Here is a 144,179-nt window from a genome sequence, read left to right as displayed (position 1 = left end):
AACCTTCCGCCCCAGTGGTGAGGGCCTTATTTTGAGCATCCGCTCGGAGCGGAGTACTCGTTAACGGTTCTGGCGGTGGTCATCATGTTAAAAAGAATAACACCCAGGAGCGCCAGTTCTTTTTGGTGGTCTTTCTAACATTGGGTCGACAAAAACGTTACTGTTTCCGGCTTCGATCAAAACGCTCTAGTTAACTTAATTATATACAAAAATAGTGAGCTCATGGCTGGTTTTCAGTATCCCCAGACCACGAGATCATTCCTAAAAACAGGGCTACTACTTACTTATTATGTAACTACTGTTTTGTTCAGTAGATAAGAATCATCATCTCCATCGAAGATGGATCAACTCGTTCCCTTGGCTCCTCCTCACGATCTGAAAATGAATTTAGATGTTAATTGAATTCAACTCAGGACATCAATTTGGCTTCTCCTCTCGAGACCCCGGCGGAATCTGGAATCCGGGGAAATAACGTCCTTAATTCTTTCATGAAGTCTGGACACGCCGTCCCAACACCCTTCCGTGTTTTCCGGATTCGCGTTGTAACGATTGTAGCGGCCCAATCGTTACAAATCGGAATGGTCTTCGTAAAGTTTTCTTCTATCTCGATCAGTATCACACAGTTTCCGTTTACTGCTTTTTTTACGAGTTCTGTTGTTCTTCGGTTTTCTTATCGCAGTTTTCAGTTGGCGCGAAATTTCGACGATGTCACGTGTCTTTCTTTCCGAATGATTTTTTAAAAATAACATGAAATTCGAAATTAACCATTCCGCGTTTGTCAAAATGAACGATTAAGACCACTAATTCGTTAAAACCGTTAATCTTCTATGCCAGTCGGTCATATTTGGTACTTTGACCTGGAACAACGCAAGAAACGTGATTTTGGGGTGAAATGGTTTTTATTCTAAAATGGTTTTTATCCTGACTGCTAGAAATGCCTGTAACAACATTATGTCTAACAACAAAAAACGGGAGGGTCGGATCACATCTCGTCTGGGGGGATGATTTCTAATGATTTTATATATTTTTTTAACTGTTTTTGGTTGTTTCGGTTATTTATTTGTTTTTTGTTTTATCTTAGGTACTATACTACTTTTTGTTTGTTTTCCTGTGTATCTTCAAGTGTTTTTGGTCACAAACCTCTCAGGAGATGACGGGACGGCCAATCCCCCCACCCTTCCTGGTACGTGAATTTTCGGGTTTAACTAGGTTAAAAAGCTATTTACGGGAATCCGGAAGGCTTCCCAATTCCGAAGTAACCTTCCGCCCCGGTTGTTTCCGCCCCGGTTGTTTCCGCCCTTATTGTAATGTTCACTTTATTGTAATGTGTCCCCGAATAGCAACTGAAAAGGTGCTAATCGCAATTTGATCGGAGACCTAATTATGGGGACGTTTTTTTTTCTAGAGTGGTGGCGGGTAATTTGGTTGTGGCCTTTAAGCTGTAACAAAGATTTTAGTCTCATGTTGCAATTGAACCGAATTGGCTCCGAGCGTTTGAGGTAGAAAAACAAAAGAGATAGTGTCCCTGACTCTTGAGCCAATGGTTATAGGGCCTATTTTTCTTTAACCTCAAATGTGACCTAAGTAGGCGACTGTTACATTCACACTCCGATGTCACAAAAAAATTTCGAATTCCGACTTTGCATTTTTGTACATTCTCGTCGAATAGAATAAAAACCAGACGAGTACCAGGTCAGACAGTCACGTTGCCATGCCTTCTCCAACCTTCCAAATCGGAAGGTATTTCGTAAATCAGAGGAGCAACTGTCATTTCTCAAGTCATGCTCAAGTTTCTCATGACAACTGAAAATATCAGAAAATAGGATCAGAAAACCGAATTACAATCGCGGGAAAGTAGTAAAAAAAAGAGCGGCAAATTGTTATTCGCAATTTCCAGATATAAAATTATACGAGAGTAGAGCTGTGTCATTCTTAACAGAAGACGGAGTGATCGGGAGTGGAGAAGAAAGCGAATTAGTATTGGACCAGAGTGAACCTTCGGTGGAAAGGTGGACAACCGAAGTCTCCCAATGGTCCAGCCCCAAAACTCAATTCTCAAGTTTTACACTTATTAATTTAAGACTCCTCGAGTCAAATATAATTCCCCAGTTATTCTAGAGTTACTCGTTAATTTAGTTACTCAAATTCTAGAGTCTGCCGGTATGTGAGTACCCACATCAATTTTTTTGAGTGTGTTTTAAATTGATGTGTTGAGGTAAAAAGAGTTTTAGGTTGATCCATCTGAAATGAATCAAAGTTCCACTGTCTAATAACAAGTAAGTATACGGATTGTTCTGACCCTGTTTTTAACAGCGTTCGCGTGTTTTAGGTATTTTGAGACCTAATTATTGTGACATTTTTTTTTCTAGAAAGGGGGGGGGGTGGGGTTAATTTGGTAGTGGCCTTTAAGCAATAACAAAGATTTTAGTCTCTAGAAAGATGACAATATAGAAGACCTTTGGTCTATGGATCAAGAACTTGAAATTGTTCCTCTGATTGTAGGCAGTGGGGCCATTGAAAAACCACAAAGCCAGCCAACGAACACATCCAGCAGTCCAAAAAGCAGGAAAAGAAATATGCATCTGAGCCTTTGCAAAAAGGCTGATATGTTTGCAAATAAGTTAGTTCTTTTTCTACAGAAAATAAAACTTTGTTTCATTTCCTTAGTCGCACTGTTTTATTCACACTGCTTTATTTGCTTCGTTAATCGAATTAAAAAAAAAACATTTTGATTTCAGCACTTCCCATGCGGACGATATATGCGAAGCTTTACGATCGCTGGGAGATATCCTCATTTACCTCGTTTTGTTCTACTTCCTCGAGTACTACACAAATTTAGGCCTCTTAGAGCACGCCACCGTACGCAACTTTCATCTTTCCATTTCAGAGCAGTACAGATGGTATATGTTTGCTTATCACATCACACAGACCATTTGCAGATCAATTCCACTTCCAGACTGCTTGGAATCTAAGCTTGGAATCATTACACTAGGACAGGCAGTTATCACAGCCGTAGTTTTCTCACATGCACTTTTCGACTACATTCCTAGAATTGAGATTATGACGATGCTGGTTATTTTAGAAGGCATTCTAGGATCCGTTGCGTACTTGATTAGCCTTAGACATGCCCGTAGCTGTTCGGCCAAGGAAAGCGTGAAAAAAGCTGCAACTATTATGGTTTTGAGCGCAGATGTAATGGCTTTAGGCCTGGGCTCAATGATGGCGCTAATAACTCATGGAACATTCTGTCATCGAAGAATGCAAAATATAATCAAAAGCGTCAAAAACCATTCTCACGTGTCTTATGTTCAAGGGAATCATTAGTAAAAAAAACTTCCTTTTGTGAAAACCGATATCTTCAATTAATTCAAGTTTTATCAAGTCAAGTATACGGATTGTTCTGACCCTGTTTTTAACAGCGTTCGCGTGTTTTAGGTATTTTGAGACCTAATTATTGTGACTTTTTTTTTTCTAGAAAGGGGGGGGGTGGGGTTAATTTGGTAGTGGCCTTTAAGCAATAACAAAGATTTTAGTCTCTAGAAAGATGACAATATAGAAGACCTTTGGTCTATGGATCAAGAACTTGAAATTGTTCCTCTGATTGTAGGCAGTGGGGCCATTGAAAAACCACAAAGCCAGCCAACGAACACATCCAGCAGTCCAAAAAGCAGGAAAAGAAATATGCATCTGAGCCTTTGCAAAAAGGCTGATATGTTTGCAAATAAGTTAGTTCTTTTTCTACAGAAAATAAAACTTTGTTTCATTTCCTTAGTCGCACTGTTTTATTCACACTGCTTCATTTGCTTCGTTAATCGAATTAAAAAAAAAAACATTTTGATTTCAGCACTTCCCTTGCGGACGATATATGCGAAGCTTTACGATCGCTGGCAGATATCCTCATTTACCTCGTTTTGTTCTACTTCCTCGAGTACTACACAAATTTAGGCCTCTTAGAGCACGCCACCGTACGCAACTTTCATCTTTCCATTTCAGAGCAGTACAGATGGTATATGTTTGCTTATCACATCACACAGACCATTTGCAGATCAATTCCACTTCCAGACTGCTTGGAATCTAAGCTTGGAATCATTACACGAGGACAGGCAGTTAACACAGCTGTAGTTATCTGACATGCACTATTAGACAACATTGCTAGAATTGAGATTATGACGATGCTGGTTATTTTGGAAGGCATTCTAGGATCCGTTGCGTACTTGATTAGCCTTAGACATGCCCGTAGCTGTTCGGCCAAGGAAAGCGTGAAAAAAGCTGCAACTATTATGGTTTTGAGCGCAGATGTAATGGCTTTAGGCCTGGGCTCAATGATGGCGCTAATAACACATGGAACATTCTGTCATCGAAGAATGCAAAATATAATCAAAAGCGTCAAAAAACATTCTCACGTGTCTTATGTTCAAGGGCATCATTAGTAAAAAAAAAATTCCTTTTGTGAAACCGATATCTTCAATTAATTCAAGTTTTATCAAGTCAAGTTTTTTTTGTTAGCAATTTGGTAAGTTAAATCAGTCATTTACTTATTACAATAAAAATTCGTTCAGGCTCAACATTAAAGAGTGCTTTGAGATGACTCCAAATTTCATTGGACTGTTTATCAAACAAATCGATTGTCAATTCTTTGTTGTTCTTCAGAAACACTTGAAGAAAAGGAGTAGGAGTTATGTCTTCGTACTTGATGAAATGCACGCCTGAGTTTCTGTGCTGCAGTTGAGGCAGTCGCAAACTAACAAATTTATTAGCACCTTGCATTTCTGGCGGGAAATTCCGCTTTATGTAATTGAAAGCCAATATCTGCACATCTTTATGCAAATAAATATCATCCCTGTCTAAGTATTTCAAGGTGCCAATTATGGGATTCGGTCCGATCCAATTTTTTGCTGACATAGCTCTTAAATAAGACGATGTTAGACCAGGAAAAGAAAACAGTCGAAATTATCCATTGGTTTTTTGAATGATAGACCTGTTCATTTTGCAAGTCAGATTATTGATTGTAACAGTCGCCTACTTCGGTCACATATGAGGTTAAAGAAAAATAGGCCCTATAACCATTGGCTCATGAGTCAGGGACACTATCTCTTGTGTTTTTGCATCTGATTTGGTCGGAGACATTTCGGTGCGCTAACGGCATGGGCCATCAAGATTGTGTTTAGGCTCAAAGGCTAATATTAAAGTACCCCCTTCTAGGAACTAACTCGTCCTCATGGCTAAATCTCTAAATACCTAGGACACCCGAACGCCGTTTAAAATAGAGTTGGGAACTCGAACAATTACTCTTACTTTTTATGGGAGAGTGGACTTTTGATTTATTTCAGATGGATCAATCGAGAACCCGCTTATCTCAACTTGACTGTGTAAGATACTCACAAGGAATTAAGTTCCTAACTCACATAGTGACAGGACTCTAGAATCAAGTAAAAATTAACAAATGTAGCTCTAGAAGTTTGAGGAAATTACTAGTAGATTAAATTTAAACAGTTTTTTGTCCGGATGATTGGGTCGCTTTACTAGTCGACCTGCCCAGTCAGAATTCTCCTTGCTCCTGTAGTAACACTCTCGCAGTAGCTCTTGGCGTTCTCTATCAGAAAGAATACATTATTGTTTGAAGAGCAAAAGGTTATATCTAGTTTTTTAACGGAGTACTTAAAACTTTTTTGAGTTTTGAGTTTCTCATAATACTAATTGTTTTTCGGCAAAACGTGTGTCTGATCAAGAATTGTCGGCTTTGTAAATTTTTTGTGGTTGCTCCTTCTAAAAAATTATTTTACTCGGCTTGTTTTCTTGAAATGAGTTTTCATTCAAGACGAAATTAAGGCAAATACTTGAATTTTTTTTGTAGATCAATTTTTTCGATATTAAAAAAAAACATTTTTTCCACGGCTTTTACCTCCATTTCTGTCGGTTAGTTTACCATGCTATTTGTTGTTGTTGTTGTTGTGAATTTTCAGTAGAAACTGATGGAATGATATCCCTAAAGTTCTCAAAATTTTTGTCCAGTTATTTTGGCACATGTTGCAGTCACAGAAGAGGACCCATGTGCACTTGTTTTGTTCTGAAAATTGATCGTCGAAAAACTTCCACATCATCTGTATCAATCTTCGCTTTAAGCCTCGCATTTCTCGAAATTCTTTTTTCGGATTTAGTAGGTTTATTAGACGGCACGTCTTGAATGTAAACTCTCCTCTAGCTTTTTCAGTTCTGGTCTTGTTCAGGTTGAAAATTTGTTTCGTTCTTCCTGGATTTTCAATTTTTGCCGGGAGCTTAATGTGATCGTTTTCTTCATGCATGAATTTCGCCATCATCAGTAACTCGTTCAGCTGGAGAAACAACGCCAGAGGCAGGAAGTTTAACAATCTCAGCTGCTCTGTATAGTCAGAATCGTTTCCCGTGATCCATTTTAAGAATTTTTTTTGGAACCTTTCTAATCTCCCTAAGTCGCTTCTTGAGATACTGCAAATATTTAGACCATACGTTAGAACAGGAAGTATTAAGCATTTGTACAGACTAAGTTTTATGCGCAATTTGACTTTGAATTCTAAGTTTCTGCGGATGCAATAGAACGTTTTATTCGCTTTCGACATTCTGGAGTCAATATGGGTTGTCCATGTTAAATGTTTGGACACATGTATTCCTAGATCCTCTATCACATTCGAGCTTTCCACTGCTGTTTTACAAAGAATGATTCCTCTAAATTCGACTTTAAAACATTTGTCCAGTGCCAGACTCATTTTGTTTTTGTCTACCCAGTTTTCAACGCTTTCTAGGTCCTGCTGGATGTCCTTTGTGTCTACATTCACTGCTAGTAATTTTAGGTCGTCTGCTAAGATAAATGGGTCACTAAATTTCAATACTTCAGGAAGATCATTTATGAAGCTTCAGAAGAATAATGGACCAATCAACGATACTTGTGGTACGCCACTTGTAATTTCTAAAGTTTCTGATGAGAAATAGTCAGCACGAACAAATTGTTTCCTGTTGCTGAGATGTCCTGCGATTATTTCAAGGAAACAGCCTCCAACTCCAATGTTGCTCATTTTCTTTAGTAGTTCGTAGTGCGGAACTTTGTCGAATGCCTTAGAGAAGTCGGTATAGAATGCGGTCACATGGTTTTTAGCGTTCTTGCCAATTGCTTCGTAGAATTCTTTAAAGAAAGATAACATGTTTGTAACAACTGAACGGTTTTCAACAAAACCGTATGACTTGTTGTGACAAAAATTGATGAAATGGTCATAAAGCGCTGGATACATGCATTTTTCCAGGAGTTTACTCATGACATTTAGGAGTGACACCGGCCGGTAGTTTTCCATTAGTCGTTTTTCACCTTTCTTGTAAATAGGCGACACAGCCTCAATTTTCCATTTATCTGGTATTTTCCTTACCCTCTTGATATTTTTAAAAACGCAATTTCTCTGGCCGTTCGCCGGAAGAAAATTGGTGGGAGTCCATCTGATCCCCGCGATTTTGTTATGTCCAGCTCTGTTATAATTTGGTTTAAATATGTTTTGAGATACTGAAATTACTCAAAATCGTGTTTTCGCACTTCATGTCACTGAGAATGAAGCTTAATTTGGGCGAAAAGACAGAGTGAAAATATTCATTCAAAAAATTCAATTTTTCTTCGTGACATTCGACCAGAATGGACCAAAATGCAGACGCAGCAATTTCGAGTTTTTAGCAGCGAACCTTCCGAATTGGCGGTTGTGAAGGAAAAAGAGCGTTATTCGAACAATTGGACAATTCTTGAAGGCTGAAGGATTCGGAAATTCCTATATTATAAAAATTCGAATTGATGACGTAACAATTCTAAGAAACGTCAGAAACGGCCATTTTGGAGAAAGAAACTGAAATAAACACAACAACATTAGTTGCGACGACGATAACAACAAAAAAACTGAGGATCGGAATCAGAAAAAACAGAAGTAACAGAAACCGCTCCGAGTTGCAACAATTGTGTCGCTACAATAGTTGCAAGGCCGTTGCGAACAACGGTGAAGGGTGGAGGACAGCCTTCCGGGAGGAAGATAGAGGTCTTATTTCCCCGGATTCAAGAATCCGGAGGGGTCTCGGGACTAAAACTCTTGGCCTTTTGTATAAACTTTTAGCTTCCCTATTATGTCCTGAATTGATTTTAATTAACATCTGAATTCATTTTGCTAGGGTGAGAAGCTAGGAGTTGGGGGAAAAGGTTGATCCATCTTCGATGCAGATGATCATTTTTATCTACTGAACAAAAACAATAATAATTCAATAAATAGTAGTAGCCCTGTTTTCAGGAGTGACTTCGTGGTCTGGGGATACTGAGACCCAGCCATGAGCTCACTATTTCTGCATGTAATCTAGTTAATTTGAGTGTTTTGACCAAAGCCGAAAGCAGTAACGTTTTTGTCGACCCGATGTTAGAAAGACCACCAAAGAACTGGCTTGGTAGAGACGGTGAAAAGCATGTAGAGCTCTGTTTAGACGTTAGCCAGTCGTCTTAGAACCTAGCTTTATTTTCCGTCGATATGTATCTTCCGGGCAAATGTTACATAGATGTTTTTATGGCGCTCCTGGGTGTTATTCTTTTTAACATCATGACCGGCGGAACCGTTAACGAGCATTCCGCGCCGAGCGGATGCTCACGTTTACGCCCTTAATAGGCCTAAGCAGCCGGGGCGGAAGGGTAGTTCGGAACGCGGAAGCCTTCCGGATTACCGTGAATAGCTTTTTAACCTAATTAAGTCCGAAAGTTCACGAACCAGGAAGGGTGGGGGGATTCGCAATCCCGTCATCTCCTGAGTGGTCCGTGACCAAAAACACTTAAAGATATATATAAAACCAAACCAAAAAGTAGTATAGACCCAAGAAAAACAAAAAACATAAAAAAATAACTGAAAAAACCAAAAACAGTAAAAAAGTAAAAAATCAGTAGAAATCATCCCCCCAGACAAGATGTGATCCAACCTCCCCGTTTGTTGTTGATAGATATATTGTTGTTACAGGCATTTATTTCAGTCAGGATTGTTACGATCAATTTTGTGGCCCGTTTGTGAGGCTTGTACTGTAGGGTTATTTGAGAATTTAAGCACGTTAATGACAAATTGCGCTCAATCCGGAAGGGTCTGCTGATTTGCGCTCAATTCGGAAGGGTCTTGGGAGGCGACTGATCCGGCAAGCAGTACAAGGAGCAACAAGAAGGGACTCAACGACAACAACAATCGACTGTTGGGGATCGTTAACAAGTTTTGTATCCCTTTTGGTACAAAAAGTAAGATAGCAATCTGTGGGGGGCTCGACAGTGCTGCACTGTAGTGACCCTTCACCGAACTGAGAATATCCGAGTTAAGCACCTTAATTCGGATATTAAACAAACCCGGAGGGGTATAGTATTACTAATGTTTTTACTTATATAGCCTATATTAATACTCCTATATCGTTTTTCAGTGAAAAACACAGAAAGCAGACCGGTTTTTAGGGTCAAAATAGCGATATTTTGATCCCCCCACAAATCGCAATTTTTGAGATATCGATATTTTTTGAAACGGAAAAAAGCGCTAAATTAGTGTGTTACATCGTAACTGCACTACTATAATAGATAGAACCGGTCAAGTCTAGTTCGGAAGTGGTTGGAACTATTTTGGAAACAAAAAACTGAATTTTCGTGATTTTTGAGAAAACGGAACACTATAAATTCAGAAAATTTTTTGAAATTTTGAGTTAGGACAGTAAAAAAGAACAGTTCGTAGTGCGGAACTTTGTCGAAAGCCTTAGAGAAGTCGGTAAAGAATGCGGTCACATGGTTTTTAGCGTTCTTGCCAATTGCTTCGTAGAATTCTTTAAGGAAAGATAACATGTTTGTAACAACTGAACGGTTTTCAACAAAACCGTGCTGACTTGTTGTGACAAAAATTGATGAAATGGTCATAAAGCGCTGGATACATGCATTTTTCCAGGAGTTTACTCATGACAATTAGGAGTGACACCGGCCGGTAGTTTTCCATTAGTCGTTTTTCACCTTTCTTGTAAATAGGCGACACAGCCTCAACTTTCCATTTATCTGGTATTTTCCTTACCCTCTTGATATTTTTAAAAACGCAATTTCTCTGGCCGTTCGCTGGAAGAAAATTGGTGGGAGTCCATCTGAGCCCCGCAATTTTGTTATGTCCAGCTCTGTTATAATTTGGTTTAAATATGTTTTTGAGATACTGAAGTTACTCAAAATCGTGTTTTCGCCCTTCATGTCACTGAGAATGAAGCTTGATTTGGGCGAAAAGACAGAGTGAAAATATTCATTCAAAAAGTTCAATTTTTCTTTGTGACATTCGACCAGAATGGACCAAAATGCAGACGCAGCAATTTCGAGTTTTTAGCAGCGAACCTTCGGAATTGGCGGTTGTGAAGGAAAAAGAGCGTTATTCGAACAATTGGACAAATCTTGAAGGCTGAAGGATTCGGAAATTCCTAAATTTTAAAAATTCGAACTGATGACGTAACAATTCTAAGAAACGTCAGAAAGGGCCATTTTGGAGAAAGAAACTGAAATAAACACAACAACATTAGTTGCGACGACGATAACAACAAAAAAACTGAGGATCGGAATCAGAAAAAAACAGAAGTAACGGAGACCGCTCCGAGTTGCAACTATTGTGTCGCTACAATAGTTGCAAGGCCGTTGCGAACAACGGTGAAAGGTGGAGGACAGCCTTCCGGGAGGAAGATAAAGGTCTTATTTCCCCGGATTCAAGAATCCGGAGGGGTCTCGGAACTGAAACTCTTGGCCTTTTGTATAAAATTTTAGCTTCCCTATTATGTCCTGAATTGAATTTAATTAACATCTGAATTCATTTTGCTAGGGTGAGAAGCTAGGAGTTGGGGGAAAGGGTTGATTCATCTTCGATGGAGATGATCATTTTTATCTACTGAACAAAAACAATAATAATTCAATAAATAGTAGTAGCCCTGTTTTTAGGAGTGACCTCGTGGTCTGGGGATACTGAGACCCAGCCATGAGCTCACTATTTCTGCATGTAAACTAGTTAATTTGAGTGTTTTGACCGAAGCCGAAAGCAGTAACGTTTTTGTCGACCCGATGTTAGAAAGAACACCAAAAAACTGGTTTGGTAGAGACGGTGAAAAGCATGTAGAGCTCTGTTTAGACGTTAGCCAGTCGTCTTAGAACCTAGCTTTATTTTCCGTCGATATGTATCTTCCGGGCAAATGTTACATAGATGTTTTTATGGCGCTCCTGGCTGTTATTCTTTTTAACATCATGACCGGCGGAACCGTTAACGATTACTCCGCGCCGAGCGGATGCTCACGTTTACGCCCTTAATAGGCCTAAGCCGCCGGGGCGGAAGGGTAGTTCGGAACGCGGAAGCCTTCCGGATTACCGTAAACAGCTTTTTAACCTAATTAAGTCCGAAAGTTCACGAACCAGGAAGGGTGGGGGGATTCGCGGTCCCGTCATCTCCTGAGTGGTCCGTGACCAAAAACACTTAAAGATATATATAAAACCAAACAAAAAGTAGTATAGTACCCAAGAAAAACAAAAAACATAAAAAAATAACTGAAAAAACTAAAAACAGTAAAAAAGTGAAAAATCAGTAGAAATCATCCCCCCCAGACAAGATGTGATCCGACCCCCCGTTTGTTGTTGATAGATATATTGTTGTTACAGGCATTTATTTCAGTCAGGATTGTTACGATCAATTTTGTGGCCCGTTTGTGAGGCTTGTACTGTAGGGTTATTTGAGCATTTAAGCACGTTAATGACAAATTGCGCTCAATCCGGAAGGGTCTGCTGATTTGCGCTCAATTCGGAAGGGTCTTGGGAGGCGACTGATCCGGCAAGCAGTACAAGGAGCAACAAGAAGGGGCTCAACGACAACAACAATCGACTGTTGGGGATCGTTAACAAGTTTTGTATCCCTTTTGGTACAAAAAGTAAGATAGCAATCTGTGGGGGGCTCGACAGTGCTGCACTGTAGTGACCCTTCACCGAACTGAGAATATCCGAGTTAAGCACCTTAATTCGGATATTAAACAAACCCGGAGGGGTATAGTATTGCTAATGTTTTTACTTATATAGCCTATATTAATACTCCTATTAAACACAGAAAGCAGACCGGTTTTTAGGGTCAAAATAGCGATATTTTGATCCCCCCACAAATCGCGATTTTTCAGATATCGATATTTTTTTGAAACGGAAAAAAGCGCTAAATTAGTGTGTTACATCGTAACTGCACTACTATAATAGATAGAACCGGTCAAGTTTAGTTCGGAAGTGGTTGGAACTATTTTGGAACCAAAAAACCGAATTTTCGTGATTTTTGAGAAAACGGAACACTATAAACTCAACAGTAAAAATAGTTGTTCGGACAACGTCCACTAGTGAATCTACAAGTTTTAAAACCCGCTACTCGAAAGCCTTCCGGATTGCAGAGAAATCGAACTTAACGTGTTTGATTTGGTGGATTCATCAATCCGGAGGGGTCCAGGTAGCAAAGTTTTTCGCAAATTTTTTCAACTAAAGCGCTTTAGATCGGGTCTTTTGCATTGAACTAGAAGAGTATAGGCCTTTTGAGCTCGGATCAATAATTTTTAGGTCGAAAAGAACAGAATTGCGGAAAAAGTTAGGCGGAACCTATAAGAGAGAAATTTCTTGACTTTAGAAAAAAGACGTTTTGGTTAATAACTTTGGAATTACTGGACAAATCCAGTTGATCTTGGTACCAATAGATCAGAAATTAGCTGAGCTTACTGATAGGAATAAAAGTTTTTCGAAAAAGTAAGCGTGAAAAATTTTTGAAACTGTTTTTAGCAAAGTCACCAATTCGCGAGGGTAGACCCCTCACGTTTTATAAAAAATTTTTGGAAAGCCCTTACACCCCTACCAAAGGGAAGAAACGATTGAATAAGGCAAATTAAGCTGTTATAGAAGAATAGGGAAGGCTTAAGGCACCGGAAATCATTGATAGAGCCGAAATTAGGCTAGCGATAAGACCCTTCACCGTTAGCGTGAATTGTCAAATAAGAGGCTTAATTTCATTCCGGAAGGGTCTAGGAAAGGATCACATACCCTTCCTAGTTAATTCAAACAGCATAATAGCGTCGGAGAACGTATCCGGAGGGGTATAGGTTGAAAATCAAGGAAATCTCTGAAAAGCTACTTTTTTAAAACCAGAGGGCTCCCAATCTGGAGGGTTACAAAGAAAAAAAAAATTATTCAAATCCGGAGGGGTCCCAATTCGGAGGGGTCTTGTTTTCACAAAACCGGAGGTGTCCCAATCCGGAAGGGTCTAAATTTTGCCAATCCGGAAGGGTCCTATTTTTGCAATCCGGAGGGGTACTGTTTTTTTTGTCAACCCGGAGGGGTTTTATTTTATTAAAGGACTTAGGTAAACAGAAGAAAAGACTATAGTTGGAGGTATTAGGTTATTAACAGACAGGCTAGGAAGCAGTGACTGCACTGGTAACTTGCCTTTCAATAAAAACCAGACCAAAGCGAAACAGGTCCGAGCTCGGATATTCGTGACACTAAGTCTAACCTAGAAAGAGCGTAATTCATTGGTGTGGGTTGAAACCCAATACGTTTTTGCGAAAAGTGACTGCCCTGAGTATTTTAGTAGGTCTAGTTCGGGCAGTCCGAAGGCAGATAGGTAACACAGTACTCGGTGGGTGCAATAGACGCCCACTTGAGAAAATTACTGCCTTCAAAGTTTTGTCTGTTTGGTGCAGCACCAAGCAGGGAAAGCTTTTTCTTTAAAAGACAAGTTCGACTATTGTACTGCGACCGACTAAAAGTACGATACACATACGTTTTTCATAGAGGTATTCTTATTCTGTTATTTTTTTTTGATTTTAAATCAACATAATTTGTGCTTGATTGGGTAGTGGGTACACTATCTTTTAAATTGACTGATATCATCATATTGTGCTGGTTCTCAAATCTTACGACCGATAATCGGTTAGTGTGAATAAATTGTATACAAGCTGTATTCTGATATCATACAGGGATTCTTGGTTACTATTTAATAGAATCTTGAAATATTTATTGTGTTGTGTCATTATTATTGATAGTCAAACTATAAGGTCACTAGCAATCGAATTGAGTGTATAGGCATTAAGAAGTGACAAATTGGGAATGAGTCTAGACAAATCAAAGATACCTAAACGGGGTAATAGCTCTGGGAAATGCATGCCTAAAAAGCAAAGAAAAACAATGACCGACCCTTTTGTGGATCGGATCACACGAGCCCGGACCGACAAAGGGGAGACGGTGTCAGGCAGAATGGTTGAAACTAGAAAACAGTCCTCAGGAGAGCGAAAAGCTATGTTAGAAGTGGAGGTCCATACGGACCAGGCCATGAATGAGAACCAGGATGTGCATGGACCGGAGGGGAGAGACAGAAGTCTGGCGAGTGAATCTACTCCGGTAGAACAAGGCCATGATTTTGCCACTTTCACCGGGACATTGGACCGAGAAGAGATGTCGGAACTGTCCGACATCTCAACTGAAATAGTGGCAACTAAAAGATCTCCTACAGACAACACCATGATGGCAGGTGGGACTGAGAAACAAACAACGTCCTCATCGTTCTCAGAAAAGATGAAGAACACCTTCGGAAACATCTTTCCATTCACCATGGGAGTGAGCACAGGAAATGAAGGTGAGTCCCAGGAGGAAGAAGAGGACAAAGACGAGCAAGTGGACTTTGGATCTCAAGTCAGCCTCAATAGTTCGACCCAGGAAAATGAAGCATACGTCGAAAGAGAGACTGGAACCATGGACAAATTTGGTGTAGTGAGAAAGATAAGCAAAGACGCAAACACACCAGGCCAGTCGAGGGGCTTTGCGATTATGACAAATTCAGAGACGCGAACTGGGGAGAGTAGAAACAAAGGGCTAGGCGACGCATTGGCGGATCCTGAAGTGGATAATGAAAAAACGTCGAAGCAGAGAGTCAAAGCCCGAATCTCGACCAGCACGAAGCTGCCTGGGACCGACAGGGTGACACCGCCACTAGTGACGCCACTCGTGGATAACGGGGCAGCATTAGAAGAAGCCTTGAACAACATAGTGGGCAGTATAGGAGAAGAAAAATGAACAAATGTCCATAAGAATGAGTGAACTAGAAAGAGCAGTTCACATTGAAAGAGAAAGTCTGCGGGAAGAAATAAACCGCAAAAGACAGGAAGTTGGCAGTAGCGAAAAACGCTTGAAAGAAAGAACGGACGAGCATATGGGCGAGCGAGAGTTACGCTTAAGAGACGACATGGAGAAGTTAAGAATTCAGCAAGAGCAGTCTCTTGGGACTCTTGACACAAAGATAGATGCGATGATGGAGAGGCAAACTCAGGCTATCATGGATAGGTTGGACGGGCTACTAGGCAGCAAGAGTGGACCAAAAGTAGGGGAAACGAACTCGGGAGGTCCCAGCAGGGTGCCGAAGGTGAACTTTAATGACCATCAAAGGAAGAGGACATATGGGTCCACTAGAGGTAGGGGCAGTTCATCGGGCTATGCCACAAGGGATAATAGAACATGGGGCCCAAACAGTAGAGCAAATTCAACGGCGAACAGACAGACCTCTAACGAAAGACCGACGCAAAGCACACATGCGACTGGGAGAGGTGATTCCGGTAACAGGAGACATGCGAGCCCAGGGAAGAGTCATGTGGGCCAAGGGGGAAACACTCACGGCGATTCGGATTGCAGGGATGCACCGAATACAGAGCCCTTAACAAGGTGTGATGACACTCAGGCGGGGCACTCGAGAGATGCTACGGCAGTGGCCACAGCCTTTGAACCCCTAAACAGGTCTTTAGAGACATTCCTTACAAAGTTATCCAGAACCAATGAACGCAGTGAGAAGTCCAGAAGAGTCTTTAAGAAACCAAGATGCTACAAAGACGAATCTGATGGCTGCATTGATACCTGGATAGAGGTAATGAAACTGCATTTCGACGAAGAGGACTTGTCGGAAAGACAAGAATGCAGTGCGCTCACCAGTAAATTGGAAGGGACAGCCCTGAACTGTGTCATGGCCAAGAAGCAATATCAGCGTGACACAGCCGAGAAAATCTTCGAAATCTTGTTAAATCGTTTTGGATCAGGGGTGCAGGGGCACCAAGCAATGATGCGCTTCGAGAAACGGAGGCAACGAGAAGATGAAACGATAGACAAGTTTCTAGATGACTTGGAAATGTTGAGAAGACGCAGCCAACCGAATGAGTCGAAACGAAGGATGAACCTGGCAGTAGCCTCAAAATTCATCGATGGTGTGAAAAATGATGAACTTCGAACAATGCTAGCAACGCATTACACACCACTATCAACCAATGCGCCAACACCAGAGGAGTTGAGGCTCAAGTCAAAATAATATCTTCTGTTCAAACCTCCTTCGAGATCTGGATACTATAAGAACAATTATGGCAATTTTAACAACGGACCAGCAAACCAAGGGAACAATTGGTACAAACCGAGGGATGATATGGACAAGAGACGCTCTTGTGCCAATTACAGCTCAACGGACCATCATGTGTCAGCGTGCCCAACTTACAAACAAGGCATGAAAGCAATAGGCTTTAGCCTCGAGGACGAAGATGCGTCAGAAATTGACCATGAGGATTTCATGAGAGGAGTAATTGCGAATTCGGCCCGAGATGTTTCTTTTGCAACTTGGAAGGTCATTTTAAATCAGATTGTCCGCAATTCTTGGATGCAGTGGCAGACATCAAGCATCCAAGGCATGAGGTAGCTTTATCAGGAGTGAAAGCCAGCAAGGCTCGCCTGTTGAGTGAAGCGGAGGCGCGCAGAAAAGACAAACCGCAAGAGCTGGCGACGAAGAAAATGCAAGCAGTAACTGAAGAGACATGTGAACCGAAACCAGTGACTGCGGCCGATGACTTCAAGATTGATTATAGGGCAGCCGCGAGGGATGCTCTAAATAGAGTGCAGCAGGAACTGGTGACGAAAGAGATCGAACAAAAAGTGAAACTCGAACTGGAGAATGAGAAACTACAGGAGCAACTGAATACCTTCGAAGCAACGGAGGTCGAAGAGACTAAAGCATCAAGCAGTTTGAGCATGAAACTTAATGTGATCTCCGTTCACAGGTTCGGCATGGTGCCACAAGGAAGCAAGATACAGTCGATAATCTCAGTGGCTGGACATCAGGTGATCAGAAATCTGAGTGAACCATCCGAGTTCACTTTGATGCATTTGGACACATATGCAGATTATCTGAGGAAAGTGGAGCCACGCACTGAGTCGAGAGCTGTGCGAGCACTACTAACAACGGGTGGCCCTCGCAAAAAGAAACTTCATGGACGCTACCTGGAAGTCTATGGGCCGTATCAAGTGATGCTGAACGTGGATGGAATCAGTATCTACACTAGGACTTATGTAACAACAGATAGTGACCAAATAGGGCAGATCTATTTGGGTGAGGAGGAACTCAAAGTCCGCAGGATAGGCCATGACGCCATGATGGAACGAGATGCAGTACACATTGGGTATGAAGCAGATGTGACGGCACATCTGCTCGACACCAACGGAAAGAAAATCGGAGTCACAGGGCTTCTGGACACAGGAGCGGTAGTGAGTGTGATGCCAATAAAAACTTGGGAAAGAATGGGATTCACGAGGGAAGATCTGATTCCAACGAATCTCCGACTGGCCGCCGCCAATCGAGGAGCGATCTACGTAGCCGGAAGAACACCAATAACGGTTCTCCACATGGGAGGACGGGATCTTTGGATGAGCTTCCTGGTGGTAGAGAATTTGGACGACGCCGACCATTTCATCTTGGGCAGAGATTTTGTCAGGAATTTTGACGTGATGATTGACTTGAACAACGGTCTGATACGGATTAGAAACCCGGACCGGAAGTATGTTAAGAAACCAATTAATAGGATAATAACAGACGAAAACAAAGTACCAATTTTTTTAGATAGAAAGGTGAAACTCTAGCCGGGACAGGCTGTGGTGGCGACTTTTAGAATGAGAAATTTAAATTCGTTGAGCGATAGTAAACAGGTTTGTTTAGTACCGAATCCAAACAGTCAGAGTTCGGTGATTTTAGGCCGCAGCTTCTTGGTAACACGAAACGGACTGTGTGTCAGTGTGTTATTGAACACACTGGACACCAAGGTTTCAATCCAGCGTGGAAAGAAGCTTGGTTACGCTTTGCCGATTAGGACCGACTATGCGGAGACACAAAACTTGAAGAAACATAGTGTGAAAGACTGTCCTTATCATGCCAATAAAGATAAAATTTTAAAGAGGATTAATGAATTAAAATCTATTCATAAACTGTTTTCAATGAAATCCGAAACGGACGACGGCTTATCGAGCTGCTCGAGTTTTCCGGAACGCCCCTCGTCATATGAGCTAGAATCTGACAAACCGGTTTTGCCAGAGATAGAACATTTAAAAAGGAAAATAGGTGAGGGAGATTTCGAAAAATTGCGGGACGTTTTAAATCGGAACGCGGATGTATTTTCAATACATAAGGCGGATATCGGTTGCTGTAATTTCGTCGAACACGAAATCGAACTTGAAGAGGACGCCGTTCCCCATAGGGAAGGCGCAAGACGAATGACGCCACACAAGTCGGAAGCGTGCCGAGCGGAAATAGAAATGTTGCTCGAATACGACATGATAGAACCCTCTAAATCGCCATGGGCTTGCGGTGTAGTATAGGCGAAAGAGAAAGGGGGGCAGCTTAGGTTTTGTTGCGACTTTCGTTACTTGAACGCGGTAACGATAAAAGATGCGTACCCGATACCGCGAATAAACGAGAGCCTCTCTAAACTTGGTGATGCCAAGTTCTTCACCACATTGGACTTGGGTTCTGCCTTCTGGCAGGTCCCTCTGCGGAAGAAGGATAGAGAGAAAACCGGATTCGCGTGCAAATTAGGGTTGTACCAGTGGAAGAGGATGCCCTTTGGCCTGTGCAACGCAACGGCCACTTTTCAAAGACTGATGGCTCAGGCTTTGACCAGAGTGACAAAGAAGTACGGGAACCTTGTGATGTGTTACGTGGACGACGTGGTCATAGCGACACCAACCCTGGAAGACCATATTGATCGGCTCGATGAGGTCTTTGGATGCATGAAAAGAGCAGGCTTGAAGTGCAAACCATCGAAATGTGCAATCCTTAGGGATTCAATCAAGTTCCTGGGAAGAATGGTGGACAGGCATGGTGTGAGGCCGGACCCTGAAGCAGTAGAAGCAGTGTTGACATGGAAGGCTCCCAGAACGGACACACAGCTCCTGAGCTTCCTAGGGTTTGCCAACTACTACCGGGAGTTCATAAAAGGATATGCGGACAAGGTGTATCCGATGCAGAAGCTGATGCGCAATAAAGGGAAAAAGTTCGAATGGAGCGATGACGCACAAGTTGCCTTCGAGAACATAAAGCGGGAACTGTGCGAAGCGCCAGTGCTAGGCATGCCTACAGAAAAGGGCATGTATGTTCTTGACACAGACGCATCGGTAGTAGCCATCTCAGGAATATTGCATTAGGAGCAAGAATGGAATGGAAGAACGGTTCTCCGTCTCATTGCATACGGCAGCAAGGTCTTGAGTGACACTGAGATGAAATATGGCGCACCAAAAGCAGAAATGTTTGCAGTCGTCACATTTGTGGAAAAATACCGCGCATACTTGGGGAGCGCTCCCTTTAAGTTACACTTAGACAACAGAGCGTTATCCTGGTTGAAGACCTCTTCGATGGATCAGAGTTATATTGATAGATGGATAGTAAGATTGGATGGCTACCATATGATAATCGAATACAGGATGCGTGATAAACACCAGAATGCTGACATCCTCAGCAAGAAAACTGAGTTCTTTAAAAGATTGGAGCAGAAGCAAGCCAATCAGGCAGAAATAAAGGAAGGATTTTCGTTTCTGGACAAAGAAGCTTATGAAGCGCTTACCTTAACGAGATGGTTGGATAAGTCTGGACATCCAATTCCAGGGCATCCTGAGTTACCTGTAGAGAAAGCAGCCGAGAAAAAGATCCTATCCAAGGAGGACCCGGTCCCCTTGGATCTGTTGCTGCGCTCAAACCTGGTCCAGCAGGAACTCTCTCGCATGAACATAAACAGCCTCTCATTACTGGACAAAACCGTGGAGGCCACACCGCAAGTGATGCGGATGCTGGGTGGATTGTTAGAAAAAGAAGTGACCAGAGATGACCCCGAGTGGACAGCAGCAGTGGCATTACTAACAGTTAGAGAGAAGGTGAAGATCATGCCGTCCAGACGACAACATGAAGAGAACGAGAGGGATTGTAGGACAATAGTTCAGCAACTAGTATCCTCAATACCATATGAGGTTTTAACCAGTACTTCGTACTGACAGAAAGAACGGGGAAGCAATACGCGAAGGAAAACTGTTACCTTTGTGGACCAGGATAAAGAAGGGGTAAAGGTAAAACGAAACCTGGTGCAAGATTGTTTGTCCGGGGAGACGAACAAAGAGAAGAGCCAGCGAGTACAAGAACAACACTCGGGACAAGGAAGTTTGTCCGGAGAGTCTGAGATAGATGAAGAAGTTCCTGATGAAAAACAGGACCTGGGGAACAGAGTTTTGTCCGGGGAGTTCAGATGGATGCGAAGGAGGCAAGGACATGATCTGGGGGAGGGTGCAGACTCCATCACGACCTCTTCAACAGATGACAACTCCAGAAACTCAGGAATTGACACCTACTCAGACAGGAACTCGAGCTCGGGATCAGAACTGTCCGAACTAGCGATCCACACACTTCTAGTGGAAACTCGTGCAAGGGATCTGGATAGAGAGATGTACCAGGACCGTGATAGTGATCGCTACTTCATACCAAGTGAGAAAGTCTTTGACAACGCAGCGGATGATTTGGAAGCAATAGCGGTATCGAAACGTTCGATAAGTCTGTTGCCACAAAAAGAGCTAGTCAGGACTGATCTTCAGCCGTTCAAGCAAGAAACACAGCCGTTGGCGAAGATTTGGTGCGTTAAGATGGAAGAAGACACACACCAGCCCAATGAGCTGAAAAGACAGATGAGGGTCATGAAGATGTACCTGAAGGTGAGATACAGACTCTCGGATCTTCTAAGGGCGCAGAGAAATGATCGCATGACAAGCAACCTGAAAAGGTGGATCGAGAATGGTCCTCCGAATAAAGGAGACCTCGAGGAAAACAGTTACCGTATCCTGAGACAGTATTTCATGCAGAAAGAGGGAAAGAGGACCGAATTGTGGCTTGCAAGAGAGGAGATGAAGACAAAGTCCTATACAAGTGTAACGCGATAGTGTTGCCGCAACTCTATCAGACAGAACTATTATTCAGGTCGCATGATCAGATGGGCCATCAGGGGATCGCCAAAGTATATCAGAGGATCCTGAAGAGCTTTGAGTGGCCTGGAATGAAAAAGGCATGCGAGAAGTGGGTAACAGCATGTCTGTCATGCCAGTAGGTCAAGAATCCAAGGAAGTTGCGATTTTCTTTACAATCGATCGAGTCGTCTGAACTCAACGAGGTGGTGCAGATAGATCACCAAAAGATATGCATGACAGACAATGGTTATAATCAGGTATTGGTCATGATAGATCATTTCACGAAGTATGCAGAGGCCGTGCCCCGCATAACTGCCTCGGTGGAAGAGACGTGCGACCACCTGATCAATACGTGGATAGCGAGACACGGTTGTCCGATGACGTTTCAATCGGATAACGTAACGGCTTTCGTAGGAGAACTCACGAAAGAGCTAATGAGACGCTCGCAAATTGCTCAAGCTCACTCAACGACATACCATTCTCAGACGAATGGCTTAGTGGAAAGACAGAATAGGACGTTAGTGTCGATGCTGAGAGTATATTGTTCCAGGTACATGACCGATTGGGACAGATACCTTCCACAGGTGATGGGAGCCTATAAAAGCACGCAACACTCCACCACTGGAGTTAGTCCACACATGATGCTAACTGGACACGAGAAGTCTTTACCCTTAACCTTTTCTACCCAGAGTATGAGGGAAAGAAAACGTCTCCACAGGTCTACGTGAGGGATGTGATCAGACGTCAACAGGAGTTGAACGATTTATGTAGACAAAATACTCAGCAAGCACAGGCAAGGCAGAGGAAAAAATTCGACAAGAAAGCAGCTGGTGCGAAAGCTTACTCAGTGGGAGACTGCGTATGGGTATTTCAGAACGTTATACTACCGAAAGGAACGAAAAAGCTCCTAAAACAGTGGAGGGGATCCTTCATGATTACAGAGGTGCACCAGGAGGGACGCTTATATAGACTGAGTACTGGCCGAGCCGCCCATTATGAGAACATAAAGCCACACAATTCATCGACAGAAGACTGGTGTATACCCGCAGACATGGAAGAAGGGGATTATCTAATGATGGATCCTGCTTGTGAGGTCAACGAGTAGGGCACGAGGGAGAAGAACGATGGAAACGAAGTCGTGGAGGAAGGAGCGAATACACCGCTGGACCTGGATCCAAACGAGGTGATCGAAGCGGACGATGAAACCTTACCCTACGCAGAGGAGGATTGGCAGGATCCCGAACAGATGGAGGTTCCCAAGAATTTGGAACCAGATCTTCCGCTTACGATACAGACTCGAGAGAACGCCGGGACAAGACCAAGAAAGAAATATAACCCTTACGGTGACGACTTTGTAGTGGATAGGATAGATCTGAAAAAGATAATGGAAGAAGTAGTGGGTCTAGAAGAAATAACTGTGTCACAGGACATTGACATAATCGATGATCACGACGATGAGTGGGTCGATGACCGTTCAAAACCCGAGGTAGAATTCGACGACGAGCAACAGCAGTCAAATGAACAAGACTTGACGAATCTGCGTGTCTTGGATTGGCTGAACGAATTGACGCCGGACCCAAAGAAGACCAGTGTCACGATTCAACATGTAGATCGTGAAAGCATGAAATACAGGAAAACCGAACGATAAGATCCTTCCTGGGCTGCCCAGGAAGGGCAACTACTCATTCTGGCTTCCAATCTCGACTTGATGCCCGGTATGCGATCGACGGGGACGTCGATGGACCTTTTTGTCGGGGGAGTGGGAGTGGGGTAGGACTTACCCACACTGAAAATTTATTAATAAAAAAATTAAGAATAGCAAGAGAGGCAAGAGACTTAGAAGCAAAAACAGGCGAAGAACCTAAGAAACCTGACATAGGGAGATTAGTTGAGTCATATTTTAACCTAGTCAATGAACATTCAAGTAGCATAATACTAACAGACAGTGATTTCATACTCACAAATAGAACATGTGCGATAGCAATCACAGCAGACATGAGTTTTAAGACAGCGTTAGCGGCAGATTTTAAAAGAGAATACAAAAACGTGGAGTTCCTTTGGAAGCAAAGACCAGGAGTAGGGGGCGTAGCAGCCTTACCTCCGGCGGCGTCACAGATACCGGGAAAATATCTATGCTTCTTGGTGACGAGGGCGACGGAGAAGCAGCACGTGGACCCAGAGAACCTAGTCTTGTCCTTGACGAGGTTGAGAGACTTCCTTGTGGAAATGGACGTGAAGGAGCTCTCGCTTCCAGTGTACGATCCAAACAGAGGACGACTGCATCCTCGGGAATTGTACGCGCTGGTACACGTGATATTCTCTGATACTAATATACAAGTATATTTACATAAGAAATATTACTTAAGTATAGGCTGAGTGAGGTGCCAGTGGGTGTTAGGGTAAAAGACTAAGTTGTGTGACATGTGTGTTGTGTTATGTTATGTTATGTATTATGTTATTAAGATCTTGGGTAAGAAAAGGTTAGTGACCATGACAATCTTAGGAATAGATCCAAAGTTTGGACTGTCCAATCTTAGGTCGAATTCCAAAATTTTAGAGACCGATTGATTTTAATAATTTTAGGATAAAAATCTTTATATCTGACTGTTTTTAAATAAATTTTAACGAGAAGTTAAGGTGAAACTGACAAGTTTGATATTCGTGACCTCTTTTCTAGATCCTGATTGATCATTCAATTGCTCACTTGAGTTAAAATCTTGGAATCAAATTAAGTCGAACCTGAAGAACAGAATGGATAATTTCAACTTGGATGAATTGATGGACCTGGCAGAGGCATATGTAAGACCGATGATAGATGCGATCTATCGTCGGCTAATGGATTGAGACTTCGCTCTGGAGGACCCAGAGGTAGTCATGTTGCTGACCGCCCTGATAAACATCTTGGGCATGACAACCGTGGGGACCGCCCCACGGAAGTCCTATTGATGGCAGCATACGGAGAGAGGGGAGTACTAGACCGCCCAAACATGAGAGTGATGAGGTGGAGAATCGGGGCTCTCTCAGGGAGTGACATGGCGAATGAGCCTGGATTGGGAAGTTCTAGGACTTACCAACCAGGTGAAATGCCTATGCCCTCCAAGCCCAAACCTTGAACAGCGAGGCTGCCAGGAGATGAACAGCGAGGCTGCCTCGTCTAGTTCACCACTGAAAGCAGCTGTGCCACCAAAGAGGGCGAAAGTAGAACAAAAGGTTCAGACGAACCAAACCATGCAAGATCTGGATGGGATGAAGGATGAGCTGGAAAGGACCAGGAAGGAGCTGGATGAAGTTACCAAGACCATGCTCATCACGGAGGACGACAGAGACATGTGGAAGAAATTGTTCGAAGACTGCAACAAAAAGCATGGTGAACAATTTGAGCGCTTGAGGCGGGACTACAAGGGGCGATCGGAACGGGCGGCATTGGCTACAGCCGTGGAAAAAGCGATACCTGCAAGGAGTATTCCTCGTGAGCAGTCTCGGATGGAGCTCTTGACGCCTCGAGAAATGAGCCAGACAACTCCCGACAGCAACAGGTCGAGTGACAATCCCGGACCCTAGTGACACCTTGGGTGACCCAGTCGTGGAACAAACGGTGAGGAAGCTGATAGAGACAGCTGGACGACTAGTCTCCAACAAGAATGCGCCAGGTTCCGGGGAGACTGCACCCTATGGAACGATCGACGACACGGACAGAGTACGACTCTCACAGACCGTACTCAGACAGGGAGTTAGCGACACGGCGCCACTAATGGGGAGCTCTAAGGCCCCAGAGAGAAGAGTACAGAAGATGCCACCGAAGAAAGTGTCACGTGTAATAGACGTACAAAAGAATAACCAGTTGAGATATAACTTCACGGGAGTCCCGGCGGAGACAGATCCGAGAGCTTGCTTCAATCGAGCGACTTGGAACCCGGCAGTAAACCTGCAGCAACCGCCACTGGGGACATCACATCTGATACTGGGAGACAGCTTAGTCAGAGTACTCTCGAATTTAAGGACCTCTTGGGTCACTACGGTGATGGCCTTCGGAGGCACGACGATAGACCAGTTATATCGGATGGTGGAACTAATGAATCCAGGGAGGATCCCCAATGTGATGATCCTGGTTGGAACGAATAACATCTCTAGAGGTTCGGATGAGCATGGGAATCAATGATGGTGTGCTTGTTTATTACCCTCTGGCAGAAATTCAATTGCGCGGTACTGACCGTTTGCACTGTGCCGATGAACACAAGGAGCTTGACAGCAACAGGGAGAAGGCACAACGAAGGAGTGGTCAGGTGGATTAATATCTTGAGGAATCTCGCAAGTCGGAATGGCGGAAGAATGATCCTCATGGACATCGAACATGAGTTGAGAGCTATGGATCAGGCCAGACTGACCACGGACGGCATCCACTTCGATAGTATAGAAGGACAGGCTTGGTTGAATCGAGTCTTCCAAGAGCGGTTGGATGAGTTGGAATTAGAACTCTTTGACACAGGAGTGCTAAAGGAGGAAGGAACATCGAATGACACGGTGATTACCACCTTTGTGCCTCCTAGCCTGGAAACACGCTTGGGGACGGTCCCGGCCGTCACGAACTACAGACAGCAGAGCTCAAGCGAACCAGGTCAAAGAACAGACGTTCAAGATTGATTGGGAGAAGCGCCGGTGAGGAGGACCATTCATCCTAGGAGAAGACTAGGGCCTGTCAACCCGATGGAAGAGACAACTAGCACGTGTAGATCAGACACGAGATCGGAGACGATAAGTAGCAGTCGAGAGGAGAGACGTCCGGATAGAGGCTCGTTGATGTGGTCAAGGCCCATACCATCTCCCTGGCATGTGTACAAGGACGAACTAATGAAGCTGGATCTCCAGAGGGTGAGCTTCATCGAGGATGCCAGGAGGATGCTCAATGGAGCGAGTCCATCCGTCAGTAGACTGTACTCGATAACAGGCGTAGACTGGTTGATAGCCGCTGGCATAAACTTCAGCTCCACGACGGCCTTGAGATTTGCTGACCTAGAGGGACTGCCCTCTAATAACACAATGGGACCAGTGAACGCAAGACCATTGCAGGACGTGAAGTTGAATCATGATGAGGGGAATCGAAAAGAGAGACCGGGAAGATTTCTGACAACGAGGGCGCCGATTGGACAACATGTGAAGATGTTCAGGCAGGTGGCGAAACCCCCGAGTCATGTGAAAGATACAACATACCCGAAACAAGTGAGTCAAGATGGTGACGTCCAAAGGTACGGTGGATTGAAAGCGATAAAGAAAGATGACACCATCTTTGCCGCGTACGACAAAGCAGAATTGAGGAAGGCCAAGATTATGATAGTAGCGATTTCGGCGTTCGAGTACACTTCCAAGTCTCTGTTTTGGTCGGATGTCATAATGTTGGCAGCGGTCGACCTGGACCTACTGCAAGCCGTATCTCTGGCAATAGGGGTACAAAGACAGACGGACATGAACCCAGTCACGATCGTGTTTGCTGGCATCAATGACCACTTGCACAGTAGAGGTTTTCTGAGCAGACTCAGAGATCCTACAATGGCAGAAAATGCTGTGTGGCCAGCAATAAAGGATATCCTAGAGTCAATGTGTGAAGTGGTGGATGCGACGAAGGAGGGGTCGTTCACCAAGGTGACACCGAGAGTAGTGCTCGCGCTGTCTCCACGGTATGCATGTCTCCTGGATGGATTGAAATTCGTGTATGCGATCGTGACCTTGCTTTCGGAAGGGAAATATGATGTGATCATATCAGCCCCAAATAGCATGATAGACATGGAGAACCTGAGACCACTCAGGGCTGAACTACCTGCGTTGTGGTCAGATATCTCGAACGCGATGAGAGGATTCAAGGACTATGCGCTGCACATGTTAGTGTTGGATGAGGTGCTGGGGTTGGAACTGTCCAATTTCAGTCGACAGCTCAAACTTAAACCGGGGATAGACGACGACCATCGAGTGATCATAGCGATGTCGAACGACTTATGGTTCCGAGCAATGGAAGTAACAGGTGAAAAAGCGTAAAGGAAGAATTCACAGGAGACTAGAGCTCATTTGGAGGCGATGGATTTGAGGACCAAACCGGAGGCCAACCAGTGGTTACTTCTAAGTCCTCGAGTAGCGGCATTGGGTGCAGGTGCTTTTGAGCAAGGCCCCATAATGGTTAAGAAAGTCCATGCCTACTTGTTGAAGGAGGTGAACCTAGCGGAAAATGCTGAAGAAAAGACAGCTGAGTTTGTGAATAGAATGTGCCAGATTACCTTGGAAACCTTCTTGACCCCGGAAGTGAAGGGGGAAGACGGTTTTGAACGGACAGATAGTATGCTGGAAGGGTTGGGAGCCGGATGGACGAAAGTTTACCCGAAAGTTTCTCATTACTTGATAAAATAAATCCTCCAAGCAGTAGTGGAAGTATCGATTGTGGAGCTACTAGCCTTGTTCGTGGCGTTTGGAGCAGATAGTTTCGTGAAAAGACCGGCGGTACTGCTCACCGAAGGAGTTCAGAACCTGCGGTTAGATGGGCTTCTAACGTCGATTGCGATTACCCACGGAAACTTGGGAGGGTTAATGAAGCTGAAACGTTGTCCAGAGCAGATGAGAGAAAAGGTGAGAAAATTGGACATGAAGAAAGCCACGGACTCGTGGAATAAGATAAGAGACCTGAGACACACTCTTATCCAATATCTCTTACAACAAAATCGCTTTGGAACGGGAGAAGACGAGACTATCGAGAGAGAAGAAGATGTGAGACGACATGTTGGGGGCATGCCCCTACTAATCGATCTGAGCTTGGCTATGCGTTGATCAGAGGAGCCACGGAGTTTGTGACAGTGATCTATGGACCAGCAGTCACATTTGCGTTCCCTGATGTCAAGGTGGAGGCGTATAGGAGGTCGGTGCTGCACCTGAACCTCATATCAGCAGTGGACGGTAGTGCGCTGAACTGGTGTGAGCAGCACGTGTTGCGGGAGCTCATGAGCGAAGATCTGTTGTTTGCGAAGATATCAGAGCCAGAAATGACGGTCATCAGTTTTCGCGATCAGTTCCGTGATCGCATGGGAGAAGTAGAGAGAGGACACATCGAGGTGTTTCCGAAGCTTTGGAATCTGAGATCCTATGATAAAACGAATGGTGAGATAACCAGAGTGCCTCGTCTCACTGCAGCATATCACAAGGTGAGAGAAGAGACGAAAGATTGGAGTGATTACGAGAAGCTGCCGGAAGAAATCCCTGAATTCCCTCTGATAACAAGGATGTTGTTCGGAGCAGTCTCTAAGGGACAAACTCCTTGGTTGAGAACATTTGAAACCAATGAAAAGAGAATAGGGAATTTCGTGGGAACGATGGATCCATACTTTGTGGGGAGGAATGCCGCCGTGTTACAGTACACACGATTTGCCTACACGGATCAAGCGACGAGAAGGCGAATAGGCCTGGAAGATTTGACGAGGAATGGGCAGGATTAGGCTTAGCGCCTATGAAGATGAGAGGCAGGACCGAACTGTCTGAGGCCTCCCTGATCCTCACTAGTGTGAAACCGGAATTGAAAGTAGGAGGAACGTTGCAGGCGAGAACCTTCCTAGCACCCTTCGGCTGTGAGAAAATCAAAGCGTTCCATGGAGAAGAGGAAGATGGATCGGCTGGCACACTGATCATACCGAAATTTCCGGAAGGGGCCGACAATGAAAAGCAAGGACCCTCAAGCTCGAAGAAGGATATGTCAGAAGGAGATGACGGGCAGGGAGAAAGCCGTCAAGCGGAAGAACCCATGCAACAAGATGCAACTCAAGCTGGTGGGGAAGACGACAGGGCATCGACAGGAGGAATATCCAGCTTGGATTTCAATTTCCTCAGTGATCTTGAGAACAACGCGGATACGTTGGAGGCGACTGAGCCAGCAGATGAAGGCACTTCGACACTGGAACCTCCGTCAGCCTTTACAGAAATGAAACGGAATTTGCCGGAGAGCAGCTCTCCTGGCAATTCGAGAAATAACGAACAAAGAATCCTCATGGAATCACCGAGGAGGAGAAGAATAGAGGGCTCTGCCAGAGTACCTTTCTTGGGAACGTTGCCCGAAGAAGAGTGGGAAGTACATCACCGAGACCATGAAAATATGACGGGAAGTAGATTGGACAGAGTGGCGTTCATGGAAGAAGTCTGGACAGTGGTTCAGAGCTATGGGACCCAGTCCATTTTGAAAATATTTCTCAACCGACCATTGATGCGGGAAGTCCTTGACAAACTTGATGAGTGTGATGGGAGATTGAGTGAGTTGTTGATTGACTCAGCCACTGATGAAAGTGAGGCGAACTCTCCCATCAAGATGACACCGCAGGACAATAAAAGAGAGGTGGTATATCTGTCAAGAACCAGGAGGGGAACGATGCGATCTAAATTGGTGGTTGATAAGATCAACGAAATGAAGATGAAGTTAGGCAGCAAAGTGATGCCGAGGAGACAAGGAAAGACGAAGGTGGATTCAGAGATATCAATGAAAGCTGTCAATTCAGCGAAACAAAAACGAGTCGAAGAGGCCATGGATTTGGGACAAAGTGATTATCAATTACCTGGCACGGACAGAATGTTAACCGATGTAGCGATGGTGCCACCCATTCTCATGGCAGGGATAAAGTCAACAGGTTACAAGACCAAAAGGAGTGACCGCACTCTGACTGGAGCAACCTTAGAAATAGAAATACTTAGCCAATGTGGAGAAAGCAAAATGAAAGACTTTAAAACATCGCCCATGAACCACGGAAAGGGAAGTGTCGCAGGACAACAAGTACCAGTGGAGTATAACCGACTGGCAGTGTCGGAGACTGTGTCAATAGATGAACCCGCCGGTGGATACATGGAGATGTTAGCATACCGAAACTCGGCTAGAGGATATGTGATGGCACTGGAAGACAAAATGGCCATGGAAGGTTATCTGGAGACGATGTTGCGAAGCACCACCCTCAAGCAGAAGGCGTACGGAACTCTAGCGTCGTCTGAGATGCAGGCGGAAACGATCGAGCAGTTGGTGAGCCTTCCATGGAAAGCAGTGGTGTTGAAGTACTTCGAAGAGGAAATGAGGACTGCGCCGAGAATACACGCTCTCATGGCAGTGCCCTACGTAAGAACCGAATTACAACTGAGGTTCGCTTGGTGCATGATGGGATTAACTCGCGGGGAATATGACTCAGAAGAAAGGAAAAGGTCAAAAGAAGAAAAAGTTTTCCTTATAACGAACCTGAGGGATCTGATAACCCAAGAGGGAGCAGCAGTAGCGTGCGCGAAGCGGAGAGACGCTCTCCGTTTCATTCGATTCCTGATAGAGCAGATTTCAGTACCAGCATTGAACACCTGTGTCAAGATGTTGAGGGAGGGCGATGAACGAGCAAAAGCCTTACTCCTACTAGCACTGCTGGAGATGCATCAAAGCAAGCCGATGAGGGTGAATATGAAAGAACGTGAGGAGTTAGAGCCCATGAGAAAGATAGACGAAATCAGGAGATTTTCAAACAAGGAGCTGAGACTCACTAAAGAATCTATGGGGGCACTACCGAAATCCAGTGAGTACTATGGACCGATCAAGATGAAGTCGTACAGCTACGTGTCCGGAATCATAGGGATAGCGTACAACCCTTTCCTGAGTGAAGACATACGCGATTGCTTCTTCGATTACGAGCAGGCAGTGTTGTTAAGATTCTGGACGTCGAGAATTGTAACGATTAAGAGCGCTAATAATCCACAGACCAAATTGGGTCTGGTCTTGGAAGAATTGTGACTGCACCTTCCGTACCAAAATCCGACAAAAGAGTAGAGTTTGGGTTGGGATTCTCAGATGAACTACTGAGAACGAGCGTGATGGTAGTGTGGGAACTGATGAGACCATCATGGTGTCCTAGTCCCAACGCTGTCTCAATATTACGGGCGACACAAGATGTGCAGAGGGAGCTGAATGCAGACTGTAACCTGCGGGACCTGAATATATAATGTCTGGGGACCAGAAGACTGGGTCAAACCTGGTAAGTGTCTGGCGGAAGTCTGTGGACTGGAGGGTCACGTTTGTGGAGGTCTGGATTGTGTAAAAACATTAGAGAGACAACACAAGCAATTGACGATATTGTCTGGGAATGTCATGATGAAAGCAAGAACGGAAACAGAACTGATCGCAGATTGCCATGGAGGAACCGAGGTGAATCTAGTGACTGCACTAGGATTCTAGAGCATGTTTGGTTCTTTAGAGTCACTATTGAATCTAGAACAGAAACATGAAATGGTCACAGCCATCAGTGTAGAAGTGTTACCAGGAATTTGGCAAACTGAGCAGAAGCACATAGGAAAATGGAGGGAAGCGATCGAGGCGGAAATGAACATCAGACACAGTGAGACTTATTTTAGACCATCAGGAGCACGATATTTGGTGGGATCGTCATTGGCTCCAATGTGCAAGAGCAGATACCCGGTGCAATTTGTAGCTGTGTATGTAAAGAGTACAAGAACGATCGTGGATCAAGCCTTTTCAGTGCCAAAGTGTGTGAGACAAACGAGAATGTCCGAAAAATCATACGAGTTGCTATGTAAGATGTTCTCAGCAGTTCCAGAGAGAACAAAGGAGGAGTTGGAATCGATACTGGGAATGAAGTTCATGGGATACGTGAGTGGGAACTTCGGTGACTTTGAAAGACAGAAACAGAGAGGATCAACCGTTGCAGATTACAATACAGTAGACGAGAATGATGAAGTCCACCGAGTGATTGGAGGAGCATTCCCTGCCACTGCTTGCTGCAGACCTGGTGGTATCCCGAGCGTAGTAATCTGGTGTTGATATGGGACTCTGGAGAGCTGCTCTCCATGGGTATACCAGACTCATCACGGCCCATAACGATATGGCGGTACGATGGCTGGAGGCTCATGTGAGAGAAAACAATAGACAGGAGGCACCGACGAGAGAACAGTTGCAGAAATTGGATTGTATAAAAGATTTAGATCTTTTTGAGACAATTTGCAAGATTCTAAACATTCCGATGGAAGTGAAAAAGATATGGGCGAGAAGACGATTGATGCCATGGTTCAGAGCTAACATGCCTGCATGGTTGTACGAATATGCCAAAAAGCATATGTCGAAGCACGGCAGAGTGTACAGTGGATATCAGCTGGACATTGGAGCAGGAATTTTCAAGCGAGCTTTCGTGACTCATCGGAATGCAGTGACCACCGCTGTAAAAAGAATTTCCAGGACAAGTGAACGTTGTGGAAAGGAGAAGAAAGAGATGTTGAGGGAAGATTTGGAGAGAAACGTGACGTTGTGTCTCCACAACAGCTTCTGCCGAAACAGAGAATCTAACGTGGATCCCCTACCTTGTTGCAAACAGAGGGTAGAAGAGCAGAATTGTTGGAGGACTGCTTCCAACAGCGTCAAAATAGCTAACGATGTGCTGCAAGACACAGAAACTGAAAATGCAGAGTCACTGTCACAGGAAGAAGAGATGGAACATTGACAAATGGTCGAAAGAACAGGAGGCAAAAAGAAAGAAAATTAGAAGAATTTAGAAATTTTAGATCTTCTAAACGACGAAAAGAAGAGAAACAAAGGAGTGACGAAGAAGAAGAAATTAAAACTCAGAATTGTTTTATGTGTGTGAAGAAACTCAAGTGAGAAACCAAGCAGCCAAGTTGTAATTTGAAAACTGAAACATTTAGTTGACTTTTGAACATTAAAGAATTTGTGGCATTTATAAATTTGAATTTTGATTTTAGTTAATGGCTTTAGAGACACTTACTATTTATTTAGAAAGGCTTGAGTAAAGAGTATATTTAAATATTCCAGCCTGCATGACTGTTTTTAATCAACTAGGAGAACTGATCACTTTGTGGTGAGATGAAAGGCTTGGGAAATCTCTTAAGAAGGGAGATTGTTTCATTGTTCTTTCTAACCACAGAGTTCCTTAGTTTTAATATTCAGGACAATAACAAGCAAGATTTCCGAAGGGAAGAAGCATGGTAGAATAATTTTAGCTTGTTGGTTGGCAGGAATGTCCTGCAAGCCAACATCTTTTTAAATCTAGGAGAAAAAGATTTTAGTCAGGAAATTGACATTGGAAGTCAGAAAAGATGTTTTTATCTTAGGTCATATCCTCAATGTGCAGATTAGTGAAAAAATTTGAAGGCTATAGTGATGTAGTATAATGCCATTTATATTCTGCAGTGAGTCGATATGACGCGGATAAAAGTAATTTCGTGCATTTTGTAAATTCTGTTCGATGACACTGTACCAATTTCACAAACATTGCGAGATTCAATTAGGACATTGACCGGACTGTCCGGAGAGTATGTGACATTCGACCAGAATGGACCAAAATGCAGACGCAGCAATTTCGAGTTTTTAGCAGCGAAACTTCCGAATTGGCGGTTGTGAAGGAATAAGAGCGTTATTCGAACGATTGGACGAATTGTGAAAGCTGAAGGATTCGGAAATTCGTAAATTTTAAAAATTCGAATTGATGACGTATCAATTCTAAGAAACGTCAGAAACGGCCATTTTGGAGAAAGAAACTGAAAAAAAACACAACAACATTAGTTGCGACGACGATAACAACAAAAAAAACTGAGGATCGGAATCAGAGAAAAACAGAAGTTACAGAGACCGCTCCGAGTTGCAACTATTGTGTCGCTACAATAGTTGCAAGGGCGTTGCGAACAACGGTGAAGGGTGGAAGACAGCCTTCCGGGAGGAAGATAATGTCTTATTTCCCCGGATTCAAGAATCCGGAGCGGTCTCGGGACTGAAACTCTTGGCCTTTTGTATAAAGTTTTAGCTTCCCTATTATGTACTGACTTGAATTCAATTAACATTTGAATTCATTTTGCTAGGATGAGAAGCTAGGAGTTGGGGGAAAGGGTTGATCCATCGTCGATGGAGATGATGATTTTTAACTACTGAACAAAAACAATAATAATTCAATAAATAGTAGTAGCCCTATTTTTAGGAGTTGCCTCGTGGTCTGGGGATACTGAGACCCAGCCATGAGCTCACTATTTCTGCATGTAATCTAGTTAATTTGAGTGTTTTGACCGAAGCCGAAAACAATAACGTTTTTGTCGACCCGATGTTAGAAAGATCACCAAAGAACTGGCTTGGTAGAGACGGTGAAAAGCATGTAGAGCTCTGTTTAGACGTTAGCCAGTCGTCTTAGAACCTAGCTTTATTTTCCGTCGATATGTATCTTCCGGGCGAATGTTACACTTTGGCTTTGGAAACAGCTATTTCGTCCTTGATCATATTCTTTGGGAGAGTTTCTGATTTTTTCAGACTCTTAAAGTGTTTGAAAATTAAATGTGTGTTGCGACTGGTCATCAAATTTTCCTGATAGTTTACTCTATCTTTCTCTACTGCTTCTTCCACCATTTTATCTAGAGACAGAATGAGGTTTCTGCGGTAGCTTGTAGGTTTCAATTTGTATATTCTAGTTTGTGTTCGCAGTTTGTTCATGATGTTTGAGGTACTTGGCGTAACCCATGGCGGAAGTGATTGGCGACGTCTTGTTCTTCTAGGCACATGTTGGTTTACCAAATTTTCCAAATAGTCGTAAAGTTCCTCGCACATTCTATTGATGTTTGTGTGACATACTGGTGAGAAAGGCTCACTTAGTATTGATTTCTTGATTTCGTTACAGTCCACGCTACCGAAGCTTCGAAAGTTTTCAATAGCGACTCTTACCTCTTGGTGAGGACATTCAATTAGAATGCTGATTGCTTTGTGGTCGGAGCAATTGTAAATTTTTGAGAAATTTTCGTCAGGAGTCGCATGAATGTGACAATTTTTGAATAATGTAATGTCTAGGGTGTTTTTGCCACAAGTTGGAAAATCTATTTCCTGCTCGAACTGATGTTGCTCGATTAGTTCAATTATTGAGTTTTCTTCATTTTCCGTGCTACTATAGTCAATCCAGTTTGCATTTGGAAAATTTACGTCTCCGCAAATAAGTGTTGCAGTTGATTGATTTGATTTCTCGATTTCATTTAAAATTTGTGCAAAATCGCCTAGACAATAGCGATATTTGCTGCTCGAAGGTGGATTGTAAAAGCAGCAGACAATAATTCGCTTGTCGTTTATTTGGATGCTGCAAGTTAAACAACATTCAGGTTGCTTATTTGGCAATAATTTAGATGAAAATGTTCTTTCTCTGCCATTAGTACTCCACCGTGCAAATTTTGATCTTTGGCTGTTTGTCGTTCTGATCTATAAATACTGTATTCATTTAGCATTAATTCAGATGATGAAATGTTTTCATTTAACCAAGTCTCGCAGAGACATATGTCATAGTTTGATGTTGCTATAGCATTTGCAAACTTCATTCGTCGTTCGAGATTTATGAGACTTCTTACATTCATTTGCAGGCTGTTGAGAAGTGTGTGTTGTTTTGCAAGTAAAGCGAAGCTTCGCTTCGCCTTTGTCTGTAAAGTTTGTAAATGTGCAGGTAATTCACTTCCAGGATCTCGGGTTTTTTTGCAAATCTTAGTTTTTTTGAGTTTTTTCGGTTTGTCGCTTTATCTGCAAGTAGTGATGGTCAATCATTTTGGTATCATAAGTGGTGCGAAGTTCTTTCTCGGCTCTGTGTTTTATAGTGTTCTTCTTTGATTAAGGTCAAATGCCTCACCCACAGAAAAAGAACTTCCGACAGAGAGCGCATGCCAATCCTCTCAGCGATCATGTGTACGAATATCCCTTATGCCCTGGTGAAACGGATTGGAATAGAATATTCGACGTTGAAGGCAGTTTTCCAGGCGTTGATTTTGTTGACGTTGGTTGCGGTTATGGTGGCCTGCTCATCGCTTTGTCTCAACTTTATCCTGAAAGCTGCTCTCTTGGTTTCGAGCTAAGAGTTAAGGTAATTTTCCTTTCTTATTGATGTCTAAAGTATGAAATATTAATTAAACTATTATGAGGGCATTCTTGATTCACACAAGCGGAGTGTATGATATTGTTAAATGGGAGCGGCACTGAACAAGCGGTAAAGACACGCGGCCTTTAATACCACTGCCCACTTTTCAAATCTCGTTATCTTCACTAGACTATTTGAAACACGGCAAAATCATGCCATAATAGACTGATAAAATCGAAACAATGTTTTTGCCAATTGAATCTGTTATATATTTAAATGCGGGTTCGACATCTTTTCAACGTATTCTTTTTGCATGTTTAATGAAGTAATTTTTTCCACTTCTAAGCTATATCGTATATTACAATGGTTAAGAATTTTTTTCGTTTTTTTTTTAGTTTGAATTCAGTGTTTTTTCACCAAGATTAAAATAAGCAACTAAAAAGTGGGATGCTGCCAAGGGGAGTGCAGCCAGTATTTAGACAGCCGCGTATTCATACTGGTCAGTATTTAGACAAATACTGTATGAACCAATCAGAATCGAGAAAAAACATAAATAATCCAAAATAAATAATAATTATTTATTAATTTCTTCTTTGTCTCGATTCTGATTGGTTGAAACAGTATTTGTCTAAATACTGACCAGTATGAATACGCGGCTGTGTAAATACTGACATGTAACCCTGCCAAGGATTCTCTAGAAGTTGAGAATTTTGCCTTCAATTTTAGTTTTCGAGATATGACGATTTTTGTTACTTTCAAAAATTTTCAGAAAACTCAAATTAAAAAATTATTCAAGTAATTGTAAACTCCCAGCTCTGTAGTTGAGCGCTGTAAGAGTACTCTTAATGATTGCCCTATTTTTTCTAGCAAGAAGCTATGTTTCTCGGAAATGTCAAATTTTTGTTTAGTTGACCGGTTTTTTTTTACTTATCTCGCTAACTATCCTGCCAAATCTGATATCATAGGTTTAATCGAAACAACTGGTCGTTGAAAGCCTACCTTTTTAACTTGCTATGCCCATTTTCTTTAAGAATAAAGTTATGGCCTTCAAACAAGTCAAAGTTTTGAAAACTAGTATCGCAACCGGTTCTCTCAGTTTAAGTTTTCATCTCGTGATTTGATTGTGTAAATTTCAAGTAAATTCATAAGTTCCAAAAAACGGTCGAAAGGATTGCCAAAAATCATAAATTTTTCCTGAAAGGAGCAGGATGTGGACGTTTGAACAGAAAAGTTTCCCAAAGTTGGATTTCGTGATCAAATATAACCTGATAATTGGGCTCGTTAGTTTTCGCATAAAACCAAAAAGTTTGCAAAAAAACAGTCAATCACGAAACAGTCAATCTTCCACCATTTTATCTAGAGACAGAATGAGGTTTCTGCGGTAGCTTGTAGGTTTCAATTTGTATATTCTAGTTTGTGTTCGCAGTTTGTTCATGATGTTTGAGGTACTTGGCGTAACCCATGGCGGAAGTGATTGGCGACGTCTTGTTCTTCTAGGCACATGTTGGTTTACCAAATTTTCCAAATAGTCGTAAAGTTCCTCGCACATTCTATTGATGTTTGTGTGACATACTGGTGAGAAAGGCTCACTTAGTATTGATTTCTTGATTTCGTTACAGTCCACGCTACCGAAGCTTCGAAAGTTTTCAATAGCGACTCTTACCTCTTGGTGAGGACATTCAATTAGAATGCTGATTGCTTTGTGGTCGGAGCAATTGTAAATTTTTGAGAAATTTTCGCCAGGAGTCGCATGAGTGTGACAATTTTTGAATAATGTAATGTCTAGGGTGTTTTTGCCACAAGTTGGAAAATCTATTTCCTGCTCGAACTGATGTTGCTCGATTAGTTCAATTATTGAGTTTTCTTCATTTTCCGTGCTACTATAGTCAATCCAGTTTGCATTTGGAAAATTTACGTCTCCGCAAATAAGTGTTGCAGTTGATTGATTTGATTTCTCGATTTCATTTAAAATTTGTGCGAAATCGCCTAGACAATAGCGATATTTGCTGCTCGAAGGTGGATTGTAAAAGCAGCAGACAATAATTCGCTTGTCGTTTATTTGGATGCTGCAAGTTAAACAACATTCAGGTTGCTTATTTGGCAATAATTTAGATGAAAATGTTCTTTCTCTGCCATTAGTACTCCACCGTGCAAATTTTGATCTTTGGCTGTTTGTCGTTCTGATCTATAAATACTGTATTCATTTAGCATTAATTCAGATGATGCAATGTTTTCATTTAACCAAGTCTCGCAGAGACATATGTCATAGTTTGATGTTGCTATAGCATTTGCAAACTTCATTCGTCGTTCGAGATTTATGAGACTTCTTACATTCATTTGCAGGCTGTTGAGAAGTGTGTGTTGTTTTGCAAGTAAAGCGAAGCTTCGCTTCGCCTTTGTCTGTAAAGTTTGTAAATGTGCAGGTAATTCACTTCCAGGATCTCGGATTTTTTTTGCAAATCTTAGTTTTTTTGAGTTTTTTCGGTTTGTCGCTTTATCTGCAAGTAGTGATGGTCAATCATTTTGGTATCATAAGTGGTGCGAAGTTCTTTCTCGGCTCTGTGTTTTATAGTGTTCTTCTTTGATTAAGGTCAAATGCCTCACCCACAGAAAAAGTACTTCCGACAGAGAGCGCATGCCAATCCTCTCAGCGATCATGTGTACGAATATCCCTTATGCCCTGGTGAAACGGATTGGAATAGAATATTCGACGTTGAAGGCAGTTTTCCAGGCGTTGATTTTGTTGACGTTGGTTGCGGTTATGGTGGCCTGCTCATCGCTTTGTCTCAACTTTATCCTGAAAGCTGCTCTCTTGGTTTCGAGCTAAGAGTTAAGGTAATTTTCCTTTCTTATTGATGTCTAAAGTATGAAATATTAATTAAACTATTATGAGGGCATTCTTGATTCACACAAGCGGAGTGTATGACATTGTTAAATGGGAGCGGCACTGAACAAGCGGTAAAGACACGCGGCCTTTAATACCACTGCCCACTTTTCAAATCTCGTTATCTTCACTAGACTATTTGAAACACGGCAAAATCATGCCATAATAGACTGATAAAATCGAAACAATGTTTTTGCCAATTGAATCTGTTATATATTTAAATGCGGGTTCGACATCTTTTCAACGTATTCTTTTTGCATGTTTAATGAAGTAATTTTTTCCACTTCTAAGCTATATCGTATATTACAATGGTTAAGAATTTTTTTCGTTTTTTTTTTTAGTTTGAATTCAGTGTTTTTTCACCAAGATTAAAATAAGCAACTAAAAAGTGGGATGCTGCCAAGGGGAGTGCAGCCAGTATTTAGACAGCCGCGTATTCATACTGGTCAGTATTTAGACAAATACTGTATGAACCAATCAGAATCGAGAAAAAAACATAAATAATCCAAAATAAATAATAATTATTTATTAATTTCTTCTTTGTCTCGATTCTGATTGGTTGAAACAGTATTTGTCTAAATACTGACCAGTATAAATACGCGGCTGTGTAAATACTGACATGTAACCCTGCCAAGGATTCTCTAGAAGTTGAGAATTTTGCCTTCAATTTTAGTTTTCGAGATATGACGATTTTTGTTACTTTCAAAAATTTTCAGAAAACTCAAATTAAAAAATTATTCAAGTAATTGTAAACTCCCAGCTCTGTAGTTGAGCGCTGTAAGAGTACTCTTAATGATTGCCCTATTTTTTCTAGCAAGAAGCTATGTTTCTCGGAAATGTCAAATTTTTGTTTAGTTGACCGGTTTTTTTTTTACTTATCTCGCTAACTATCCTGCCAAATCTGATATCATAGGTTTAATCGAAACAACTGGTCGTTGAAAGCCTACCTTTTTAACTTGCTATGCCCATTTTCTTTAAGAATAAAATTATGGCCTTCAAACAAGTCAAAGTTTTGAAAACTAGTATCGCAACCGGTTCTCTCAGTTTAAGTTTTCATCTCGTGATTTGATTGTGTAAATTTCAAGTAAATTCATAAGTTCCAAAAAACGGTCGAAATGATTGCCAAAAATCATAAATTTTTCCTGAAAGGAGCAGGATGTGGACGTTTGAACAGAAAAGTTTCCCAAAGTTGGATTTCGTGATCAAATATAACCTGATAATTGGGCTCGTTAGTTTTCGCATAAAACCAAAAAGTTTGCAAAAAAAACAGTCAATCACGAAACCCGGCTTTGGGAATCTTCTCTGCTTAAACGGCCACAAGCTGCACCTTTCAGGTAAAGTTATGAATTTTGAAAATCTTTTCGACAAAAAATGTTTTTGAATTTTCATTCAAGCATTCGAATATTATGTTTCTCGACGTGTTTAGCGCTAAAAGAACATCATTCCAGACAACATTTTGAAGTTTTTGAGTTGTGGTTTCTTCGAGAGTTTTTCCGTTTTTTGGACTTCGTAGCTCTCTTTCCCTTTCCTGTCTGCTAGCTTGCAATGCGATTTTTGTGGTATCACAAGTGATGCGAAGCTCCGCTTCGCCTCTGTGCACTAAATAATAATTCATAATTGTAGTTTTTGCCCTTCTGTTAGTAAGGTTATTCGTTAATATAATTTTGTCATCTTGTAACCTGTTCCATATCTCTTATATATTTAAATGCGGGCCTTACTATCTCGCAATGTTTAAGCTTTTAAAACGAAATATTCTTGGATGTTCAACGAAAGAATCGTTTCTTTTGTAAGCTGTATCGTATATTGCAAGGGTTACGAATTTTTTCGATTTTTCATGAGTTTTGTATTTGTTTCAGGAAGTTTGAAATTAGCAACCCAATAGTGGGATGCTACCAGGGTTTCCCCAGGTGTTGCGATTTAGGGTTCCAATTATGAACACCCATATCATTTAAGTTTTCGAGATTCAACGAGTTTAGTCATTTTTTAAAAATTTTTCGGAAAACCTAAATTTTCTCAGCCCTGTATTTGGGCGCTGTTAGGGTACTTTTAAGGGATGAGAATCTTGCCTCCAAATACGATTGCTTTAATACTTGTACTTTTTGAGAAAAGACGTTTCTATCGAAACAACTGGTCGTTGAAAGCCTACCTTTTTAACTTGCTATGCCCATTTTGTTTAAGAATAAAGTTATGGCCTTCAAACAAGTCAAAGTTTTGAAAACTAGTATCGCAACCGGTTCTCTCAGTTTAAGTTTTCATCTCGTGATTTGATTGTGTAAATTTCAAGTAAATTCATAAGTTCCAAAAAACGGTCGAAAGGATTGCCAAAAATCATAAATTTTTCCTGAAAGGAGCAGGATGTGGACGTTTGAACAGAAAAGTTTTCCAAAGTTGGATTTCGTGATCAAATATAACCTGATAATTGGGCTCGTTAGTTTTCGCATAAAACCAAAAAGTTTGCAAAAAAAACAGTCAATCACGAAACCCGGCTTTGGGAATCTTCTCTGCTGAAACGGCCACAAGCTGCACCTTTCAGGAAAGTTATGAATTTTGAAAATCTTTTCGACAAAAAATGTTTTTGAATTTTCATTCAAAGCATTCGAATATTATGTTTCTCGACGTGTTTAGCGCAAATAGAACATCATTCCAGACAACATTTTGAAGTTTTTGAGTTGTGGTTTCTTCGAGAGTTTTTCCGTTTTTTGGACTTAGTGGCTCTCTTTCCCTTTCCTGTCTGCTAGTTTGCAATGCTATTTTTGTGGTATCACAAGTGATGCGAAGCTCCGCTTCGCCTCTGTGCACTAAATAATAATTCATAATTGTAGTTTTTGCCCTTCTGTTAGTAAGGTTATTCGTTAATATAATTTTGTCATCTTGTAACCTGTTCCATATCTCTTATATATTTAAATGCGGGCCTTACTATCTCGCAATGTTTAAGCTTTTAAAACGAAATATTCTTGGATGTTCAACGAAAGAATCGTTTCTTTTGTAAGCTGTATCGTATATTGCAATGGTTACGAATTTTTTCGATTTTTCATGAGTTTTGTATTTGTTCCAGGAAGTTTGAAATTAGCAACCCAATAGTGGGATGCTACCAGGGTTTCCCCAGGTGTTGCGATTTAGGGTTCCAATTATGAACACCCATATCATTTAAGTTTTCGAGATTCAACGAGTTTAGTGATTTCTTAAAATTTTTCAGAAAACCTAAATTTTCTCAGCCCTGTATTTGGGCGCTGTTAGGGTACTTTTAAGGGATGCGAATCTTGCCTCCAAATATGATTGCTTTAATACTTGTACTTTTTGAGAAAAGACGTTTCTTATGTCTTTTTTTAAATTTAGCAGAGTAGTACAAGGGTTGCAATTCTAGCTCCATTTGTGTCTGCTCAATTCCTTTTATTTTTCGACATGTTTGTTCAATAATATGAAAATTTTAAAAACATGATCTAAACAGAGCTTTTCGAAATCTTAAGCTACCAACATTATAATGGGGCGAACTTCTCAACACTATGGTGGGATGCTGTCAAGGTACCCCCAGGTAGTTTAAATTCGGATTCCATTTATAACTGTTTTACCTATTTCACTTTCCTAGATACGACGTGTTTATGATAATCCATAAAAAGTTTCAAACGTTAAAAAGTAACTTAAAGTTTGAATTTTTTGACGCGTTGGCAGCTGCAAATCGGGCCTCCACCCTAATATTTTTATTTTTCAAAATTTTTTTCTGATGTTTTGAAAAATTTCATCAAACGATAAGTTAAATTCAGAGAAATGTCCGATGTTTTTAAATTTTGTACGCTAGTTGTTTCTATTGATGGCTGCAAATGAAATGCATGCGGGCTAATGGAAATAAAGAACTAAGTTAAACAAGAGTCATTCATGAATTTAGTGATTTTGACAGTGATTTAAATATTGAAGGTGCAGTTGTATGCTGTCGGCCATCGATGCGTTTTGTTTGAGTTCAAAATACGAATATCTGAAACCCAGTAGTTTTGGAGATTTGACCAATTTTGTTAAAAATGAGTCTGTTGTTTGAATATTTTCATCATTCAAATTTGAAATCGAAAGTGTAGTTTGATGCCCCCGTATGTTTTTACGGTTGCATTTTTTCATAGTTTTTTCCATTCATTTTATGTAGTAGTAGCTCTAACGTTTATGAATCTGTTTATAGCAACGGAGCTTTGCTACGCGCTAGTTGTTGCTGATTTCTTGATAAAAAGAATTTCCAATGTTTTGCTAGTTTTATCTTTCGACAAAATATATTTTATAGTTTCATGTTTACATTTTTTCCTCATAAGCTGATAATTATAGGGGTTTTATTTTCCAATAATGTCAATTTTTTTCCAGTTAAAAAAATTGCTACCGTTATTGCATTTTGTTTTTAATTTGAGACAAGATGAATTGAATTTTGCACGACTACAACCAGTCTTGATTGCCCAGTAGAGTTTTTTTCCAATTAGACCGAAAAGTTTGCTGGATTTCCATTAAGTAGGATGGCCGGTTAGTTTAGGTGACTGATAACGAGAGTGTTCATAAGCAGTGTTTTGAGGCGGTTTTTCGATCGACCGTTGTGTTTCAATCCCACAGTCTATTCTACCATAATATCATTTTAGCTTCATCTTGGAATGCCAAGTATTGGTGTCAAGTTACCCCGAGATATTTAAATAACTCCTGTTCCTCAAGAGAAATTGTGTCGAGGGCAATCGTAATTTTTGTTTCAGTTAGCAGCATTTTTTCTAGTTAAATTGAAAAACAATGTTTTTCAAGCCTTAAGTAGGAGTAATTGTCCTGGAAAATATTTCGATTGAATGTTGCAGTTATTTTCAAGTTCTTCTTGTGCAGTTTTGATGCTTTCGTTTTTAAGGCAAAGAATTGTGTCGTCTACATATTGCACTACTTTCCATGAGTAAGTCAGTTGCTTGTTCAGATCATTGATGTACAGGTTGTAAAAAAGGACCTTGATGAAGTGAAGCGCAGTCCGATTCAGTGTTTTTACCCTTGCAATCAGCAAGGGTTTTGAAATCGGGTACTGGGCTTTTTTCCCCGTAAATAACTTTGTTGACAGAACTCATCTGGACTTCTGTACTCCTCTCAAGTAGTAACTTGTTTTATTTTGTATTCTAGTCTCTTAGCGTTTTCGGCCCATTTAGCGTAGAGGTAATCAATTCGTCTGGGACGGCAAAGATCCTGCGTCCAGATCTGATCGGGGCCTGTTTTTTTTTCTAAATGAGAAATCATCTGTTTCAATTAAATTGTCGGCCAAATATTTGTCTGCTTTTTTGCCTTAGTTGTCACATCATGGAGTCGTATTTTTTTTTTTGCTGCGCGCGGTTTTTTTAACCTTCCTGTGATTTAAAATTTTACTTATATTGAATTCGTATTTCCTTTTTTTGTTTTGCTTGAAATTTTTTTCGGCGCAAATTGTTTCGGTCTATATTTTATCGGCAGAAAGACCTAATTTTGGGTCGTTTCAAGCAAAACTCAAATTTACGCTCTTCCGCACTTTTTAATTTTTCAGTTTACTTTTTGGTTTGTTGAAATTGGTTTTTTCCTCTTCCGGCCAAATAGGTTTCTGCTTTTTTTATTTCGGCTTGGTAGCCTCTTTTGGCGTCGTTTGAGCCGTGAAAAAGTTTGCGTGAGCCTGTGTGCGATATAAGGAGAAGGGGATGTAAAATTTTTAAATTATTTCGAGTTTAAAGAGTTACTTACAGTGTTTTTTGGCTGTCTCCGCTCGTTAGTTTTTGTTACGAAGCTGACTTTGCATTCATTTTTGGGCTTGTTTTTTTAAATAGCTATCATCATTCTTATGGATAGATCTAATTGTGTCGCAAGTGATGCGAAGCTCAGCTTCGCCTCTGTGTTTACGATTGTTTTTTTTTACTACGGCCACTAATGAAAGATTTTATGAAGCCTTTTGCGGATTCAGGAAATTTCATTGTTTTAATTTTTGCATTAAATGATTATGGTCAATAGAATCACATGCCTAAAAGAGATCTAATTTTGAGAGAGCAATAAACACTGATTTTGTAAACGCCTCCTTGCAAAATGCAATGGCATCATTTGTTGAAAAGGATGTTCTAAAGCCAGAATGTGTTGCTTAGAGGATTTTGAAATGAAAAAAGTTCTTCTTTTTGTTTACCTAGTTTTTAATACTTTTGATAGTTCTCCAGGAATTGATATATGTCTGCTGTTTTATGGTGTTTCAGAAATCATCTTTTTTGTATATTGAGTAACGATTGCTTAAACTTTTGTAGAAACGTAATGTTTTTTTTTCAGTTATAAAAGCAATGTGGTGCTGAAAATTTAAACTCAGGAGAATTCGAAGCGATTTGTTTATTACTCTTGCGATAAGGAAGGGTAATACAATCGAGCACTTGACTTTTTCTCCCTTAAACAACTTTGTCCACAGGACTCATTCATCACTGACATGCTCAGCTTCTTGAAATTCAAATAAAACTACTATCACATGAGTAATAATAAGAACTACTGTGATACAAGTAAAATAGTTAAAGACTGTTTCAGGCTGTAATTATCTTTTCAAAAAATTTATCACTTATTTTTCGGGTTGGTGGTTTTTGTCCTAGTTTCTGTTGGCTCATTTTCCGTTTTTTTAAACAGATTTTTTGTCTGGTAGGTTCTTTTCGTATGCTTTTTTAAAAGAATGTTTTTTCTTCCAAATTGAACAGTTTTTACTATAACTGAAATTTCTTAAATTACGTGAGGGAATTGCATTGTTTCTTCAAGAGAAGAAACCCTAATGGCTAACACAAGTTTCTTTTTGTTTTTTTTTTTAAATATAATTTTAACATCTTCAGTTCATTTTATATCGAGGGAAAATATAGCTTTATGCGCTTGTGTATTTCTGTTTGATGGGTCGGAAAAACTTTTAAAATTTATATAAAAGTTTTTTCACAGCAGTTTTGTTTTCCATTATTCTGGTAGGTAGTTTTCGTGGTTAGTTGGTTGGTGGTTTTTTATGTTTTAAAAGGCTATTTTGAACTTCGTACGATTCAAACGTGAAGTTTTTCGACTGTTTTCAAGCTGTTTTTTAAAGCAATTTTTCCAGCTTCATTTTTGATCTTGATTCTGCTGGGGTTTTTCGACTATTGTCAAGTTTTTTTCAAGTGTTCTTTTTTCAACTACTTGATTTTTCAGAAGTTTTATTTGACTTCCGTCTTTTTTCCATTCATTATCTTCTAGAGCAATACGTTTTGACATCGCAGTTGTTGCTTCGCTTCGCCTCTCTAAATTTTCTTCGAAAGAAATCCTTAGAAGAGATGCTGAAAAAAATCATTCTTGTTTGTTATCGGCTGCTAGATTAATCCACCGTATTCAACTTTTCTCTGTAAGAAAATAAAGTTGCTTTATTATTGAACCTAGACAATTTCCTGGATCATTTTACCGTAGCTTAGAGTTAATACGGGTGATAGGTTATGTAGAGAGTATGCGCTTTGTTGAAGTAATTTTCAAAGCAAGAAGTTTTTTTCATTTTTTTGCCATTATTTTGCATAGTTTGAAGGGCAATCGAAAAACTTAGTCAATCAAAAAAAATTGTCGGCATAGTAGCTGCTCGCTGAAAGAAAGCTTATTCATGGTGATTTTTGTTTCGCGACTGTTTTTGGGAGTACTTTTTAATACTTTTCACCCGTGCGATAATCAAGGGTATTGCCTTTGAGTATTAGTTTTTTCCCGTTAAAATGTTGTTCACAGAATGTTTGAAATTGATATTCTTCTCCAGCTGTGCTTTCGTCATTGAACAGAAATTTTTGAGCATGTCCGCATTTTAAATTCCAATTTTATTCAAATTGTACTTTTTTTATCTTGTTTGTAAATTTACCAACTCTGATTTCAGTATATCAGCTTTCAGAGACTTAAAAAAGTTTTGTTTTTGGCACAAGGTGTCTGCACCTTAATTTTCGGTGTTGTTATCTTTTTGTTAGTTCTATTTTGATGCTTGTTTAACAATCAATTGTCTGGCATATTTTCTTGCATGGCTTTTTCAAGACCAATGAAAACTTTTTGGCAAATATTTTTTTTCTAGGCTTTCATCTCTAATTCTGTGTGTTAGTTTGTGCGATGTGCGTTGTATCGCAAGTGGTGCGAAGCTTTATTATAAGTTAAGGTATCCGATTACCTGAGGGAAACGCATTGTTTTTTTTAAAAAGAAACCCTGAAAACTAACCTCAGTGGTTTCCTTAAACATATTTTTAACATCTTCAGTTCATTCTGTTTCAAGGGCAAAATATAGCTTTATGCGATAATGTTTTTATGTTTGATGTGTCGGTAAAACTTTTAAAACTTTGGATAATTGTTTTGACAACAGTTTCGATATCCATTATTCGGGTTGGTGGTTTTCGTGGTTGGGCGGTTGGTGGTTTTTTTATTTTGTTTTAATAGGCTATTTTGAACTTCATTCGATACAAACGTGACAACAGTTTTGATTTCCATTATTCTGTTTGGTAGTTTTCGTGGCTAGTTGGTTGGTGGTTTTAGTAGCTGCTCGCTAAAAAAAGCTGCTCGCTAAAAGAAAGCTTATTCATGGTGTTTTTTGTTTCTCGACTGTTGTTGGGTGTATTTTTAAATACTTTTCACTCGTGCGATAATCAAGGGTATTGCCTTTGAAAACTAGTTTTTCCCCTTAAAGTTTTGTTCACAGAATGTTTGAAATTAATAGTCTTCTCCAGCTGTGCTTTTGTCAATGAACAGAAAATTTTGAGCTTGACCGCATTTTAAATTCCCATTTTATTCAAATTTTACTTTTTTTATCTGGTTTCTAAATGTACCAACTCCGATTTCAGTATATCAGTTTTCAGAGACTCTTAAAAAAGCTGTTTTTGGCACAACGTGTCTGCACATGAATTTTCGGTGTTCTTATCGTTTTGTTAGTTCTGTTTTGATGCTTATTTAACAATCAATTGTCTAGCTCGGCATATTTTCCTGCATGGTTTTTTCAAGACCAATGAAAACATTTTTTGGTAAACCTTTTTTATTTTTAGGCTTTCATCTCTAATTTAGTCTGTTAATTTGTTCTATGTGCGTGTTGTATCACGAGTGGTGCGAAGCTTCATTATGTGTTTAGGTATCCGATTACGCGAGGGAAACGCATGGTTTTATTTAAGAGAAGAAACCCTAAAGACTAACTTAAGTGGTTTTTTAAACTTATTTTTAACATCTTCAGTTCATTTTATTTCGAGGGCAAAATATAGCTTATGCGATTATGTTTTTCTGTTTGATGGGTCGGAAAATTTTTTCAAAATTTAGGATATTTTTTAAACAGTTTTGATTTCCATTATTGGGTTGGTGGTTTTCGTGGTTGGTCGGTTGGTGGGTTTTATGTTGTTTTAAAAGTCTATTTTTGCTCTTCATCTGATACAAACGTGAGGTTTTTCGACTGTTTTCAAACTATTTTTCCAAGCAATTTTTTCAGCTTCATTTTTCAACTTGATTTTTGAGAAGTTTTGTTTGACTTCTGTTTTTTTTCCATTCATTATCTTCTAGCGCAATACGATTTTGCATCGCAAGTGTTGCTTCGCTTCGCCTTTGTGTAATTCCTCCGAAAAAACTATCTTTAGAAGAGATGCTGAAAAAAAAATCATTCTTGTTTGTTATCGGCTTCTAGATTAATCCACCGTATTCAACTTTTCTCTGTAAGAAAATAATGTTGCTTCATTATTGAACCTAGAGAACTTCCAGGATCATTTTAACGTAGCTTAGAGTTAATGCGGGTGACAGGTAATGTAGAGAGTGTGCGTTTTGTTGGAGTAATTTTCAAAGCAAGAAATTTTTCTGCTTTTATTTGCATATTTTGAAGGGCAATCGAAAAAACTTAGTCAATTAAAAAACATTTAGATATTGCCGGCATTGTAGCTGCTCGCTAAAAGAAAGCTTAATAATGGTGATTTTTGTTTCTCGACTGTTTTTGGGTGTTTTTTTAAATACTTTTCACTCGTGCGATAATCAAGGGTATAGCATTTGAGTATAGGTTTTTCCCAGTTGAAATTTTTTTCACAGAATGTTTGAAATTGATAGTCATCTCCAGCTGTGCTTTCGTCAATGAACAGACAATTTTGAGCATGTCCGCATTTTAAACTCCCATTTTTTTCAAAATTTTCTTTTTATCTTGTTTGTAAATTTACCAACTCCGATTTCAGTATATCAGTTTTCAGAGACTCTCAAACAAGCTTTGTTTTTGGCGCAACGTGTCTGTACATGAGTTGTCGGTTTTGTTACCGCTTTGTTAGTTCTGTTTTGATGCTTATTTTCTGTTTTGATGCTTATTTAACAATCAATTGTCTAGCTTGGCATATTTTTTGGTAACTCGTTTTTTCTAGGGCTTTCATCTCTCATTCTGTTTGTCGTGCTATGTGCGTGTTGTATCGCAAGTGGCGCGAAGCTTCATTATGTGTTTAGGTATCCGATTACGTGAGGGAACGCATTGTTTCTTTGAGAGAAGAAAACCCTAAAGGCTACCGTAATGTATCAGTGCTTCGAGCTAATGCAATGAAACATTTGACAAACTTCTTTGAGAAAGGGTCTCTCTCCAAAATGTTTTTTCTCTTCCCGGATCCACACTTTAAGAAAGAGAAGAAGAAATGGCGCATTATATCGCCTACTTTGCTATCTGAATACGCCTATTTGATGAGAAGTGGAGCTAAGATTTACACTATCACAGATGTTCCTGATCTTTATGAGTGGATGAAGAAATGCTTAGACGAGCATCCTCTGTTTACTGAAGTGGGCGAAAGCGAAGTTGAAAGTGACCCGGTCGTGCCATTGGTTCAACTGTCGACAGAAGAGGGGAAGAAAGTAGCTAGAAATAATGGAGTTAAGCTGCTTTGCGTGTATTCGCGTTTATAATGCATTAAATCGCAATGTAGGCATAACTTAAAGAGACATTTTTGGTCATCTTTGATATCTATATGTGTTGCCTTGCCCTCTTTCCTTATAGGGAATGTACCCTCAGCGAATGATTAGAAGCTTGACATCTGAGCAGTGAAGTTCTGATTTTCTGTTTGCTCCTCTGTCCCACAGAGGAGATATATGGCTTTGCGTTCTCAATCAATCTGAGCTTAACTCGATTGGTTTTGTGTTCGAAATAATTCGGGGCTTTGTGTAGATATTACCCGACGTTTTTGATGTTTGAAACTACATTGTGTGGATAATTTGCTGTACCAAGTAAATATGATACATGATTAGATGGTGAGTTACAGCAGTTCTGTATAAATCTGTCGCATTGACTTTATTTTTAGTGCATTGCCTAATAAATATGTTCTTGCTCATTCGCTTTGACAATTTATGGAAACAAGTGAAATTTATCAAATTTGAAAAGGTGAGAGTTTGTTAATTTGTTAACTAAAAACTTAGCTCTCAAGAAACACAAATTATCCATCCCAAGTTTTCATGCCAAGAAAATTCATACCAAATTTTCGAATTAGACTTTTGAGCGCACTGGAAAGAAGTACTGTTCAATGCATAAAATATTTGTTGGGCTTCATCTAGCATCATAAATGAGCTTAAATGAGCATAAATTGACGAAGCTTTAAATGCGGTAATTTCTCAGATTCGTTCGACAATAAGCCAAATTTTTCTTCGTTAAAGACAGTTTTATACAGAACTGTATGTTCGGTTTTGTAAATGATTTTTATGGAATTGCGTTAGCCTTTAATTATTTTAACTGTTTATAAGCAAAACGAATTTTCAATTTTTTTTACACATTTTGGTTGTTTTTTTTTGCAGGAAAGTATCTCAAAATTTTTCCCCTCGTTTTTCTATTTTGGTGGTTGCACTTATCATTTTTCAAGGTCACTTTTCATATCAATGTACCAAATAGAAGGCAAATTACGCCCTACAGGAAGTGATACTAACGCAAACTGGGCTTAGCTTCTAAGTTACAGAGTATTTCTTAGTATCAGTTAATAAAATTTCAAACGAAATATACAAGGAGCATGAGTTATTGGATAGCTAAGAATCACAGCGAAGGATCAAGCTATTCGGTGGATAGCTAAGGAACCTAGCTATGAACACATTCAAGTTTCCATCAACAACAAAAGGAATTAGAAGAAGTAATCGGCCACAACTTAAAAATTTACTCAAGAATTTAGTAATTTAGTTTATGGATTTATAACTCTTCAAAACAAGTGACTTGCAATCAGGAACTAGACTTTTCCCCGTAGATAATTTTTCTTAAACTATTGTAATTTAAATAAGTGTTGAGTTATTAGCGATTCCTAGGCTTTCTTGGCCTGCAGTTAATGCGTTTGCCTTCGCATCCTATGGTCTGGGTTTCAAGTCCCGGCCGGACCTTATTATAGTCGGACTGTTTTTCGGCTTAGTTGCCACGCCAAGATTTTTTGCGCTATAAACAGTTTTCATTGTAGACTCAAGTGTCGTTGATAAACTCATGTAGTTTCTCAAATTTACTATCCCTGGATGGTATATTTTTCATTTTTTTTCCTTAAGCAATTTTTTTCGGCTTAAATAATTTCTTATCCTGCTTTGCCCGTTTAGTGGACTTTTTTGCATAATTTTGAGGAGAAAAAAGTTTTGTTTTATAAAAGTTAAACGGTAGTATAAAAGTGTAAAGTTAATCGCTTCAATTTTTTTGATGACAACAATTTCCTTTGACATTTTTTGTTTTGGGATCAATAGGCGTGTAACTACGTGTTGGTGGCTCATTGGACGCTCGGAAAATACTAAAAGCTTGTTGAATGCTAGTGATTGTGTTTCTGGTCCATTTTTTTTTGAGATTTCTGTGGCAGTTTTGAGTTGGTACATTGATGTCTAAGCACTTGTCGTTTGGTATTGAACGCTCGTAAATTACTAAAGGTTTGTTCAATGCTTGTCGCTGTGTTTCTCTTCTATTTTTCTGAGATGGAATTTTCGTATTTACAAAAAATGTTCTTTCAGAGTTAAGAACGTAGTGAAGACTCTTATATAGGTCTTGCTGATTTTTTCAGGAAAAAGTCTTAAAATATTGATGCACCTAGGTATGACTTGAAGTTCATCTGCTGAAAGTGACGTAAATAGTACTCTCCAAAAACGAACGTGGAAATTGTGCGAAAAAACGTCAAAGATTTCCCGTTTCGAAAGTGAATTTCAATTTTTAGTTTATCCAGCGGAATAAAAACTTTACCTATTGATCCAGTTTTCTCTAGTTGGGTTCATGTTATCAAAAAGTGCCAATGGTAAATTGTTCTAGAAATTCAAAAATCCCAAAGGGAATCTGTTTTTTTTTCTCTGGAATTCGAAATTTGAAATTTTTTAACAAAGTCAGTGTTTTTTATGATCACTTGCGTTCACTTTTTTTTTCAATGCCCTCTGCGTGACTTTTCAAAGCTCGTTTGCCCATATTGCTCAACTGAAATGGTTTTCCGCGACAGATGCTTCAATTTGCCGAGAACGGGTCATTTGGTAATTTGGGTCATTAGAATGGGTCACTTCAGGAAAAAGTCTTAAAATATTGATGCATTTATGTATATATGCACTCTTTGAGTTCAATTGAAATTCATCTGCTGAAAGTGAGTAAAAATCATTCTCCAAATACAAATGGGGATCTTGCGCGGAAAAAGTGAATTATTTCTCGTTTCGAAAGTGGGATTTAGCTTTTAGGTTTCCAGCGGAATACAAAGTCTACCTATTAACCCAGTTTTCTCTAGTTGGGTTCATCTTATCAAAAAGTTTCAATCATAAATTGTTCCAGAAGTTCAAAGAGCTGAAAGGGCAGCTATTTTTTTTCTTTGAAATTTGAGATTTTATCAACGAAGTCAGTGTTTTTTCAATGTTTGTTTGCTTGCGTTCATTACTTTTTTCCAGTCTTCGATTGACTATGTTTTTCATGTAAAACGGGGTTGTTTCTAGCTTGGGTTTGGCGTACTTTTTCTGCCAATTTCTATTTTGTTTTCTCAGAGGGGTAGCGGTTATGCAAAACAATTTATGTAGTTTGTCTTGTTTAAATCGATGTTTTTTTATCGTAATTGAATTTTACATTCCTTTTTGCGTTGTTTCCGTCCTGCTTTGACTCTTTTACTGAGCATGAGTTTTAATTGTTTAAAAAGTTTTTTCTGATGTTTAAAAAGTTTGTTCTGACTCTTTTTAAAAATTTCTACTCGAAAAATTGATCCGAGCTAAAAAAAAAATCTTTTTGGTTTTTTTTTGTTGGAAAAGTGTGAAAAACATCGATATGAATTGATTGATATTTTTGATTTTTCGGAAAAGTGTTAGAAGTTAGCTCAAATTGTCAGTTTTTTTTTAGGAAGACAAAGTAATTAAGAGTAATGAACGTAGTGAAGACTCTTATATTGGTCTTGCTGTTGTTTTTCGTTTTTTTTTGTTCATGAAAAAGTGTTTAAATATTGATGCTTTCACTGAGACATGCATTTTTTGAGTTCAATTGGAATTAATCTGCTGAAAGTTACATAAATAGCACTCTCCAAATACAAACGTCGAAATTGCGCGAAAAAACGTGAATGATTTCTGGTTTCGAAAGTGGGATTTAGTTTTTAGATTTCCAGCGTAATGAAAACTTTACCTAATAATCCAGTTTTCTCTAATGCGGTTCGTGTTATCAAAAAAAACCAATCATAAATTGTTCTAGAAGTTCAAAGAGCTTGAAGGGCATCTATTTCTTTTCTTTGAAGTTTGAGATTTTTTCAACGAAGTCAGTGTTTTTTTAATGTTTATTTGCTTGCATTCATTACTCTTTTCCAGTCTTCGATTGACTATGTTTTTCATCATAAAATGGGGTTGTTCCTAGATTGGGTTTGGCGTACTTTTTCTGCCAATTTCTTTTTTGTTTTCTCAGAGGGGTAGCTGTTATGCAAAACAATTTATGCAGTTTGTCTTGTTTAAATCGATGTTTTTTTATCCTAATTGAATTTTACATTCCTTTTTGCGTTGTTTCCGTCCTGTTTTGACTCTTTTACTGAGCATGAGTTTTAATTGTTTAAAAAACTTGTTCTGACTCTTTTTTAAAAATTTTAACTCGAAAAATTGATCCGAGCTAAAAAAAAAATCATTTTGGTTTTTTTTTGTTGAAAAAGTGTGAAAAACATCGATATGAATTGATTGATAATTTTGATTTTTCGGAAAAGTGTTAGAAGTTAGCTCAAATTGTCAGTTTTTTTTAGGAAGACAAAGTAATTAATAGTAATGAACGTAGTGAAGACTCTTATATTGGTCTTGCTGTTGTTTTTCGTTTTTTTCTCTTCGTGAAAAAGTGTTTAAATATTGATGCTTTCACTGAGACATGCATTTTTTGAGTTCAATTGAAATTCATCTGCTGAAAGTTACATAAATAGCACTCTCCAAATACAAACGTCGAAATCGCGCGAAAAAACGTGAATGATATATTGGTCTTGCTGATTGTTTTCGTTTCTTTTCTTCAGGAAAAAGTCTTAAAATATTGATGCATTTATGTATATATGCACTCTTTGAGTTCAATTGAAATTCATCTGCTGAAAGTGAGTAAAAATCATTCTCCAAATACAAATGGGGATCTTGCGCGGAAAAAGTGAATTATTTCTCGTTTCGTTAGTGGGATTTAGTTTTTAGATTTCCAGCGTAATAAAAACTTTACCTAATAATCCAGTTTTCTCTAATGCGGTTCATGTTATCAAAAAAAGCCAATCATAAATTGTTCTTGAAGTTCAAAGAGCTGAAAGGGCATCTATTTCTTTGATATTCGATTTTTGAGATTTTTTCAACAAAGTGTTTTTTTAATGTTTAATTGCGTTCATTACTTTTTTCCAATCTTCGATTGGCTATGTTTTTCATCATAAAACAAGGTTGTTACTACCTTGGATTTGGTGTACTTTTTTGCTTATTTTTTTGTTTTCTCAGAGGGATAGCGGTTACTCAAAACAATTTATGTAGTTTGTCTTGTTTAAATCAATGTTTTTTTGTAATTGAAACTTATATTCTTTTTTTTCGTTGTTTTCTTTTGGTTCTGACTCTGAGCTTGATTTTTAATTGTCAAAAATTTCTGTCCTGGCTCATTTTTCTAATTTTTACTCAGAAAATGATCCGAGTTAAAAAAAATCGTATTGGTCTTGTTTTTGTTGGAAAAATGTGAGAAATATCGATATCAATTGATTGATAAGTTTGATTTTTTTTTAGAAAAGTGTTCGAAGTTAGCTGAAATTGTACAAACGTGGAAATTGCGCGAAAAAACATGAATGATTTCTAGTTTCGAAAGTGGGATTTAGTTTTTAGATTTCCAGCGGAATAAAAACTTTACCTATTAATCCAGTTTTTTTTCTAGTTGGGTTTTTGTTAACAAAAAGTTACAATCATAAATTGTTCTAGAAATTCAAACAGCTTTAAGGGCATCAATTTTTTCTTTGAAATTCGAAATTTTTTTCAACAAAAGCAGTGTGTTCTTATGTGTTTTGTGGTCATTGCTCTTTTCCACTTTTCGATTGGCTGTGTCGTTTTTTTTCCGCTATTTGTTAGAATCATTTTTAATGCAAACCAGCTCAAACTCAATTCATATATCAAAATTTATCTCAGATAACCAAGTTTGAATAAAGCGAAAATTTTTGTACCTAAAAATAAACTTGAAATAAAAGCTGACTATTTATGGGCTAATATTTTAGCGCGAAATTTCTTGTAAGTTAACTAGTTTACCGGCTTTCTCTGGGAAACGATCCTTGAACCTTTCGTGTACCCGCCATGTTTTGCAAAAATTTAAACCATGAGTGTTGTTGAAATAATGTAATTTAATAATTAATTGTTTAAAATCTATAAATTACTGATTTCGTGTTTTCGGATAGGTTACTGGGCGTTGCAAAACGGGAAACGGGCAATAAAGTTTGTCATAGAATAAATTTTAAATAAAATTTGACTTTTGAAATAACATTTGTCATAGAACTTAGATAAAATAAAGCTAAATTATCTCTGGAGATGGTTACCGGGAGGCCAATAGCTTGACTTATATTCGAAGTAGGTCGACAAAAAATCTTTGAAAATCCGCCTCATCCTTTTCGAGAAAACTCTGGATCCGCTCCTGATACTAGGTCAGTCTTTCAATCAGTTCATGAAATTTAATTGCAACAAAATCTAGTCTGTCTTTATGGTCTTTGTTTCAATTAGATCAAATAGCGAAGGCTACTTTCTTCTTAGTTCTTGCGGTATTACATTCTGAAGCCTCGCGGAACATTTCTAACAATACGCCGCTTTCAGCTAATTTATTTTTTTGTTTCGTTTTTGAAATGTATTTCTAAGTGTTCAGGCATGAAAGTCCCAATGCGATTAGATTTATTGTGCTTTGAATGCCCGTTCTGCTTTGTTTTTGTAAATGCGCTTCAATTATTGCTAAGTGACCTAAACAAAATTATTCAGATTGCGATGAATTGTTGGGAACCTTGCCATTAAAATCTCTCCTGAAAATCTGATAACAAATAATCTATGCTGAAAAGGTCTTCTTTTTAAATACGTTCGTTATTAAAATGTCTGCCGAAGACTTACAGAATGAAGAACGAGAAGTTTTGGATTCAATTTTTGACGGAGATGAAAATTTCAAAGCTATTGACACCAATTCATTCCAGTACACAGTATACAGCGCAACGTCACCCGATAAAACAGTAGCTTTAAGGATTCACTGGTCATCACAATATCCAGAAATTATCCCCAATTTTAGTTTAGAGTTGTCGCACAATAACCAAATTCCACCTCATGTGAAAGCTAACTTGCTATCAGAACTGAAAACTTTTGCAGAGGAAAACGTGGGAGTTTCGATGACATATCTGATAGTTGATTGGCTGAAAGATAACGTGGACTCATTAATACCTTCAGGCTTGAAAAAAGAGGAGGTCAAGTCGGAGCAATTGACGAAAAGACAGAAAAATAAACTATCCAGTTTTGGAAACAGTCAGACAAGGGGTAGAGACTGGGTTGATATAATCCGGCATTTGTCCCAGATGGGTTCAGCAGTGGAATGAAAATTTGTTTTGTCTACTATAATTTTGCTTTTAGTCATACATAATTTAATGTTTCTTGGGAAATTTGCATATTTTTAAGCTGTGGTACAAGATAATGTATTGATAAGATTACTAAATATAATAAAAACACCTGTAGTAAAATCATTCATGTGATACTTGTCTATTTCAGATTCCCGGAATAGCTTCCCCTTAGAAGATAATAAAATCAAATTTCTGTCCAATTTCTCAAATCTGACCGTTTTCCAATCAAGGACGAAACATCAAGTGAGCCAAAAAGAACTTGCCCCGCGTCGGGGTCTGACCCCGCAACGGGTGATCTAAACGTTAACAACGAAATTTGAAGATCTTATGGTTTTCAAACCTCATCTGATAGCCTTAAACAACAATTTTGTTTCCATTGATGATTTTTGTTCAGTTACTTTATCGGATTATCTTGATTAGTTTCGTTATTTGAAGATTGAAAACTTGATTATTATTTTGTCGGATACTTTTAATGATGAATGGGTATTGCGAGGATGAACCAGAGTCCCGCTTCGAAGCTGACTACAAAATATCAAAGCTACTCTACAAGTAAGTACAAATTGGTGATATAATTAAGAAAATTGTTTGCACTCCAGCGTTGAAAGTATCGAGAGAAATTCTAAGGTTCACTCGCTCTCGATATATTGAAAGTTCAATTAGAGAATTTTCAATTGGATTCAAAGGTTAACCGAAAAATAGGAATGCAAATGAGTTGGTTGATGGAGTTACTTGGAAGGTACTTTTGCCCCTTGAATTGCATGTTTCGGCCTCACATGAATCTACGGTTGATTTTTTTAAGAAGAGTCAATCCCATGAACCACTTGTCATTATTTATTCTTTTGGGTATTTTAGCTTGCGTCCAACAGGCATTATTGAATAGGAAAAAATCCCATTAGGAGCTACCCCTCTATTCCAGAAAATTCTGATAGCAGGTCTATTTGTGATTCAGCCAAGGAGGTTTCATTTGTTTTTCTAAATTAAAGTTGTTTTTGGGTCTTCAGGGTCTTTCTTCCTATTAGATGAAATAGAGTAGAGAATTTTTCCGTAGGTCCTGCAGTATTAGAAACTGAAGCATCAAGGTATGTATTTAACAATCCGTTGCCTTTCTCTAGCAGCTTTGATAGTTTTTAAGAGTCGATGAATGTAGTTCAGACTCTTATATAGGTCTCTTTTTTTTAAAGTTTTTTTTCAGGAAAAGTGTTCAAACCTTCTCAGGCTTAATTTTACTTTTCGCGGTTTGACTTTTGATTGTTCTTTATGTTCAGTTCATTTTTTTTGTTAAAAGGAAGGCAAACGCCACTATCGAACTGCAAAAATGCAAAGGTCATGAACGAGATCGACTTCTAGTTTCGAAAGTGGAATTTAATTTTCAGATTTCCCAGCAAAATAGCAATTAAACTTATTGATCCAGTTTTCTCAAATTGGTTTAAATTTTATCGAACAGTGCCAAAATTGTCTTTTTTTGAAAATCAGATGTTGAGATTGTTTCAAAAAACAAGTTTTTTTTTTCTGTGGGGTCAAAAATGTTTCAATCTAGAAAAGATTTTTTTTGCAGTGGTACCTTCAGTGCTGTGTACGAATGTGTTTACCGACTGACTAATCAGAAATACGCTGTCAAAATAGTAGACGTGCCTCGATTTTTATCTGTATACTCGAAAGACCAGCTAGCAAATGAGACCAAAATAGCGGAGAAGCTGCTGCTAAATCAAAAGACAGATGACCCCAACGCCCCTCCCCAGCCACACCCCAAATTGGTCACGACCCTGGATAGTCGCTCGGAGTTTAATAAATACTACATGATATACGAACGGCTCTACCATCGCGATATCTGCTTCGAAATCGAGCATAGGGTGTCCTCTTTTGTCTACGGAGAACATATTGCGCGGTAAGGTTGACCTGTATTTATCAAAATATTCCAGAATTTTCGAACGGTTAAATGGTTTTGTTGTCTAATTTAGGCACTATATGAGACAAGTGCTGGAGGCTGTGTCTTTTATGCATTCGAGATCAGTGATACATCGTGACATAAAAGTAAGACATTTCGACATTTTTAGAACACATGTCTAGCTCATTTATTATTTCTAACATATCCTAAATTGTCGAAAACCAAAAAATAGTTTGCTCAATTTATTTGTAGCCTGAGTTTCGCGACAAAACAGGTAAAACTATATCTATCAACACCTGATATTGTTTTCTAGATTGTGTTTTAACTTAACTTTTGTTTTCGTGCAATTAACTAATTCGTGAAGTTTTTAACTTACTCTTTTGACAAAACTGATGTGAATAATGAGCTGAAGTTAATAACCTATCACTAGATCAGCTGTGTTTTGCTGGGCAAATCGGATCAAATCAAAATTGGAGGATTCAGCGCAGCGGTCATTTTACCAGAAAAAGGGTTCATTCAAGACTCGCAGCAGAAACAGATTGGCACTGTACACTATATGTCGCCTGAGGTAGTGAGATGTGAACTTTATGGACGCCCAGTTGACATTTGGGGGTGTGGCGTGTTGCTGTATGTCTTGCTAACAGGGTGTTTACCCTTCAACGGGAAGACGGTCAATGTCTACAAACAAGTACTGGCGCCCCCAGATGTAAGGTTTATGTATGAAAGTCTAGGTGTTTCAAAACCTCACTCCGTAAATGGTGTTTGAGGATTGCCGATTAGATCTAAGACTCGTTCCTTAGCTTCATAACTATTCAATTGCATGGCATGAGAGTGGTTTAATAGTCTTTACCAACGGATGATTGTTAATCAGATCTGATTCTTATCTAGGCATTGATCTGAACTGATAGCTTTCTCTGGATAAAGTTGCCACCAATGATTCATGTAAATGATCACAAGTGTCGTTGTCTGGTAGGCTAATGATACATGGAAGAAGACATTACCTGTCAATTAGGTCTATGAAGTTACCTTGTAATTTGTTCACTTTGAAATGGCGGTAGCAAAATGTTGATGCTAAAATCAAAGACATTTTAATTGAAAAGTATCTTTCTAGACTTTCTTTGAAGGTTTTTCTTAAGAATTTGTTGGAATTGAATAATTTATTGCGATCATCAAAGTTTATGAACCCATAATGTCATTTGACAGAATATTAAGCTGGCGGCGACACTAAAGAAAAGGATTTGCATTATTTACTAGCATAGTATAATGCACCGGTAACCTCAACGTAAATATGGTTTTCGGTTGTTGTTCCGACCATTGAAAATGGGGAGGAACTTTGTATTTGGGTGTGTTTTAGCTTTTTTTTTGCTCAGTCGAGAAAATTTTTTCTGTATCGAGAAAAACCCGTTTGAATTTCTTAGTCCAATTTTGAGTGAATAAGGTCAGCGAGCGGGCTTAAAATAGCTTATTTGTACATAATCTAAGTCGTGAAAACGGATCAATTGAGCAATCTCCCCCCCATTCTCGCGTGGGGGGGGGGGGGGGGGGGGGGGGAGATAGCTCAATAGGTACTTGAGACATGTTTATAACCACTTGAAAATAGTTTGAATGACATGAAATCATAAAACATATTTTCCAACGACTGTGGCAAGCCAAAATTTACAATATCAAAACTCAATTCATTCAGATTGAAAAAAGAATCAATAAAACAGCCATAAAAAGCGACTTTTTTTCCTTTCTTAACATGACAAAAAGTTTTTGCGAACAATATTAAGGTGCTGCGGAGAACCGTTTTTGCTATTCAGATACATGGCTAGAGCACCAAGCCTGGTAAATCGCTTTCTTCGATGAGGCTATGGTCGCCTAAACAAAATTTTGCAAAAAAAAAGTTTTTTTTTCATAAATTTCGATTTTTTTTTCAAAGTTTTTCTCGATACTCATATAAGATAAACTTCAGTCGGTCAATTGATTGCGTGCCATAAACACATCATCCATATACTTGCGTTTGCTGACGTCTTTTTGTAGAGTTTTTTCGTTTTTGCTGGGGGGGGGGAGATAGCTCAATTGGTCATTACGGGGGGAGATTGCTCAATTGATCCGTGAAAACTTAGTAAAGCTCGAGTTAAATTAGTTTTTAGGAATTAGTTGCTGTTTCCAGCTTGCCTATTTTATTATGACCGCATAGTATGTCTGAGTTCTAGAAAAAAAACTTTTTTTTTGTATTTTTTAAGACTTAACATTTTATGCTCTTAACATTTTCTGTTACTTGCACAATAACCGGCTATCCTTGTTTACAATTGCGATTGATTTGTTCTTTGCAGTTACTTTATATGAACTCTTCCTACTCAAATTTCTGAAACAAATATAGGCCAGAAGTCGTGTTTAGTTTTCGTTTGGCTACAATAAGATGTTTTTCGACCTTAGAGGGAGCATAGCATGCCTTATCGGGTACTGGAATTTTTATGGCTGAGAAATTTTATCACTGATTATAATCTGGTCAACAGCAAGCTTGAGCGCGACTTTTCAGCTATGGTGTACTTAAGGGGTTTTCAAAATTTTTAATTTCAGATTTTGATTGATTTAGGTAACATTTTGGCAATTTCCTTTGTTTTTGGGATTAATTTTCTGGCCTAAAAAGTTAGTGTGGTGGTCTTCCATATCGCGTGCGTTTGAAATTTGTTGCTATTTGAAAACCTTATGAACTAAATCAAATTTAAATGCATATACGATTATGGAGAGGATAGATAACTAGATAACAGGCATGCTTTCCCCAATGAGAATTAGCCTTGTTTGCTAAATTTGATGGAAACATTAGATCCAATAATTGTAGAAAAATATTGAATTTTTGAACTTCAAAAAAGAAAGTAGAAGTGCAAAAGGGGCTGTAGAAATTTCTGATGTTCTTTTAAAAATTTGAGGCCCCTGCATGTAAAATGTATCCAGCCACATGTGGCACCAGACACTGGCTTGGTTTCTACTAATGTTTAGGCTACAGGGTGAACATTTGTAGGGACCGGGGTTAGGGTTAATGCCGGATCTTAGGAGTAGGGTGAGTATAAGCAGACGAAGGCGGCGTCGTCTGGACCCGCAAATCCAATCATTAGGGCCTGCATGTATTATGGTCAGATCTGATCGACTAAAAATATTACTTTTAAGTGAGTGAATGATCTACTCCCTAAATTGATTTAGGGGGGAGATTGTTTATTTGGACGATAATTATTTCAGCACAGATATGCAGAAAAAAAATAATAGCATATTTTTAATTAAGCAAACATTCTTAAAATGACTAAATAAAGTTAAACGCGAATTGAGAAAAGAAAAAAATAAAGGCTTGATAGGGTTTTAAGCGCAATATGAGTATATCCCTGCTGTATTGACTTAGCTCTGATGTGTTATGCTTTAAAAATATTTCTCGAAAAATTCAAAATCCAAAAAAGCGCTGAGCACGTTAAGCTTTATTCTAACAGTTTTTCAAGACTCTTTTCACATTGGGTTAATATATATCGACGTGTTTGGAATTTTTGAATGTTCAATCAAGGGTTGAAGCTGATTAGTTTTATTTTTTTGCGATTAGTTAGCACCTTTACAGAATTGCGCAACTGCACATAAAATCATTATGTTACTGATTGATGAATCGATCAATTGCTATCAGAGTTTTATCTACTGCAAACAGATTTAGCCCTCCACTTTGAAAGCGATGTTCACTCAAAATCAAAGAAGATTGGTTTGTCATTTGTTAAGCACAGACTTGCAATATAAAATAGTAGCCTATTAGTAATTAGTTAAGTGTTCATTCGAGAAACCCGGTGATGGATTTTTTTCTGTCTTAGCGGCCACAAATTAATATCTCCAGAAAAATATTTAGATTTCGGAAAGTTGACCTTTTGAGCGTTTTGTTATGAACTCTTGTCTTTTCTTAAAAACTACCCAATCAAATCAAAAATGAAGGGTTGAATCGAAAGAAGCTGTTGCGATTTTTTTCTTTACAAAAGTTGCGACTTCCTGATTTTTTTGTATGAAAAACGTTATCATCTTGGGAAAATTCCAATATCTGAAAAGTTTTTACTTTCTTTTTTGAGTAGAGAAACAACTAAGGTATTGGGGGCAAAGTCCAATTTTTGAAATGAGGCATTTCGTTCCGCATCAGTGTAACAATTTTCAAAAATAACAAACGCGTACTTCCAGCTTGTGCTGGCTCCTAGTTGTATCGATATATACGAAAATTTTGGTTCATCTAGTTTTTTCAACAAGATTTCGTGATGATTTGTTTGTTTTTTTGATAAGTTTTATTGATTGTTCGCGCTCTATGTTGATTTTTCGTGTTTTGCTTTTTTTTCTCTTTAGACTCACTTTCTTTCTTTACACCAATCACTTGCCTAAAAGAGACGCTAACTCCTGATGTAAACTGTTTTTAGTTTAGAAAGTGGATTTAATTTTTTGTTTCACATTGGATTAAATAACTTATCTAATGATCCATTTTTCTATTAAAAATATATATTTATTTAATATGTATTTTCAATTCGAGGCTTGTTGGTTTTCAAGAACATCTCTTTTTTGGTTTTCTTGTGTTCGTTGACACTTCTCCAACTGTCTGTTGGCTATGTTTTTATATTATTAATCGTTCGTAAAACTATTTAATAAGTTAATCACAACAATTTGGCTTATTTCACGGTTTTTATAGTAAGAAGAACTGAATTGATCCGAATGGCTCTCTTCACGCGGCGAGGAAAGAACTTATTTGGCGGTCAGTTTTATACCGTTAGTTTTTAAAGAGTCGATGAACGTAGCTCAGACTCTTATATATATATATATTGCTTGAGATAATTTTTGTTTCGTTTTTTTTCCGGTAAAGTCTTAATCTTCGGCGGTTTGACTTTTAATTTCTTTTTAGTTCAGTTTATCTATTTTAGTAAAAGGAAGGTAAAACAGCAAAAGTGTAAAGATCACAAAAAAACGTGATCAAATTCTAATTTCGAAACTGAAATTTAATTTTGGTATTTCCTAGTGAAGTAAAAAATTTACTTATTGATCCGGTTTTTAGAATTGGGGTAATTTGTATCAAAAAAGTGTTGGTCACAAGTTTTTCTTGAAATTCAACGAGCCTTAGGGCCATCTATCGTTTTTTCTTGGAAATTTGAAATTCGGGTTTTTTCAAATAAAAAAAAAACTTTTTTTTTCTGTTCAATTGCTTTCATTGACTCTTTTCCACCTGTCTGTTGACTATGTTCTACTTTGAAAGTTAATTGTTCAAAAATTTCAGAAATTATGGGGTTTTAGAGCGATGTTAAAATCTATCAGATTGCCTGAAGTAAATTTGGTTGTTATGTTTGTTTTAGTTTGTGAGCGACAGATGGTGTGAAGTGTCTCTTTTGGCGAAGCAGCTATGTCAGAACATGCTAACTACTGACCAGTACAAACGCATCACCATAGACGAGGCTTTACAACATCCCTGGATACAGGTACCGTGCTGCTGTAAATTTAGTTTTCTGTTAAGGATACTAATGGTTTCGAGACTCCTTGCGACCAAAAACAACTTGAAGTGTTAGATGGATTCGGTATTAGCAAGTAGTGTGTTCTTGCTCTGCTGCAGCTTCTTTTGGCACGAGTAGTATAGTTCGCGTGAATTAGTTAGTGTTCATCGATTGTTTTATGGTAAGATTGTATGGTAAGAAAGGAGTTAGTTCAGTCAGTTTTCAAGCAACAAATTTTCAACAGCCAACTCAGCAATCAAATCCCTTGACTGCATTATGTTTTCTTAAATAGAAAATACAAAGCTTTGGTGGAGTTTTTGTAAAGCAGAGTTTTTGCTTCTGAAGCAGGGTTGAGGCTTTTTGTAGTGATGGGTGCTTTTGTCAAGTGAATGTATGACTTAGGACAATTTTTCTTACGCGTAATATGATTATACGACGAATTATACGCAAAAAAAACTCTTGAACAATTTAAGATATTGCGAGAAAACAAATTTATTAGGTGATTTATCTACTAGGTGAATTAAGGCCAACAGAAAGTGTTTTTTTGGGAGCAATCTGAAATTTTTGGCCAAAAAGTCGAGCTGCAAAAACAATCTTCAAAGCTTCGACTGATTGCTGCAATTCAGTTCGGTTTTGATAGCAAGCTATACGGTTATTCTTTTTTATGCAAAAGCCAGAATATGGGGAGCCTTGGTGAAGTGGTTATCTCTTAGCCTTTCAATCTAAAGGTTGGATGTTCGAGGCCCATGATCCGTTTCGTTGCTTGAGGGTGAAACAACATTGCCCAGCCCAGAAGAATAACCAAAAAATTGCATTCAATTCTTATATGCGCTGACTCGTGACGAGTCTAGTTTCGTGCGCGACGAATGGACGAATGGCATCAGTGCACTGATTTCTTATTTACAGCCCATAATAGCTTCTAGAGCTGAAAAGTTAATCTCAATTTTTTTTCAATGGGAGTAACTTATAGTGTGTTTTATTTTACCTTCATAACTGTATTACTTTGAAGGACCAGATACCTCGCTTGCCTCTCAATCGTGCAGTTAAGCAGATGTGCAGCTTCAATGCACGGCGCAAGATGCAGTCGGCCATTAACGTAGCTTGCAACAGCACTCTATGGACCAACTTCTCTTCCCACGGAGAAAAACGAGTAGTGAGCGAAGTTGCTTTAGACACGTCACAAGCTAAGGAATTGACGAGGATAGTCAACAGCTCAATTGTGACTGTACAAGATAGCATAGAGGAGGCGCATATTCTGCACGATGAGCCAAAGTACCTCACGGAACCTTCTGTGGCACACGATACAAAGCTGGTCTCCTTGCTTAAGGTTAGATTCAGAGTTTTGTTGGTATGAAATAAAGCATGGTGTCTTTTTAGTCATATTTTTTCTGAATCTGATATGTATCCAATAAAAAACATTAAAAAATTTTGTTGGTATTAACTTGCGTATCATAAACTGTTTTCATCAAAAACTATCAAAAAAGTGTTGGAGCTAGATATTTAGTAAATTAAGAATTAAGTGGGTTGTTTTGATGTAATTGTCAAAAAGGGCATCATCCTCTTCTTCTACTGCTCGCTAGAACGTTACACTAGAACTGGTTGTTAGAGGAGTTAGAAAGCAAGTGGCGGCGGAAATAGAATGAATTGTTGAAGGAAGGCCTTATATTGAATTGTAAGTACGAGATTTCGTCTTACAAAAATTTATTACACTCAATTCTTGAGTTGCTTGATGAATAACTTGTTGAATTATCGACTTTAACTACAGCTTCGTTTTATTAGTAAGTTACATCTCAAGTTAGTTAATTTGAACTTAAATTTAAAGCTGAGGAAAGCAGTTATGAAATCGAGAAAGCTTATTAGGAGTCAATGAACGTTGTGGAGACTCTTTTATAAGTCGTGATAATTTTTTTGTTCAAAATTTGTACTTCGAAGTTTGTTCACGCTCAAGTTTGATTTTTCGCGGTTTGACTCGATTTCGTGCTAAGTTCAGTTCCTTCTCTTTGTTTAAAGAAAAGCAAACTCGAACAGCACCAGTGTAAATATCACGACAAACGTGGTCGACTTCTAGTTTCGAAAGTGAATTTTATTTTTCAGATTTCCCAGTGGAAAAAAAATATCTATTGATTGAGTTTTCTGAAATCAGGTTAATTTTATCAAAAAAAATGCTAATCAAATTTTTTTTCTCGAAAATCAGAGAGCTTTAAACCTATATATTTTTATTTGAAGTTCGAAATTTGTGGCTTTTTTTTCTGTTTCCTTACGTTCTAAAAGTTGTTTTCAGCTTTTCTTTAAAAAATTCTAAAAGTTGTTCACGTTCATTTTTTTTCGCGGATTGACTTGTGACTTTTTTCAAATTCAATTCAACTCTTACTGAAAAGATGGAACTGGCCTCTCCGATAACGAAAACAAATGCCGCAAAAAAGCCTGATAACACTCGCGATTATCGATTATTTTATTTTATTTTATTTTATTTTTGAAAGTAGATTATGATTTATTGATTTCCTACTGGAATAAAAAAGTTACTTATTGATCCAGTTCTCTCAAAATGGGTCGGTTTTATGCTAAAGCTGTCAACCGTAAAAAATACTTGAAATATATATTTTTTTAATGTAAATCTTAAAATAGTTTTCTAATACTTGATATTTTTTTAAATCTCTAAAAGGTCAGTCATATTTCGTGTTCTTCAAATTTGTTAGCTTTTTTGTCGGTTTGATTATTTTAAAACAAGCTACAAGTTTTTTTGTTATATCAAGAATTTTTTCCAGTTTTAGCGCATAATCAATTGAAATTGGAGAGATTCGATGTGAGTAGGAGTAGACGGTTGCTGTGTAAAAAACACAGAAAATTCCGCCCACACTTATAGGAAAACTTTCTGAAAAAATTAATATCTTCAAGTTTTTTGCGCGTGATTTGATATAAGGAACGAATCGGATTTTTAGTAAGCTAGATGTTTTTGATCACATTTTTCCTCGAAAAATGAAAAAACAAATAATTTTGTATTTAAATCAGTTTTTTTTTTGCATATTTGTATCATTTTGAAACAGAACTTAGTATACTTAGTATTGACAAGGAAGCGCTAGACAAAGCTTATTAAAACTAGACTAAAAAGCTGAAATTTGAACTGAGAAATTTTTCAGAATTTTTCAAAGTCGATCGATGCTTCAATTTTATGTATCTCTGGAACCATTCTGTTACTTTTGTTATGTACCTGGTTTTGCGTGAAAAAATAAAGCAAACCCGAAAGCAGAGTTCCTCCCAACTTTCGGTGGTCGGGATAATAACAGTTTTTACACTTGCGAAGCAATGTGTTATAGTACGAACTTTATTTTTTCCGACCTAAGTCACAAATATTTTGTTGCGACTTCTGTTGCGGCGACTAAGTCGCAATTATTGTTGCGACTTATAGCAACAATATTTACTGCGTCGAATTTGCTGCATCGAATTGACAATAAGGTATTTTGATATTTTGTTGCACCTTTGAAGTTTAGTTGCATCTTTACAGCTTATTGATAAGATGTGCTTTGACATTCGAATAGTTATAAATTTACACAGTTGATGCATGTTTAATTCATCAAGAGAATCGAAGAAAACTATTTGATTCAAACAACATAACAACAATAAAATGTTGATTCCAGAAATTTTTTAACCCAATATATTTCGCAATTTTTTGAAACGCATAATTTATACATAATGTGGCTTTACCATTTGCAATTTTTGGGGATTTTAGCATCCGTTGGCTGAATGGTCAGTGCATGAGACTCAAATTTGCTAGGTCGCAGATTTTGCTGAGCCTCGAGTTTTTGTTAATTCGAGGCTTATTCCTACTTTTTCGTATGTCACTTGATAGAGCTGCTTTTTGGTCGTGTTCTCGCAAGTGTTTGCGAAGCGCAGCTTTACCTCTGTGTTAATCAATTGTGCTTTATTTCGATCTTACACAGATGAGACGAGCTACAGGATAAATTTTTTCGAAGTTGTGTTGTCCTCATTTGCCTTGAGCTTGACTTTTCTTTCCACGTGTAGTTTGTATGAAAATTTCATGAATTGATAACTAGGATTTTTATCATCATCGCTAACCTGATACTATTAGAAGAAGGAAACTTGAAGCCATAGTTGGGATTTTAATTAGGTCTTTTATTGACTCCCTCGGGACATCTGGACCCGTCGCAAAGGTTGCAAGTTAATTATATTATTTGATAGGTAAATGCTAAGGTCGCTCTAGTTGCAATGCATCTTACATTTTAGATAGCTTGATGCAAAAATAAACCTAAAAAATGGCTTTAAGACAATATTGTCCCGAAAAAGGTCTTCTTAGTTATTTTTTTACGCTTTCTAATGTGGGCCAAAGGCGCTGAAAATTTTAAAAGTCGCATTTGTTGTAAATAAACGCAATTACTGTTGAATAAATCAATTTTTTTTGGGCTATTTCCGAATATTTGGACACGCCTATTCCTTCTGCGCCATTTGTCTAAGCATTTTTTGGTATTATTGAACGAAGCGAACGACATTTTTTTAGATCGTAGAATTAGAATTATAAGATATCGTTTCTTATCCCTTTTTTTCAATAGTTTTCTAAGGTCCTACCCAACTTAAATTAAAATTAAACAGAATTAAAGCTGTGCGATGATTTGACATGCACCTGGCTGTAATCAACTGCTTTTTCTACTCCTCTAGGGATAAATTGGAGATAAATTAGCAAAAATTAAGTTTTTCTTGACAATGATAGCTTTTTGAAGTTCCTTTTTTGGAAGCCATATTTGAGCACCTAACATTCTTTGAGGTAGCCAAAATTGCGTCGAAACTATCAAAAACACACCAATAACAAGAGAGCAGAAAGAGCTATTTGTGATCATGACGTGAATGTTTCCGCCATTTTTGTGCTGAATAAATAATTACATTTTGTGCTGAATTAGAATCAGTTCAGGGTATCCATAGAAAGACCTAAACTTTCTTGTGTGTCTGGATTCTCGACTGGTCTCTTTTTACTTGGCCCCTTTGTCTAAAGTCATCGAAAAAGTCGGTGGTGTGTGTGTGTGTGTGGGGGGGGGGTTGGATATTTGACCTAATTTTTCAAATTGTTTTTCTCGTATCCTCAAAAACTAACCCACCAAATCTGAGTGTGGTTCCAATGAATAGAACGGATTTGAAAAGTTCCCTTCCATAAGCGGCTGTGCCGAAACTTTTCAACAAAAATTAAGGCCTTCGGAAAAGTTGAAATTTTTGATTTTTGACAGCTTTTTGACTTTTCTCGAGAACTACCCTGCCACACCTGGGAATTTGGTTTCGATCGAAATTACAGGTTGGATGAATCTCTACTGCATAAGCGGCTACGTCCATTTTTTAAAAAAGAAAAAGCAATGACTCGGAAATGTCAACTATCTGATTTGTTGACCGTTTCGACTTTTCTCGATAACTCCTGCCAAATCTGACATCGTAGGTTTAATCGACACAGCCAGTTGTTGGAAGGTTACCTTCAAAGTTTGCAATGACCAGTTGCTTTTCGATAAAAGTTATGGCCTTCAAACATGTAAAAGAGTTTTTTTACTGAACTCGAAAATTAACGTGCCAATTCTCAATCGAGAAACCCAATTTTGGGAATCCTCCATATTAGTAAAAATCTAAACTCTTAATAATAAAATGTTCTCTCTCAGGATACGTTTCTTCGAACTTTTGATGTTCGCATTTGCTTTGAGCTTGACTTATCTTTCCCCGCGTAGTTTTTATATCTTCAAGAATCTTTATTCATTGACATCAAGGGTTTGTATCCTCATCACCAACATATCACTATTTGATAGGTAAATGCAAAGGTCGCTGTCGTTGCAATGCAGCTTCAATTTTAGATAGCTTGATGCTAAAATAAACCTTAAAAATGTTTTTAGACACTATTGCCACGAAAAAAGTTTTCTTCGGTAGTTTTTGCGACTTCTAATGTGGGCCAAAGCTCTGAAACGCTTGAAAAGTTGCATTTGGTGTAAATAAACGGAATAAGTGTTAAATACATTAATTTTTGGCCTGTTTCGAATATTGGAGCCGCGCCCATTCTTTTTGCACCATTTGTCTAAAATGGGAATGTGCAAAAAATTTTAGGCAGTATTGAACGAAAACCCCAAGGATTAAGTTTTCGTAAATTACCCTATCAAATCTGAGATGAAAAGTTATATCGAAAGAAGAATTTTTTTCTGCAGAAGCGGCTAATTTTTGTAAAAGAATTTTTATGTAATTGAAAAAATTCCTTAATCTCAAATTTTATCACCCTTCTCACTTGTTTTAGAGAAGCAACTGAACTTTTGGACAAAGTCCATTTTTTGAAATGATGCACTTTTTTCGCATCAGTATAACAAACTTTATAACAGTCACGTTCTACCTAGTGCTTGAATCTAAGGAACGTGTTGGTTAGCTTCGCATTCGGCCAAGAAGTAAAACCGTCTCCTTTGCAGCCTGTCGGAGGTTCGAATTCCGGTGGACCTCGTTTTTTTTTGTGTGTGTGTATGCAATTGATTAATTTTTTCAGATAAGCATTGAAATCACGGAATTTCGTTTATCTGCTCAAGTTTTGTTGTTAGTCGCTAAATCAGGATATTTTCTTGTGCTGTAAGCAAGTTTCATAATGTTAATTGCACGTGTTGTTCCAGGGGGGACAAGAAACTTTTTTTGATGTTTTATTTTAAATAAATCAGTTTTTTTTGCTCAATTGGTGTCTGCTCAAAGTTTGTTGGATTTATTTCCGCTTTTAAGGTTTGCTCTGTTGTTAATTTAATATTCAATTGTCGTGTGTGACTGGAAATCTTGTTTGGGAAACACAGGTAAGATGAAATTGTGTGGGATTGGTTTTTTGAGATGCTTTGGAATTTTGGAATTTTTTTTCTGATTTTCAAATTAGTGTATCAATGGAAAGCGCCTACTCCCCATGTGCGCCTGCATGCTCCTCTAGTTTCTTTTTACTTTCACTCTCTGTCTAGAGCATTTGAAAGATTTTTGGGAGTATTTGACCCTATAATCTTTATTGTTTTTTGGTTTTCTCAAAATTTATCCCCCCAGATATGATATTTTGGGTTCAATCCAAAAAACAGGTTGTGGATAGCTTATTTGCAGACGCGACTACGCCATGATTTTTCGGCAAAATTTAAAGCTTCTTTTCATATGCGACTGTGCCCAGTTTTACACAAAGTTATGGCACTGGGAAAAGTCAAAGTTTTCATTTTTTGATCGCTTTTGCAAATTTTGACATTTTTCGTGAACTACTCTCCCATATCTGAGTTTTAGTTTCAAATACAAATTACAGATTGCATGAATCTTTTTTGCGTCAGTGGCTTTATCACTTTTTTACGAAAACTATTTGTTCGTTGACCGTTTTTTTTGGTTTTTCTCGATAAGTATCCTGCTACATCTGATATCATATGGTTAGTTCGAACTAAAATTTGTTGAAATCCTGTCTCCACAATTCGCTATTCCAATCTTAGCAGAAAATTGTTATGGCCTTTGCACAAATCAAAGTTTTGAAAGTTTGAAAGTTAGACCGTTTCTACCCTATCAAATCGGAGCTGAAGTTTTTAGTCGAAAGAACTGGCTGAAGCAGCGATTCGTTTTTTGCAAGAGAAATTTTATGTTTTTGGGAAAATTCCATTATCTAAAAAATTTTCGCTCTTATCTATATTAGTAGAAAAACAACTAAGGTTTTGGACAAATTCCAATTTGTGAAGTTTGACATTTCGTCCTCTATCAGTATAACAAATGCAAAAATTATCAAACACTTATCTCGAGCTTTAGGTGGGCTCCTAGCTGTCTTTAATCGAGGCATACGAAAGTTATGGCTCACCTAGTTTTTTTTTAAAAATTTTTTGTTTGTGTTGCAAGTGGTGCGAAGCTCCGCTTGGCCTCTATGTGAATAATATTCCTATACATTTTAAATGAAAGAAAAAAATTATCGGTTGATCTAGATTATATGTCAGTAAAAGTTTTTCGAATTGAAGTTATCTATGAAGTGATTTGGTGTCGAGGAACATAGTGAAGACACTTATTTCGGTCGCAATAATTTTCTTTTTGTTTATTGATTTTATTTGTTTTTCTTTGTAGACTCTTTCGATGATCCAATTATTAATGACATGTTGTTTTATTGTTTCAGTTTTAGTTTCCATTGAGTTTTGAAGGCATCTATCTAGGCAAAATAAGTTCCACTTTGATCTCGTATTCAGAAGTAGGGTATATTTTTTTGCTGAAACAAATGGTTGTCTTATGTTACGAGTCCGATTTTTTTCTAACCTAATTTGCATAAATTAGTGCTGAACCAAAAATGCTCAATTTGTTTTACCTATTAACTGCTCTTATTCTCTTTTTATTTGGGAGGTTAAAATTATTCGTTACCTTTTTGCAATGCTCTGTTAGCGGTTTTTGAAAACACAGCAGAAAAAATCAAATTGCTCTTCATAGCCGTAATAATGAGTTATGAGATTTTTTTATGTAGTTCGTAAGGGTTTTTTATCGGTGAAAAGGCTCAAATTAATTGTTCAAGCTCATTTTCATTTTTTGACTGTTCACTGGCTGTTTTTTAACTTCATTTTGCAAGGGAATTGTGCTCTCCAATAGCAGAAGTGGAAATGTCGAAATGGCTGGATCTTCACTTATCCACTCTGTATGGCTATCAAGTGTGATCCGGGTGGGCCATGACATCAATTCTGGTTTTTATTTTGATTGGATCGTCTTTTAATTTGCGCTGCTATAATATGAACCTGAGGCTGGAAAAAAGGAACTAATAAAACAAGGTGAGTTAACAAACGCAGGTCAAAATTACCCCTCTCGCTCAAATATTCGCTGCCCTAATATTTTTTATCCTCCTCGCGACCAGCCCAACTTTTCATTTCTTAATGCTATTTACTCTCACTTTGTTTGCCTGGTCAGAGTAAAATAAGCAAAAATGCAAGAATTGGTCGAAAAAGAGAGAATGGCTAGATGGTCTTTTTGAGGGATTACTTGTCTGCCGTTAGCATTGAAAACAAACACTAGCGTCCAAATCCGATTTCTGCTCAGATTTTCTGTGTTGATCCATTTGTCTTATCCAGCATTTTATTTTCTTCATCGCAAAGTATTTCCCCATTATGCCTTGTCTATACAACCGGCCCGTCGACCCTGGTGTATTTTTGTGAGATCTCACATATTCTCGGGCTGAATTCTTTCTTCTGCTTGTCCCATCCAATTTGGCCCACCTTGATTTTTCGATTTTCACTTAACCCGTCTTGGCGTAGACTGGTAGTAACGTTCTATTGATTGACTCTTCGGTGATTTATTTGAAAACCGCTCGATAAGTGCGATTCATCCTCTTCCTCTTCCTGTTCAGTAATTACCATCTACTACAGACTAGATTCAAAATTAATTGTTGATATTTTTCCGTTCTTGCAAAAATTTCACCTCAATTTATTTTCATTTCAACGTCCTGTTGGTTGCTAGTTATAATTGGCACTTTTGAATCCGTTTTTCATTAGTATGAAACAATTATTAAATTTCTTAAAAGAAAATTTTGTGGCTGAGTTTTTTTTCCGTGTGCGTCTTGTTTCAATAAATATTTGTCCCTCGAAAAAATTAAACAAGTAATGCACTATATTTTTACTATTTTTTTTCAACTCCAGCGTATGGGTGAGGTTGTTACGCTCTCGTGTCTTCAATGTTTGACTCATTTTTGCCAAGTTCGGCACGAAAATTTGTTAGTATGCAGACTAGCTATAATAGTACCGTTCATACCAATTGGCATACGTTTGATAGCTTTGTGCGCCTTTCATTGAAGGTTCAAAAAGACGCTTAAATTATTGACTACTTTTTCCCGAAATTTCATTTATCTGGAGACCGGCTTAACGAAATGTGAGGACTGCTTAAATTGCGCTCAATGTTTTATTGATGCGATTTGAGTTGGTGCTGCTGTTTTGGCTCCTATTCGTGGTCGGAATTTCTGTAGCAAATAAATATTCAAATACTTTTTGTTTCACAATACTGTTAGTTGCATTTTATATCTTCAATTCAGTTGTAAAGTGACAGTTGTGTTGCGCACATTTCATCTTTTTTTTCTAATTGCAACCGGTTACTTGGTACATTTTTTGCATTCATTTAAGTATGTTTCATGTTTTGCATTCAACTCTTCAAACAAAATAAATTCATATTTTTATATTGAATTATCTCTTTTAATTTATGCAAGTTTTGCTGTCTCCCTTAATTATTGAGAGTAGCTGTTCATCAGATGTTCAGGAGCTTTATATTACAAAATTTGCTCTGGTAATTTGCTAGAATCGAAGTGTCCCGCTCGTAATTTATTTCAAGGGTTGTCCAAAAAATCCTTGAAGGAGATTGTTGTTCAGACCAAATCCCCAGTGGATGTGATTAAACTATTTCATACGGTGACATTTTTTCCCGCTATTCGAGCTACATCAAGAGATTGAAAGGCTTTTAATTTCATAAATTAAAGCTCTTCTAGGCGTGATTCATATTCCGAAAATTCGAGAAAATCTCATTTGCTTCACACTAATTTACCGCGAGTGCTGCGAATCAGGCAGAAATGGAGTCTCAATCTGGTTTGAAAAATTATTGTCGGATTTTTTTTGTTATTTCAGAGGATGCAAAATCGATGACTAATTGTAGTCAGACTTTTTGTTAACTTTTTTTTCAGAGGATGCAAAATCGATAGCTAATTGTCAGTTTTTCTGTGCCACTTATACATCAAACGGGGTCTTCACAAAATATCAATACTAGTGAGCCTATTGAAGTTAAAACTAGATTATTATATTCTCGACCAATTGCATAAGCTATTATCTGATATACATACAAGACTGCTCGTATCAGGGCGAAGCCCTGAATGTTCCGACTACCTTTTAAGGTGTATGAAGCAGTAATAACATGAAAAAATTAAATGTAAAAAAAAAAAAATGAAAAAAATTTTGTTAAAAAAAATTGTGATTTTTGTGAAAATCATCCCCGCAAACGCCATCTAAAGTACAAAGTGATAAATTTCGCTTCTATTTACAAATCAATTTTGGCAAATAAGCTTTCCTTCAACCAATTTGCAACGATTCCTAAGACGGATTATAGCGCGAAAAATATCGCGCGTTAATTGTCCCCAATTGGCAAAAAATGCCAATCTTTAAACCCGCATAACTTTACCAAAAATGATCATAGGTGAAATATCTTTTCAAATTTAAGCTCAAGACAACAATACCTTTTGAATGATATAAAAAATATTTCGTCAAAAATGGCTAGTTGAAAAGTCGAAATTTGTCTGAAGAAAAAAAACCCACCCCGAGCACAAAATCCGTTACTTTCGCATCGAAAGTCGGAACAATAATGGCAATAATCGCAGAACCTTACTAATCGTATCGTCTTCGATTTTTCTTTATCTCCAAGCGGAATATAAAAACTTATCAATTGATCTGTCATTTTTCAAACTGGGTCAATTTCAGAAAAAGATTTCACAAATTTCGAAATAATTTGTAATTCAAGAGTGTTATAGTGAGGTTATGATACTCTGAACGAAATGAAGAAAATTTTGTGGCATTGTTTAGTTTCTAAAGTTCAATCGTAATTTTCTTGGTGCTCTAACTATTTGAAACATGGGGCGGAACTTTGCATTCGGGTGTGTTTTTTTGTTTTTTTTTTCCACGCAGAATCAGCCTCCACTAATAATTATCGGAGAGATTCGAGTGCTATATCATATTGAAGCCCTTACATTCGTGATTGGAGCGACATTAAAAGTTTCAAAACAAATTCCCGGAGTCGAGAAAATCTGATTTGAAATTTTTGGTTTTTCGTTTTAATTCGAGCCAATAAAGGGCTTGCAACAGCTTTTTTGAAGACTTAAAACCTTACAATAGCCTAATTTAAAATGTAGAAACGTAGCTTAACTCCAGTAACATTGGTGCTTTTTAACTTCTTAGCTCCCTTTTGGAACCAAAAGTTCAGCAAACTGCAAAAAAACTTTTCGTTTTCTAGCAATTTTTATACAATTTTTTTTTCAATTTTTTTTTATATTAGTATGACTGTCGAACATGTAATCTCTGACTGGCAAAAATAACGACACTAATTTGAAAAAAAATTAATTGTATTTCATTAAGGCTATGGGCGGAGCATTCTTTTCTATTTCTACAGTAACCGGCTATCCGTGTTGTCTGTCGGCTATGTTTGTTGGGTTTTGCCTGGTTCAAGTTTTGTAGCGTTTTTTTTTGACAAGAATGTATTTTGATGAAAAGAAGATGAATGTAAAAATGACTCTTATATAGGTCGTGATTATGAGTTTTTTCAGTAAAATAAAAGATTTTTTTCACCCTGAAATTAGTTTTTTCATGGTTTCATGACCTATTAGTTTTTGATTTTTTTAAGTTCATTTTTTTGAAAAAAGAAAGTAAACTCCACTATCGAACAGGTCACGAAAAGCTTGATAGACTTCATTTTACAAAATGGAATTTAATTCTCAGATTTTCCAGCGGAATAAAAAATTCACCCAGTGATTCAGTTTTCTTTAATATGGTTCATTCTATTAAAAAATTTCAATAAATTGTTTTCGAAATTCCGAGAGCTTTAATGCCATATGTTTTTTTTCTTTGAAATTCGAGAGCTGATTTTTTCACAAATTAAGTCTGATCTTCTGTTTTCTTGCGTGAATTGACTTTTTTCCAACTGTATGTGGCTACGTCTTAGATAATCAAAAATAGGATATTTTTAAATGTGAATATATGAAGTGATTTATTACCCTTGCGATATGAAAGGGTGTTGTAACCGGGTACTAGAATATTTCTCCGTAAACTATTTTGTTCACAGAATGGACGAAATGGTAATCATTATAAAAACATAATATTTAGTGTAGTGTGTTGTGTTTACGTGTAATGTGTTGTATTTGCACATTAGGTATGTTTAGTGTGCCGAAGGATCGGCTTTATTTTCGTCGGTTGATTTCCAGATTTATCTTTTCTTATTTTCTTTAGCATTATGTTCATTTTTTTAAAATTCGTGTAAATTTTGCTTTGCTTTGTTGCTTTTGGTTGCTCGACCGGCTGTAATTATGGCAATGGTGCAGATAATATAGTTCATGAATTTTTACACATTTTTCGAGGCTTACGACATTTGATTTTTTCAAACTTCACAATTTTTTGCTTTTTAGTTCATTTTGTTTAAAGGTATTCATCTATTATATATTTAAATGCGGGCTTCACTATTTCGCCACGTTTGAATTTATTCAACGTAATTTTTTTTAGCATGCTTAACGAAAGATTTTTTTCAGGTTTAAGCTATATCGTATATGGCAATAAATAATTTTTTTTTTCGATTTTCGAGTTTGAATTTAGTGGTTATTTCAGCGAAGTGAAAATTAGCAGCCCAATAGTGGGGTTTGTCAGGATTCCCCCAGGAGTTGCGAATTGGGCCTCTAATTATGATTGCCCAAATCATTTTAGTGTACGAGATACGACGAGTTTTGTTCAAAAATTTTCAGAAAACTCATTACAAAAAATAATTTAGAAAATTTGAATTTCCTAACCTTGTAGTTGGATGCATTCAGAATACTATCTAGGATTGCGAATCTTGCCGTCAGATATGACTGCTCATATCCTTGTAGTTTTCGAGGTATGACATTTTTTGATGTTTTCAAAAAATTTTCAGAAGTTTTAAATATTTTTTTTTCTTCAAAATTCAAGTTTCTAACCCTGTATTTGGGGGCTATCATAGTAGTCTCAGGCGTTGCGAATCTTACTATCAGTTATGGCTGCTCAATTCTTTGTAGTTTTGAGAAATGACGTTTTTTTGTCTTTTTGAATTTAACAAAGAAATCAGACATATATTTTTTTCGAAAGTAATAGTTACCATCTCTATAATCAGTCGTTGTCTGTGTACTCTCAGGGGTTAAGAATCTTGTTTCCAAATATGATTGCTCAAATTTTTGTAGTTTTCGAGATATGAGGTTTTTTGTGATTTTTTCAAAAATTTTCAGAAAACTTCAGAAATTTTAAATTAATTATTTTTCAAAATTTGAAATTTCCATCGCTATAATTCGGTGTTGTCAGGGTACTCTAAAAAATTGCAATTCTTGCAACATGCGACTGCTAAACGCGAGTGCTCAAATGCTTTTAGTTTCCGAGATGTGACGTTTTTTGATTTTTTCAAAATTTCTCAAAGAACTTAAATTATTATTAGTTTTTAAAAATCTGAAATTCCCAACCCTGTAGTTAGGTCCTGTCAGTGTACTCTCAAAGATTGCGAATCTTGCCTCAAGGTATGACCGCTCAATTATTTGTAGTTTTTGAGATATGACGTTTTTTGTGACTTTTTCAAAAATTTTCAGAAAACTTCAGAAATTTTAAAATAATTTTTTTTCAAAATTTGAAATTTCCAGCGCTATAATTCGGTGTTGTCAGGGTACTCTAAAAAATTGCAAATCTTGCACAATGCGACTGCTAAATACGAGTGCTCAAATGCTTTTAGTTTCCGAGATTTGACGTTTTTTGATTTTTTTCAAAATTTCTCAAAGAACTTAAATTATTATTAGTTTTTAAAAATCTGAAATTCCCAACCCTGTAGTTAGGTCCTGTCAGAGTACTCTCAAAGATTGCGAATCTTGTCTCAAGGTATGACCGCTCAATTTTTTGTAGTTTTCGAGATATGACGTTTTTTGTGACTTTTTCAAAAATTTTCAGAAAACTTCAGAAATTTTAAATTAATTATTTTTCAAAATTTGAAATTTCCAGCGGTATAATTCGGTGTTGTCAGGGTACTCTAAAAAATTGCAAATCTTGCAACATGCGACTGCTAAACGCGAGTGCTCAAATGCTTTTAGTTTCCGAGATGTGACGTTTTTTGATTTTTTCAAAATTTCTCAAAGAACTTATCTACAAAGAAATTCAAAAAGTTTGAAACTACTAAATTGATGAAGATACAACCTTATTGTCAGCGTACACCCGGGCGTCTCAAATCTTGCCTCTTAATTTGAATGCTCAAATCCTTTTAGTTTCCGAGACGAGACATTTTTTTTTTTCAATTTTTTTTTTCGGGAAACAGGTTTTAAAAAATTCCTAACCCTATAGTAGGGTGCTCTCAGGGACTCTGAGTGATTGCAAATCTGGCCTCCAAATTTCTCCAGAGGCCCATTAAATTTTCAGGATGACGCTTTTAAAATGGGAATTAAAAAAATTTAAAACGTTCGAAATTACCAACCCTGTAATTGGGTGCAGTCAGAGTACACTAAAAATTTGCAGATGTTGTTTCCAATATATGCGGTTTTCGAAGCACCGGAGGTGCGTTAAACGCTAGTTGATTTTATTTGTTTTTCTTTGTAGACTCTTTCGATGATCCAATTATCAATGACATGTTGTTTTATTGTTTCAGTTTTAGTTTGCATTGAGTTTTGAAGGCATCTATCTAGGCAAAATAAGTTCCACTTTGGTCTCGTATTCAGAAGTAGGGTATATATTTTTTGCTGAAACAAACGGTTGTCTTATGTTACGAGTCCGGTTTTTTTCTAACCTAATTTGCATAAATTAGTGCTGAACCAAAGTGCTCAATTTGTTTTACCTATTAACTGCTCTTATTCTCTTTTTATTTGGGAGGTTAAAATTATTCGTTACCTTTTTGCAATGCTCTGTTAGCGGTTTTTGAAAACACAGCAGAAAAAAATAAAATTGCTCTTCATAGCCGTAATAATGAGTTATGAGATTTTTTCATGTAGTTCGTAAGGGTTTTTTTTTTATTGGTGAAAAGGCTCAAATTAATTGTTCAAGCTCATTTTCATTTTTTGACTGTTCACTGGCTGTTTTTTTAACTTCATTTTGCATTTCAAAAAAAATTATAAGAAATAGTGTTAAATTTTGACTAAGTGAATAACTCAAGTCAGTAATTGGATGATGCCAGTTTTTTTCACGTAATCCAAATCTTGCCTCAAAATTTGACTTCTCAGATTCTTTTACCTACCACGATATGACGTATTCTAAGATTTTTTTAAAAAGTTTTACGTAACTTAGACATAAAAAATTTTAAAAAGTTGATATTATCAACTCTATAGTGTCAAGTTCTGTCAGGGTAATCTCAGACCTTGCAAATCGTGACTGCTGAAATCATTTTCGGTTCGAAGAAATGACGTTTGTTCTATAATTCTTTAAAATTTTTCAGAAAACTTGATTTGAAAATTTTTTTTTATTCGCAAACCTATAATGGGGTGATCTCGTGGTACTTCCAGAAGTTGCATTTCTTTAAGCTTTGACTGCTTAAAAAATCTTTGTTTGGGAGATATGCAATTTTGAATGATTTTTCAAAACTTTTGAAAAACTGAATCTTAATACGAACTTAAAAAACTTTGATTTTTCAAAATTATGATGGGGTGCTGTCGAGACACTCAGGAAATTTTTATATGGACTCTGAAGATGACTGCTCAGCTCATTTCATTTTTCTAGATATCAATTATGATTCTTTTTTCATGATTTTTCAAAAAAAGTTGACTTGAGTTCCAAAAAAATATTCATTAAATTATCAGTTAAACTAAGAAAAAAAGTCTGCTGTTTTAAATAAAAAAGAATTAAGTTTAATAAGCGTCTCATTCATGATTTCAGTGATTTTGCAATGAAATTGATAAATATGGGGAGTTTATTTGTATGCTATTAGCCATTCTGAAACCTAGTAGCTTCAGATATTTAACCATTTTATTTGAAAAACATTTGAGTTGGAATTTTTTTGTTTAATTTTTTTTAATGAAAAGGGTTGTTGGATGCGCCTGTCTCTTGTTACGGTTTGCATTCTTTTCGTTGTTTTTTTTTCATTCATTTTAGATATAAGCAGTTTTCACGTTGAATATTCTGTTTGAAGTACCGGAAGTGCAATACACACTCGTTTTATTTAAAAAACGAGGACTAAGAGAGCCTGAAGTCGTATCAAATCGGAATTTCAAAGTTAAAATTTTTGGTAATCTTGTACAAAATCGATTGAAGAATTCATCGTTTTGATATGTCAGCGTGAGTTTGTGTCTGCTACTATTACTAATCCAATTGTTGGATTTCATTAGTTTTATGTAGTTTCAATGTGTTAAAACAGTAACAAGGTAACTTTTTAGGGTTTTCGTTTTTAATATTATAGAAAAACATAGAATCAACATTTTTAACGTACAGTGTATACTGAAACGTTTCTTTTCTTTTAAAAATAGTTCAATGTCACGTATTAATTACTTTTTCATCAATGTTGTTTCAATAGACTTTTTCTCTTTTTTGTTGTTTTTGTCCGATCGGAGTTTCTTCTTTTTGGGGAATTAAAATGGGCTCGTGTTTTCGGCTTCCGAACTGTTTTCAGAATATTTTGCGTTTCTTAGTCAGTGTTTGTTTTTGCCTCTGTTTGATTCGATTTTTTCTGAGATTTGTTTATTAAAACATTGAAAAGTAAAAAATAGGTTTTGAATTGTTTTTGAGAACTTTACCAATTCCACTGAACTTTACCAACTTTTCAGAATCTTTTCAAATCTTTTTTCATTTGAAGTGAGTCATTTTTATTATGTAATTTGTTTTGGTTATTGAAAACTTGAATAAAAGTAATTTTTTTAATCAATGTGCAGTTTATAAATGATTTCGTCGCGTGTCTTTGGAACGACTGCTTCTCTGTGTGGTTTAACAAGGGTCGATGAACCTAGTTGTGACTCCTCTATTAGGCTGTGATGATTTTTTTTTTGGTTTTTTCTTGATAAATCCAGATATTTGTTCAGGCTCATATTTACTTTCCGGTTTGACGTTTGATTTCTTTTTAAGTTCAGTTCATTTTTTTTGTTAAAGGGATGGCAAACTATCGAACAGTAAAAGTGTATAAATCACAAAAAAATTTGATCGACTTCTAGGTTCGATAAGAAAATGTAATTTTCAGTTTTGCCAGCGATATAAAAAAATTTACTCATTGAGCCAGTTTTCTTAAATTGGGTTAATTTTATCAAAAAGTATCAATCATAAATTGCTCCAGAAATTCAAAAAGCTTTAAGGGCGTTTTTTTCTCGGAAATTCGGAATTTGGAAGATTTTCATAAAGCATGTCAGTATTTTTTCCCTTTTTTCTGCGTTCATAGACTCTTTTCCAACTGTGTGCCAGCTATGTTTTCTTCATCAAAAGTTGAAAAATCTCGGAAATTTTTCAATCAATTTTTGGTTTCGGTTTCCTTGTTATCGAGATCCAAAAAAGCTCCTAAGCCATATATATTCTAAAGGAGAGGTTAGTGTGGTACTGCAAGGCTAATTTTTATTCGAACCTAAGTCGAAAATGTTAGTACTTCTTTTGGTGGCCCTTTTACAACGGAAGGCTGAACTGGCGTGCCACAGTATAATAATTAAAATCACCATTTAGAAGTTATTCTCAACGAGGTGAGTTTCTTCTCATACAGGTTTTGCGTGGTTTTGGGGGTTTTCCTTAATGCTAACTTAAACTTCAAATTAATTTCACATCTATGACAAAGTGCGTACAATTTAATGGGTCAATCTTATGAAAAAAAGCCTGGGGTTTTTAAGATTTTAATGTTGGCTATAATTGTTTATATTGATCATTTCAAAGCTACTGTAGTAACACTCGAAGGATGATTCCCGCTGAAAATAATAATCATTCAACTGTTAGCAAATGTCCGAATAAGATTGATTCGCTCGATTTAATTCTTTTTCTACGTGCACCCTCGTGCATTCGCAGTCTGAACTTATCGGAGCTGAACTTATCTGAAATCTGCATAACATTTGGTAACTATATTTTTGGTTGTTAGGTCTGAATAGATTAACTGTTAGTTGCCAGTTTGAAGTGAAGCGTCTCCTGTTTTGGCGTCTTTGACAATTTTATTAGCCTGTTCATTCAGCCTCCGCATTTCTTGAGTTGGTGAATGAGTCTGAAAGTGAGCATGGTGCATGGTTTGTTGCGTGTATGGATCCCAAGGGTAAAGATACCTACAAGGTATTAAGGTACTACTACATTCACTTGCTAATCCCGATTGCTGTTTTGGGTCTGACGCAAAATTCAACCCACTGCTGCTGCTGCAGTTGTCATTATTCGCATTAGTGGCTGTTCAAATAAATACACACACAGGCAATTACTTTTCCCCCTTTAATTCCCCCAGCTTTTTGTTATTTTTCAGTTTCTTATGCACTGTTTGTTGCTATCGTCTTCCTAGACTTATCAGGCAGTTATACATGGAATTCATTTGTTGTCATTTAGCAGAAGAGAAATGAACATTGTTTTGGTTATTTTTGATTTTATGAGCTATTTTTACGCATTAACTTTTAAATGTCTGGTTCAATTTTGTGGTTCAATTCTGGGCTCTACAGGAATAGGTTTATACGATATTAACGAACAATCTGAAAGTTAAAGGGTTTATACAAAGTTTGAATACTTGATGGTTTTTGCTACTGGCTGTTAGGTCGGTTTCAATGTTTAGTCAATAGTTATTCCGACCATTTTGAAAATTGTGGAGGAAGTTTGTTTCGGGTGTGTTTTAATTTTCTTTTTTTTTTTTATAATTTCCACGCCAAATCAGGCACAAATAATCATCGGAATGGGTCGAGTGATATACCAATTTGAAGCCCTTTCAATTGTGATTCGAACGACATTTTAAAATTTTCAAAAAGTTTTCTCAGTATCGAGAAAAAATGGTTTATGTAGTTTATTTTTATTTTTTAAGCTAAAAAAGCAATCGAGCAGGCTAATAACAGCCTAATTATGCTTAATAGAGTTTTTAGCGTCATTTTGTGAAATGAAAAATAAACCTGTTCTCGAAATTTTTTTTTGATTTTCTTCTAAATTTTTTGTCCAATTTGCCGTTATTACCATGACTGTCGAACATGCCTAAACACGCCGAATATGCCGAATTTACGTCAGATCCTTTTTTATCAGACCATGTTTAGAAAACTACACTAATTTGAAAAACCGTAGCCGGCTATCCTTGTTTTTGGCTGTAATTGTTCCGATCAGTTCACGAAGTAGAAAGTAACTTTGAATGTGGTCGTGTGTTTTACGGCGGTTTTGATATGCCGAAGATAATCGTCAGGGATCATTACGCAAGGAAATTCTTGTTTTGTCAAAATAACTCGCACAAATTAGTGATCAATTTTTGTTTTAAATTTCAGTTTGCGTGTGTTGGATTTCATAGCTCCCAGTTTTCATAAGTAAACTACAAAATGAGATCAATTTCTTTTTAAGATCACTTCATTTTCTTTGGTGAAAGGAAGGCAAACTCCACAATCGAACAGTCAAAGTGTACTGGTCACGAAAAACGAGATCGATTTCTTATTTCGAGAATGAAATTTAGTCATCAGACTTCTCAGCGAATGAATAATTTGACCTTTTGATCCAGTTTTCTCAAACTGAGTTTATTTTAATTTAACAAAACAAAAAAAATTTCGCCAAATTCAAAGAGCTTATATTTTTTCTTTAAGAGTCGAAAGAAGTCAGTTTTTTGTTCTGTTCACTTGCGTTCATTACTTTTTTTCGAACTGTTGGCTATGTTTGAGACTGATTTTTCATGGTAGTTATGGAATCCCGCCAACCAACTGTGTACTGTTATAAATGTCTTTGAGGATTTAATATCCAGTTATGGTTTTTAGTGTTGGTGTTTAGTGAACAGTAAAGCGATATAGCGCAGTTATAAAAACAATTGACTCGAACAAGAACGAAGTGATTTTCAATTATATAGGTCTTGATGTTTTTTTTATGTGTTTTCAGGTAAAAATCTTGAAGTTGCCCACACTCGAATTTGTTTTTCCACTTCATTTCCTTTGTTAAATGAAGGCAAACTACCCTATCGAACAGGAAAATAGAAAAAGTCTTGATAAACGTGAATGACCTTCAGTTTCAAAAAGTCTTTGTTTTTCTGAGTTTCCAGAGGAATAAAGAAATAGGCTATTGATCCAGGTTTTTTCGAAAGCTGAAAAAAATCCAGACATTTGAATTTTTTTAAGAATTGATGAACGTAGTTAAGACACTTATATAAGTCGCGTTGATTTTCTTTTCGCTTTGTTATCCAGTACAAGTCTTAAAAATTGTTCAGGCTCAAATTAATTCTTTTGTGGGTTGACTTTTGGTTTCCTTGTAAGTTCAGTTTAATTCTTTTGTTAAAGCGAAGGCAAACTGCGCTATCGAACAGAAAAATTTTAAAGTTCACGAAACACGTGATCGACTTCTAATTTCCAAATATCAGAATTTCCCAGCGAAATGAAAATTTAACGTATTGATCCAGTTTCTCAAAGTGGTTCAAGTTCTACATAAAAAAATGGCAATCATAAACTGTTCTAGAAATACAAAGAGCTTTTTGACCATCTATCGTTTTCTTGGAAATTCGAGATTTTTTAAAAGACAGGTCATATATCTATTTTGATTACTTCCGTTCATTAAGTATTTTATAGCCGTTTGCTGACTGTGTTTCATTTCAGTGCAACTTGCTTTTTCGGAAAACAAAATTTGAATTGGCGCAAAATTCGCACTTGACATTGAAAAACATAACAGAAATTGAAATTCTCGACACTAAGGCGGAGTTCTTTCAAGGATGTTGCAGGAAGTTTGTATGTATGGACTCAAAATATGACTGCTCACCGCTATTCAATTTCCTAGATATGACGTTTAAGTGATTTTTCAAAAATTTTCAAAAGTCCTAGATTTCATTGAACCTATACTTCAGAATTTGAAATTGTCGACACATCGGTCGGGTGAAGTCAAGTTACTGCGAGCAGTTGTAGATGTGGCTTCCATACTAATAGTTTTGCTCAATTTTTTGAATATTTCGAATTTGACGTTTTTTTTATTATTCAAAAATCTTCATTAAACTAAGAAAGAAGTATTTTAAAATTAATTACGCTGGATATATCTATAGATGAAGTCAAATGATAAACGTGAGGGCTAATGAAATTAAAGAACTAAGTTAAACAAGAGTCTCGTTTTTGCATTCAGTGATTTTGCCAATGAACGAGATTAATTTGGAAAGTCCAGTTGTTTGCTACCGGCCAATTTAGGGTTTTTGTTTTAAATACGAAGATATGAAATCCCAGTAGTTTTGGAGATTTGACCATTTTAATTTTAAAAAAACCTTGGTTGAAACTTTTTATTATCGTTCAATTTTTGAAATAAAAAAGCGCTGTTATATGCACCGTCTATTTTTACAGTTGCGTTCGTTTCCTTGTGTTATATATACTTAACATAAATACATACATACATAATTGATTAAAAAACGTGAAAATTGCTTTTTTATCAAGAATATAGAAGCAGTTTATACGTGTTTTAATCTCTTTGAAGCACCTGAGGTGCGTTACCCGCTAGTTTTTATCAAAAAATTGTCAAAATATTGAAACTATAGGAAGTTTTATGGTGCAGTTATATTGAGAAGTATGTCGCTACTTTTCACCTGTATGTCGGCTATGTTAGCATGAGTGTGCAACGTGCAAAATCGCCTCTATATGAGGTTATTCTTGTCGCTCACTTGGCGTTCTGTTTTTAAATATTTAATTCTCCTGCATCTTCTAATTTTTCTCGCTATTGTTTCGTAATGTGGATTTCTATTAGATTTCATATCGATAAAAACAAACAGCGAAACATCTTCTTGTAATTTTTTGCTGTACGATTGTTAATCTAGAAGTTGAATTATGCCATTTAAAATGCTTAGCTCGTTAGGAAAAGATGGTTGTTGGACTAAGATTGAAAAAATCCTTCCTGTCGTTTGGAGAGATAATGGTGATGATGATTATAACAAGGATAATGAATAGCAATCAGATTGTATTGCTGATCGACTGACTTTGACATGCCGTGTTGGGTGGCTATTTGTGGGTGTCTTCTGTAAACTAAACCAACTTTTGGGCATGAGTGTTGTTCATTAAATGTGTAATAGGGAAAGAGCCTGGGGAATTTTATGCAAACTGAACTATAAACAAGATTTCAGGAGGACTAATATTTTTCCATATATTAATTTTGTAAGTTGAGCTGCCAAGTTGGATACATGTTGGTTATAAAAAACACAAGAGCGGAAATCTCTGACGGCGTGTTTTCGGTTTGCTTGAGCCTATTCAATCTCTGTAGATAAATTAGTGATATTTACTACCAGATGACAGATGTCTGTTGATACTCTGGACCAAATTTTTCAGGATTTAAATTGGCCTGCCTTCCAGCCATAGTTTTCTGGTGGCCGGGTTGATAATTCAAAACAAGGTTTATTTTAGTCCACTATTTTTCTTCGTGCTCCAGCCATTTGCCCAAATTTAGTCTCTGTTAGTAAGAAAATCATTTTCTTACCAACAAGAAATTATCGTCTCAGCTCGGACTTTGTTGTGCCTTCGCAAAGTGCTATTTTGAGTTGTGATTGTCAGAAAAGAAGTAGGATAAGGGAGGAAAGAGGGTATTGTAGACGTTGCTTTGACAGTGGGCTGCTCGCTTGCTCAAAATAAAGTAGCTCATTAAGAATTAATCTATCCGCGAATTAATCGATATTCCTTGTCCGTGTAAAACTGTACCTTTTTATGCTCCAACTTAACATGTGTGTTTGCTTGTGCGTGTTCCTTATTTTCAAAAGACATCGACGTTCCGGTGCTCTTTGACAGACGAAAATGAAGTGTTTTTTTTTCTGCGTATCTGATCCATTTCATTTAGAGCTCTGTTCGGAATACGTTTTGATTAATTTTTATGGAATGATTTCGCGTGGCGATTCCCAGGAGGGGTCCTTTTCATTTAATTATTTTGTGGTCTTGCTTTCAGCTAGACTTATTTTTGTGTCACGAGGAAGAATATTTTGAGATAAATCATTAGCAAAAAAGAAATCCTTCAAACCGCCATAATTCGTTGTTGACTTAGTGGTCCTGCTTATTTGTAGCTTCCACCAAACAGAAAAATGCGGAAAGAGTCAAGTATTTACTTACAAGAAAGGTGAACTCTCTTACAGTTGAAGTTATTAGAAAGTTTATGCTCGGTTTTTAAGTTATTAACCGAATTGGAAAATCGAAGTTATCGTTCAACGAGAAAAAAAATGGATTGAAACTAATTTCTTATTGCAATTAGACGGAACTTTTATAGTATAACTTGACGGAAAGACAGTTACGAGTGAACTATATTTGATCTTATCTGTTATGTGATGAGTTGCGAACACGTTGACGTCAACATGGACACTGACATGCACAGTGTTTCTAGTTTCGTCAGCAGTAGCGAAGATAAGTCAGCATCGGGGAGTGTATCGCCGCCCCGTCCCCAGAACAACAGTGGTATCTTCCACCTCAATGCTGGAAACAATTATAATTTGAACAACACTGGAGAGAGAAATACAGTTCTAGGTGTCCAGGAGCGACATTATCCACCGACATTGGTCTCGACTAGTTATGGGGACTCGAGATTTGTTTATGGGAACTCTGCGCCTCTAGTCGTCGATCTTTCGCATGATGTCTCAACTCACCCTAAAATGAACACCAGTGGAAATAACAGATATGGCGAAACCTCCGAATTTTCTGGAAGAGCGATTACTATTGGGAATAATAGTGACAGGATCTTTCAGCCCGTGCATCTTCCGGGTCAGAAGTATTCGCCACAGTTATCAGATGGAGGGCTTGGGATAGTGTCAACGTTTCTATTTCATGACCTTCAACAAGAGTCCTCTAGTGTATCTTCTCCTATATCATCCATATCGCCACCAGTGGTCACCTCGCCAACGGAAGAAAGTGCCGAAAGTCCAGAGAAGACGCCATCAATTGTCAGCAGGTTGAATATTCAAACTTGAGTGGCATTGCAATTTAAAAGTGATAAGTTGTCTAGCTAAATATACACCATAATTAAAGGCCGAACAGATTAATTGAACGAACAAAATATGTTAAAACTAATTTTGCTTACCCGAAATTTTTTGAAGCTGGCATTTTTTGAAAGATATTCAAGTATTTTGACACTTGCAAGTGTCTTGTAATCGAGAACTAGAATTTTTACCGTTAACAACTTTTCTTACACTCTTTTCTTTGTTACCCTTGCGATACGCAAGGGTAATGCAATGAGGTATCGGACATTTTTTCCTGTAAACAACTTTGCCCACAGGTGGATCTCCAATTTCAGGACCTCCTTTTTCAGCACGTTGCTTTCTGAACTGCCACAGTCGTCTCTCTGTTGGAAACTGCAACAGACTTATTTTGAGCATGCTAATATTTTGAATATCCGTCCTTTTCGAAATTTGCTTTTCAGTTTGATTGTAATTTTACCAACTTGTTAGATTTTTTTTAATTTTATTTCTTTTTTCTCGGTTAAACAAGTTTCAATCTATATTATTGGCCTCGTATTGCGTCCTTTATTAAGCAACAAAAATGTGTACGTGTGTGTAATGAAGGGGATTGGACTTGAACTACTTTTTATCAGTTTTTAAGTCTTTTTTCTTTTTTAATTTTTTTTCTCGATTTAATAAGTTTCGGTCTATTTTATAGAAGCCTCATATTTTGATGTTTAATGAGCGAAAAAAAAATTGTGTGCATGTGTGTTTATTGACGGGAACGGGGCTTTAATCTCTTTTTATTAGTTTTCAAGTCTTTTTTTTTATTTGCTTTTTTTTGGGTTGACTATTTTATATCGGCTAATTGACTTCATATTTCGTCGTTTGATGAGCATAATTTTTTTTTGTGCTTGTGTGTTTTGAAGGAAATGGGGGGATGAAAGCGTTTAATTAGTTTTGAGTCTTTTTTGAATTTTTTTAGGCTTTAAGGGTTTCTTAGGTATTTTTGGGTTGCTTAGAGCTTGATAAGTTTTCTTCTGATGCTATTATTACCTTCTATTGTTTTGGTGTGAGTTTTTGATACTTTTTTTGTTGGTTTTGATAGATTCGGCATTTTGGATTGTTATAATTTTTTTGTTTTAGTGGCTGTTTTGTATTGTATCACAAGTGGTGCGAAGCTCGGCTTCGCCTCTTTGTCCACTTTTTTCTTCTGTTAACTTCTTTCAGATTCGTTCCCATTTTCAGGTTTCTTCCCACTTTCAGGTTCCTTCCCATTTCCAGGTTCCTTACTTGAGGTCGGGTCGAGTCTCGGCCGGTTTTTTTTCCAGTATGTATGCAGTTCGTTTTTTTTCGGTAAAATTTAATTTGTCGGAATTTTGTTTGTCTGCTCAAATTTTGTCGGCTAAGAGTTGCTACATCACGTATTTTGCTTGTGATGCAATCAACTTTCATTGTATTTGTAAGTGCAAGTATGATCATTGTAGTTTCAGAAGAGAATTGAAACTTGAAGTTTTTTTTCGGCTCAACTTGTGTCTGCTCAAAGATAGTTGGCTCAGTTGCCACATCAAGGACTTTTCTTGTGATGTAAGCTGTAAGCATAAATCATTGTAGTTGCAAGTGCTAGTTTTGTTCAATTTAATGTCAGGTGAGGAGCGACTTACAGCTTACAGATTTTTTGTTACATCTTTTTTTTCGGCTCAACTTGTTTCTGCTCAAATATTGTCGGCTTTGTTTCCTCTTCGTAACTTTTGTTCCGTTGCTGATTTAATTTTCAAATTTCTGGCATGTTTGACTAGAATGAACTTCTATCAAGACATTCGAAAGTTTGTAATTTGGTGAACCTAATTTTTTTCAACCTTTTTGACGTTTTTCGTTTTTTTTCGACTTCTTATGTTTTTTATGTTTGTGTTGTATCGGTTGTGTTGCGAAACTTCGCTTTGCCTCTGTGTCATTGGGTGAAGCGCTTCGAAATCGAAATCTAGCAGTTTGTCAGTGAAACTGATATTAGGTGGTCAGTGTGTGATGATTTAAACATTAAATACTGCAATGCTAGTTAAACTTGACGTTTCTACCAGGAGTGACTTGACTAGACGCGCAGAGCGTGAGACTTCCAAAGCTAAACTGATATTCTCAAATGCCCAATTGGAGCGAATCTCGAAACGAACAACCCCAGTGCAATTTGAAGACCCTTGGCCTGTTAGGTCACAATCAGTACTAGGTAAAGAACCCCCTCCAAAGCCAATCAGAACACATTCCATGAGCCAGCGCAGCCAAAACCTTCCGATCTCTGCTGTGGATCACAGAACACCATCATATCATACCATGTCATTCGACGAGAATTCCAGCGTTGAGAAGTTGGCAGCAACCTACACCAAAAGTCTTCCCAGGCCAAATACAAGTAGAGAATGGCTCTTGACAAACTCAAAGACCACAGGAAGTATAAGCCAACAGTTATCTTTACAAGTAGTATCTACTAATTACTACTCAACCGATACTGAAGATTTCCGATCTCAGAGTCAGATGCAATTCAACCCTTCATTGAAGTTAGCAAACGCTAGGCAATCTTCATCAAGCAGCGGGTTTTTGGCAAACAAGCATCCTTTTAATTTACGAAGCGAAGAAACGTTGCAAATGGGCTTCGCTAAGAGAGGGAATGCAAGAATTAGTAACCCAGAAGAACATGAAATGTTTTCATCGCCGAATTCATCGGCATCATTCGCAGATGGATATTTTTCTACTGTTTACTGTGATAACTCGCACTCTTTATCTCTACCTCCTTCCAGTTATTTCATTGGTGCTGCTAATCCTAAGCTTCCAAGTTCTTTTACCGTGCTGCCACATTGGGTAAGAGTTGAATAATGAATTTAAACAGCGTCTGATTGATTATCTGATGGCTTCTAAAAGACTTCAATTTTTCCCATTGGTTGGAAAACTGATAATTGTCGGATACTTTACGGAATCGTTCAAACTATGCCACGTGCAAGTTCGTTTAATTGCTTTTTTTTCTATGAAGTCTAGTGAAAGGCTATTATTAAACGCGAGCTCCAACAACCAAGTGTTTTTATAGATCTGTCAGATTTTTTAACGCGGTTTGTTTTATCTATCTAACATCAACACATTTTCTTAAACAAGTGCACCTTCGAATTTAAGGCAGTTAAAAGAATCCTAAGAGTAGCAAAAATATATGCTGTTTTAAGCAAAGATGTTAACATGTGGTTTAGGGTTCAGAATCCCATAAATAAGTGGCAACTCTTTTCGTTTTTAGCTCTATGATAAAATTTCTGTGGAGCTGGGAGGTGCCTGCAGCAAAGAGAGCATGTCGATAGTGACTAATGAGAAAGGAGAGGTGGGTGCATTTCGCCTCTGCTCCGAGTTGGCATCCCTGCTAGACCACCAGGTGAAGACTTCCACTTCCTACACTCCAGAGATATCGACACAATTCAGAGACCTATTCCAGCTCAACTACAATTTCAATGTGAGTGATCACCCTTTTTGTGCCCAAGGAGGGGCGCTGATAAAAAAAACACCTTTTTGTCAAGATTTCCGAAAATTCTGATATCTTTTCAAGTATTCGCCGGTGTGTCGGAAAATATTGACATTTGAAATTTTTGTTGTAGATCGGAAACAGCAGCGAATATTTTTGTGGAGATCGATGTGAATGATAAAAGCTTAGCCAATTTAGCCTATTTAAAATGCTTTTTCATTTTTGGTAGTATTTGAAATAACATCATTTGTTCATATTTTAGTGTTTGCTCCAAGCGCATGACGTCATAATAGCCGAGTTGTTTGACAGCCAGTCAAACTGCTCCTCTCCTCTGGGTCCATCGGCCGACCAGACCCAATCTGGAACGACAGTCCAGAAAGCCTCTCCGATGCCAACTACCTTGTCACTCGCCAAACACAACGCCCACTTCGGTAACAATCCCTCGATCAGTACCACCATGTCTAACGGAAATTGTGTGGGTTCCTCTGGTACTGATAGTGGGGCACCCAACTCGCCTTTGAACTCTTCTCTTCCGGGTCACAAAGGCCCGGAAGTTACCAGGATCAAGTAAGCCAATTTTTATTTTCTGTTACCACACTTGTTCAGTAACAATTTCGAAATGTGAAATGACCCTATTTAAGTCTATACCTTGTTAGGCATCTCAATTAGCAAGATTTCCGATTCCGTAGCTGCTGGACTAAATTATTAATCAAAGAGTCTTTTTTGTAGTAAGACGACTCTTTAAGCTTTTAAACTTAACTTAATGATGTTTTTCTATTACAGGCAAGTGAATTTCCACCGAAACAAGGGGGAACCTCTGGGCATTACTCTGAAGATTCTCAAAACAGACCAAGTGGTCGTTTCCCGTATCATGATCGGAGGAATGATCCATCGTCAGAGTTAGTATTTCTTATTTCTTCTTGTCCGCTTATTGCCCAATGTCCACTGATGCGCATCATTTTATCAGTATTTTTTTATCCTTCTTGGCGGTATCAGAAGATCGGTTCAATTATTTAGGACGATATCCCAACTCTGCCAGGAAACCTTATTTATATTTTTTAAGAAACCAAAAAAAAGCGGATTGATTGTTGTGCTGATTCCAAATTCGTCATATGGGAACTTAAACTTGGTGAAAATTAAACATCAATATTAAGAGTAATGAACGTATTGAAGACTCTGATATATGTCTTGCTGATTTTTTTTAGGAAAAAGTCTTATATTTGTTCACGCTCAATTTTAATTTTTCGCGGTTTGACTTGTGATTTCTTTTTAAGTTCAGTGCATTTCTATTGTTAAGAGGAAGGCAACTCCATTATCGAACAGCGAAAGTGTAAAGGTCACGAAAAAAGTGATCGACTTCTAATTTTGAAAATGGAAGTTAATTATCAGATTTCCAGCGAAAAAAAAGTTTTACCTATTGATCCAGTTTTCTCAAATTGGGTTGATTTTAGCAAAAAGGTGTCCATCATAAGTTTTTCTACAAATTCAAATTCTTCATATAATTTTTTTATTCGAAATTCAAAAGTTGAAGATTTTTTTCAGTTTCTTTGCGTTCATTGTTCTTTTCCAACTGTCAGTTGGCTGTTTTAAGTTTTAAAACTAAATTATCTAAGCATTAAGTGTTGTTTTGTAGCTAAAATGAGTTTTTCGACAATTTAGCAGATGATTTAATGTCTTGTGCGCGTTATATGATATACGATAAATTATACGAAAAACCTTTCTACTCTATAAGATTATACGAGAAATCTGATTTATACGATTAATGAAACTGATAATTGGCTGGTCTTTGTTGTGAAACAAGGATTTTTTTTCATTGCGTACTACAAGATTGATTGATAATAGGGGCGGCTCATGTCCAATACGAGCAATCAAAAAATTTATTTTTCAAGCAAAAAAAAGATTACCGAGCAGCAAAAACAATCTGAAAAGCCTTGAGCAGTTACTATAATTGAATTAGGATTTTGATCTCACGATTATACGTTTCTTACGCGTTTATATGTTTCTTATACGAAAGCCAAAATGTACGATTATACCTTGTACGATAGTAGGATTATACGATTAGAAGTTTTACGGTTTTTTCATTTTATGTCAAAACACTAACAAACATTCCAGAACATATCTTAATGTCTGCTTAGAAATTCTGAACGAGGGCGACGAGATCTTGGAGATCAACAGGCGCTCTATCCGCAAACACTCTGAAGACGAGCTGCGAGATCTGCTGAACCACATCTCGGGCGACATCGTGATCAAAGTGACCCCAAAACAGTCCAACTCAGGTGCTATCAACAATCTATCCGAGGTAAGGGCATCATTTTTGTGACATTTGACACTTAAATGAAACTGATAGCTTTTTAAAAGGGAATTTTGAGCTTTGTTGCATTTTGAATAACCGTTTCATTTGAATTTTTTGTTTCTGAACTTGGTTATAAATGTACCAACTCTGGCTTGCATAATTTCAGCTTCTAGTGTTTTTCGTCGCTTTAAAAATTTACTTGGCTTAAAGCTGATTTTTGTTCGGGCTTAGATGCATCATGTTGCGTCTTTTGAAGAGTAAAAAACGCTCTTATACCTGTGTTTTCTTTGATGATTGAAATGTAATTTTTTAAAATTTTTGTAGCTAAAATTTGCAGTTTTAAGCGGTTTAATTTTTGATTTCTGTTTAAGTTCAGTTCATTTCGTTTGTTAAAAAGACGGCAAACTCAACTATCGAACAGCAAAAATGTAAAGGTCATGAACGAGATCGAATTTTAGTTTCGAAATTGGAATTCAATTCTCAGATTTCCCAGCGAAATAAAATTATACTTATTGATCCAGTTTTCTCAAATTAGTTTAATTTTATCAAAAAAAGTGCCAGTCATTAATTGTTTCAGAAATTCAAAGAGCTTTTGAATTTCTAGTCTATCTATTTTTTTCTTGGAAATTCAAAAGATTTTTTTTTTGAAAAGCCAGTCAGTATTTTTTTTCTGTTCAATTGCGTTCATTGACCCTTTTCAAACTATCTGTTGGCTATGTTTATTTATATAGTTCTTGATGACTTAGTGAATTAAAAACTTTTTAAAAACGATTTTTATCACTTATTTTTGTATCGCAGGTGCAGCATTGGCAAATTATCTGAAATATTTGCAGCTAATAGTTTGATATTATGGTAACTTGGTACAAATGCGAGGACGTGCGACTCTTAATCTCCAAGTTGGGGGTTCGTTTCCGGCTCATGGTTTGCATTTTTTGAACTTATTTCACCTTTTAGAGCCAATTGTTAGCTTTTTGTCGCTTGTTTTTGCTAAGTGCAGCTGCACTTTAATGAAGTTTTTTCAATTTCAAGTGTGAAGATCATTCCTCGGTATTTCTTCAAGTAGAAGTTCTCATGAATTTTGGTCACTAAATCAAAGGTCACACGCTGAGAAATAGAATTATCATGGCTATCAACTTTTACTTATTGTTTTACAATTGTGTGGATTTGAAAACGTTCATGGGGCTCCAAATAATATAGTTGAGCTCATTGACAAGATATACGATCTGATTGCGAGATATAAGGTCCATTTATGATCGATTTATATCATCCTGTTTATGTGTTCATCGTCCTGCGATCCACTTCTGAGGTTCGTATACGAGCGATTTATATCATCCTAATTATGTGTTAATCATCTTCGTATAATAGCTTCTATTTCACCGAACTATTGTCAACTAGTTCTGCCAACTGAAGCTAAATTATAATTAGTGTTTGAGCATGCATTTCTGCATTTTTTGAATTTTCTCATCCAATTTACGAAACAGTTTGACAAAACTTGAGACAGTGTCCAAGTGTTAATAAAGAGGCAATCCAGTCGAAGTCTATTTGGTGTTTGTCAAATATAAAATGATAAAAGATTCGTCGAGAAATGATCATCTAAAGTATTATATTCGTGGCGTAATAATATAATAAAATAATATTTTGTGAAATTTCGACAGAGATTTTTCAATATCACTTAATGCTTCTACAGCAACTTTGAAGTCGATTTTTTTTTGTGTTTCTAAGAGTAATTTTTTCGGGCTTCGAGTTAGTGCGTCGCAGAAACGCATTGCGCCAAAATCATCCATTTATTGCTGGCCTTACTTTTCAACCTTTGTTTGCTTAATTTTTTTCAGCTAGTCTGACTTCACAATGTTGCAATTATTCTGATTCAATAATGGTATGTTCTAACTTTCGTTTTGGAGCATATCTCAACGCTAGCTAGGTTACGAGCGAACATGGTTTGCTGAATAATCAATCCAAGGATTCAATTGGCGCTCATTGAGTTTATACATTCGATGCGATCAGTCTAAAACTGTTTGAATTTTAGAATCAAGTAATTATTGTGCTTCAATTTCACCGAACTAGCATCTGCCAATTCTGTCAACTGAAGCAAAATCTTCAGCTCGAATCGCCATTGAATAGTTTGATGTCATATTGTTAAAAATATTGAGACACAGTTAAATGTGACCAATCTTCTCTAAAAAGCAATCCGAATAAAATATTCGCTAATGGCGTTACTGAGGGTTTTTCCGGCAACAGCCATATTATCTTAACACTTATATAGAAAAACATCAAAAAAAGTATTTGATATCTGCAAAACGAAAATTGATACCACCACCAAAGTTTGATTTCTCATCAAAATTTGATTTTTTTTTTCACTAAAATTTGGGTTTTCGTGGTTCACACTAAAATTTGATTTTTCGCGGTTCGACATTTGATTTCTCTTTCAGTACACTTCATTTCCTTTGTTGAAAGGAAGGCAAACTCCATTATTGAACAGTAAAAGTGTAACTGTCTCAAAAAACGAGATCGACGTCTAATTTTGAAAATGGAATTTGTTTATGGGCTTTTTTAACTTACTAAAATGGAATGAATTTATTAAGTAATGTTTTTATTCCAAGCGAATTAAAAAGTTTTTTGATTGAGACAGTTTTCTCAAATTGATTTTAAAATGCCAAACATAAATTGTTCTAGAATTTCAAAGAGCCTTATGGGCATCTATTTTTTGCTTGGAATTTTGAAAGTTGTGAATTTTTTCAAAAATTAAGTCAGTGTTTTATTCTGTTTCCTTGCGTTCATGACTTTTTTTCAATTATATGTTGGCTATGCTTTTCAAGTTCAGTTCATTTCCCTTGTTATAAGGAAGGTAAATTTTACTATCGAACAAAAAAGTGTACAGGTCGGGAAAATGTGATCGACTTCTTATTTCGAAAGTGGATTTTGTAATTCAGATTTTAGCGGATTAATTTTTAATCTCAGTTAATCAAAAAAGTGTTCATCGAAAATTTTTCTAGAAAATCAAAGAGCTCTATATTTTTTTTGTCTGAAGTTCGAAATCTGATGGATGTATCAAATTGTTGAGGCACAGTTCAAAAAGACGAATATTCTGGTATTAGAATGAAATATCCGTGAAATGTTTGAATTCAGCGGTTCCTCGTGTATTAGCTTCTCTTTCGCTGGACTATTTCAGCTAGTTCTGCCAACTGAAGCAAAACCATTTTTCGTCATTCGCATGACAGTTTCTGAAATTCTTCGAGTTTCTCTACCAAACTACGAAACAATTTATCTACATTTTGATACAGAGCCCATGTTTGAGTAATGAAAAGCCATGCATCTATTGGAGGAGCCTCCAAAGATCTATTCGATGACTGTAGAATACCAAAAAACGAAAATACGTCTTAAAATGATATTTTAGAGTATCATGGTTTTCTGGTTTCAGAAGTTGGTAGATGAATGATATAGATTTTTTAGGTCTTACTTTTGCCTGAAATAGTTTAACAATTGAAACAGTTTTAACAGGGACTAGTGTCTGACGTTTTGCATGAAATTTATCCGGTTACCTACTGGAGTCACATTTTAAATGTTGTTACCGATCTTTAACCTGAACTACGAACGCTAGCTATGGTTTGCTTAGAGATGAATCTGTTTTGCTCGATTTCAAGAGCTCATTCTGAGATCATTGTGTTAATACCTTCGATATTGATAGTCGAAACCTGAATGAATTGTAGAATCAAATTATAATCATGCTTCTGCCAACTGTAGCAAAATCATCGTCTGAAGTTTTCATGAGTTTTATGTCATCTTGTTCAAAATATTGAGGAAAAATTTAATACGACCATTTTTTCACTAAAACGAATGACCTATTAGAAGTTAATTGAAAAAAGTTTACTGAATAACGTAAACTCCGTCTTCATCTCTATAAGCAACTGTCCTTGTCCCAAAGTTTAGGCTCAAATGAATTTTAATTACTACTCAAAGCCTGAATACGCTACCACTGAGTTATCGTCATCTCAGTTTCTATTACTGATCATTTGATGTCATTTTTTCCAAAATCTTTGCTGTTAATTATCCGCTGGTGGCGTTACTGAGGGTATTACTTGAAGTGTCAACGCTTGCGAAAATAGAAGTTTATTGGATGAAATGTATAGAATGAAATTGAATTCTTTCTTAATTTGGAATAAATAACAGTGGGTATCATGCAAATTAAGTGAATGTAATTTTTGATCAAACCTACCCAAGCTTCTATTTCACCGAACTAGCGTCAGCTAATTCTGCCACTGAAGCTAAATCGTCGTCTCGAATTTCCATTATAAATTGTTTAATGTCACCTTATTGAAAAAATTGAGACACAGTTAAATATGACCAATAATCTCTAAAAAGTAATCCGGATGAAATATTCGCTGGTGGCGTTACTGAGAGTAATACTTGAAGTGTCAACGCTTGCGAAAATAGAAGTTTATTGGATGAAATGTACAGAATGAAGTTGAATTCTTTCTTAATTTGGAATAAACAACAGTGGGTATCTTGCAGTCTAAGTGAATGTAATTTTTGATCAAATCTACACAAGCTTCTATTTCACCGAGCTAGCGTCGGCTAATTCTGCCAACTGAAGCTAAATCGTCGTCTCGAATTTCCATTATAAATTGTTTAATGTCACCTTATTGAAAAAATTGAGACACAGTTAAATATGACCAATAATCTCTAAAAAGTAATCCGGATGAAATATTCGCAGGTGGCGTTACTGAGAGTAATACTTGAAGTGTCAACGCTTGCGAAAATAGAAGTTTATTGGATGAAATGTACAGAATGAAGTTGAATTCTTTCTTAATTTGGAATAAACAACAGTGGGTATCTTGCAGTCTAAGTGAATGTAATTTTTGATCAAATCTACACAAGCTTCTATTTCACCGAGCTAGCGTCGGCTAATTCTGCCAACTGAAGCTAAATCGTCGTCTCGAATTTCCATTATAAATTGTTTAATGTCACCTTATTGAAAAAATTTGAGACACAGTTAAATCTGACCAATAATCTCTAAAAAGTAATCCGGATGAAATATTCGCAGGTGGCGTTACTGAGAGTAATACTTGAAGTGTCAACGCTTGCGAAAATAGAAGTTTATTGGATGAAATGTACAGAATGAAATTGAATTCTTTCTTAATTTGGAATAAACAACAGTGGGTATCTTGCAGACTAAGTGAATGTAATTTTTGATCAAATCTACACAAGCTTCTATTTCACCGAGCTAGCGTCGGCTAACTCTGCCAACTGAAGCTAAATCGTCGTCTCGAATTTCCATTATAAATTGTTTAATGTCACCTTATTGAAAAAACTGAGACACATTTAAATATGACCAATCTTCTCTAAAAAGTAATCCGAATGAAATATTCGCTGGTGGCGTTGCTAGCGCAAACAAAAGTTTATTGAAAAAAGATTACGGAATGATTTTAACTCCGTCTTAATATCCTATAAACAACATTTGTTTGTATCAGAATTTCGCCTAAAGTGAGTATAAATGACTATTGAAAGCTTACATACGCTATCATTCGAATTATCGTCGGCTTTTTGCCAACCCAAGCTAAATTGCCATCTTAGTTTTTATTGTTGATCGTTTGATGTCGTACTTATGAAATTTCGCGTAGTTAATTATCCGCTGGTGGCATTAATTTCAACGCTTGCGAAAAAAGGTTTATTGAATAAAACATACAGAATGACATTTTGAGTCAACATGAAATGAAATGTTAATCTGGAGTCAACGACATAAAATATTGTTCATTTAAAGCGCATTAAACTTATTCGACAAATCTTACATAAGCTTCTATTTCACTGAACTTACTCGTTTTTTTTTTAAATCAAGCGATTTTGTTGTCTCAAGTTTCCGTTAGTACGTTTTTTTTTATTGCTACGAATGATACTGTTGGTACGCAGTGCATCATGTTGGGTAGTAAGTAGTGCACGCCTATTTGTGCTTTAGTCTTTCTTCGTGCGTGCAATGTTCGACTACAGACCGGAGGAAGACGCTACAAGTCAAGCTGCGGCTGCATTCGGACTTGCCTTTCAAGCCAGAGACATCCTACAGATCCTCAAGCACAAGACCCCCGAACCAGACTTCTCTCGATCAGTCCAGTCGCTGGCCAGTCTAAATAATCCCAATCACCAGGTCAGAGCTCAACATTTGAAGTTAACTTCATATTGGTAGAATAGACTTTTATGAATACGTATCCCAGTTTGGGTACTAATTATGTCCAAGCTTGGTGAAATAGTCAAAAGGAATGATATTGCCTTAAATGATACTAATTCAATGTCAGTTGATGTCATAAGCTTGGTTCGTTTCGATAATTTTCTGAAAAAAGTGTTTTTAATATTTAATCTGGTGATCTTTTATTTCAGTTCTCCGGTAACTCATCAGATTTTAATAAATCTTCAATATCCGGTGGCGGCGGACACGCGATGACGCCACTCACTGAAAATCAAAGGTGGTGGCAGGCCAGAATAGTATGCAGAGCGAATGAGTCTGCCAATTCGGTGCCAGAAGATCTGGAAGTGCTGGAGAAGGGTGGGAGTGTGTTGAGTAGCAGTGGGGGTCAGTCGGGTGGTCGCAAAGTGGGTCTGGTGCCTTCGTGTTTGTGGAGGATGGAGACGATAAGAAACGAACAGCTGACAAGTGCGGAAAAAATTAGGTATATTGCATTTTATATCAATATTTTCTAACAAGCTTCCTTGAGTCCGGAAATAATAATATACGTTGAGCCATAGCGGCTGAATTTTATGGCCCTGGATTTTTTGCTATTAGATTTGAAATTTTATGGCCCTAGATTCATTATTCATTCAGAGAGATGATACAAAACATCTAAAGGCATAAACGGATCACTCTTTATGCCGTTTCAGAGACGGTCTAGAAACAAAACCGGTTCAAGTCTTAAGTGGTGATGGTTAAGTTAAAAACTAGTTCTCATGCGTTTAATTGTGACGATTAATGCAGGTCGACATGTGGCTTCTTCTCGCGGCGGAAGAACAAGAGACTGAATGTGGTGGAGCTGAGTGAGGATGAGATCTATGAGCGGGTAGTGCAGCTGAAGGAGTGCATGCCTCGCAGGAGTCTGCTGCTAGTAGGCGCACCTGGAGTCGGCAGGAGAAGCATCAAGAATGCACTCATTCAGGTCGACCACCGCTTCGCATACCCAAAACCACGTGAGTCTGCACACATGTTAGCCTATTGACAAATTCCGAATGCAGTCAAGTTCATTTTGGTTTTACAGAAGAATTTATTTATATTCTTAATGAGTCCTTGAAAATTATGATATTGAATTTGATTTAGCTTCCGATAGTTTTCCTTTCTATGGGGTTTTTTGACTGATGTTGTCCAATTCTACTTGAGATTCAATCAAGTTTTGTAACTCTAGTCTCGATTGAATTCGCAAAACCTTGTTTGTCTCTGTTTAAAATACGGTGGGACTTTTTGGGCTACATATTTGGGTTTTGTGGGTTTGTTCAGATACGAGTAAGCCTGTGGACAGTGATGCTGTAGACGAGAATGGCAACTCACTGTTCCACCATGTGCCCCACCATGAGTTAGTGGCCTCGGCCAACAGGGGAGAGTACCTGGAGGTGGGCAAGTACAACGAGGCCTGGTTCGGCACCAAGTACGACACCATAGACCGCATCATGGCCTCAAATCTCATTCCAGTCATGGACATCGAACCAGATGTGAGGCCATAACCCTTTTAAGTTCCATTCAACTCAATTAATTTATTGTTAAAGAACGAAGTCAGTTTTAAGTCTCGATAAGCGTAGTGCACACTCATATATAGGTCATGATGATGATTTTTTGTTTTTTTATCCCAGAAAAAGTCCTGATTTTTCAAAAAAAAAATTCACGGTTTGACTTTTGATTGGCTGTTAAGTTCAGTTTACTTCCTTTTTCAAAAGAAAACAAACGCCACTATCAAACATGTCTGGTAAAGGCAGGGGCGGATCTAGGGTTTTCTCGAGGGGAAGGCGGATTTTCAAAAGGTCAAACAAATTGATTTTCTGAGCTCTCCCAAATCATCATAAAGACCCTATTTCGACCGTTTTCTGCGCCGCTGGCAATTTTTTGAACAAACCAAAAAAAAACGTTTTTAAGCTTACCAAAAAAAAACCGTTTTTTTGGCGCGAGCTCCAACCTCAAAATTAGTTTATTTTGGCGCCGATGGTGCCTTTGGAACAATTTTAGGGTTAGTCAGCCAAAAATGGATATCTTCTCAATATAGTACAAAGGGGAGGGGGCCTTTGGGTCGGCAGATATTCGAACCCACCCCCCCCCCCCCCCCCCCCTAAATCTGCTACTGCGTAAAGGTCACGAAAAACGTAGTAGAATTCAAGTTTCGAAAAAGGAATTTTGTTTTTGGATTTTCCAGCGGAAAAGAAAATTTAATCAATGATCCAGTTTATTTTATTTGGGTCATTTTTATCTAAAAGTGTGAATCGTAAATTGTTCTTGAAACTCAAATAGCTGTAACCTGATATTTTTTCTTTGAAATTCGAAAATAGCAAAATTATTAACTTTTTAAATCCATTTTTCTTTCGGTTTCCTTGTTCTTATACTACACTTTTCCAACCTTCTGTTGGCGATGTTTTGACTCAATGAGACAGTTTGCATCACTTATTGGATCAAAGAAAAATTTCAATTAGCGAGCGTATTAGATCTTTATAACAATCCCGCAGATGAAAGCATTCATTCATATGTCACTCATTAATAGTACGTTGTAAACCATGATGACAGGCTTTTATAAGGCAAAATAACAGTTTTCGATGTGGAATTGTTTTATGTTTCAGTCTATCAAGAAGTTGAGGAATTCCAAATACATGCCTTATGTTGTCTTTGTTGACGCGCCTAGGACATTCGACAGCTCGTCTCGTGACGACGCAAGTATAGTAAGTCAACCGAGAAAAAAAGTTTTAAAGCCATTTTGTCGAGCAGGAAAAGGGAAACATCAGCTGGGAAAAGAGAAACCGTTCTGCAATGCACTGTTGTTTCGTGATTGTGTTTGGTTATCTGGGATACGTTGTATCAACCTCAAGCAAAGAAGGAATACTTATCATGATGGACTTCAAACTTGTAATGCCTTAATTGTTTTTCAGGCTCAATCGCTTGAACAGCTGTTGCATGTCTCCAACGAAATAGACAGACACTACCGAGCACTCTTCGACATGCAACTAGAGAACCGACAGATCGCGAAAACAGTCGAACTCATTCGGGGCGCATTCGACAGAGTGTGTACGAATGCTCACGAGTGGGTTCCTATCAGCTGGGTCTCATCCTCGGTGCACCCGCAAGGCTCCGCCGCCACCTCTTCATCCTACTTCTCATCATCATTATCAGCTACGAATGCTCCTCAGGCGACGAACTCTACATTGAACAGTGAGAGTATAGCTCTGAGTCAACAGCAAAGAACTCAACTGAAAAGTAGCAATGGGTCGGTTAAAAACAACAGTGCTAGTAATCAACTCAGTTAGCAGAAGAATTAGTTTAAATAGGTCATTGTCTATCTAAATTGTTGAATACGCAGCTCGAACATAAGTGGTCTGAACTTATTTCTTTCGAAGTAAATTGAGTTAACGTATCAAAACTATCCTCTGTATGATTTTTGGCTGCAGAGATCAGATCCCAAATTAACAAAATATAAATGTATCTTCAAAAAAAATGAAATGCTCTGCTCGAGGAAGTTAAGTTACTAAAAAGTTTAATTCATGTTTCTTCGCGCCTTGATGCAAAGCTTTCCGTTTTTTGCGTTACATTCTGCAGTCAATTGTTAACGAGTGCAACGTGTTCTAACTCTAAATCTAATGAGGTTAGAACTCCTTGCAGGTGAATCTCAGGGGATAGAAAATGATAGGCTCAGTTGGTACAGCAGGGCTTTATAAACCGTCCATCATGTGTAGTCTAGTAAGTAACCTCACGTGCATATTTTACCCCATAGATGCGCGTTGCTATCACTTTGTATCTCTAGCATATTGCATTTCTAATTCAAAATGTAGGGCAAAACCCGCTTCAATCAAAAGTCTGGATTTTGTAAAATTTGTAATTAGATTACTTAAGCCCCTGTCTCTGCGTTATTTTCAAAATCGAAATACGCTCTGCGTGGGTTGTTTTTTGGATTGATTTCCCTGGTGTAGTGTTAAGGTCAGTGCATTTGTTTGATGGTTAGCTCTTTGTTTCTTTGTTAACATACAAGGAAGTAGTAAACCCATCTCTGCTAGAATCAATCATCTACTCAGCAATGGAATATTTATTTAATTAAAATGAACATTTATGAATCATTACGTAGATTTTCACTGTAGAACTCTATTTTGCAATAATTCGGAATTTTATTGTATTTTTACTGTCAATATGTCAATTTTGACTGATAAATGAACGATTTATTTTATCCTGTCTGCTCATTCGAAATAAAAGGCTCCAAATTATGGTTTTATTTTGAGCTCAGTAGCAAATTTTCCAGAAGATAGAATTTACATGCCTCGACTTTCACACCGCATATTTGACCGCTGAAGACAAGCAGAATTTTATGTCAGTTTAATCAGATACAGCCCTGTATAACCGTTGAAAATGGCTATGTTGTGTAATCATGGCCAGCTGGCACTTCAAGGGAGCCATCGAGAGCTATCAGGCACTTAAGGCATGAGAATTTCAGCGTTTAAGTAGATGTATTCGTTGCCCAATATTGTATATCGCGTTTCCAAGTTGTTCGAAAACAGCTCGATTGGATTTAAGACTATTCATGAGGGCATGAAAGTAGTTCAAATGGCTGTTATTTTAGTAATAGATGATTCAGTTGATGAAATTTGAGATTCAATATTAGGGGTGACGTGTGCTTTCCTACACAATTGTCACGTTGTTTCATTTAAGATGCGAATTTTTCGGCAAATTGATCAGTAACTTCTGGACATCGGTTTAAATATCAACCTTAATTTTTCGAAGCTGTGAAGCTAGGTATAAGAGTTGAGCTTCGAAAATGGTCAAGCACAAATTTCGAGAAGGTTTTGAAGTGTCAATAAAACGAGCGATCACACTTTTATTGTTTGCGATGATGTTCTTAAAATCAAGTCATTATCTTAAGAAGAAAAAACTAGCACAGAAGCGCGATGAACGCAAACTAGATAACCTTTCAAGCCCTATTACCCTATTTCATAAAACCTGAAACATGTTTTGATGGAAAAACAGCGAACGAGAAAGATGTTCTGAAGTGGTTGGCCCCGTAATTAGAACCAAATCTGTGGAAGGGTCTGAAAAATCCCTTAATGGCAGAAAAATTTGAAGCTAAACATGGATGAAGTTTTTAACACTCAATACACGAAACTCAGTTTCCTTTAACCCAACAAAGAACTGAAAAACAAAGAAAAAAAATGAAGTAACGCTCACCGATCCACTAAATTATATTGCAGTTTGCACGTGCGGTTTGCTTTGAAAAAAAAATGTATCTAAAAATATTTCTGTTTTAAATAAAATTGCTTCCTTTTTGCGTCCCAATACTATATCAGATCACCAGTGAAACTAAGCGCGTGGTGAGCCTGAAATCCAAGCTGAGCAGTAAATCTGTGCGCATCTCCAAAGAAACTAAGCGCGTGGGGGACCTGAAAACCAAGCTGACCAGTGAATCTGTGCGCGTGGGGGGCCTGAACAGAAATATACCCTGTAGTGGATTTTTGAAGAACACTCCAACTGATCCCTATTGGTGGACACTTGGGCTGGATTGAAGGCATCCGGATTCAATTGAGATTTGGAGCGGATCGTTCAGCTTAGTGAGATCAATCCAATCATTCCCCCAAGTTTTACCAGGAAAATGCCAAAAATGAAACGTAAAACGTCTAATAAACAGATGTGTTTTATTACTTGAAGATCCTGAATATCCATGTAAAATTTGCGGAAATGAATGCGAATTTAATTGTCATTCATGTGACATTTGCGAAACCTGGTTTCACGATGACTAACAAATTGCCTGAGAAAGTCCTCCAAAATTTAGGCAAAGTAAAAGGTTTATTCTGGAAAAGCGAGGAGTCTTTAGACAAAAAAAAAGTGATAAATTGAAACAATCCGAGAAAATCTTAAACGAAATCCAAAAGGCAAACTTAGCGATCCAAAACGATTTAGCCGATGTAAACTGTCAATACAACAGATAAGCGACCAAATATTGTCTATTCAGAAAGAAACTTCGGATATAAAAAACCTTGCTTCTTTGAAGCAGTCCATTAGAACGGGCAACGATTTTTCCTCAATTGAGATATATATTAGCGTTTTGCGCGAAAATATAACAAACCAGAGCAGTTTATCTACAACATCTAATAATGCTCCCATCCCAAACCAAGCTAAAACAGACTCTAGGCTTATTGGAAAGAAACTAGTGATATATGGATTAGCAGAAAATATACAAGACGATAAAGTTGTACAAATTGAAAGGGACAGAAATAGTTTGCTGCAAATGTTCAGAGACAGGATGGAACTTAAAGAAATAACCGTGAGCGACTGTTTTAGACTTCTTAAAGAACAACCTTACAATTCAAGACCTCTTGTCTTTTACATTCCATCTCCTTGGCATCATAAACTTATTTTTCTGTCATTGAGAAAGCTAAAGAACTCGAATATGTATATCAAGGAATTCATGAATTATGCGGACTATCAGAATGAGAGGAAAATTCTGAAATACAGATACAATTTGAGTACTTTGATGCAAAAAGAAAAATCAGAATTCAAAAAAAATCTGGAACCCTGAGTGTGATCGAATTCTTGGTAAGGGAAACTCTTCCTCTTGACTACTAAAGGACATAAAGCTTTTGTCACTTAATTGCAGACCAATTTTAACATTTGAACGGAAAATCAAGCTGGACTATTTTTTGCGAATCGATCAACCTGACATTGTTTGATAAACATGTTGAAAATACTGCAATTTTCTGCACAGATGTTTATGAAGTAATTCACCGTTCTGATAGGGAAAGTGTACCTCATGGAGGAGTCCTAATTGCGGTTAAAACATCTTCTAAATTAAATGTCATCGATGATCAATCAGTCATTTTTGACCTTGGTTCATATTTGTTTGTGAAGCTGAATAAACTAATGCTTTGCGTAACAGCCATTTACAATCCACCGCATGACAGTCCTTATACTCTAAACGGAATAATATTTGAAAATTTTTTGAGTGAAGTGAACAAACAACTCAACTTTCGTATAGTAGAATCTAACTTGAACACAACGCAATGGATTTTATGCGGCGATCTGAACTTAACTTCAGTTGATTAGAATACTTTATCAAGTGATGACAAACGTGACCCTAGTTTTTTGAAAATAATTGCGAACTTCAACCTTGGTTTACTGACAGATAGGGAGCTTTTACAGCGAGACGTAATATTAACAGACAATTCTTTTTTATGTACTAACTTCGAAATAAACCAAAGCTTCTCAGATGATCCTGCACTTTCCTGTCAAATAGCATTTGAAATTAAAACGGAACAGATAAATCTAAACCGTTACTGTATTTGCAAAGCAGACTCCGAATCATTGCGTTTGTTTTTCTTCAACAAAAGACTTCAATGCCCGAATGATGCAAACAGAATGCTTAAAAAGTTCTATGGGTGATATTATCACGCCGTTGATAAATATATTCCAAAAAATACAATTCGTCGCTCTAATTCCCCCATTGGATGTCTTCACACTCAATAAATGCTGAAAATCGCCTTCAGACGGCATCGCCTTCAGACGTCATCGCCTTCAGACGGCAAATTATTCTGACGAGAAAGTTAAACGCTGCAAGCAAGATTTGAATGATTCTTTAGAACTGGACAAAACTAATTACTTTGAGTCAATGAAAGACTTCGATTTGAAAATGACTTTCATATTTCTCGGATCGACGAATGGAAAGGCAAAAGTGCCCAAGAAAATGTCATACAAAAATACCTGTTTATGCTTCGATTTTGCAATCTGTGATGTTTTGATGAGTTTCTAGCATCTGTGTTCAGAATAGACAATGAACCATTGAATGTTACAAGCGAAAGAATTTTTCCAGGAATACACTTATCAGATACTTTCGTTTCGCAATGCGAAATTTTTAACGAATTGGGTAAATGCAAGTCAGGAACAAATTCAGTTGATGGTATATCTCCCAACATATTAGTTATCGTTTTAAAGTTCTGTTTGAATGATATTGTTGAACTGTTTAATTTGCATAGTCAGTAATAAACAGTTTCCAGATATCTGGAAAGTAGCACACAATAATCTTTTGACAAAAAAGCTTCTCGTAGGAAAATTGAAATTTATAGGCCTTTTTCAATACTTCCTGCACTCGCCTTAATATTTGAACGAGTTTTATATAACAAGATAAAAGGGTTCATTCAAAGAAAATTGTGTTTAAACCAACATGGTTTTAGAAACCATCATTCAACTGTGGCAAACCTTATATTGTACTGTGATATTGTATACAAGAAATTAGAACAAGGAGAATTACGTATTACACTGCTTTTAGATATTGCAAAAGCTTTCGACTCTATTAGCCATAACATAATTTTATACAAAATTAAATCGTTTTTGAATAATGTCAGTGAAATTGGCAACAGTTTGTTTTTATTCAAGTACAAAACATAATTTTATACAAGCTTGCCAAAACTGGCTTCGACCATGAGTTTCTTCAATTTTTCGCATCTTATCTCACAAACAGAAAACAAATAGTTTTTCTTCATAATACATTGTCTCATTCCCGCAATGTGACAAGTGGTGGTCCACATGGATCAGTTAAGGCAGTTTTCTTGTTTTCTTTATATATAAACGATATGCCAGAAAATATTGACAACCCTTCCTTTTTATATGCTGACAATACAAAAATTATCGGAAATTGATTTGACCTTTCTTCGATTCGAACGGAATTAAATAATAGAATCACCGGGGCAACAGAAACAGAATTGACTTCAATTATGAGAAAGTTGAACAAATAAGATTTCAAAAATCAAACAAGCGTTACCATTGAAGCGATCTTTTATCTATTAATGGAGAACAAACAGTTTTGGCAGACACGGTGAAAAACCTTCGTGTTTGGTGCAATAGTTTTTCTTCATAATACATTGTCTCATTCCCGCAATGTGACAAGTGGTGGTCCACATGGATCAGTTAAGGCAGTTTTCTTGTTTTCTTTATATATAAACGATATGCCAGAAAATATTGACAACCCTTCCTTTTTATATGCTGACGATACAAAAATTATCGGAAATTGATTTGACCTTTCTTCGATTCGAACGGAATTAAATAATAGAATCACCGGGGCAACAGAAACAGAATTGACTTCAATTATGAGAAAGTTGAACAAATAAGATTTCAAAAATCAAACAAGCGTTACCATTGAAGCGATCTTTTATCTATTAATGGAGAACAAACAGTTTTGGCAGACACGGTGAAAAACCTTCGTATTTGGTGCAATTTCAAAATAGCATGGGTATATCACATCACCGAAAGGCTCAAAAAGCAAACATGCAATTCAATTGCATCAGAAGATCTTCACCAAACTCACTAAGTAGCTCTGTTCGCGTTTCACTTTTTAAAAGTTGCATACAATCAATAATTTTTTATGCATCTCCAGTTTGGTTTGCAACTAAAAACCAATGTAAGCGAATAGAAATTTCAATGACGATGCCTGAAATGGTGTAACAAGAAACATGAAATGAATGATGAGGATTATGTTTTGTACTTGAATAAAAACAAACTGTTGCCAATTTCACTGACATTATTCAAAAACGATTTAATTTTGCTGAATAAGATTCTTAATAACGGGTTGCCGGTAAATTTTCTTGATTTTTGGACAATCGACAAGGGCCCTTAGTGAAATCGAGCGGGAAACAAGACGTTTTTGAGAATGCCAATGATAACACGGAGCAAAGTTTATGAAAATTTCTTTTACCGTGTCGCAAAATTGTCAAACTCCCTCGCGAGTTCGAACAATTTGCCTGGCTATGATCCTTTTCAAGAACCTGTAATCTTTAGAAAATACTTGAACCTGTCATTGGTTGACAAACTACAAACATTTAAATACTCGATTTATCCATATTCATGGTTTTTAAGTTTATTTTACTAACTTTGTTATCAATGACTAAGAGCAACTAATGCCCGTCTTGCGTGTTTATTTCAATATTATGATGATTATTATTAATATTATTTTTTAAAATATTATTAATATTTTAAAAATCTAAGGCCTTAAGTTCTCCAGAAACCTCTTGAAGACAACGGACCTCTCACGGTCTACTATGCACACCGTCGCCCAAAAAATACCCGGATACAGTCCCCATTCATATACTTCTTTGATAATGTTAAACCACAAAAAAACTGTTCCTTCTGTCTTGCTCCCAACGCATCAGTACACCTTTTTAACTGTTCCCAAAGTAAGACCTATGTAGACGCAGGGCTTCGGCGAAGAATGTTGCAATGTTCCTTAGACCCCGTGAGAGCATGCCCCAAACTACGGTCCAATATAAAAAACGACAAAAAATAAACCAAACCTCACTATCGAGCAGCAAAAGTACAGTTCACAGAAAAAAATGATTCACATCTAGTTTCGAAACTGGAATTTAAATTTCAGATTTTCAAAAATACCTACTGATCCAGTTTTCCTAAATTAGGTTAAGGTTGAACAAACGGCTGTCAATCATAATTGCTTCTTGAAAATCGAAAAGATTTGTGGGAAGTTTTTTTTCTAAAAAGAACTCGAATCAATCGCAAACTTCGTCAAAATCGAACACAGGGGCGGATTTAGGGGGGGGGGGCGGACGCCCCCCCCCTCTCAGGGATTCGACCCCCTGCCAACCCAAAGGGTCCCTCCTTTGATACTTTTTCAGAAATCCATTTCTGGCCAACCGACCCTTAAATTTTTCTAAAGGCGCCTTCTTGTAGGGGAGCGCGCGCCAAAGAAAACGCGATTTTTTGTCAAAATTTTTCAAAAAGTGCCCAAAAACGGCTTTTTTGACTGTTTTTTTTTTTAAATTTGCCTGCGGCGCAGAAAATTTGGCCAAAATAGGGGCAAAACAGTGCTTTGGGAGAGCTCGAAAAATCAGTTTGGTCGACCTAAAAAAAAAAAAGGTCGTCAAAATTTTGGAAAATTTTTTGAAAATCCGCCCCCCCCTCGAGAAAATCCTAGATCCGCCCCTGCTCGAACAATTCAAAAAATGTAAAACAGCTTGATCAATTGAGGCAGATACAAATTGTTTATATCAGCACCTGACATTATTTTTATGATGTGGTTTTAAGTTAGCGTGGGGATTTCCTGTTCAAGTCTTCTTGATGAAATTTTGAAAGTTGGCCGCATGTGGAACTGCATATAAACAAAGTGAGTATTTTTCACCAAAGAAAACTTAACATTGGTTCGCGCTCCGTTTTGCAATTTAAAGTCTTGACGTCTCATTTCTGTTAAAGATCACTGAAAATTCATTTGCTGAATATTAGGCAGGTTTCATTTTTCGATAACAATGCCAACTTTTTTTATACTCCAAACGTTGAAAAAATCCTTTAAACTTGTTTTTTTTTCCCGGTTGCCTAGAGTTTAATTTATTAGAGTCTTTGAACGTAATGAAGACTCTATTACTGCTCCTGGTAGTTTTTCAGTTTTGTTTTACTCTCAAGTTTGAGTTCTGGATTTGTTTTCAATTTGGTTTTTTGATTTGCTTTTCAGATAATTGCTTTGTTACAGAAGGCAATCTGCACTATCGAACAGCAAAAGTTACGAAAAACCTGATAGCCTTTAATGTACCTAGGAATTTAAATTTAAGATTTCCCTGCAGAACAAAAAATTACCCCTTGATCCAGTTTTCTCAAATTGGGTCAGTTTAACAGTTTTATTCAGAAATTTTTTTTGAAATTCATACGAGTTTAACCTGATATACTTTTTTCTTGAAAAATCGAAAGTTGAGAAAAGTTTTCGACCATTTTTTTGTTTTTCTTGTTTTTATAATTTTTTAGAACTTTTGTTGGCTATGTTTTCACTCAATTCAACTCAATGAGGCAGTTTGCTTCACCGATTGCATTAAAGAAAGCTTTAATGATTGAGCGTATTAGATCTTTTCAACAACCCCCTGTTGAAGGTATTGATTTACATGTCTGATTTACCCACTAATGTTTTATTGTTACCCATCATGTAAGGCTTTGTTACGGCAAAATACGTAGTTCCAAAAATAAAGTTTTATATGGGGATTTGTTTTGTGTTTGAGTCTACCAAGAAGTTGAGGAAATTAAATACATGCCTTATGTTGTCTTTGTGGACGCACCTTGAATCCTCGGCAGTCGGCAGCTCGTTTTGTGACGATGCAAGTAAATTACGTCGACGGAGAACAAAATTGACTTTTTTCAGCCGTTTTTAGAAGGAAAGCTATTTAGATTGTGTTAATTCTAACAAAACAGTGCCGATCATCAATTGCTCTTCAAATTCAAAGCTCTTCAAGGCCATTTTTTTGGTTAAAGTTTGAGAAAAAAAGAAAATCTAGTGAGTTTTTTTTGCCTTGATGTCCGTTCCAACTGGCTGTTGGCTTTGTTCTCAAAGGTTTCATTTGTTTTGTCTCAATTTTTATCTGCAATAAATAACTTAGGCTTGTAAGAGCGTTGTACTTATTCTGAGAAATATGTTAGGGTTCATAATCATAATCATGTTCATTTTTTCATTAAAAAATGTAATCGTAGTCTGTTTTTATGTGAAAAATTTAATTCGCACTCAAATTTATATCAGTGGATTGGCTCGATTTATTTTTTGCTGCCATGTATATCCGGCGATTTCAAACTCTGTGCTAATTTTGAATCTTTTAGCGCCTGGGACAATTTTTTCTGAAGCTAAATTTCGATAACATATTAATGTCATATTAGTCGCAATTAGAAGTCAAAAAAAATTAGAAAAAGTGTTTTAGTGTCGAGAAAAACTATTTTCCACACAGTAGATTTTTGAAAACTGACAAAATTTTGAAAACTGACAAAAGTTCTTTTTTATATGTTTTGTTATTAATCTTTGTGCCTCATTTCTGATAAAAAAACTGATTATGATACAAATTCAATCTTGAAAGTTTTAGTGCTGGCTTATTTCAAAAACTTGCCAAGATTTCTAACCTAAGAGCAAAAAAAATCAGAATATGTATAAGAAAAAGGGCGGATTTAGGCCGGGGTCTTCGGACGCGGAATCGACTTCCTCCCCCCCTCATTTATCAGGGTTTCGACACCCTCACTAACCAAAGGTTCCTTCCTGTAGTACTATTTTACGATACAGACTTTCGGCCGACTGGCGCTACAATTTTTCTAAAAGCGCCCTTGGTACCAGTAAATATTAAGTTGCGTGCCAATTTTGGTCAAATCTTCCAAGAAATACCCAAAAACGGCTTTTTTGGCCAGCGTCACAGATAATGTTGTAAAAATAGGTTCTTTATGGGTTTTAAAAACGCTCTGAAAATTAGTTTGATCGATCTAAAAAAAAGGTCATCAAAATTTTTGAATTTTGTTTGAAAAAACGCACCTTCCCCTCCCCTCGAAATTTTGCTAGATCCCCCTCTGAGTAAAAACAAACGGAATTTATGCGGATGAAAATATGCTTAGTTTGCAATTGAGTCGATACATGATAAACAAGATAGTTTCCGAGCGAGAAATTTTAAGAGCTTCCTGAAGTCCTATCGGCTTGGGGCAACAACGGCTTTATACCCGAGATCCTCTAATTTCGAGTGGATACTTCGCTTTCTTAAGTTTACTTGCAATGATTTATAGATTGATTCAATGTATAATGTTGTTTTATTGATCTAAATCAAGACTCTTAATGATGAAACAGCTTGAATAATTGATTTGACAAATACTTGACCATCTTGACATTGATCTTTACCCTGTACTTTGATGTTTACACTATGAGCTATAGTGGTCTGAGTATGAACCTGTTTATTCGATTTTTCTTGCTGAGGATAATTGCATTGCAGTGTTGCCATGAAATATTGCGCGGGAACTCTTGCAGGTATGTTCTTGACGAATTTCCGGCTCCTCTCAAAGTTCGAGTTGAATTCAGTTCACCCTTTTTTGGCAGTTGATTAAGAGTCGATGAACGCAGATCAGACTCTTGCATAAGTCGCGATGATTTTTTTTTCGTTTTTTCAGCAAAAGTTTTAACTTTTGTTCAGTTCATTTTCTTTGTTATAAGGAAGGCACACTCCACTATCGAACGGCAAAAGTTTGGGTTCACAAAGAACAATTTTGTAAAGAGGGTCCACCATAAATTGTTTTAGATTTTTGAAGAGTTTTTAACGCATCTATTTGTTTCTTTGAAATTCGAAAGTTTCTTTAAATATTTTTCGAAACAAAAAGTCAGTGTTTATTTTCAGTTTTTTTGCGTTTAAGGAATCTTTTTCAATTGTCTGTTGGCTCTGTTTTTTTTCAAAGACTGTTCAATTTCATTTATTATGAGCTCAAACTTCTGTCTGCAATAGCAAAATGCCTGGTTTGAAATAGTTGTCCCTTTGATTGTTCTCGGAAAATCATGTTTCAGATCACAAAGTTAGTCATTCAGGTGTTTTTTTGCGCGTTTGCCGATTAACAACCCTAACAAACTTTTATGTATAATAATTTTTTTTTACATATCCCCAATAAAAATTGAACGCGAGATTTATGCTATATCTTTTCACCACATTTCAATCAATCAGTTGCAAGAAGTGTTATTTCATTTTTCTTGTTCCAAAATTTACAATATTCGGCATAATAAGTGAGATACCGATTTTGCATAAGTTTCTTTTTTCAATAACTAATCAAAACTCCTTCAGTTTCTTGGAATTTCCTAAAAAATGGATTAATAACTAAAGCCGTAAAAATTGCCTGGAAAGTCGCATTTTTTTACAAAAGCACGCTAGCAAGTGCAATGTTATATTATGGACCCTACATTTTTTTAACCAAGCTCGCTAAAAAATGTTCATTTTCATGACACTACTGTTGCATAGTAGTAGCAGTTTAAAAGCATGCATTATTTATTTAGCAGTTTAATAGCATGCATTCTCCAAATTTTACTGATTATACTGTTCAGTTTATGTGAGTTGCAGTGGAACAGGTAGGAAAGGCTGTCTACTTCAGTACTTGGGTGTCTGGGGTGATGTTCGAACCCCGTAGTGTTTGTCATTTACTTTTTAAACTTTTTATTTTTTTGCATTTTTGTTTTTTGAACCTGTTGTGGTTGCCTGTTTATTTTAGTTAAAATACCAATTTCAGTAAGTCGTCTATGATAGCAATTTCCATCTGAGAACGAATCAAGCATGAGGGGAGCCTCGTCATCCTGGCAAACGCGCTCAATCGATCCCCCAACCCATGGCAAGATTAGAGGGATATGTTCTAATTGACATTAAAAGCCAAAGAGAACATCGATATTGATAACGTGTTAAATCTGCTAGATTTTTGAAACAAGAGTTAGAACAGGTAGCTAGAAATGTAGAGGAAAAGAGAAAGTTCGAGGAATCTGTGAATATCAGAATCGAACTAGAAACTAAGACCTTCAGCAGAATGCGTATGGAAGAAGCCGACAAAAAGATCCGCTCAATGTTATACTTAGCGCACGGTAGGGTTTGAGAACTTTGGTGTTTACCCTGTACTTTGGTGTTTATACTATGAGCTATAGTGGTCTGAGTATGAACCTGTTTATTCGATTTTTCTTGCTGAGGATAATTGCATTGCAGTGTTGCCATGAAATATTGCGCGGGAACTCTTGCAGGTATGTTCTTGACGAGTTTCCGGCTCTTCTCAAAGTTCGAGTTGAATTCAGTTCACCCTTTTTTGGCAGTTGATTAAGAGTCGATGAACGCATTTCAGACTCTTGCATAGGTCGCGATATTGTTTTTTTCGTTTTTTCAGCAAAAGCTTTAACTTTTGTTCAGTTCATTTTCGTTGTTATAAGGACAGCAAACTTCACCATCGAACGGCAAAAGTTTGGGTTCACAAAGAACAATTTTGTAAAAAGGGTCCACCATAAATTGTTTTAGATTTTTAAAGAGTTTTTAACACATCTATTTGTTTCTTTGAAATTCGAAAATTTCTTTGAATTTTTTTTGAAACAAAAAGTCAGTGTTTATTTTCAGTTTTTTTTTTGCGTTCAAGGAATCTTTTCCAATTGATTATTAGCTGTGTTTTTTTCAAAGACTGTTCAATTTCATTTATTATGAGCTCAAACTTCTGTCTGCAGTGGCCAAATTCCTAGTTTGAAATAATTGTCCCTTTGGTTGATCTCGGAAAATCATGTTTCAGATCACAAAGTTAGTCAGTCAGGTATTTTTTGTGCGCGTTTGCCGATTAACAACCCTAACAAACTTTTATGTATAATAAATTTTTTTTACATCTCCCCAATAAAAACTAAACGCGAGATTTATGCTATATCTTTTCACCACATTTCAATCAATCAGTTGCAATAAGTGTTACTTCATTTTTCTTGTTTCAAAATTTACAATATTCGGCAGAATAAGTGAGATACCGATTTTGCATAAGTTTCTTAATACAATAACTAATCAAAATTCCTTCAGTTTCTTAGAATTTCCTAAAAAATGGATTAATAACTAAAGCCGTAATAATTTCCTGGAAAGTCACATTTTTTACAAAAGCAAGCTAGCAAGTGCAATGTTATATTATGGAACCTACATTTTTTAACCAAGCTCGCTAAAAAGTGTTCAATTTCATGACACTACTGTTGCATAGTAGTAGCAGTTTAAAAGCATGCATTATTTATTTAGCAGTTTGATAGCATGCATTCTCCAAATTTTACTGATTTTACTGTTCGGTTTATGTAAGTTGCAGTGGAACACGTAGGAAAGGCTGTCTTCTTTAGTACTTGGGTGTCTGGGGTGATGTTCGAACCCCGTTGTGTTTGTCATTTACTTTTTAATAAACTTTTTTTTTTGCATTTTTATTTTTTGAACCTGTTGTGGTTGCCTGTTTATTTTAGTTAAAATACCAATTTCAGCAAGTCGTCTATAATAGCAATTTCCATCTGAGAACGAATCAAGCACGAGGGGAGACTCGTCACTCTGGCAAACGCGCTCAATCGATCCCCTACCCCATGGCAAGATTAGAGGGATAAGTTCTAATTGGCATTAAAAGCCAAAGAGAACATCGATATTGATAACTTATTAAATTTGCTAGATTTTTGAAACCAGAGTTGCTTCAATTAGATAGCTAGAACAGGTAGCTAGAAATGTAGAGGAAAAGAGGAAGTTCGAGGAATCTGATAATATCAGAATCGAACTAGGAACTGAAACTTTCAGCAGAATGCGTATGGAAGAAGCCGACAAAAAGATCCGTTCAATGTTATATTTAGCGTGCGTTAGGGTTTGAAAATAAGCGCATAAAAGCACAAAAAACCTTGTAGTTCGAAATTCTTCGGATAACGTCGCCGAGTTCAGGGAATTTTTGAAGCAAGCTTTCATCAGAAAACCGATTGTGACTTTCGAAAGCTACAACCTACTAACAGACGCCAGAGGGATAGGTAAAGTTTAAAACAGTTCTGGGGCGCAAGAGCAAGAAATGCTTTAAATACAGCGGCAAAGACGAGTGGATTTGAGACACTTCTATTAACAGCTAAAAAACTACAAAATTCGAAGAAAACTCTAACAGAAACTCTACCCCCTCACGAAGCTCTAAATGTTGCCCTAATAGAGGAGAAGGGAATCTCAAATCATTTGGAAATGACGATTTAAGTTAAGCCCTCTTAAGCTGGACATAGTAGTTTTGTAAAGAATCACCGGAGTTTTAAGAAACGAGAATGGACACTTGCTGTAGATAGAGAAAAATCATAAATGAAAGGTGATGGAAATTTTGTAAATTGGCTTTTTCGTGTTTTCCCTGCAAAGGACGCCCCATGTACATCTCGTAGTTTTAATGGCCACTTTGCAACGATTTGCATATCCAAAAAAAATTGTTGTCAAAAATCAAAAAATTGTAGATACCGATTTGTTTATCCGTCGGATCAGCCTGTTTTAAATAATCAAAAACATGACTATTGCTGTGGTGTAAAAAACGCATGGTCAGAAACAAGACAAAGAGATAACAAAGACTATTTGGTAATAAATGTGACAAAGATACGTGGAGATGATGGAAAATAAATGAAAAAATTACTGGATATTGGTCTAGGAATAGAAAATTTTGTCCATCTTTTGCTTCTGATTTTGCATCTTTTGTTTCTTTTTTCAATAACTAGTTTCTTTTTTCGATAACTAATCAAAACCCCTTTCATTTTTCTTGATTTTCTTAAAATATGGATTAGTAAGTGAAGCCGTAACAACCGCCTGGAAACTAACAACATTTACAAAAGGGAGCTGCAAGTGTAATTCTTTTTTACGGGCTCTGGTTTTTCTCAATCGATCTTGCTAAAAAATGTTTATTTTGGTGGCACTTTTGTTGCATAGTATTGGCTAGTTTATAGCATGCATTCTAAAGTTTTACTGACTAAAATGTTCGGTTTCTGTCAGCTGCAATTGAACAGGTCTGAAAGGCAGTCGACTTTAGTACTTGTGTGTCCCGGGATTGATGTTTGGAACCCGTACTATTTTTCACTGACTTTTTAGTTTTCTCTACATTTTACTTTTTTCTTTTTTGTTGATAAGCATGTAGTATGATAAGATGAACTGCATTTGGCGATAATAGGTATGAAAATGAAAGTTGACATTTTTGTACCGATCTTTACACCCGAACTGTAACTGTTTCTTTTAGCATTTGAAAACAAAAAAATTAAGTGTTTAAAAAAACACTTGCTTGTGATTTTTGGGTTTTTGTGTTGAAAAAATCAACCTGGCTTACGTTATAGGGATAGAAGTCGAATGCAAATTTTTTGTATTTGTTAAAGTATATTCGAGAACAGGAGCAAGTTTGCAACCAAAAAAGGATAAACAGTTTTGCCTCAAATTTGTATTTGATTTTTTCATTGGAAAAATACATATCGTACAATTTTTGTATATGAAGCTTTATGATAAGCTTTTTTAAAACTTTTTGATGTCAAAGTTGCTCTCATGTAATCAAACTGCTACCACTTTGTTTTGATTGAGTCTTAAACCAATTTAAGATAAGTTTCGAATAAAAACTTTGGATTGAAAAAATTCTTGTCATACAATTTTCTTCTATGAAATTGGTATCAGAAACAATTTTCGGTAAACTCTAATTATAAAATTGGATAAGCAGTTTCCTTGTATGGACGTCACCTCGGGACGGCATTTGAACAGTAGTGCAAAATTTTAATCAATAGTGCAGTATCTTGCCTTATAGATGACTGTTGAAAATTGAAATTCAATAATGGAATGCGTTTTTAGTGCGGATGGTACTTTGTCTGAGTGAGATGGTGACCCCCTCTCTAGCCGGATGGGAGTCGCAGCAGTTCATCATCCCCCAAGTCATTCACCCATTCGCCAAACAGTGCTTGAAATTAGAGTGAGTTACAGTGACAGATCAGTTTCGGAGAAAAAAGAAGTATAAATCACAAGAAACCGGTTGACTGAATCTTGTTTGTTGTTTTGTTAGTTTATATCAAAAAGCATGTACCACAACCTGGTGACGTCGAACTGTTCGATTCCATTCTACGAGAACACTACTTGCAGTTCAATTGGTACTCCCTTCTACGTTCCAATAGAGGCCAGTGGAAAAATTAAATACATGAGAAACAAAGCTAAACAGCCAGTAGCTGCGCAAGAAGCTTAGAAAGCTCCAACCACATAACCACCTCAAAAAAATTCGCAATTGGTTGTTTTTTAATTTTTGGCTAGTTTTTTACGCAAGCGAAAAAAGTGTGATTCAATTCCAAATTAATGAAGAACGATAAAAGTTTATGAGCCAATTTCTAAGTATACGTGGCACAAAGTCTAAGAAAAAATGACAAATAAAAAAGAATAATCACGTTTTTCTCTAATCAGGCTAAACTTTAGTAAGTCGATGTATGACATGTCTTTGTGATATCTGGTTGTGCAGGGAAAATAACACACCCTAGTACATAGCTCGGACCAAGTTAACATTTTTAAAACTTTTTGATGTCAAAGTTGCTCTCATGTAATCAAACTGCTACCACTTTGGTTTGATTGAGTTTTAAACCAATTTAAGATAAGTTTCGAATAAAAACTTTGGATTGAAAAAATTCTTGTCATACAATTTTCTTCTATGAAATTGGTATCAGAAACAATTTTCGGTAAACTCTAATTATAAAATTGGATAAGCAGTTTTCTTGTATGGACGTCACCTCGGGACGGCATTTGAAAAGTAGTGCAAAATTTTAATCAATAGTGCAGTATCTTGCCTTATAGATGACTGTTGAAAATTGAAATTCAATAATGGAATGCGTTTTTAGTGTGGATGGTACTTTGTCTGAGTGAGATGGTGACCCCCTCTCTAGCCGGATGGGAGTCGCAGCAGTTCATCATCCCCCAAGTCATACACCCATTCGCCAAACAGTGCTTGAAATTAGAGTGAGTTACAGTGACAGATCAGTTTCGGAGAAAAAAGAAATATAAATCACAAGAAACCGGTTGACTGAATCTTGTTTGTTGTTTTGTTAGTTTATATCAAAAAGCATGTATTCTCGAGCCTTCGGGATATGTGTAGAAATTTTGTCTATCAAAAAAGATTTTGTCTATCAAAGAAATGAGATGTTACAACTTTATCGTGTTTCTTAAATTTCGAATTTCAATTTAGCCGAAATTTTGCTTGCAGCAGGCAGTTTTTACTGAAAAATTTTACAATAAATTCAAATGTTTCAGCCAAAACATGCGCATTTTGATGACGCTTCCTCTTTAGTTTGTGTAGCTTGGCTGCCCCGAATTTAATGAATTTACTTAAAGGGTACTTTCGAAGAAACATTGAGACAGGGGCGGATCTAGGATTTTCTTGAGGAGGGGGGAGGATTTTAAAATCAGGTGGGGCTCCCATAACAGTATTATGACCCTATTTTGACTAAACCTTCTGCGTTGCAAGCTAATTTTTATTTAAAAAAACATGTCAAAAAACGACGATTAGGCACTTTTTCGAAAGTTTTGACCAAACACTTGGTTTTTTTGGCGCGCGCTCTCCTTCAAAATTAGTAAATATTGGCGCCGAAAGCGCCTTTAAACAATTTCAGGATTTGTCGCCGAAAATGGATGTCATAAAGTAATACCAAAGGAGGGACCATTTGGTTGGCGAGGGGGTCGAATCCCTGTAAGGTGGCGTCCCCCCTGAATCCACCCCCGATTGACCACCAGAATTTTTGTGATGGCAGATGTTGAAATAGTGGGCTAGTGGTTAGGTTTGTCATTAATTTGCTCAAATTTAAAATTAAAGTAACTCGAGCAAACTGCCATTTCAGTGACAAGTCTTTCTGCTTGCTGGGCTTATTTACAACCTCGAGGTACAGTGCAAGAGTACCACAACCTGGTGACGTCGAACTGTTCGATTCCATTCTACGAGAACACTACTTGCAGTTCAATTGGTACTCCCTTCTACGTTCCAATAGAGGCCAGTGGAAAAATTAAATACATGAGAAACAAAGCTAAACAGCCAGTAGCTGCGCAAGAAGCTTAGAAAGCTCCAACCACATAACCACCTCAAAAAAATTCGCAATTGGTTGTTTTTTAATTTTTGGCTAGTTTTTTACGCAAGCGAAAAAAGTGTGATTCCATTCCAAATTAATGAAGAACGATAAAAGTTTATGAGCCAAATTTCTAAGTATACGTGGCACAAAGTCTAAGAAAAAATGACAAATAAAAAAGAATAATCACGTTTTTCTCTAATCAGGCTAAACTTTAGTAAGTCGATGTATGACATGTCTTTGTGTTGTGATATCTGGTTGTGCAGGGAAAATAACCCACCCTAGTACATAGCTCGGACCAAGTTAACATCATCCTTCCTCCCCCCCCCCCCTCCCTCCAAAGCCGTTTGGGGAGGAGGATTTGGTTCTAAGTTAATTTTCAGCCAATCAGAATCGAACATTTTACATGCATGCGAATTAAATTCTGGGGTGCAAGACTTTAACTTGGTCTATCTGGGGGGGGGGGGTTAGGGTTAGAGGGGGCATAGGATGTTAACTGGATCCTGCACGACAATCTTAACTCGTCCATGTTTATATCCACGAGTTAATCCAAACTCGTCCATGTTTATATTGAACCCTATAAACGATTTTCAAAAGTTGGGATCGAAAAATAATAAGCATTTAGATTTAGATTGATGCGTAGCGCGCCTCAAATATATTTTGTTCGCATCCTTTCTAAAACTTGAAAATGCTAAGCTTGAAAATACTTTATGGTTGTAGGTGGTTGCTGTGATTTCCAGAGCAGACATTATGAAACACAAGGTCGAGTGAAAGGGATGGCACCCGCCACCTACTTCAGCAAGGCCACCGATTTCTCAGTCGGAAACAAACACGTCAACTGGATCTATGTAAGAAGTGATCGAAAAAACATTCAGTTTAAGGGATTATTATCAAAAAAGTTTTTGGTAAAAAAAGAGCATGAACGCTTTTATCGGAAAGAAACCGCATTTTGCTAGGCTGATAATGTTTCAGCAGAACAGTCGGAGGGTTATATACTGCGGGTTATATAGCCTAAATACACCGAGGGTTATATACTGCGTAAGCTTTGAGTTTCGCTTTTATATAAGCTGAGCTTTTACTGTTGATAAAATTGAGTCTGAATGTTTTGCGTATTTATTAAAATTGTTGAATGTTTGCCTAAAGAAAAAAAAACGAAAAGTAATGCTCTTAAGCAGGGGCGGATCTAGGATTTTCTCGAGTGGGGGGGGGGGGGGGGGGGTGATGCGAATTTTCAAATATTTTCAAAAATTTTATCCACTTTTTTAGGTCGACCAAATTGATTTTCCAGGCCCTCCCAAAGCACTAAAAAGGCCCTGTTTCGGCCAATTTTTCTGCGCCAACATTTGAAAATTTGAAAAAATTTGAATAAAGGGTGTTTTTAGGCACTTTTTGGAAATTTTTTGGGTTTTTTGTCTTCCGAAAACCCACTTCCTCCCCCCCCCCCCCCCTAAATCCGCTTCTGCTATTAAGTGTTGTAATTACTCCTATTCTTTTTGCAGGCTGTGTATCTGGAGAATCTTTGTGAAAATACAATTATCGAAGTTGGGTTTGGGCGAGGCGATCTTCGGATGGCGGGCTCGTTCGACCCGACCAAGGGATTCATAATTCCGATGTTGAAGCTACGACTCGCTATCGAAATAGAACCGTCGTCCGATTTGAGAGTAGTGTCATCTCTATCTTTCTCCTTCTTCAAATTAAACTTCATCTGTATTGATCAGCCGTGGTTATGCCAAGAAGATCACGCAATCTCACGCTCACAAAACACGAGAATTTAACCATTCAAACTGCATTTATTAGATATATAATAGAAAAAAATAATTAAAAGAAACAAACTATGGTAAAGTCTTTAGCAAGATTGCGTCTATCAGAACAAATCCTTGAATGTTCCGACTCCTGTTGAAAAATGTGCAGTATAAATGAACTTTTTTTATTTTCCAAATTTATGCCCCACATGCCAACAAGTAAAGTTCGAAACGACGTATCTTGCGTCTGGTAATGTATTGAAATGAGGAAAGTGCCTGCCTCGATTCAATTTGGAATGATATAAGGACGACTTGAATAAAATTTTGAGCTTTGGCTTATCATTATCTACCGAATGGTATCAAAAAACTCCGCCAACTTTTGTAATGTCTGGAAAAATCAACCCGGGCAAAAAACTTTGGTCAATTTTTCGAATGTCAGAACTAAAATTTGGAATTCAAGACAACGAAGAAAAGCGCGAAACCCACGAAAAAGTCGTTTTTCTTTTGCCTCATTACAGTTCGTAGCGGAATTCACTGACAAATAAATAAAAAATGGCACTAACGCGGAATCCGCAATCTCTAATTACATACATTTGAATCAACACTAGCCAAATACACAAGTCCCAAATGTCGGAGTCTGTAAACAGAACAAAATTCAGATATTCATCGGACTAAGGGTTTGTCATATATATACATTTCATAGGATGATTTATTGAGTTCAGTTAGATTATTTATATTGTTTATTGAGTTTGATTTCTGGCGCCACTGATGCTGTCCAAGATTTTGGTGCCAATTGATTAAGTACCTGTCAGCTGAAGTTTTGTTTGCTCTTTATCTAAAACAGTTGAAGTACTGATAGCTTGCCGTATAAGTTTGAGACTTATTGTTAAGTAATTTATTTTATCGATTCGCGTTTTTCTCATGGCGCAGCAAGCAGTATACGGCGCGGAGACGGGAAATCACTGGGAATTACGGCATTTTGGCCTAGAAAATGCACGGAAGCACCAATGCCATGGGACTTTTAGATTACTCGTTTTACCTGGGGGTAATGGCGAAGCTTTCGATTAATACGACGGCATTTTTTTCGCTCGGGAATTAACTGAGGCGCAGATTGCAGATCTGCCAGCAGAAGTGAGCGAAAAAAATCGCCTGGAGGTGGAGCAAACACTAACATCTAATCTCTACCTTTGCCTGGGGGAGCGCGGCCAGGATGAACTCCACAACCGAAAATCCCATCTGGATTTGGTGGCTACCCGGTACCGGCGAGTATTAGACGAACTCGAAAGCGTGTTTAGGAAAAAAACGAAGCGTTCCAGACATTTCAATTATTATCCCGAAAGCAACGGAAGGGGGAGACACTGGAAATGTTTCACTCGGTTTTGAGTGGATTAGCAGCCAGATGCGATCTGGAAACTCTGGAGCAACGGATTTTACGCGACGTATTTATATTAAATATTTCCGATAAGGAGGCACAAACGGAACTCTGTCGCTCAACCAAGACGCCGCATGAGGTCTACTGAATTGTTGACATAGGAGCTGGGAGATAAATACGCCAAGACGTATAAAGTTTCCGGCGTTGGACTAGTGGCGGCGCCGACGGGGGCGCTGTAGATTACGACGGAGCCAATAAATGCTTTGGCGGTGGCTATCGCCGACCATTTCAACAGGGCGTCCGAGGGTTTGGCAGAGCAACTAATCGTGGCGGCGGCGGAGCGGACAGGAAGTGTTTTAACTGTGATCCGAGCTGTTTTACACCGTAAAATTTTGCTGAGTGTCCAGCACGGAATGCCCTGTGTAATTTTTTGTAGAAAAACGGGACACTATGAACGGACGTGCCGGGGTCGCAGAGTAGTAGGAATGGGACGCGTGGGGTTGATTCACAAAGATGGCACCAAGGGAGAGCTCACTCAAAACGATCCGGAGGCGAACTATGAAAGTTCCGTCGGATGGGTAACCGACTCAAATGCGGTAGCACATGGGTGGGATTCAGACAGCTCAGCCGATTACGTTATCATGTCAGTTAGGCGAAAACAGGAGGAGGAATTGAAAGTCTCGGGGGCGAAACTGGCGCTAAAAATCAACGATTATTCGACCCAAGCGTGGATCGATAGCGGATCACCAGTTTCTATTTTTACTTTAGGAGAATTAAAACGTACCTTAGGGGCACGTACTGTGCAGCTGCATCAGTTAGATCCAAAGTATGACTAGTTCCGTGATTATGGGAGTAATCCGCTGAAATTTATGGGGAAGATGGTCCTTACACTCCAATCCAACGGATGGATCACGCGAGCGGCCAGCAATGTGATCGGAGGCTGCCGACCATCCATAATTGGCCGGGATTTGATGCCGGAGCTGAAATTGATGTTGGGCCAAACGCCAGCGAAGTAAGGTGTGCACAATATTTAGACGCAAGTTGATGCCGCTGAGCGAGGAGAAGATCTCGCCGATTGGCAAAATCATTTCAGTAAGCAATTCTATTACCTTTTTCACAGGGTAAGGGCGCATCCGTAGCATAAAGTTCAAGCAGAGTTCTTCAAGAACCTAATGTCGATTCAACAAAAGGGCAGAAGAGTGCCCAATACACTGCAAGAGAAAGTAGATAAGAAGAGTGATAAACTACTGGCACAAGGGAACATTCAAAAGTTAGAAGAATGTTCAGATAAATACTTCGTCTCCCCAATCGTCATTACCATTAAAAAGGATGGGTCGGTAAAACTTGTCTTAGAGTCAAGAGAATTGAATAAGCAAGTTCATAAAAATAAATATCAATTGCCGAATATCGATGAGCTGATGGATATTGTGTGACGATATTGTGGGATGTTTTCTTACGACAATGGATCTGATGACCACATACGAACAATTACCTTTGAATAAAAGTACTAGCCTACACTGCAATTTTTCATTAGGAGGAGGTCGCTTTACAGGAACTTTCCGGTTTAAAATGGGATTTTAAGGTTTAACAACTATGCCGGCGGAATTTCAACAGGTCATGGAAGCGATTTTATCGACGACATTCTAGTTATGTCAAAAGTTTCCAAAACTGAACACATTGACTTAGTGGAGAATTTCGAGGAAAGTTGACAAAGAAAATATGGCACTTAAGTTGGAAAAATGTAAATTTACAAGAAAAGATTGCGTTGGATTGATAGAAATATTCCATTTGATTTTAAAATTGAACACATGCCCAGGGCCAAAATCGGACTGGCCAATTATTTATCACGGCATCCGGTGGAGGAGGCATCGCGGGTGAGCCTTCATGATAATACGTTCACGGTAGGAAAATTGAGAACGATTAACAATTCTCTCGGTTAACAAGTGCAGAAAGTCACTGGAGAGGCAAACAGTAAGTCCACCGCAAACTTCCACCAGATGAGGGTGGAAAATAATGTGATCGTTCAACAACCAATCAGAATGTAGCTGTGTGCATAATTGATAGCAGCGACCGCAAAAGAGCGAAAATAGTCATTTGCGTGAGTCTAATTTTAATTCTATTCTTCAATTTCCAAACAAAAATTTCCAAATGACGAGCATAATTAAAAACAAAAAACAATTTAACTTCTGTTACGATACTCAGAAAATACCAGCGGCAGCAGCAGTGAGGTGGAAGTGGTGGATGCGAGATTAGAGGCGGTGACGATAGGGGTCAGAGATGTTAATTGCAACACGGTTATTTCTATTCCATCGGCGTCGGGGAAGGGAGTTGTTTCCGTCGGCGTACCCGGCAAACGTTGTTATGTCAGTGATACCACGCGATTGGAAAATCGTCTCAGGAAGAGTGACGCTATGCCTGAACTGTTTAACTTGAAGTTAGTGGAAGCCAATTACAAGGGAGACCCTCAAATGCGAGTAGTCGAAGAATTAGTAGAGGCCAAGGACCAAGAAGTCGAGAGAAAGATCCGCGCAATGGGTGCGTATTTAAGACAAGTTACCGACAATTTTCATGTTCGCGAGAATTGTTTCTGGGTTGACGAACGCCTTGTCATCCCGATCCCTCTACGGAAAGCAGTGGTCAACCGCATTCACTGTTTCCAACATGGCCGGGCGAATATGTTTGATGCGGCGACCGACGTGTGGTTACCTTGCATCCATCGGAGTTTGGTGGCTGCCGCCGATGAGTGCAAGGAATGCCCTGAAGCAGGTAAAATCCTTAAACTAATGTGCACCAAAGAAGACATTGGGAAGATTTAGTAACCTAGGGAGCCAAACGAATGCCTTCAATTAGACTTCTGGGGCCCGATTAAGTGTTTAAACGAGTATGAAAAAAATGTTCTTGTGGCAGTCGACCGTTTTTCTTGGTCGCCATTGGCAATGATTTGCGGAAAAAATAGGAGTGATAAAGTTCTAAAACTTATGAAACACTATAAATCTCATCACAGAGTGCCTAGGAAAAATTTTATGGATCAAGGTTCTAGTTTTGCGTCAAAGGCGGTAAACTTTTTTTGTAATTCCGAGGGAATAGAAACTCTCTACTCTCCTGTGAATGATCATCGAGCCACCGGGTGCGTGGAACGTACAATTGGTAGTCTGACAAACTTTATTTAACCTATGCGAAAGAAAAATATCATGGAAATCTTGAGTCTATGGTAGAACGCGCGCTTAGTGACCTTAGATGATACACTCAAAATAACGCCATTCGAAGCATCTCATGGCTGGGAGGCAAATACAGTTCTCCGAAATCTTACGAAAAAACCGTCGCTACAAAACCTCATTTGGGAGAAAGTGTTGAGACAAAAGTCTGCATGTTTAGATTCTAGTGACCCGGGCTCGAGTATCCTACCTCATCCATAAGCGACCAAATGGGTCGAGAGGTCAGATGCTCAGTACGATGCTCAGCCAAAACATGCGCATTTTGATGACGCTTCCTCTTTAGTTTGTGTAGCTTGGCTGCCCCGAATTTAATGAATTTACTTAAAGGGTACTTTCGAAGAAACATTGAGACAGGGGCGGATCTAGGATTTTCTTGAGGAGGGGGGAGGATTTTAAAATCAGGTGGGGCTCCCATAACAGTATTATGACCCTATTTTGACTAAACCTTCTGCGTTGCAAGCTAATTTTTATTTAAAAAAACATGTCAAAAAACGACGATTAGGCACTTTTTCGAAAGTTTTGACCAAACACTTGGTTTTTTTGGCGCGCGCTCTCCTTCAAAATTAGTAAATATTGGCGCCGAAAGCGCCTTTAAACAATTTCAGGATTTGTCGCCGAAAATGGATGTCATAAAGTAATACCAAAGGAGGGACCATTTGGTTGGCGAGGGGGTCGAATCCCTGTAAGGTGGCGTCCCCCCTGAATCCACCCCCGATTGACCACCAGAATTTTTGTGATGACAGATGTTGAAATAGTGGGCTAGTGGTTAGGTTTGTCATTAATTTGCTCAAATTTAAAATTAAAGTAACTCGAGCAAACTGCCATTTCAGTGACAAGTCTTTCTGCTTGCTGGGCTTATTTACAACCTCGAGGTACAGTGCAAGAGTACCACAACCTGGTGACGTCGAACTGTTCGATTCCATTCTACGAGAACACTACTTGCAGTTCAATTGGTACTCCCTTCTACGTTCCAATAGAGGCCAGTGGAAAAATTAAATACATGAGAAACAAAGCTAAACAGCCAGTAGCTGCGCAAGAAGCTTAGAAAGCTCCAACCACATAACCACCTCAAAAAAATTCGCAATTGGTTGTTTTTTAATTTTTGGCTAGTTTTTTACGCAAGCGAAAAAAGTGTGATTCCATTCCAAATTAATGAAGAACGATAAAAGTTTATGAGCCAAATTTCTAAGTATACGTGGCACAAAGTCTAAGAAAAAATGACAAATAAAAAAGAATAATCACGTTTTTCTCTAATCAGGCTAAACTTTAGTAAGTCGATGTATGACATGTCTTTGTGTTGTGATATCTGGTTGTGCAGGGAAAATAACCCACCCTAGTACATAGCTCGGACCAAGTTAACATCATCCTTCCTCCCCCCCCCCCCCTCCCTCCAAAGCCGTTTGGGGAGGAGGATTTGGTTCTAAGTTAATTTTCAGCCAATCAGAATCGAACATTTTACATGCATGCGAATTAAATTCTGGGGTGCAAGACTTTAACTTGGTCTATCTGGGGGGGGGGGGGTTAGGGTTAGAGGGGGCATAGGATGTTAACTGGATCCTGCACGACAATCTTAACTCGTCCATGTTTATATCCACGAGTTAATCCAAACTCGTCCATGTTTATATTGAACCCTATAAACGATTTTCAAAAGTTGGGATCGAAAAATAATAAGCATTTAGATTTAGATTGATGCGTAGCGCGCCTCAAATATATTTTGTTCGCATCCTTTCTAAAACTTGAAAATGCTAAGCTTGAAAATACTTTATGGTTGTAGGTGGTTGTTGTGATTTCCAGAGCAGACATTATAAAACACAAGGTCGAGTGAAAGGGATGGCACCCGCCACCTACTTCAGCAAGGCCACCGATTTCTCAGTCGGAAACAAACACGTCAACTGGATCTATGTAAGAAGTGATCGAAAAAACATTCAGTTTAAGGGATTATTATCAAAAAAGTTTTTGGTAAAAAAAGAGCATGAACGCTTTTATCGGAAAGAAACCGCATTTTGCTAGGCTGATAATGTTTCAGCAGAACAGTCGGAGGGTTATATACTGCGGGTTATATAGCCTAAATACACCGAGGGTTATATACTGCGTAAGCTTTGAGTTTCGCTTTTATATAAGCTGAGCTTTTACTGTTGATAAAATTGAGTCTGAATGTTTTGCGTATTTATTAAAATTGTTGAATGTTTGCCTAAAGAAAAAAAAACGAAAAGTAATGCTCTTAAGCAGGGGCGGATCTAGGATTTTCTCGAGTGGGGGGGGGGGGGGGTGATGCGAATTTTCAAATATTTTCGAAAATTTTATCCACTTTTTTAGGTCGACCAAATTGATTTTCCAGGCCCTCCCAAAGCACTAAAAAGGCCCTGTTTCGGCCAATTTTTCTGCGCCAACATTTGAAAATTTGAAAAAATTTGAATAAAGGGTGTTTTTAGGCACTTTTTGGAAATTTTTTGGGTTTTTTGTCTTCCGAAAACCCACTTCCTCCCCCCCCCCTAAATCCGCTTCTGCTATTAAGTGTTGTAATTACTCCTATTCTTTTTGCAGGCTGTGTATCTGGAGAATCTTTGTGAAAATACAATTATCGAAGTTGGGTTTGGGCGAGGCGATCTTCGGATGGCGGGCTCGTTCGACCCGACCAAGGGATTCATAATTCCGATGTTGAAGCTACGACTCGCTATCGAAATAGAACCGTCGTCCGATTTGAGAGTAGTGTCATCTCTATCTTTCTCCTTCTTCAAATTAAACTTCATCTGTATTGATCAGCCGTGGTTATGCCAAGAAGATCACGCAATCTCACGCTCACAAAACACGAGAATTTAACCATTCAAACTGCATTTATTAGATATATAATAGAAAAAAATAATTAAAAGAAACAAACTATGGTAAAGTCTTTAGCAAGATTGCGTCTATCAGAACAAATCCTTGAATGTTCCGACTCCTGTTGAAAAATGTGCAGTATAAATGAACTTTTTTTATTTTCCAAATTTATGCCCCACATGCCAACAAGTAAAGTTCGAAACGACGTATCTTGCGTCTGGTAATGTATTGAAATGAGGAAAGTGCCTGCCTCGATTCAATTTGGAATGATATAAGGACGACTTGAATAAAATTTTGAGCTTTGGCTTATCATTATCTACCGAATGGTATCAAAAAACTCCGCCAACTTTTGTAATGTCTGGAAAAATCAACCCGGGCAAAAAACTTTGGTCAATTTTTCGAATGTCAGAACTAAAATTTGGAATTCAAGACAACGAAGAAAAGCGCGAAACCCACGAAAAAGTCGTTTTTCTTTTGCCTCATTACAGTTCGTAGCGGAATTCACTGACAAATAAATAAAAAATGGCACTAACGCGGAATCCGCAATCTCTAATTACATACATTTGAATCAACACTAGCCAAATACACAAGTCCCAAATGTCGGAGTCTGTAAACAGAACAAAATTCAGATATTCATCGGACTAAAGGTTTGTCATATATATACATTTCATAGGATGATTTATTGAGTTCAGTTAGATTATTTATATTGTTTATTGAGTTTGATTTCTGGCGCCACTGATGCTGTCCAAGATTTTGGTGCCAATTGATTAAGTACCTGTCAGCTGAAGTTTTGTGTGCTCTTTATCTAAAACAGTTGAAGTACTGATAGCTTGCCGTATAAGTTTGAGACTTATTGTTAAGTAATTTATTTTATCGATTCGCGTTTTTCTCATGGCGCAGCAAGCAGTATACGGCGCGGAGACGGGAAATCACTGGGAATTACGGCATTTTGGCCTAGAAAATGCACGGAAGCACCAATGCCATGGGACTTTTAGATTACTCGTTTTACCTGGGGGTAATGGCGAAGCTTTCGATTAATACGACGGCATTTTTTTTCGCTCGGGAATTAACTGAGGCGCAGATTGCAGATCTGCCAGCAGAAGTGAGCGAAAAAAATCGCCTGGAGGTGGAGCAAACACTAACATCTAATCTCTACCTTTGCCTGGGGGAGCGCGGCCAGGATGAACTCCACAACCGAAAATCCCATCTGGATTTGGTGGCTACCCGGTACCGGCGAGTATTAGACGAACTCGAAAGCGTGTTTAGGAAAGAAACGAAGCGTTCCAGACATTTCAATTATTATCCCGAAAGCAACGGAAGGGGGAGACACTGGAAATGTTTCACTCGGTTTTGAATGGATTAGCAGCCAGATGCGATCTGGAAACTCTGGAGCAACGGATTTTACGCGACGTATTTATATTAAATATTTCCGATAAGGAGGCACAAACGGAACTCTGTCGCTCAACCAAGACGCCGCATGAGGTCTACTGAATTGTTGACATAGGAGCTGGGAGATAAATACGCCAAGACGTATAAAGTTTCCGGCGTTGGACTAGTGGCGGCGCCGACGGGGGCGCTGTAGATTACGACGGAGCCAATAAATGCTTTGGCGGTGGCTATCGCCGACCATTTCAACAGGGCGTCCGAGGGTTTGGCAGAGCAACTAATCGTGGCGGCGGCGGAGCGGACAGGAAGTGTTTTAACTGTGATCCGAGCTGTTTTACACCGTAAAATTTTGCTGAGTGTCCAGCACGGAATGCCCTGTGTAATTTTTTGTAGAAAAACGGGACACTATGAACGGACGTGCCGGGGTCGCAGAGTAGTAGGAATGGGACGCGTGGGGTTGATTCACAAAGATGGCACCAAGGGAGAGCTCACTCAAAACGATCCGGAGGCGAACTATGAAAGTTCCGTCGGATGGGTAACCGACTCAAATGCGGTAGCACATGGGTGGGATTCAGACAGCTCAGCCGATTACGTTATCATGTCAGTTAGGCGAAAACAGGAGGAGGAATTGAAAATCTCGGGGGCGAAACTGGCGCTAAAAATCAACGATTATTCGACCCAAGCGTGGATCGATAGCGGATCACCAGTTTCTATTTTTACTTTAGGAGAATTAAAACGTACCTTAGGGGCACGTACTGTGCAGCTGCATCAGTTAGATCCAAAGTATGACTAGTTCCGTGATTATGGGAGTAATCCGCTGAAATTTATGGGGAAGATGGTCCTTACACTCCAATCCAACGGATGGATCACGCGAGCGGCCAGCAATGTGATCGGAGGCTGCCGACCATCCATAATTGGCCGGGATTTGATGCCGGAGCTGAAATTGATGTTGGGCCAAACGCCAGCGAAGTAAGGTGTGCACAATATTTAGACGCAAGTTGATGCCGCTGAGCGAGGAGAAGATCTCGCCGATTGGCAAAATCATTTCAGTAAGCAATTCTATTACCTTTTTCACAGGGTAAGGGCGCATCCGTAGCATAAAGTTCAAGCAGAGTTCTTCAAGAACCTAATGTCGATTCAACAAAAGGGCAGAAGAGTGCCCAATACACTGCAAGAGAAAGTAGATAAGAAGAGTGATAAACTACTGGCACAAGGGAACATTCAAAAGTTAGAAGAATGTTCAGATAAATACTTCGTCTCCCCAATCGTCATTACCATTAAAAAGGATGGGTCGGTAAAACTTGTCTTAGAGTCAAGAGAATTGAATAAGCAAGTTCATAAAAATAAATATCAATTGCCGAATATCGATGAGCTGATGGATATTGTGTGACGATATTGTGGGATGTTTTCTTACAACAATGGATCTGATGACCACATACGAACAATTACCTTTGAATAAAAGTACTAGCCTACACTGCAATTTTTCATTAGGAGGAGGTCGCTTTACAGGAACTTTCCGGTTTAAAATGGGATTTTAAGGTTTAACAACTATGCCGGCGGAATTTCAACAGGTCATGGAAGCGATTTTATCGACGACATTCTAGTTATGTCAAAAGTTTCCAAAACTGAACACATTGACTTAGTGGAGAATTTCGAGGAAAGTTGACAAAGAAAATATGGCACTTAAGTTGGAAAGATGTAAATTTACAAGAAAAGATTGCGTTGGATTGATAGAAATATTCCATTTGATTTTAAAATTGAACACATGCCCGGGGCCAAAATCGGACTGGCCAATTATTTATCACGGCATCCGGTGGAGGAGGCATCGCGGGTGAGCCTTCATGATAATACGTTCACGGTAGGAAAATTGAGAACGATTAACAATTCTCTCGGTTAACAAGTGCAGAAAGTCACTGGAGAGGCAAACAGTAAGTCCACCGCAAACTTCCACCAGATGAGGGTGGAAAATAATGTGATCGTTCAACAACCAATCAGAATGTAGCTGTGTGCATAATTGATAGCAGCGACCGCAAAAGAGCGAAAATAGTCATTTGCGTGAGTCTAATTTTAATTCTATTCTTCAATTTCCAAACAAAAATTTCCAAATGACGAGCATAATTAAAAACAAAAAACAATTTAACTTCTGTTACGATACTCAGAAAATACCAGCGGCAGCAGCAGTGAGGTGGAAGTGGTGGATGCGAGATTAGAGGCGGTGACGATAGGGGTCAGAGATGTTAATTGCAACACGGTTATTTCTATTCCATCGGCGTCGGGGAAGGGAGTTGTTTCCGTCGGCGTACCCGGCAAACGTTGTTATGTCAGTGATACCACGCGATTAGAAAATCGTCTCAGGAAGAGTGACGCTATGCCTGAACTGTTTAACTTGAAGTTAGTGGAAGCCAATTACAAGGGAGACCCTCAAATGCGAGTAGTCGAAGAATTAGTAGAGGCCAAGGACCAAGAAGTCGAGAGAAAGATCCGCGCAATGGGTGCGTATTTAAGACAAGTAACCGACAGTTTTCATGTTCGCGAGAATTGTTTCTGGGTTGACGAACGCCTTGTCATCCCGATCCCTCTACGGAAAGCAGTGGTCAACCGCATTCACTGTTTCCAACATGGCCGGGCGAATATGTTTGATGCGGCGACCGACGTGTGGTTACCTTGCATCCATCGGAGTTTGGTGGCTGCCGCCGATGAGTGCAAGGAATGCCCTGAAGCAGGTAAAATCCTTAAACTAATGTGCACCAAAGAAGACATTGGGAAGATTTAGTAACCTAGGGAGCCAAACGAATGCCTTCAATTAGACTTCTGGGGCCTGATTAAGTGTTTAAACGAGTATGAAAAAAATGTTCTTGTGGCAGTCGACCGTTTTTCTTGGTCGCCATTGGCAATGATTTGCGGAAAAAATAGGAGTGATAAAGTTCTAAAACTTATGAAACACTATAAATCTCATCACAGAGTGCCTAGGAAAAATTTTATGGATCAAGGTTCTAGTTTTGCGTCAAAGGCGGTAAACTTTTTTTGTAATTCCGAGGGAATAGAAACTCTCTACTCTCCTGTGAATGATCATCGAGCCACCGGGTGCGTGGAACGTACAATTGGTAGTCTGACAAACTTTATTTAACCTATGCGAAAGAAAAATATCATGGAAATCTTGAGTCTATGGTAGAACGCGCGCTTAGTGACCTTAGATGATACACTCAAAATAACGCCATTCGAAGCATCTCATGGCTGGGAGGCAAATACAGTTCTCCGAAATCTTACGAAAAAACCGTCGCTACAAAACCTCATTTGGGAGAAAGTGTTGAGACAAAAGTCTGCATGTTTAGATTCTAGTGACCCGGGCTCGAGTATCCTACCTCATCCATAAGCGACCAAATGGGTCGAGAGGTCAGATGCTCAGTACGATGTTGAGCATATCAATCATCCGAGACAACTCGCTGAGGATCAATTGGTGGCCATTGCTGATAATGGTCTGGCGCCGAGTGAAAGGAAGAAACACGGTAACTCCGACGGCATGCAGAAGCTGTAGTCGGAAAATCGGACGCCTAGACCTCCCAGCAAACGGATGGAACTTTTGTGGCAACGGATAATAGACCGCAACCGAAGGTAAAAACTCTTAAAACAAAAAAAGATTAAAGAATCTAAACACACGTCAACACTAGAAAATGTGTCTCTTCTTAGAAAAAGTGGAGTCGCAGAAAAAGTCAGTAAACCGCCACCGGAATCGCCAAAAAAGTTTCTCTCCAAGCCTCCGACAATGATCGACGTTGAAAGATGGGTACAGCAGAAGAAGGCAGTAAGAAAGGGGAACAAAAAATGTACGGGCATAAACGCGAGGGAGGTTGCAGAACTGGGACGACGACAATGAATCGGATTCTGATTCAGAATATGAGCCGCTCCGAATAACAAAGACACCCGCAGTGGGTGCACTAAACAAGTTGGAAGTTGGTTCTAGCCAGAGGATTGTGTCGAGCTCGACAATAACAACCACAGAAACGCCTTTTTTTCCGCAGCCGATCTCTTCAGCCAGTCAACCACCGGTAGAAAATAAGTCAAATAACCTATCCTTTTTACCAGATCATTTTTTCAAGAACTACTAAGATCTATTTAAAAGAATCAGTAAAGTACCTAACAATCAAGAAAGTACGCAATTTTTTTCTCCGGTTAAACATGTACAAGCTAAGAGAAGAAGTGTTCCTTTAGATTTACTATCAGGTGCAAATGAAAAAAACTGTAAAAGAAAGGAGACCGAATGGCACAGTGAGAAATATTTAAAATGCAGAAACGATTGTTTTATTAGTCCAATTGCGATCACTAGAAAAAAAAGACGGCTTGAGTAAAATGACGTTTTATTCTAATTTGCTAAAAGACCCTATTTTTAAAAACAAATATCAGATGCCGAAATGACTCGACCTAAGAGATAATAAGAGAAACAACTGCCGAGAAAAGCCGTCGGGTAAGTTTGGTTCAGTATTTTAGAACTGAAAAGTGTACAATCATTTTAAATTAAGCGACAGAACTACCAATCAGTGTTACTTTGACATCGTTGGCGGATGCACCACAGGCACGTACGGATTTTTAAACGGATTTCACAGTTGGGTGACATGCCCAAAAAGCTTCAAAGAGCTACGAACTCACTTTTAAAGGGAATAACTTAATTACTAATTGTTACAGAGACGATATACTTACAGCTTCAAATGGAATTCTAGAGGAACACAGATCAGTTTTTCATAGAATACTGAGATTTCTCGACAAAAACAACATGGCGGTGAAATGGGAAACTTTGCAATTTTTCAAAACGATTTAGACTGGTTGGGCTTAAAACTTTCAGAAGCCGTGATACGACCCTTGGTTGGTAAAGATGCCGCAATAAAAAATATCCCATTCCCGAAAAGCATATCCAAAATTTCTGCTCGATAAAACAATATGTCAAACTCGTCCCAACCTTTTCAACAATGGGCTTACCATTACTAACTTTTTTCATTAAATAATCTTGTTCTAATAGGATAGCAGCAACTCAATCAGTTTTCAAAAGCGGGAGTTGAAAACTGTCTACCTTTCAGAAAAAAGCAACTTTGATTTTAACGAAAAATCAAGATTGAAAACGGACGCCTCACACAATGGATTGGGCGCTAATCTAGAACAATATCAAGAGGGTGGAAAACTAATCGCTTTCGTTTCAAGATTTTCAAATGGTCACGAATTGAAAGATTCCACGAATGAGCAAGAATTCTTAGGAGTAGTGTAGGCCTCTGAATACTTTAGGAACTACCTCTATGGCTTAGATTTTGAAATTGTTACAGATCGTAAGGCTTTACTGTCAGACAAATGCTAGCAACAAGAAAAAGCACAATAGTGAAGAAGTTTCACCTATATAAGGGAAAGATACGGGCTTTAAGGGTACTTTAACTGTACAAGCCGTACCCCCCTCAAACTATGACGAAGAAATTATCGTGGTTTCAGCAGACAAAATTCATGACTTTTTATTCAACAGAATTCATATTAAAATTGTAAAAACTAATTTTGTAGATAGAACATCGGTCGCTGTAAAATGAAATGTAAAAAATATTATCCCGAAGGGAGCGGAAAAGTTAGGCAATCTGATTGGTTGAGGTTTTACAACAATTTCCTTAGCTTCATTTAATCTCAGACATATTGTTGCTATTATTTTTACGCGTATCGCTCAGTCGATAAAAGTTTTCAATAACTCTTACCCTTGAGTGGAAATTTGTTCAGCTAATTGTTTAGTTCTTGGTTATTTAAAATTCAACTACAAAGTCATTACTTCCTTTGATAAAATCTTACGCCAGTTCATTATGACAAATGAATGTTTAAGAAAGAAACACCACTGGGCCTGAAAAAAGTAATAATACATCAGAGCTCTTTGTGAAAGTACCAGAGTAACATATTAACGCCCACAAAACTAAAGATGAATTTTATCATTTGATCCTTTGACCGTTTTCAGAAGATCACAAGGTAATTTCAGTTTTTTTTGTCGCCAAAAAAAGCTTCAATTTAAGAACAAGAACAACAAAATCGTCTGGGACTTCTTTTAACTAGCAAAAGCGGTAATCCACTGGGAGTTCACGGAGCCTATATTATGAAATACGAAAAGACGTACGTGTGAAAGACGAACTTCTCTTCCTGGACAACGAACTGGTTTTGCCCGCTGCCATTCTGAGAGCTTTTACCTCAATGCTCCATGAGACAGACTCCGGCCACTTTGGCGTGAAATTTTTGGCTGAGTAAATCTGGTGACCGCTCATATATCGCGAGATATATCATCAAGGAAAATCTCGCAACCAATACCTGAAAGCCGTTAAGAACCTTTAAGTACTGTTGGGGTCGGAACACACTGCTAAACTTCAAGTGTATCGTTCGAGGGAGAGGAATTAGGTCTTGATTTCCCAGGACCATTGGACCCTTTCTGGGAAACGAAGAATTACGTTCTTTTATGCATCAAGGGTCTTACCAAATTCCCTTCCCCCAATGTGGTGAACAACTTATCTTCATTTTCTGTTATCTCAATTTCAAACGATTATTGTCAACTTCATGGATTCTTAGAAAAATAAGAGTCGACCATGAGTCATAAGCTTTATATCACGTTTATAAAAGACTTTTGGAAAAAATCAAAATCGAACACGTTTATTGATCAGTGGGAGATCATAGATCAAACGGACTTGTCGAAAGTGTTTTATATACTGTTGAACCTAGTTTATTAGCCATGTAGCTCGAGTACTCAAAACCAACTTGAAAATTTTTAATTGAGAAAATTATTTTGAAACGTAAGAATCACAAAACAACCTACAATAGAAGGCACTAACATCAAAAAACACCCAAAATGAACTGCTAACACAAGATGCAAAAACCTGAATTCCTTTGACACACGTACAGATAGAGAGAAATCAATCATTTTGGACCAAAAGGCTAGAAAATGGGAAGTATACGATGGAGCAGAAGATAGATGTACTGATGTACTGAAGCAGGCACAGACCATAGGCTGGAGTCAGCGGACAACCTTCCGTTAACTACACCACCCACCTTACAGGACCAAAATAAATCCGCAAATCCCCCAAAAAATTTGCCCTGGAGGTATTTTTTACAAAAGGACTACTAACTGAAAAAAAATGGAAATCATATTTTAATTTGGTCGAGGAAAATTGCCCTTTGGCCTCACTAAAACTTTAGCCGGAAAAAAGAAAGTGTCCCACCACTGCTAGTAATTTTACCTGTATCGCTCAGTCGATAAAATTTTGCAATAACTCCCACCCTTGAGAGGAAATTCGTTCAGCTAAATATTAAGCTTCTGTTAATTCAAAATTCAACTACAAAATTATTACTTTCTCTGATAAAGTCTTACTCCAGTTCCTTATGACAAATGAATGTTTAATTACGTCGAAGAAAGAAACACCACTGGGCCAGAAAAAAGTAATAATACATCAGAGCTCTTTAAAAAAGTTCCAGAGTAACATATTCTTGCCCCCAAGTTTAAAGATGAAATTTATCATTTGATCATTCGACCCACTTAAAAAAGTAATTTTAGTTTTTTTTGTCACCTCTGATGCCCGAAAAAAAATTGTTCAAGAAAATTGCTTCAATTTATTAACAAGGACGACAAAATTATCTGGGACTTCAATTAACCAGCAGAAGCGGAGCCCTGAAGAAATACGAAAAAGACGTATACGTGAAAGACTAACTTCTATTTCTGGACAACAAACTGGTCTTGCCCGCTGCCATTCTGAGTGCTTTCAACTCAATGCTTCAGTAGTTAGACTCCGGCCATTTTGACCTGAAATTTTTTGGCTGAGTATATCTGGTGACCGCACATATATCGTGAGATATATCATCAAGGAAAGTCTTGCAATCAATACCTGAAAGCCGTTAAGAACCTTACAGTACTGTTGGGATTGGAGCACATGACTAAACTTTCAAATGGAACCTTCGAGGACGATGAATCAGGTCTTGGTTTCGCAGGACCTTTAGACCCTTTCTAGGGATCGGAGAATTACGTTCTTGTATGCATCAAAGGCCTTGATAAAATTTTGCAATAACTCCCACCCTTGAGAGGAGAATTATTTAGCTAAATTTAAGCTCTTGTTAATTCAAAATTCAACTAGAAAATCAATACTTTCTCTGATAAAGTCTTACTCTAGTTCATTATGACAATTGAATGTTTAATTACGTCGATGAAAGAAACACCACTGGGCCTGAAAAAAGTAGTAATACATCAGAGCTCTTTGTAAAATCACTAGAGTAACATGTTATCGCCCATAAGTTTAAAGATGAAATTTATCATTTGATCATTTGACCCTTTTAAAAAAAGTACACGGTAATTTCAAATTTTTTCGTCACTTCTGATGCCCAAAAACCATTGTTCAAAAAAATTGCTTCAATTTTTGAACAAGGACGTCAAAATCATCTGGGATTTCATTTAATTAGCAAAAACCGCCATCAACTGGGAATTCACACAGCCTACATTATGAAATATGAAAAGACGCACACGTGAAAGACGAACTTCTCTTCCTGGACAACGAACTGGTTTTGCCCGCTGCCATTCTGAGAGCTTTTACCTCAATGCTCCATGAGACAGACTCCGGCCACTTTGGCGTGAATTATATCGGGAGATGACCGCACATATATGAGGAGATATATCATCAAGGAAAGTCTCGTAATCAAAACCTGAAGGCCATTAAGAACCTTTAAGTATTGTTGGGATTGGAACACATGGCTAAACTTTCAAATGCAACCTTCGAGGACGATGAATCAGTTCTTGGTTTCGCAGGACCATTAGACCCTTTCTAGAGATCGAAGACTTACGTTCTTTTATGCATCAAAGGCCCTACCAAATTCCCTTCCCCCAATGTGGTGAACAAATTATCTTCATTTTCTGTTATCTCATTTTCAGACGATTATTGTCAACTTCATTGATTCCTAGAAAAATAAGAATTGACCATGGGTCATAAATTTTATCTTTTGTTTTTCAATGATTTTTGGAAAAAATCAAAATCGAACACGTTTTTTGATCAGTGGGAGATCATAGATCAAACGGACTTGTGGAAAAAGTTTTATATACTGTTGAACCTAGTTTATTAGCCATGTAGCCAATTGGGAATTTTTATTTGAGAAAATTTTTTTTGAAACCTGAGAATCACAAAACGAACTTCAACAGAGTGCACTAACATCAAAAAACACATATATTGAACTGCTAACACTAGATGCAAAAAGCTGATTTCCATTGACAAACGTACCGATAGAGAGAAATCAATCATTTTGGACTAACCGGCCAGAAATTGGGAATTATACGATGGAGCAGAAGATAGATGTACTAATGTACTGAAGAAGGCACAAACCATAGGCTGGAGTCAGCGGACAACCTTCCATTAACTACACCACCCACCGTATAGGACCAAAATAAATCCACAAATCCCCCAAAAAAATTGCCTTGGAGGTGTTTTTACAGAAGGACTACTAACTTAAAAAATTGGAAATCATATTTAAATCTGGTCAAAGAAAAATTAATTGACTCTTCGGACCATCGGACCACACAGTAACGCTCCAGAACGGCCTAATGTTGCGGAGGTCGGATCTAGCGTTTAAAGGAAAATTGCTCCTTGGCCCCACTAAAACTTTAGCCGCAAAAAGGAAAGTGTCCCCACCACTGCTATTTTTTTTTACGTGTATCGCTCAGTCAACAGAAACTGCAAAAATTCCCACCCTTGAGTGGAAATTCGTTCAGCTAAATATTAAGCTTCTGTTAATTCAAAATTCAACTACAAAATTATTACTTTCTCTGATAAAGTCTTACTCCAGTTCCTTATGACTAATGAATGTTTAATTATGTCGAAGAAAGAAACACCACTGGGCCAGAAAAGAGTAATAATACATCAGAGCTCTTTGTAAAAGTACCAGGTTTACACCCACAGTAACATACTTACGCCCACAGAATTGAAGTTGAAATTTATCATTCGATCTTTTGCCCCTTTTTAAAAAATACAAAAAATTTCAGTTTTTTTTCGTCTGAAAACCTCAAAACCATTGTTCGAAAAAATACTTCAATTTATTAGCAATGACGACAAAATTGTCTGGGACTTCATTTAACTAGCAAAGACGGCCATCCACTGGGATTTCACAGTGCCTACATTATGAAATACAAAAAAACATACACGTGAAAGACGAACATCTCTTCTGGGACAACGAACTGGTTTTGCCGGCTGCCATTTTAAGAGCTTTTAGGTCGATACTTCATAAGACAGACTCGGACACTTTGGTGTGAAATTTATGGCTGAGTATATCTGGTGACCGCACATATATCGTGAGATATAGCATCAAGGAAAGTCTTGCAATCAATACCTGAAAGCCGTTAAGAACCTTAAAGTACTGTTGGGATTGGAGCACATGGCTAAACTTTCAAATGCAACCATCGAGAACCAAGAATCAATTGCTGAAATTGCAGGACTATTGGACGGTTCGTTGGGAACGAAGAATTACCTTCTTATATGCATTCAAGGTCTTACCAATTTCCCTTCCCCCAATGTGGTGAACAAATTGACTTCATTTTCCGTTATCTCATTTTCAAACGATTATTGTCAACTTCATTGATTCCTAGAAAAATAAGAATTGACCATGGGTCATAAATTTTATCTTTTGTTTTTCAATGATTTTTGGAAAAAATCAAAATCGAAGACATTTATTGAACAGTGGGAGATCATAGATCAAACAGACTTTTCGAAAGACTTCTATTTACTGTTGAACCTAGTTTATTAGCCATGTAGTTCGAGAACTCAAAACCAACTTTATTTTGAACCTGAGAGTCACAAAACAGCCTACAATAAAAGGCATTAACATCAAAAAACACTTAAATTGAATTGCTAACAATGGATGGAAAAACCTGATTTCCTTTGACAAACGTACAGATAGAGAGAAATCAATCATTTTGGACCAACGGGCCAGAAATTGGAAATTATACGATGGAGCAGAAGATAGATGTACAGAAGCAGACATAGACCATAAGCCGGAGTCAGCGGACAACCTTCCGGTAACTACACCGCACACTGTATAGGACCCAAATAAATCCGCAAATCCCCCAAAAAATTTGCCTTGGAGGTATTTTTTACAGAAGGATTACTGACTGAAAAAATTGGAAATCATATTTTAATCTGGTCAAGGAAAATTGCTTCTTGGCCTCACTAAAACTTTAGCCGGAAAAAAGAAAGTGTCACACCACTGCTATTAATTTTACGTGTATCGCTCAGTCGATAAAATTTTGCAATAACTCCCACCCTTGAGAGGAAAATTGTTTAGCTAAATGTTAA

General features: G+C 37.7%; 3 protein-coding genes across 9 annotated transcripts in view; all 3 read left to right on the top strand.

Annotated features, from left to right (window-relative positions):
- Positions 1 to 49,930: 49,930 nt before the first annotated feature.
- LOC134844471 (peripheral plasma membrane protein CASK-like) lies at positions 49,931 to 105,248 on the top strand. 5 transcript variants are annotated; one of them, XM_063861171.1, is made up of 17 exons: positions 49,931 to 50,275; positions 57,182 to 57,582; positions 58,589 to 58,918; positions 58,992 to 59,064; positions 59,349 to 59,624; positions 64,252 to 64,374; positions 65,396 to 65,713; positions 92,315 to 92,524; positions 92,796 to 93,100; positions 93,317 to 93,432; positions 94,669 to 94,832; positions 100,777 to 100,962; positions 101,193 to 101,482; positions 101,785 to 101,993; positions 102,298 to 102,509; positions 103,620 to 103,718; positions 103,926 to 105,248. In XM_063861171.1, exons 2-17 carry the CDS (start codon positions 57,506 to 57,508, stop codon positions 104,298 to 104,300), a joined length of 3,363 nt encoding a protein of 1,120 aa, XP_063717241.1. In that variant the 5' UTR covers positions 49,931 to 50,275; positions 57,182 to 57,505; the 3' UTR covers positions 104,301 to 105,248. The 5 variants fall into 5 exon arrangements, with proteins under 5 accessions (XP_063717241.1, XP_063717239.1, XP_063717242.1 ...); XM_063861169.1 differs by having other exon boundaries at positions 49,931 to 50,405; XM_063861172.1 differs by lacking the exon at positions 49,931 to 50,275 and adding an exon at positions 55,553 to 56,088.
- LOC134844472 (RWD domain-containing protein 4-like) lies at positions 56,206 to 57,087 on the top strand. Its single transcript, XM_063861174.1, has one exon. It carries the CDS (start codon positions 56,521 to 56,523, stop codon positions 57,010 to 57,012), a length of 492 nt encoding a protein of 163 aa, XP_063717244.1. The 5' UTR covers positions 56,206 to 56,520; the 3' UTR covers positions 57,013 to 57,087.
- A 12,669-nt stretch (positions 105,249 to 117,917) lies between the features above and the next one.
- Positions 117,918 to 144,179, top strand: part of LOC134843971 (serine/arginine-rich splicing factor 7-like) — a 265,310-nt gene continuing 239,048 nt past the window's right edge. For all 3 annotated transcript variants that reach the window (XR_010162658.1, XM_063860365.1, XM_063860364.1), the window contains exon 1: positions 117,918 to 117,923. The gene's annotated coding sequence lies outside the window, so the exon portion shown is untranslated. The remainder of the gene's footprint in view (positions 117,924 to 144,179) is intronic.

The sequence above is a fragment of the Symsagittifera roscoffensis genome, chromosome 4 (genome assembly GCF_963678635.1).
Source record: "Symsagittifera roscoffensis chromosome 4, txSymRosc1.1, whole genome shotgun sequence".
Classification (NCBI taxonomy): Eukaryota; Metazoa; Xenacoelomorpha; order Acoela; family Convolutidae; genus Symsagittifera; species Symsagittifera roscoffensis.
This window is presented reverse-complemented; position numbering and strand designations above follow the sequence as displayed.

Bases quoted from the DNA above. Each gene is read 5' to 3' on its own strand.
- LOC134844472 (XM_063861174.1), top strand. From the start codon at position 56,521: ATGTCTGCCGAAGACTTACAGAATGAAGAACGAGAAGTTTTGGATTCA.
- LOC134844471 (XM_063861168.1), top strand. From the start codon at position 88,444: ATGAGTTGCGAACACGTTGACGTCAACATGGACACTGACATGCACAGT. The intron at 92,525-92,795 runs GTGAGTGATCAC...TTCATATTTTAG, and splicing joins AGCTCAACTACAATTTCAAT to TGTTTGCTCCAAGCGCATGA. The intron at 101,994-102,297 runs GTGAGTCTGCAC...GGGTTTGTTCAG, and splicing joins CTTCGCATACCCAAAACCAC to ATACGAGTAAGCCTGTGGAC.